This window comes from Electrophorus electricus, chromosome 14, assembly GCF_013358815.1.
Source record: "Electrophorus electricus isolate fEleEle1 chromosome 14, fEleEle1.pri, whole genome shotgun sequence".
NCBI classification, from domain to species: domain Eukaryota; kingdom Metazoa; phylum Chordata; class Actinopteri; order Gymnotiformes; family Gymnotidae; genus Electrophorus; species Electrophorus electricus.
The window spans coordinates 14,626,244-14,752,500 of NC_049548.1; the positions used below are offsets into that span (position 1 = coordinate 14,626,244).

Consider the following 126,257-nt stretch of genomic DNA (forward strand, 5'->3'; position numbering starts at 1 on the left):
TAGCTTGGGGATGTTTACTGTTTGGTGAGCATCTTGGAATAATACTGTGCTTCAGTGCTCTTCAACTGGGCTCTTAAAAGCAAACAACATTTCCCATTCTGTCTCTCTCTCTCTCTCTCTCTCTCTCTCTCTCTCTCTCTCTCTCTCTCTTTCTCTCCCTCTCTCTTTCACACACACACACATACACACACACACAGTTTTTCATACTGAATGTTGAGCACCTTTTTTTTCATATCAAGTACATGTACATGATTTAGTAAACACTGTCTGGATTAGCTTCTCCTGCCCTGCGCTCGGTGCTCCCGTTGGGCTGCACCTCCCATCACCCCCCCCCCCCCCATCAGCCACCCTTGAATGGGATTAAGCAGATTAGCTTTGCAGTGCGTTCTTATGCTCTTCCACACTGATCAGGAGTGTTTGAAGCCCAGTGGCTCTGAGTCCCTGGTTTACTGCAGAAGAAGGAGAAAACAAACCACAGACATGCTGCAGTGTTCACCCCGTCAGGCCATCGGGGTGTCGGCCGGGGGTGGAGAGAGAGAGAGAAAGAGTCACCCGCCCGCTTCCAGAGGGCAAACCCACACCTTTCCATTTTCTGTAGTCGGAGACAAGGAGGCTAATGCGTCCTTCTCTCCGCGTGCTGAGGAAGCCCCTCCCTGAGGCAGGCCGCCGTGCGTGGCAGAGTGGATACGCATGCAGTGAGCTGAGAGCTACGCCGTGCGATGAGGGGATTTGTGGTCTTAGAGACGTGAGACCCGGAGGCAGCAAAACAAACAACCAAACGAATCCATGATGACTGGGCTTTCAGAGTGTGTGTGTGTGTGTGTGTGTCATCAATATCTGGCCTCTAAGAATGAGTGTGTGAAGTATGTGAATGTGCCTGCATTAATTTTTAATATCACTCTGACTTGTTTTCGAGCTGCTGCAGGTTTGAAGCGTGAGAGGGATCGGCAGACTGAGGCCCGAGGATGACGGTGGGATCATCTTTACACGCAACGGCGGGATCATCTTTACATGCAACGGTGGGATCATTTTAACAGGCAGCCCCCCTCCCTCCGGTCGCCCCCCCCCCCCCCCTCTTATCTGCCACGTCAGTTTGGAGAGTCTCAGGAGCTCGAAAGAGAGCTAGGACACCTAAACTCTGAGCTCAACACCCAGCTCATTTTCGAGGTATTCCTCCAGCGTGGGCGTGGTCTAGCCGCGCGGCCCTGTCCGGGCGTCTCTGTGGCCGGCAGGCTGGGTCCCGGCGGGCTGGCGTGGGCCCCTGGGCAGACCCTGCCCGGCACATCAGACACGCTCTGGATGATTGCACTGCGAGAGCTCCAGTATGCCGGAGCAGATTTAAAGCCGTCTCCGAAAGCATTCAGCGTGAGCCAGGACCGCGCGCGGCAGAGCCTAGCGGCTTGGCCGAAGAGCTCAGCATGGAGAAGGATGGGAGTGTTGGGCTGATGCCCAGCCAAACGCTTTATTCTCGGCTGAATTATCTCCCCGCAAACTTTGTGTTTGAGGGCCATCGTTTCTCTAGGCTTCTCTTTCCTCTTTTTTGTTTTTTTTTGTTTTACGCCTCGCTGTCTGGCATTCTGACGATGATTGAGGGAGTTCTGGAGGCATTACTGCTCCACGTGTGTGCATGTGCGTGTGAGCGTGAGTGACTAGTGCGTATTACCGGTCAGACCAAACAGCAGAAGGTTGTGATGTATAAATATTAGTGCTAAAGTCCCAGAGTAACTTATTGGTTTAAAGTGTCTCCAAAAGAAAAAAAAAGGCTCAGAATGGGTGGCAGGTCTGAGAGGTGCAGCTCCACCTAACCCTGCTCCACCTCACCCTGTTCCATCTAACCCTGCTCCACTTCACCCTGCTCCATCTAACCCTGTTCCACCTCACCATGCTCCACCTCACCCTGCTCCACCGCACCCTGCTCCATCTCACCCTGCTCCACCTCACCCTGCTCCACCTCACCCTGCTCCACCTCCCCCTGCTCCACCTCACCCTGCTCCACCTCCCCCTGCTCCACCTCACCCTGCTCCACCTCCCCCTGCTCCACCTCACCCTGCTCCACCTCACCCTGTTCCATCTAACCCTGCTCCACTTCACCCTGCTCCATCTAACCCTGTTTCACCTCACCATGCTCCACCTCACCCTGCTCCACCGCACCCTGCTCCATCTCACCCTGCTCCACCTCACCCTGCTCCACCTCACCCTGCTCCACCTCCCCCTGCTCCACCTCACCCTGCTCCACCTCCCCCTGCTCCACCTCACCCTGCTCCACCTCACCCTGCTCCACCTCAGCTCCCTGTGCTCAACACTTAGTTCGGTTAGATTTTGCATGTTTAAGCAAGTGTGGTCCATGGAAGGGGAATTCAGTCTCCCTGCTCACACACACACACACACACACACACACACACACACACATACACACACACACACGCACACATGCACACTGCCAGTCATAGAATATGGCATAAACGTGTAGGTTCGTTATCTGTTTATTTGTTCATGGGGGCTCTTCATGTCCTGTGTTTCTAAAGCTGGGCTTTGTCATGGTGAATGGCACCATTTAGCTAGAATGTGCGTTAATGCGATTCCTCGCTTGTTTCTCGTACTGGACTCCACATGTTCAGCTGGGCAGCGTTCTGAAAGAGAGAGACTGCAGCGAATGTCACGGTCAACTTCACGACAACCCGTGCACATCGCGTCCAGTGCCTCGGTGAAGTTTCCTGCTGTAATATGTATCACGAACGCTGCATTTTAGTGTGATTACTCACCTAAGGAAACTTTGCCCTGAGGGGAAGAAACCAGCCGTCTGGTCCAGATGTACTTCCGTGACAAACCTGAACCACCACAATGCAGCCTGTTCCTCCAGCAGCATTTCTGACTTACGGCCTGTTGGTTTCTCTTTGTCTCTGTATCTTTATCTATCTCGTTATCTAGTGACACGCGTACTTCTCTACAGAAGTTCTCTCCCTCTCTGCCTCACAAGAGACAAGGTCAAAGGTCATTCTGAGGGTGATGCAATCTTAAGTGTTCGTTTTTAGTTGTACATTCATCAACGTTTTATTGTTTGTTAATATTTCCAAGCTTTGTAAGCCAGCCTTCTTACAAATGTAAAGCTATTTGCCATGGCACAGCGATCAAGGGTCAGACCACTGTTAGAGAAGAGAAGGAGAGGAAACAGGCTGTAAAACAGGAGGAAGAGAAAGGCTTGGCCATGGAAATAAACCCCTTTGCTTTGCTCTCTCCCTCGCTCGCTCTCTCACTCTCTTCTTCACTATCTGCACTCCTCATCTCTCACTTCATTTCATTCCTCAGGCTCGGGCTCCCACGATGGTCGCTAGGCATACTCTCTCTCCCTCTCTCTCTCTCTCTCTCTCTCTCTCTTTCTCCCCCTCCTCTCATACTCTGTCCATCCGCTTTGTCCATGCGGCGCTCTCAGACAGCACCTGCTCTTCCACATGCACCTCATTTTTAGTTTTGCTGCTTTATTAACCGGCCCTTGCCGAGTGCTGTCTCTAGGTGCTTTTTCTGGATGTTTCGTCCTCTCTCTCTCTCTCTCTCTCTCTCTCTCTCTCTCTCTCTCTCTCTCTCTCTCTCTGTTGCTCTTTTCCTCTCTCTCTCTTCCCATAATGGTACCATGCAGCAGGGGGTAATGCATCACACACACGCCTCACACACTTGGCACACACACACACTCACTCTGCCGTGGACAGTGTTTAAAAGCATGTTTATTGCCATGCAAAGCCCTTCACTGCCAAAGGAAAAAAAAAATCACATGCACCACACTCTCTCCTTCTCTCTATCCCCCTCTCTTTCTCTCTCTCCCTCTTTCTCTCTCCTTCTCTCTTGCAGTCTTTCTCCCTCTCTTTCCTGCCCTCTCTTGCTGTCTCTCTCTCTATCTCTCTCTCTCTCCCTCACTCTCTTGCTCTCTCTCCCTCTCTCTCTCTCTCTCTCTCTCCCTCTCTCTCTTGCTCTCTCTCTCTCTCTCTCTCTCTCTCTTGCTCTCTCTCTCTCTCTCTCTCTCTCTCTCTCTCTCTCTCTCTCTCTCTCTCTCGCTCTCTCTCTCTCTCTATAAAACTGCCAGGCCCTGCACCGCTTTTACCATGCTGGCCTGCAGGAGCGTTAAATATTTAATAGGAAATCCCTCCCTCCTGTCACATACTGGGCCGAACAAATAATGAGACTGTAACGATGAGTTAGCGCAGTGATTTATCCAGGTAGGGAGAGACGGGCAGGACAGCAGCAGCACCAGCGGGGTTAACAGTATGGTTGAAGGCACCTTTCGCCATCCGGAGGCCTGTTCTGCATTATCCATTAAGTAAATAGCCCACGCGAGGGACGGAGGAGCTCCCACGTCCCGCCTGTGTCGCAACCAATCATGGAGGCAGACTGGCCAAGGACACCGGGATGCTGGGGAGGTGGGAGGCTGGGTTACCGCGGCGTCCTGACGATCCAAGCGACCGAGAAAAGGGAAGAGAGGCCAGAGGAACGAGTGAAGAAGGATGGAGGAGAGAAAGGGTTGGACATTGAATGAGAGTGAAAGAATGAGAGAGAGAGAGAGAGAGAGAGAGATGTGGGGGTGAAAGTGGAAGATAATAGGAAAGATGGATTAGATGATGAAAAAAGCCAGTATGATTTGCTAGAGTTGTCTGCAGTGATACAAACAGGAGAGGCGGTAGGTCTGACAAGGACAAGGATTTCAGAGTCCAGACCCAACAGAACCAGCGGGAGGGGATCCTAAGACCAAACCTATTGCAACCAGGCGATAAGTTCCCAAGCTCAGGCCCAACGAAACCGGGCACAGGAGGACCTGAGAGCAGACAACTGCACCACTGTGTGGTGGAGGGGAAGATCCAGCCAACGAAGAGTTTAAACAGCGCATCGTTTCCTCGGCAGAGATCAGCCGGCGTTCCGCCCTCCCGGCGGCTAAGCGTGAGCTGGTACGGGGTGTGACCGTGCAGCTGATGGAACGCTGTTAACAGCAGCCTGCTTTCTGCCGCTCAGATAGAAGAGAGGACAGACTTGCACGGCGGAGGAGATCACTGTAATGCTCCAACAAAGGGCCCTTTCAGAGCTGTGTTTTTGTTTCCGAACAAAGGCTGGGGATCGAATTGATATAGGGGCTACGTTTTAGAGAGGCTGGCAGTTGTGTGTCGCTGGGCCAAGAAGTTCAAAAAGTGCTTTAAAAGGTTACCAGCGATACAATGAAAAGGCTTGATCACCTCCGGCTGGCAGTGAAAGGGTGAAAAGGCGCGACTGAAAAGTCCTGTAGCGTCCGAACACGCCGTGTGGGCAGCTATCAGCCTGCAGGGCAGTGCTTCAGCCTCCACTAAAACATGACCCTGTCTTGGTTTGTGTGTGCTGTTATAACATCTCAGTCATAGGCCAAATAAATAATTTGTCATCTTATTTTTAAATGGCTGTTTTTGTATTTACGTGTGTGTGTGTGTGTGTGTGTGTGTGTGTGTGTGCATACATACATCCCTACACCTTTGTAAATGATTCTAAATGAACATGCAGCTATATGTTACCAAAAATGTTCACACCCTGTGTGCATTCGTCTGTGTGTGATGGTGTGTGGGTGGTTGTGTGATCATGGGGTAATGGTGGGGGTGAACCGCTATCTGACGATGAGTCACATTCAATCAGTGAGTCGGTTTTCCATTTTTAATATTGATATAATCATTCCCCTAGAACACATTAACACTCGGGAAAGATAATGGGTGAATGTTTTGAGAGTGAGAAGACAGAGAGAGAGAGAGAGAGAGAGAGCGAGAGAGAGCGCGCGCGCAAGTCCACAACCCTTGAATGACGAATGTGCTGTACATACCAAACAGTGTCTAGGAAGAAATATGGAGGCATAAAAAGTGTGATTACAAAAATAAATAGAGTGTAAAGAATGCAATGGAGACAGCATGACAGTATAACATCACTCAGGCAAGCGCATTTACACACGATAAAAAAACCCCGAATAAAATCCACATTAAGTCTATCCATATTTGTGGTTATTTAGCTGTTAATATATTCATAGCCTGATTTACAAATACATTATCACTTACACATTACAGAGAGAATTGGAAGGTGCTCTTCTAAACACATGTAGCACGAGTGTGTGTTGCATGCTCTGTTCCCTCCCTACAGTCCGTGTACTGGAGCGGTGGAACTTCTGAGTGGGTTTGTATGAGTCTGTGTCTTCTGGGGAAAGCAATACATGAGGCGCAGGTTCATTTACATTAAGAGCATTTAGCTGATGGTAATATCCAAAGTGACTTACGATTATGACTGAATACAACTTGAGCAATTAAGCAGTGAAGGGGCTTGAACTGGCCAACCTCTGATTACTAGTCAAGAAGGTCAACCACTGAGCCTGTGAGTACGGCAGTATGCATGTTCCTTTTCTCCTTGTGCTAACTGAGCTGGTGCTTTATAGGGCGTCAGCTCTGTACAAGTTTTCAACCCATCAAAAGGCGTCCGCTACATCGTGCAAGTCGTCTTTCTCTGCCCCCTGTTTGCAGTGCTGTTCCGTGCATTGCTGAACTGTGCAATCCAAAGACAAGCAAGTGGCATGAAAACAAAATTCCAAAGGTAATTGCACAATAATGGAATCTCAGTTCCACGCTGCTAAAAACGAACGTGTCCACTCTCCGCTCCGTTGAAGAGCAACAACCATGACCTCCGCCCACGTGGGTTCCATTTGGTTCGCTAACGAAAGCTATCCCTCCGCATTTAACATTGCATGGACCTTTTTAAGTATCGCTCGGTTCCGGAGCAACCTGGAAACGCATGCCGCGTGTCAAACCGGCACACGGCACAGTCGACACCGTCTCTCCCGCTAACCGTAGACGAGGGAGGCCCGCCAGAGGCGCGGAAGGAGAGATGACGGGTCCAAACCAGCAGAGTGGACACGTGAGGACCCATCTCTCTCTCTCTCTCGCTCTCTCTCTCTGTTTGTGTGGGAATGGAATCCTGACCAGCGTTGCAAGCACTTTTCATTAATAAAACTTTGCTAAATTGTTTGTGTAACCCAAATGGATGTTTCGGAGCCCCTGGCGGACATCAAGTTAAGATGATAAGCAAACAAAAATAAATCGTTCGCCGTTCATCTCATGTGTCCCCCACCCCTCACCCCTGTCGCTTGGGTATCTGGTAAACACTGGGAGGACACAGGAAGTGATCGTATGGAGAGATTTTCCAGAGGAGCAGAACCGGCTGTGACGGTCTGTGGCGTGTTCCCAGTCCAGCCTCCCGGGGCCCTGTCTCAGTCAACAAAGGAAAGATGACAAGCGTCTCCGTGAGGATGAAATGGCGATGCTGTCGTAGCAGCGCCGCGCTAAATATAGCCAGGAAGACCAGACAGGTCTGGGAGAAAGGTGCCCACGGCCGTGCGGCAGGACACGCCTTCTCCCTAACTCCTTCATTAAGGTTTGATAGAACTCCGTAGTCTTCTCGCGTTTGTGATGCATGATGTACTGTGTAGGGATATGGGGGTGAGTATGCGTGCTTTGCCATAACTTTCTGTCTGTGAATGGAGCTTTGTCCATACGTGCGTTTGTGAGCGCACGCGTGCATGCTCCGTGCTCGGTTGCGTAACTATGGGAACAGAGAAAGGGACAGGAAGCAGGGCAGATTTTTAAAAGGAAGTGATGATGGTGCTGGTGAATTATGCAGCTGAGCTAATAGGGTCACTCAAATATTAATGAGTGAGATGGGGGGGGGGTGATAGAGAGCGAGAGAAGGGGAGATCTAGAGGGAGAGAGCGCGAGGAAGAGCAGGAGAGAGAGAGAATGCCTCAGGGCTAACACTGGCTAACACTTATCCTCTCTTTAGTCAGTCGCCAGGGTGGAGCTCCCAGTAAGAAGCTGTGGTTTTTCACCCAGGTAGCTGCAGTCTTCTAGTGTGTAATCAAAACCTAAATCACAAGCAATGCTAAAGTCATTGTGGCCATAATTGGTGCCAGTGGCGATAAAAAACCAAAACCAATCTGAACTCGTGAAGTTCTAAGGTGTTTTTAGCCCCATAATGGCTCTGACCGGTGCCGTATTCCTGTGTGATCGCTGTCAGTGCCCCGGAATCCTGGGCAGCCTGGAGGAGCTTGGCCCAGCCCCGACGAGCAGAGGAGGAACGCTGGATGCCATTTGACTCATCAGCAGATCTCAGTGTTGAGTGGATGTCATGAGTCAAACCCTTCATTGCTCACTTTCTTGTATATGCTCTAAAATCACTAACACACACACACGCACACGCACACGCACACACACACACACACACACACACACACACACACACAGTTGCTTGTTTGTTTGTTTACCTTTCAGCAAAACATACATTTCTAGTGTGCTAAAATCCACACTAGTGGAAGGGAAGAAATTGTCCGTTGTTTGTTTGTTTGCATGTTTGTGTGTGTGTGTGTGAGAGCAACAGTGAGGCTCTGTTGGCTCATCACTCAGACATGTCCCACGCAGACTCGGTGTGCCTGTCTAATGAGGAGTCAGGACCGGCTGCATTTCCCCATTCTCAACGCTCAGGTGGGGATTAATCAAGTTACCCATCCTCCTCCTCTCTCTGAACACCACATCAATCACCCCGCAGCTGGTACCTCCCCTGGCCCCGCCCCTAACATCTCCCCACCCCACAGCTGATACTTCACTTGGCCCCGCCCCTGACACGATAAAAATTTTATTCAATTACATAAACATTAACCAATTAGAGTTTTCGGAGTTAACGTATTTGAAACTATTGCACATTTTACAATAATTATATAGCAATGGTCCTGGAGATCTACCACCCTGCAGTGTTTCATGCTAATGCTTATCAAACACTACTAATCCAGTCTCCAAGCCTTTTATTGCTTCTGAGAGTCTACTGTGTTGGATTTAATATCTGCGGGCTAGATTCCCAAAATGAGTATAAGAGGCTGATCACTACCACGCGTGAGGTCTACTGCTGTTCAAACTCACAGTGGAATAAACGCTCAGGCACTCAGCCGCCATCATTCATGGGAGCCAGCTTTGACCTTCGCTTGTTCAGCGGGGTTTCTTTGTGTGTTGAGTGGGGTTTCTTTGAGTGGTGTATCTATGTGTGTCGAGTGACTGCATAATGCTGCACTTGTGGGCCACATTTGTGATGGAGTCACTGCAGTAACGTCTCTTTCTGTCATTCCCTCCAACTCTAAGAGACTGAGCCTGACAAATATATTCCACCCCCCCACCCCCGAATGTCTCTAATATTTTACCTTATTTTATATTATTCTTACAGAGGCACCATACTGAAACGGTACATAACTCTGTAAGCCTTCACCAGAATGTACAGTTAACCCTTCACTTGAAATGAAAATGACCGTGTAAGCCAGCTGCCGGGGGTCATTGTCACCTATCGGCTGAGGTTAGCCTGTTGAGGGCGTGAGAGTGGTAGTGTATCCCTTTCTGCCCTGCAATGTGGGCTTAAGAGAAAGCAGCTCTAATCAGAATGAGACGACATGCTGCAGCATCCTTTAAGGTGCTGGCGTGAGCAGCAGTGACCTCTGCAGATGAACCCTGACCGGTCTCCAGGAGACAGGACACACTGCCTGGTGTCCAGGAGACAGGATACACTGCCTGGTATCCAGGAGAAAGGCTACACTGCTTGGTGTCCAGGCGATAGACCACTCTGCCTGGTGTCCAGGAGACAGGATACACTGCCTGGTGTCCAGGAGACAGACCACACTGCCTGGTGTCCAGGAGACAGGATACACTGCCTGGTATCCAGGAGAAAGGCTACGTTACTTGGTGTCCAGGCGATAGACCACTCTGCCTGGTGTCCAGGAGACAGGATACACTGCTTGATGTCCAGGAAACAGACCACACTGCCTGGTGTCCAGGAGACAGACCACACTGCCTGGTGTCCAGGAGACAGGATACACTGCCTGGTGTCCAGGAGACAGACCACACTGCCTGGTGTCCAGAAGACAGACCACACTGCCTGGTGTCCAGGAGACAGGATACACTTCCTGGTATCCAGGAGAAAGGCTACATTGCTTGGTGTCTAGGTGATAGACCACTCTGTGTGGTGTCCAGAAGACAGGATACACTGCCTGGTGTCCAGGAGACAGACCACACTGCCTGGTGTCCAGGAGACAGGATACACTGCCTGGTATCCAGGAGAAAGGCTACATTGCTTGGTGTCCAGGTGACAGACCACTCTGCCTGGTGTCCAGGAGACAGGATACAATGCCTAGTATCCAGGAGAAAGGCTACATTGCTTGGTATCCAGGTGACAGACCACTCTGCCTGGTGTCCAGGAGACAGGATACACTGCCTGGTGTCCAGGAGACAGACCACACTGCCTGGTATCCAGGAGAAAGGCTACATTGCTTGGTGTCCAGGTGACAGACCACTCTGCCTAGTGTCCAGGAGACAGGATACACTGCTTGATGTCCAGGAAACAGACCACACTGCCTGGTGTCCAGGAGACAGACCACACTGCCTGGTGTCCAGGAGACAGGATACACTGCCTGGTATCCAGGAGAAAGGCTACATTGCTTGGTTTCCAGGTGACAGACCACTCTGCCTGGTGTCCAGGAGACAGGATACACTGCCTGGTGTCCAGGAGACAGACCACACTGCCTGGTGTCCAGGAGACAGGATACAATGCCTAGTATCCTGGAGAAAGGCTACATTGCTTGGTATCCAGGTGACAGACCACTCTGCCTGGTATCCAGGAGAAAGGCTACATTGCTTGGTGTCCAGGCGACAGACCACTCTGCCTAGTGTCCAGGAGACAGGATACACTGCTTGATGTCCAGGAAACAGACCACACTACCTGGTGTCCAGGAGACAGGATACACTGCCTGGTATCCAGGAGAAAGGCTACATTACTTGGTGTCCAGGCGATAGACCACTCTGCTTGGTGTCCAGGAGACAGGATACACTGCCTGGTGTCCAGGAGACAGACCACACTGCCTGGTGTCCAGGAGACAGGATACACTGCCTGTTATCCAGGAGAAAGGCTACATTGCTTGGTGTCTAGGTGATAGACCACTCTGTGTGGTGTCCAGGAGACAGGATACACTGCCTGGTGTCCAGGAGACAGACCACACTGCCTGGTGTCCAGGAGACAGGATACACTGCCTGGTATCCAGGAGAAAGGCTACATTGCTTGGTGTCCAGGTGACAAACCACTCTGCCTGGTGTCCAGGAGACAGGATACAATGCCTGGTATCCCGGAGAAAGGCTATGTTACTTGGCATCCAGGTGACAGACCACTCTGCCTGGTGTCCAGGAGACAGAATACACTGCCTGGTGTCCAGGAGACAGACCACACTGCCTGGTATCCAGGAGAAAGGCTACATTGTTTGGTCTCCAGGCGACAGACCACTCTGCCTGGTGTCCAGGAGACAGGATACACTGCTTGATGTCCAGGAAACAGACCACACTGCCTTCTTGTAGCTGCTTCAACAAGAAATATGGCACTGAATGATGGGCTCCCCTAAATCTAACAGTGATAGAATTATTGCGTTGTCTCGATCTGTCTGTCTCTCTCGCTCTCTGTTTCATTTGCTATCTCACTGCCATCCTGCCAATCAGTGCACTACACTGCTGCAGACATGGCATAACTAAAGCAGTTACAGGCAGTTCAGACACAGTTCATCCAAAACGTGCACTACGACCGCACTACAACATCAGTAAGGATTCATCAGAAGAAACAGCGATAGAGAAATCATAAGCACACCCATATTCCACTCAAAAATGCCTCCCAAACTCAGGTCAGATGCTGAGGGTTTGACCCACAACACGTAGCATTTACAACCTAATTTATAACCTGTAATCAAAGTGCGCTTAAGTGTCAGCGCTGCGCTCCAGCACCACTGCTGTGAAGCCGCGGCATTAACGAGGGCTCGCACTTAGACAGGAGCAGACACTGGGGAGACTAAACCTCTCTCCTGGTTACAGTTTTCCCTCCCTCTCTTTCTCTCTCGCTCTTTCTCTCTGTCTCTCTCTCTCTCCGCTGCTACCAGGTGGAGAGGGCCCGTCTCTCCCCATTCTGTGATAAAGCCGTTCGCCCATGCTGCGGGAAAGTGGAAATTCACGGCGCTTCCGCAGGACTTGGGTCCCGCCGTGCCGACCCGCATGTGTTGGGCCAAGCGTCGTTTACCCACAGCTCCCCTCTGCCCGTGTCCACTGTTGCCTGGCTCTGGGTGAGAGCAGCAACGAGGCAGTTCTTGACTTCTGTTTTCCATTTTCCTTTTACTCCCCCCCTCCCCACATTTTGTCGGGTGAATCATTCCTCGTGGCTGTTCTCGGGTTGGCTTTTGGTTTGTGATCGACGGCGGTCGCTTCACGCTCACTCGCTCGCTCAAACGCAAAAAATACGCCATCTTTAACTTTCACACACAAACACAAACCCACCGTGCCGAAACATGCCATGCAGCCGCATAACCGATAGCCTCACTGTTTTAAATTGTTTATGAGAGGTGCACACTTCAATACGTTTCCCGCATGGCACAGCGGGCTCCCAGTGTGGGGGTGAAAAATGCCAGTAGATTATTAAGACTGGTTCTGGGTGGAGTCTCCTGTCCAGACGTGATGCAAATCTCCTCAGGTCAGTCAGCTCTGTGGCATTCGAAAACAATTCGTCCTCTCCAACCGGCGGGAGGAAATAAAACTGATCTTCACAGGCATGGGAGCGGGACCCGTCCAGTAAATCACCGTGTGCACACAGCATGTGCTGGTCAGAGATGGTTTATGAGCTATACAATTACAGTTCAGGAATGAGGCAAAAGAATATGTCCATAACATTGCACAAGCAGTAATAAGATGGAGCAGTTTTTTTTCTTACAGATATTTGATGTTATCAAATAATGACATCAGTTGTTGCCAGCAATTTTTTTGAAAGCACATTTTGTTGATGTTTAAAAAAATGTAGCGTCACCCCCAGGTGAGTTTTTAAGTTAATAATGTTCAGCACTGAGTCCTGTGTGAACACATATGGGTACTGCAGGTTTATTTCATAACTACTGGGCTGTGGGGTCAAAGGTTGGTACCTAAACCAGCTTTCTCCAGAAAAAAAAAACCCACTACATGCACCAGTCAAAAAACAGTGTAATGTGAGCCAAGTGTATCTGATGCCTTAGCGCGCACACACACAAACAAATGTTGCCTCCCTTATAGGGCTGGTCAATGATCAATTAGCCTTTCTCTCCACACACTCCCCTCATCAAAGCTCCGACCACTCTCTGATCTTTGTGGCCTTCGCTATGTGGATGAAAGTTATCAATTAAACCCCTGCTGGGCTACCCTGGGGGACGCAAACCCTGGCTGTGAAGCTAGCATGGCAGGTGAAGGAGTCAGGTGTGTGCGCGTGTGTGCGTGGAGGAGTATGGAGGGCTGTGTGTGTGTGTGTGTGTGTGTGTGTGTGTGTGTGTGTGTGTGTGTGGAGGTGTCTTGGGAGCTGACTGCACCTGCTCTCTCCCTTCAGAACCCCGCTGGGGGCAGATTCCCAGAATGCCTTCCAGGCAGCTGTTGACAGTCAGCTCTGTCACCCCCACCCCCACCCAGGGCCCTAGGGACCAGCTGCTTTGAATGTATTTGTGTGTATGTGGAGTATAAAAAGGAGTTTGTGTGTGTGTGTGTGTGTGTGTGTGTTTGTACCGGGATTTGCAAGTGTGTACATTCCTCCAACAAGAGGTGAGGGACCTCTTGTGTCTCATTTCACAATTATGCCCCTAACAGTTTTCACAGCCGTAGGGCAGTCCTGTGTCTGTTGTCTCAGAAATCTCCTGAGATTGTGTTACTGACCTTCTTAACCCCAAAACATGACTTACAGTTCAAACTGAATTCTCCACTGACCCTTATCCGTTCACACATAAACACTCGACACGCTTATACACACACACACACACACACACACACACACACGCATGCAACACAACTACTCACTCATCCAAGGGCAGACAGAGAGCCCTGTTTTTATCATGAAAGTGCTATTGAGCCAGATCAAGGAACAGGACACACACACACACACACACACACACACTCACACACACTCACACACACACACACACACACACACACACACAGGACGTCTCTACCTGTGCCGGGGTGCTGCAATAAAACTGTAATGGTAGCATGACAGGAACCAGCAGGGCTATGAGATCATCCAAAACAAAAACACTATTTGTGGTGCAGGTATCTCTGTGTGTATGTGTGTGTGTGTGTGTGTGTGTGTGTGTGTGTGTGTGTGTGAGAGAGAGAGAGAGAGAGAGAGAGAGAGAGAGAGAGAGAGAGAGAGAGAGAGAGAGAGAGAGAGAGAGAGAAAGTACATGCGAATGAGTGTATGTGTGGGTGGGTGTGTGTGAGTATAGTTGGTTTTATGTTCCCGATGTCCTATGAAGGATCTTTGCCAAAGCAGGTTATTGCAGGCTGTCTCCATGCGCCAAACGCAGCACGCCCTGCAAACATGGGATCCTTTAGACCACGGCTTCGCCAGGACTGCCCTGATCTAACTGGCCAACACCCATGGCCGATAACAGCGTGTAGCCGATATATCGCTGCAGCCTTGTGCTGTTCCCTTCATGTCGGCATGCATGCGCACGTTTCCAGGCAGGCGGCCCAGCAGAGCTCGGAACCATCGTCCAACGCTTCACCCTCTGCTGGCAAGCCAGACCCTGGCTGTGTGCGTGTGTGTTCGTGTGTGCGTGTGTGCGCGTGAGGAAATGCCCATCAACCGCACTTGAGATTCATCGCCTCGTTTATTTCTCCAGTGAACTGCTTTGGGAGCTCCATCTTGGGCTCCGGTAATCTCAGGGATATGATAATAACTAAGGTGTTTATAGGGTTTGGTTTGAAGGTTTGGGCAAAGAATGTTCATCTACACTTTCTGGCCTGGATTTTGGAGTAAGTTTAAATGGAAGTGCTTTGATATGTGCTCTTAAAATCCACAGGAGAGAGACCTTACCGCAGAGCTACCGATGGGAGAGGAAATGAGCAACACACACACACACACACACACACACACACACACACACACACTGCCTCTCTTACAGAGAGTTTCGCCCCGTTCTCTTGTGTCCCATGGGAGTCCTGACTTTGCCGTTAACTGATGTTTCTGGTCTATTACCGAATTTCCTCTCTGATGCACTACTGCCTCTACAAACAACTTTAACCCTGAGTTAGTGCAATATGACACAATATGACATAATTAAAAAATAATCTTAAAAAATGTTTCCCTCTTCTAGTTCACTATGACTGTGTCCTACAGCTACACGAAATAGTATTGTGATCAAATTTTAAATGGCAATCTGGTAAGAGGTGGAGTTTTATATTTATTTTGTGTCTCTGTGATGTCAGTTCAGCCTAAGTCAGGGGTCATGGGCCACACAGGACAGGAATGTGGTGGTCTCCAGCTTGACCTCTGAGGGTGCAGGTCATGAATGTTTTAATGACCCGGTCATGATCCCATAATGTGATGTTGGTCTATGGCTTATGCAACAGGTCGGAGCATTTAAAACAACCTCCCTGTGGCCTTAGCAGGTGAGGGCCACTCTTAACAGCGCCTGGAGAAGGCCGATCCGTAACGGACGCTGGCCGCCACGAGACCTGACTTGGTATCCCAGTGTCTCTTTTGATCCCTCTTTTCCATACTCGGAGAGCGGATTACTGTGAGAAAACCCTGAGGGTGTTAGTAAAGCCGCTTCGCGTTGAAAAGAGGAAAAAGTGTGCTCAAATGCCTCTTGTTACCAGCGATGAACCATTGGCTTCCGTTCTGTGATGTTAGTCTGTTTTTTCCACACGACAATGAGGAATCAATTATAATGCCCCGTATTGCTTCACACACACACACACACACACACACACACACACACACACACACACACACACACACACACACACACACACACAATGTGTAGTGTAGACATTTACTATATATATTAGAATTGCAGAACTTTGTTGGATATGTAATGTTACAAGAAGACATCATGCAGAAGACAGTAAAGGGATTTTAATATTATTGCTTCACAGCGGAACTTTTCACTGACAACACCAGCCGCACTGCTTCTTAACGTTCCTTACAGAGGGAAGCTTACAACAACAAAAAAAACAACAACAACAACCCTGATGAGTCAGAGCAGAGAAGGGAAATATCACTCTGATTCTTTTTCTCAAACTTGGGTATAGATGCAGGGGGAGTTTATAATATAATCTATAATCCCCAACAACTCCAAATGGACGTCGGTATTGTGCACAAAGATACACACACATGCCCAGTTCCCACACAACACTTGGCCCAGTGTGTGTGATTCTCAGGCTCCTAGTCACACATTATAACCGTCATCCTTGTGATGCAGAGTTGTCTCTGGGCATTTGAGCCTTCACATCTCACTCTAAAAAGAGACCCATAATTCCAGCAAATTGGACACAGTGATTAGTACAAAAAAGCAAGGGGGTTAGTAGCTCTGTAGATTAGAAGGGACTATCGGCATCAAAGGGGCGGGGTTTATGGAGCAAAACTATCCCCATGTTTATTTTTTCTTTTTCAGCCATTTGTACTTATCTATCAGATCACCGTGTCTGGCGAAGAAGACCGGGGTCTGTTTTGGCATCATCCCTTACAGTGGACCAAGCGGGGAAAACCTGGCAGGGTTGTTCTGTTCTGACTCTTGAACAGTTGACACACACACATGCACACACGTGTGCAGTGTTGAATTGAGTTCTGGAGGTGAGATGGAAGTTGAAAGCTTTTTTTCCCGCATTAACACCACCCATCCACCCTACAGGATAGCCTGATGACTAAACCCCATCCACCCATCCACCCTACAGGATAGCCTGATGACTAAACCCCATCCACACATCCACCCTACAGGATAGCCTGATGACTAAACCCCATCCACCCATCCACCCTACAGGATAGCCTGATGACTAAACCCCATCCACACATCCACCCTACAGGATAGCCTGATGAAAAAACCCCATCCACACATCCACCCTACAGGATAGCCTGATGACTAAACCCCATCCACACATCCACCCTACAGGATAGCCCGATGACTAAACCCCATCCACACATCCACCCTACAGGATAGCCCGATGACTAAACCCCATCCACACATCCACCCTACAGGATAGCCAGATGACTAAACCCCATCCACACATCCACCCTACAGGATAGCCTGATGACTAAACCCCATCCACACATCCACCCTACAGGATAGCCTGATGACTAAACCCCATCCACACATCCACCCTACAGGATAGCCTGATGACTAAACCCCATCCACACATCCACCCTACAGGACAGCCTAATGACTAAACCCCTCCCATCCTGCTTCAGGATATTCTAATGACTAACACCCCTGCCCCACCTCCCCAAGATAGCCTAATGACTAAACCCTCCCACCCATCGCCTGGCTAACACCCCCACCCCAGGATAGCCTAATGACTAAACCCCTCCCACCCATCGCCTGGCTAACACCCCCACCCCAGGATAGCCTAATGACTAAACCCCTCCCATCACCTTGCATTACCATACGCTGTTAACAACCAAGCCCAGAGGGATTCCATAACAACGCGTTTTGGCATCGATGCCGCCAGCAGGCACAGGGTGTATTGTTGAAGCAGGAATTCTTTTCCCTCTGGTGTCATTTTTAATTCGAGGGTACCCCTCTCCCCTTAAAAAGGGAACCGATTAAGTGTAACCGTCTGCGAGGCCAGCCTTCAGAAGCCTGCGTCACATTCCACGGAATCTTGGCAACGACTGAGGATTGATGGGACTCTCACAGACACAAAACAGCACAATGGATGAATAGGTAAACAGAAGGGTGTGAGAGAGGGATGGCAAAAAGAGAGAGTCAATATTCGGTGGGAGGCACAGAGATGGACTGTGAGGGGCAAGAGCACAGGGTGTTCGGAAGCTCTGTAGGAAAAGAGGGGAGGAGGGTATTTGGAAGGAAGTTCCTTCACACTCTTTTGCAGTGTGCGGCAGATGGTTCCTTAAACTAAAGGTGACTTATACCTCAAACGAGTGGCAGGCAACCGTTCATTAAAGCCCTAAGCCTCCTTAATAAGAGGTCTGCGGCCCGAGGAAGGCGGCTATTAAAATGGCTCGGGAGCAAAGCTGATCCCAGAATCAACAGGCGCGCTCATAAATCCGTCAGAGATCACGGGCAGAAATCGATCGTTAGGTACGGGGCAGCGAAGGAAGAAACAGTAGGAACGGAGCGATGTTTTCCGTTGTATTTTGTGTGCATATTTGTGTTTTTAAAAGCAAGCAAATCCAGAAAATATTATACCTTGTCGAACAAATAATAACAGTAATACGAATAATAAGTCTTCTGCTAGAATTCTGCGGATCACGGTAAACTCAAATTTTAATTTTAAATTTTCAAACGAGGTTGGATTTTCGCGTTATAGTCCGTCATTCTCCTTTCCGCATGCCTCGTCCTCTTTCCTTTAAATTGGGTTCATAATTAATCAACTAATTAACTAATTGCATTATAAAAACAATCAAATTACTATGACGTCTTTGGAAATGTGTGACGCTCTGTAAAACCTTCTCAGTAAATATATAAATGGCAGCGGTGATCTGATTTAAAAGTACCATAGAAACCGAAACAGTTGTATTTTGTTTCAGCAGTTCACTAAAGTGAAACAATTTTTAAAATCCACCTTGGAAAAACCTGATCTGAAAAAAATAGTTTGTCATTTTCAAGAAAACAAACGGAATAAGAGAACGAATTTTTCAGTTTTTCTCATGAACCCTACATTAATTGTTTCATTGAAAAACTTGCATATATATATATATATATATATATATATATATATATGCAAATCAGTGCATATGTTATACTGATCTACTCTATTTATGTTGAAACAGAAAAATAAACGCATAAAGCTTTCACGCAGCTCGGGCAAGCTCTGGTGTGACGATCATATTTGAGTAAGCGTGCCTTTTTCTTGCCAGTGAGAGGCACTGGCCACGCAGTCTTGCAATGAGATGAGACTTCTGTTTAAGCTTTATATTACATATATGTAAATAAGCCCGCTTTATGAATAGACCATCGGTGTGGGAAAACGAAACAACAACAACAATAATAATAACAATAATAATAATAATAATAATAATAATAATAACCAAATTTAATAAATAAATAAATAAATAAATAAATATATTTTCTTCTTATTTAGCCTACCTGTACCAGTCCAGTCCGTTGTCATAATTTCGGTCGAAGAAGTGCGGCTCGGCCCCCACCGCCCTGATGTCCGGATGCACGCGAAGGAACTCCAGCAGCGCGCGCGTCCCTCCTTTCTTCACCCCGATGATGATGGCCTGAGGCAGCCGCTTGCTGCCCTCACCGAGCGAACTAAGCTTATCCGGCCCAAAATATGAGGGTTTCGCCACAATATCCGCGCCAAACGGAGCAGGGAGCCTCATGTCGGGCTGTACGGCGGGATCCGCTTCTTCCTCTTCTTCAAGTCCAGGCAGATCGGTTTCCTCTCCGGCGGACATAACGCCGTCGAACCGATATCGGACACTCGGGTCCCTCACAGGCGATTTGGCGGGCCATTTCTGCAGCAGTCTCTTCCTCCTCGGAGACCGCAGGTGATTCGGATCCGAGGCGAAGAGCCCCGTGGCAACCTCCGAGGTTCGCACCGGAGACGGTGAGGTGCCGCAGCGCTCGGCGAGGCAGTGGAGAAAGTAGAGAGAGGCGAGGATGGACAGCAGCATGAGAACGAATTTCCTGAAGATGCTCCTGTTAGACAGCGGGTCCAGGACGACGGTGCTAGATGCCATAGCGGTCCGCGGGTCGCTCGGGTCGCAACCACAGCCATGCTAGACGGACATCCTCGGGTCTTGCCATCAAAAAACGCAGGACGGACGGAGAATCCAACGAGAACGGATCCAAAGTGGACTGGATTTCGCACGTGCGGGTCTCGAATGTAACCACGCGTGTTCCGTGTCTGAGCTCCGTATATAGATTATTATTATCGTCTGAAAATATTCTAGTTTTACATGTGTATAAGCACTGTTGGTTTAACTCTAAACTAGAGCAGAGATATTACTTTTATTATTCCTGCATGATAGTTCCTCACAAAGGTAAACCCATCTTACTGGTTTGATTAAAATTAAAAAATAAATTTCTGAAATATGATCTATATCAAAACCAACGAAAACAAACAAAACATCCATTCATGTGTTCTATTAAGATCTTTCGAGTTGCCGTAAACTTTATCTCCACTGGGCTGTCCATGCGTGTGGTGCTTGCACCTAACTTCTGGAAGTCGTGATTAATAATAGACATGTCGATGTCCAATCACTTGCGATCAATCCCTGTAAAGTCTGCTGAATTTGTATAACAGCGACCATGAAACGCTGAGTGGGCGGTAACAGTGTCACCAACTTGTCACACACCGCTGAAAAACTGTCATGCTCAAATGGAATGCAAATATAATTTTCTCAATCTTTGGTGGCAGTCAAATGAAGTAGGCTGTTTAGTCAATCATTCATTATTTCCAGTGAATGTTTAACTTGTATTCGGTTTTTGAAAATTACATTTCAAAAATACAATAAAAGGAACAGAGCAGTTAAAACATCATATGAATTTATTTTATAGTTTTAAATAAAATAAAATATAATAATTATCCATGCTTATAGAATTTCATGCACTTTCAACAGGGAACCTATTTACAGTTTTCCATAAACCACAGAAAATGGTTTTATGTATCATATATTGAGTCTATATAATACATATGTATCATATAGGCTCACTTTGGGTATTTTTTTAGGTTTGTCTTTGATTATTTGAAATATAATATGTGTAACTCTAAGTGACTTTACCATGCATTGTTATAATCTTGAACAGAATACAAGCATGAAGTTGAAGGTGCTGTAATACACAGCTTGCACAGAATACAAGCATGTGCATATAGATACTGGGCTAATTAGATGAATGCAAACCTACATTACAGCATGACTGAAAGCTAAAACTATTTCAGCCCCCACCAGGCGTGTAATGCTCTTTTTCATCTAAGCAGTTAGACCAGTGCGTCATTTGGTCAGCCTGCTGACAAAACTTCGGATGTTTGGAAACATTTGTACCGTCTCCCGGACTCTCTTCCTCCCCGGAATCCTGCCGCTCTGCTGGCCCACCTAGGCTGAGAGCTCTCTTACTGCTCTGCCACGGACGTGTCCTGCCTTTATCTTAATTAAGCAGTGGAACAGCGCACAGCAAAATAAGAGCAACAAAGTCACATTATTTCTTTACAACTGAACAAGAACAGAACCAAATGTTTCACATCTGCTCGTGGGGTTTGGGCCATTAGCATGAGAAAGACTGCGAAGACCCTGAATGCACTACAGCCCAACGGCTCAGTATGGCAGCAGAGGCCTCCATCCCAGTGCCGGCGCACTTACGCCAGATGTCTCCGTGTTGCCGACACAAAGCAGGGGCTGGCTCACGCTTTAGACGCGTCGGGCACGCCCACCCACCCTCCCTCGTACAGCCCGGGAGTGAGAGGGGGGCGTGGCCAGCACGGCCTCCCGGCCTGCCCCCGGGGTCAAATGATTTTACATTGTCATCATTGGCCTCATGATGAAGGAATGCAGGGTGACTGGTGTCCATTGAGGTAGATCGGTGGGGTTAACAGCACTGCCGAGGGGCTTCCCAGGCTGCACGGAAAAGACAATGGCACTCTAGGATGCTTTTTCTTTCAGCAGTCAAATTTTCTTTCCCTCCAACTCTGCTCCTTCTGTTCTTTGTGAAAGTGTGGGTTCTAATTCTTGAAGGTGTGTGTTTTTATTTTGTTTTGTTTTATCAGTGGACACACTTCAATATCTTTTAATAGTCGTTCAATTTACTCGACATTAGATCCAGCCGACGCAAATGTGGAATCTGAGAGAAGCTGAGATCATTATTTTTAAAGCTTTATATGCAGAACTGATTATTATGTGTGCAGTTTATTTATTTTTCAGTTTGGATGTTCAACTAGTGCATATTTAGCATATTTTGAGTAATTCCCAAGCTACAGCAGTATACAAAAAAGTTCTCCAAAAAATAAATACAAAAAACAATAAATGACAAAAAAACTTGATAATGTTTTTAATACGGTCACGGAGCCGTCATTGCCAGTATACAGCGCAAGGACGGGGGAATCTTACAATCCTTTGTGTCGCGGCTGCCCGTTTAGTGTCTGTGGCCTCGTGTGTTGTCCATGGACAGGTTTATGTGCGGCTCAGGGACATCTCAGCATGGTGGAGACATGTTTACTATCAGGGACACAGGCCAGAAAAACACATCCCAGTGCATCACAGGAGACAGAGCTGAAGGCATGCGAGGTAGAGTTTCAGGCTGCGTAAAATGGCGAGAGAGCTGCAGTCAACATGGAGTGACCCACTTCCTGTTTTTACAGAACTGCTGAACTTCAGGAAAAAGTACCAAGTAAAAATACCAGTGATGTAGGGGATATTAACTTAGCTTATGTATTCTGATGGCCCCGCTGTTGGATCGTTTAAGCATTATATCATAACTTTGTAACAGCACAGTCAATTCTTGAACGAGTTTGGTGGAAGTTAGTCAACTTTTTCTTGCCAGCTAAAATAAGCGAGCACTAGTCGGTGAGTGTGTCTTTTTCCCTGCCTATCACACCGTATGGTCTCCCGTCTTTTAGGACACAATTCTCTTCCCTATCATGAGCCACAAGGCCACTAATCCAGGCAGTACAGCCATAATTCAATATAGGGAGAATTATTTCATGCTTCCCAAGTCTTCAAAGTTCAAATTTATATTTAAGTGATCCATTTAAGTGATTCATTCTGACAGGAACATATTTCAACTCCAAAATACCAACCAATAAACCAAATAATGTTTTTTATTATATGTATTTTTAATGTCGATAACCTTTTTCACTTGAGTTCATTGACAAAGGGAACATAGGTGAGTGTGTAGCTTTTTGGATCAGAAAAGGTCCATATGCTTCTCCCACACAAACAGCTGGTTGTGTATGGAGCACTGTAGTGGTATATACACAGCTGTAGCTCAGCCGCTGTTGGAGGGCTAGTTTAAGGGTCCTCGTCTGTGCTCGAGAGGAAGAGCGGGCATTTGTGTCCATAGAAATTCAAATAAATCATGGTCTTAATCAAATTAAGACAGATCTGATCTGCTGCTAAATGATTAGATTAATGTTTAGATTAAGATTAGTTGTGCTGAACTGTCCATGGTCTGTTTACACGCAATTTATGGTTTAAATAACTACATTTACCATACCCACCACGTAGCACTGTGATATATGGCTCCAGAAAATTGTAGACTAGGGAAATTATAGCATACTGGATGATGCTCTTAGTTAAATGTCTGTCTGTCTCGGTGTGTGTGTGTGTGTGTGTGAGAGAGAGAGGCGGATTATATACCACTATACCACATTCCATCCACTAAGAGGCAGTACGACGCAGCCAAACCAGTGGTAGCTGGAATCAAAGGGATCAGAGAGGAGTCTGGAGTGGGAGGAGTCTTGAGTGGGAGGGGTCTGGAGTGGGAGGAGTCTAGCGTGGGCGGAGTCTTGAGTGGGAGGGGTCTTGAGTGGGAGGGGTCTTGGGGTTGTTGGAGAGGTGGGGCCTCTGAGGGGTGGGACGTCATTCACATAGCCAATCAAGATAATAGCAACAGTTGTGCCAAATTAACTTACAGAACAGACTGTATTCTCAAAAAGACAGAGACCGAAAGAGTCCCCTGCCTGTATCAGTTACTTTAACAAACTGACTGGCATGATCTCAGAACCCCCCAGGAATGACACTGCCATATTCTACAAAAGTGTGTTTTTAAGTGAAATTCTTGATGTGTGTTACCCTTTGCTTTCTCCTGCTTTCCCTCTCCCATGTCTCTCTCTCTTGCTCTCCCTCTCTCCTTTCATATATCTCTCCATCTCTCTCTCTCCCACTCCCCTGCTCTCCACTCCTCCCCTCTCTCACTCTCCGTTTATCACACTAATGGGCCAGCCTTACCGTATGACTTTCCGGCCCCTCGGTGTGAAAGTCCTTCATGACCCTCGTCTTCACGAGGATGCACTCTACTCAGCTGATGACCATGTCAGAAGATGGATTGCACCCCAGCGTAAACAAACGTCGACCGCCTTCACCCCTCCGCCCGTCTGACATTCTGCAGTGGACCTACAGTGATGGCCACAGTGACAGGAGAGCGCCATGACAACAGCACAGCGATTTCCTGCAAATCCTCCTCAACTCCTGCAGGAGGAATCTGCAGCTCCATCTGAGCTTGCTTTTCTCATCTAACTGTTCACCTCCACATCTAACTGTTCACCTCCTTATCTAATGGTTCACCTGTTCATCTTGCAGTTTTGAAGGGCTGTCTATGGAAGAAGGAATGTTAGTTTTTTTCCCCTCTTTTTAGGGTGTGGCCACGCTTGGCCGCTTTAATAAAACGAACCCTGATGCGTTTGCTCTGTTAATGCAGTTCATTAGAGTAAGTGTGAACACTTCGTTTGGGTCAGTTTCCAAACGAATTCTGATGCGGTTTGTTTGAAGTATGAATACAATACGAACCAAAGGCATCTAAATGAACCAAACACAGGATGTGATATCACCAGATGTGAACGCTAAGTAAACCAGGACTAAAACGTAACAGTGTATCATTTTCTCATTTGATCTGGAAATGTGAACCCACCCTTAATCTTATCACTGGAAACTGTAACTTAATTAATAAGCAATACAGAGAAAAGTGATGAGAGGAACAGAAGTTGTGGCAATTTGAAATTGTTTTACAGCAATTTGGGTGGATTGTTAGAAAGGTGGGGCTTTTTTTAAAAAGTTTTAAAGAGTTTACTGACACACACCACAGCAGACTGAACCATCCTAAAGCTCTTTTTGTTTCAAGCCAGCAGCACAGGATGGCGTTGTGTCGTCGCGCCCCCGGCTCCCAAACTAACAGCACGCGTTCTTCTGCAAAGCCTCGGAATCTGAGCCGTGCCAGATGCCTCGTCCTTACCCACACTGTCAGAAACGGAGCCACAGAGGCCAAAGCTCCGCTTCCACAGTCACCACAGTCCCACTGACTGACATCAGTCTCGGCAGCTTTCTCTTTCCTGCTCTCTTTCTCTCACGCTCTTCTGCCAAACGTCCGGACAGATTTAACCGGGTGTTCCTTAGCTAAACTAAAGTACCATGACCTCAGCTGAAGAGCAGCCTCCCCGCTCTCAAAATGTTCTGACACCTGAGATCCAAGACCATGGCCAAGATCAACACATCGTGCAGTTTATCCAATCAAGCAGGACCAGGGGACCTTCTCTGAGACCGTAGGGAGAGAGACCGGAGTCCAGTGGTGTCAGTCCTAAGGACTTAATAGTGGAAGGCTCATTATATTACTGTCGTCTCTGTATGTTTTTTCTTCTTCTTTGGTTTAATAAACTTTTAGAAGAGTTCATGGGCTTAGAAAATTATGTATCAACCTTTTTTTGGTAAAGTCGGACTGTCGCAGTCACTGTGCATGTGGGTGCAGATGGAGAAGAACTGGGGCTGCGGATCTCACAGTGGAAACACAATTATAGTCTCAAGACAGGCTCATGGGAACTGGGAATGAGCTGTGTGTGTGTGTGTGTGTGTGTGTGTGTGTGTGTGTGTGTGTGTGTGTGTGTGTGTGTGTGTGTGTGGTTGGTGTGTGTGTGTGTGTGTGTGTGTGTGTGTGTGTGTGTGTGTGTGTGTGTGTGTAGTTCAATGGAAAAGGTGTTACGTGAGAAGTGCAGTAATGTTAATTCGCAGCCAATAGCCGCTGTTCCTCAGGTGAATATCACCTGGAATATTCCCTAGACTTTGTCCTCCATCACTGTCCTGATTTTACAGCCTAACAGTGTGTGTAATGAATACACATAGTCCAAGCCAGTGATTGTGGCTCCATGGACAGGCTTGGCTAGTATGATTGGCCTTCAATAGTTTTTTTTTGTTTGTTTGTTTGTTTTTTGTTCATTTGAAATATTTTGAATCTAATAACATAATAATGGCCAATTTTTCAATAACGGACAGCAAAGTCTAAAGAAAAGCTCAAAGAGTTTGTCTTTAATGTCTGCGTGGTGACGAAGAGTTATTATAATTCATTAGATAGCAGATGCTGCAGCATTCTTCATCCTTAAGTATAAGCTTCAACCCCGCTACCTCACTAGAAGATCTGGCCTGCCCAGACGGAACATATATAATGAAGACTATTAGTTAACGTCATCATCTAGTCTGGTGCCATCAGCCGGGCGCTCATTTTCACAGCTAGAGGTTTTAGCGAGAACCCGCCACGGTATAATTGACATTTCTGCCTTCCATGACTTGTTAATATGAGATGGTGCTTGAGCGTTACCTTGTTAGCCTCACTGGTAATCATACGGCGGTGACGAATCATGCTTATACTGTCAGCGCAGACGTTAAGACGCTCGTGGGGGCTTTAAGACCTGCTCCGTGCTTCACGAACGCAGCAACAGCCTTCCACGCGGAAATCTCGAGGTCTGTTGGCAGGCCTGCAATGTTTTTGACTGGTTTGTTTTAAATATGTTTTTCAACACCATTGTGCATATTTTAGCTTTTTTTTTTGTTGTTGTTTTTGTTTTTTGTTTTTTTTAATGCATGGGTCTGATATGAAATAGCTGCCATTCACCTAACAGCTGCCACACGTCCTGGGATCGCACACACGGCGTCGCATCTGTGGCACTGCAGACTTCCTGAAGAGGATGGTTATTTATTTATTTATTTATCTACCTATTTATTTATTTATTTATTTATTTGCTGCCATCAATTATTATAGCTACACGGTGGGACCCCCCACCACAAAACTGTGTGGGTTTTTTTGTTTTTTGGTTTGTTTTTTTTTGATGTACCAAAACCTCAGTCAGTTCCTCCTCGTTCGTTAATGCAAGCACACACTCTCACTTTCAACTAACTCTGCGAAGGGAAATTCTGATGTTGTAATAGAATATGACTTTAGGAGCTCAACCTCCAGGCATCCACAGAACACACTCTCCCTCGGGTCCCCTCACCTCAACAGGTAATTGCTCTTTGCATGTACCTGGTTAATGAAGGGAGCTTAACTGCCCTATTCGTCAAAGTGCAGTCCTGTTAAAGAATTGGAGTGTGGTTCTCTATTCTGAAACATTGCTTTGCAAACAAATGCCTGCTTTCTGCTTTATAATTCTTGATGAATTCCAATGTACTGTAGTAGGAGATGTAGAGATATTAAAAATTGTAGTGAAGTACAGAGAGTTTCAACAGGATACAAACCTCCAGAGTCTGTCCAGTATGGTGGCGCCATCACATTCAGGGCGCAGTGCAGACCGTGACAGCGCCATTGTGTCAGCACTCCCAAGGTGGTGCCAGTAATCCCAGGGTGGTGTCAGCACAACCAGGGTGGTTTCAGCACTCCCAGGGTGGTGCCAGTAACCCCAGGGTGGTGCCAGTAATCCCCAGCTGGTGTCAGCACTGCCAGGGTGGTCAGGTGATGAAACATGGCTGTCTGCTAATGAGGAAAATGCCCAGAGCTTGGACCCTCTGTCTCTCTGATTATGCATTTGGCTACGTGTTTGTTCGCTTGGTTACACGTTTGTGTGCTTGAAAAATGGAACATTCTAGCCCCAGACTCCATCTCTGCCTTGTTCCTCTGTGTCCCGTGCCTCGAAGAACAGGCTCGGAGGAAAAGCTCCGTTGTTCGAGACTCTACACGTATGCCCACACCATCCGTACTGACATACCACATAGCACACCACAACGCGCACCCCACACACGCCCCACGCACACATATGCGCACACACACACAAAAACACACAGCCATGTCACACACAATGCCGTTTCTTTCTGATGAAGTGATACGGGTGACGAAGCAGCTGGCCTGCTTTGACACGACTAATTTAGAGTCGAGCTTATATGCCTCCCCTCCCCCCCAGTGCGAGGGAATCGCCCGCACGGGTGTAATAATAACGGAGTGGCATCAATCACGCAGACTGCGGGGCCGCACCGTGGGGCTTATCTCTGACAACCACGGTCTGTCCAGCTCCACTGCTCCACCTCACAATGGTCCTGTGTGGTCTGCTACCACCCTGCAACCCAGTAGGGCGTAAATATGCAGTTTAGGGGCCTCTGTGACGTTTTAATAAGCTCTGAGCTGACAGCTTTGCTCCCACACAAACAGCCGGTAGCTGGGACAGTGCGCAGGCTGGGCTCGGAAAGTTTGGAAGATGTGAAAATCTCGAGTAGGGGATTCAGTGAAGTGCCATCGTTTTTCAGAACGTGCGACCCCATTCCGTTCCACCCCCCACCCCACCCCCAAGAAAAAGGTCCCACATACGGAGAACTCCCGCATGCAGCCGTGCCAGTCTCCTGCCTTCACCTCCTACATTCTCATGCTGGACTGGGTCCAGCGGCTGTGTGGGGTGTTCTGTTGTTGTTTGGCTCTCTTTTTCTACCCGTGCGTGAGACTACATGCCACAGTCCCTCGTGCGATCTCGCGTCTGGCTTCCCCGCCCGTGGCGTCCGTGAGCGGTTCTTTTTCTTCTTAGCTGTCTTTTATTCCCCTTCACCTCTCAAAGTCTGCACCGTGTTTGACAGGCAGTGATGTCATGGACGACAAACACCTGGGAGCTCTTTAGGCGCACGGCACACGGTTTCGGGCGAGGCGCATGCTGGAAATTTGGATGCAGGCCCTTGGGGAACAGGAGATGACCTGTTTGCCGCACACGAGCCTGCTTACAGAAGTAAAGGATGAAGTGGTTTCTGGTCAACACTAACTCCACTTCCATATTACTGTTATGAAATGTTTAGTGTAAACAAAACTGTTTAGGGAGGATGTGACTGGATGAAGTACTTTGCAAAAAACAACCAGCACTCAGTATGTCCCAAAAACTGGGAAAAAAAAAAACGTAGAAGACCTTTCAGCTTTGCTTAAGATGAATGTTGTAGTAAACAGCATAATTGTTACCCTGACTGGCGCATAGCAATTGCATTCCAAAATAAGAGGACACTTCTTAGGACCCTGTTGTATTTCTTTTTTAACATCCTTCCTGTGTTTTGGTCGTGGAGTCACCAAATATGGCAGTGTTTTTCCCCCCGTGTTTTGACAACTCAGTGAAACGCTGGTGCCTGGTGGATTTTAAGGGATTGCCACTCAGACTCAGAGTTGAACCGCTGTGTCAGTCAGTTTAACTGTGGCCGTGACAGGGTCACGGACCCCCTCTGCCCAGCTCTGGAGGGGCGCCAGCCAGGCTGCAACGCAGGCAGCTCCGTACTAGCCGGCCTCCCCGGGCGCGCGGCAGTGCCCGGCTCTGCCCGGCTTCCAGGGAGCCCTCTTGGGAGTAAGAGCTCTCCTTGACCTCCTAATAGCCGGGCTGTCCGCCAGGTTTAAGAAGCGTTAGCTGTCTGAGTTTCCTCTGTCTCCGCCGCCTCTGTCATTAACGCCACGTAGCGTCGTTTTCATGGACTGGTGCTGGGTTCTCTCTTTTAACACCAAACTCGTAATGCCAGAAATTTCAGACAGAGCAGCAGTTAAGAACTTATGATCGGTGTTATGTAGATTTATAGGCCGGCGGCGTTTTAGGCTCCAGCAGCAGCAGCAGGAACGATGGGTACAGTCTTCTGACTTTAACCGGTGCCTGTTGTTTGTGTGCTCTGATCAGGCTCTGTATAGTCTGATCGGGCTTTGACCAGGTTCTGGTCGGATTCTGCGCGCCCTGATCAGGCTCTGTGAGGTCTGGTCAGGCTCTGTGTGCCTCTGATCAGGCTCTGCTGTGGAGAGTGTCCTGCTTCATCACACATGAGTATACTTTAGGCTCACCCAGGTCTATACAAGATCTTACGAGGCATAACGGGAGACATAAAGAGTGCGTGTGCCTCCTCGAGCGTGTAAACGCCGAAAACCCAGCTAATTAAAAAGGCAACGTAAACACCGTTGTCTTGAGTAAGGCTATTCCAGTCATTCCAGCACATGCCCAACAACACAGGTCACGAGTGTCAGTGATGAGCCACGCTGAGCATATAGTCATTTCTACTACACTAGTACACGTGCAGGTATTTAAACTGAAGAGTCTCTCCCACCTGGTGCTCCACCTGTAATCCTTTCGTGGACAGTGTTCATGAACTCTCTTCTGTCTAACCAGATCCAGCCAACCCCTGATCTGTTGCTTTTGTATGGTCTTGTCTAGAACTCTATGGCCTGGCCAGACAGGAATGCAACAGAGGGGGGCGTTATCCTGGCGCCCTGACTGGGCGTGGGGGGGCACGCCTGCCGGGCCCATAAAGCAGGTGATGATGAGGACGTCCGAGCTGAAGAGTCTGGCCCAGGGTTAGGCACTGGCGGTGTTGGGCGTCAGTGTTTTATGGGGCTTTGGCCATAAGTGGGAAACGGCTCATTCATGCTTTATTTGGGTGGCACTGCTGCACAGACGGTCACCCAAGCCTGAAAAAACAGGACGGGGAAAGTTATGACAATTAACACAAGATTGAATTGTTGCCACTAGCGATTACAGTCATCACCACACTGCAGCGGTCGTACAGGCTCAATGACTGCATTGTGGACTAGGATATCAATGGGTCGGTGTTCTCACTCATGTGCGATGATCTCTGCTATGAAGTTAGTAAATCCTGGGAATAGCTGTGCCATTGCAGACCATAGCCTGAATTCGTGGTCCAACTGGAAGATTTTCAGAATTCTGAGAATTATTTTCAGTTGTCTGTGCTTTATGCCCAAACGTTAAACCAACCTTCCTGTTTGCTTTCATTCCTGCTCAACTCATTTCACTGGTTTGGTATCTGCACTGAAGACTTAAATCAGAACCCATTTACACTGATCGGTTTTGAAGCATCAGTTTTACAGAGTATAGGCCGCGGCACAGAAAGGCAAATAAACCACGACAATAGTTGCTTGACCACAGCCAGTGCTTGGAATGCCCTGTTCCCTGGTCTAAGACGTGTTATGGTCCAAGCTCACTATAAAGGCCAATGTGGGCTGAAGGGTTTACCACAGTAATAAGCTGTGTCTTCAGACTGCAGCTGGGGAGGGTGGCCTGCTATCAGATGTGCAGGCACTGACCTCAGTGCATCCTGCTGTACACCTTAATAAGTTACGTAAACCAATAGGACCTAATTTATCACCGATGGGCTTTGGGACAGCGATGGATGGAACGTGTTTTTCCGACCAAAAGCCGTTTGAGAAGCCCGAGTGTGTTTCGTGGTGTATTGTATGGAAAGGTATGGTCATGGATCTTCACATGCATAAAGAATTCAGCTGCCTTGCCTTTATGGCTGCAGTACTGGATAATGTAGAGGTTGTTTCTGTCACCGCAATAGCACATATCACGTTATCTGTATATAGATGGACTGGATACGATTTCCCTTGTGGTCATAGTTAATAGTGCTAATATTTTCAATGTGCTTTTAAGGGAGGGCAATGTTCTGTATACCTTGCAGACAATCCCCCTCTATATTTGGTCTAGGCAGCATTTGGACGTACATGCGTTTGTGTGTGTGTGGGTGTGTGTGTGTGTGTGTGTGTGTGTGTGTGTGTGTGTATGGCTTCCCACGTACATGCATGTGTGTGTGCACCTGTCTATCCAAAGTAACTACAGCAGTAGGTTGCAGTTCTGTGCAGTAGAATGCCACATTATTGTGTATCCAAAAGTTTTAATTTTGATGCTGTCAGTTCAGTCTTTACTTTCTGGATCTATGAACACAAGCGCCAAAGCACACAGCCATCCTGACTCCTGGGATTCAGCCCGACTCCACAGATCCCAGATCCTTCCACAGCTCGTCGTTTGGTGTCAGGTCCTGCCAGCTCCAACCAGTATCAGATCTGTCTGGGAGACACATTGTAGACTTAGAACACTCAAACACACTTCATTCATCCATGTGTCAGTTTATCAATCTATGGGGCCATCTGTTTGTTCAGTCGTTCATTTATTCACTCATTCATCTATTCATTTATTTATATTACATTAACTTTTTGCATGAAGTCACACTGAAACATGTTTTGTTTGTGAACAGAATTCCAGTGAGGTCTTGCAGTGTTGAAACTCTGTGGTCTGGAGTGCAAGCCTCACTCCTCACCCCTCACTCCTCACTCCTCACTCCTCTAAGGTAAAAAGACCAGGCAGGCCACCGTGCAGTCCTATGTCTGCACACAACCTCCCGTGTCCAGATTTCCAGATCACGACCGGCAGCTTCCCACCATATCTCCCCTTCCCAGGAGAGCCGCGTCGGACACGCCCGTCGTCCACTCCCTCCGGAGCGCCGGGCAGATATTAGCGCACTGGCTTTGATCTGGGAACGTCTCGTGCGTTACAGACTCGCCCCGGGCCTGAGTGAGCTGAGCCCTGACATGCCGCATTAGTACCTGCCTTAGCAGCCTTTTGATGTGGCCAGGCTGAGTGTGCGAGCGGCTCTCGCTCCATCCCGCGCTCTTCACGGGTCCACGGTGGTTCTTTCCACTATGGCTGGAAACAAGGAGGATGAGGATGAGGAAGGCTGAGAGCCACGGTGCCCTGAATTTCATCCCTTGTATTCATGCGCGGGTGATTTTTTACAGCTTCCTCGTCTTCTGCCTGTCACACGCGTTTTCTGCAAGCGTGAGCTGAAGGAGCTTTGAAAGGTCACAGTACCCAACACTCCTATCTGTGCTAAACATGAGCTGTTTATGTTTCACGTTGAACAGAAGCAAGAATGTCCACATATCTAACAACTTATACACAATATACTGATAAAACGCTTTAATTTCAGGTGAAAATGTAAGAAAGTTTAAAACATAAAACAGCATAAACAGAGTCATTGACTTGAGAGGAAAGGCCGCGTCTGGAAGTGTGTAAGGTTGGAGTTGGCTGGAAGCACATAAGGCTGGAGTTGGCTGGAAGCACATAAGGCTGGAGTTGGCTGGAAGCGCGTAAGGCTGGAGTTGGCTGGAAGCGCATAAGGCTGGAATTGGCTGGAAGCGCATAAGGTTGGAGTTGGCTGGAAGCGCGTAGGCTGGAATTGGCTGGAAGCGCATAAGGTTGGAGTTGCTGGAAGCATGTAAGGTTGGGGGTTGGCTGGAAGCACGTAAGGTTGGAGTTGGCTGGAAGCGCGTAAGGTTGGAGTTGGCTGGAAGCGCGTAAGGCTGGAGCCGGCTGGGGGGCGTCAGGGCCAGACGCTCTTCAACCCTCCGCTGAGAGTGACAGACCGGCTTCATCCGACCACATTCTTGGAGATTAAACATGCGTGCTGAAGATCCAAAGCAGGGGATTCACTTCAAAGCTCAGTCGTCCGGCCTGAGGATTTGCATGGCTGATTGGAAAGAGTGACATTCTTTTTCCTCCTCCTTCTCTCTCTCTTTTTCTCTCCTTTTTCATCCTTCTATCCCCTTCTCCATCACTCTTTCCAGGATCCTTCCTTTATAGTGTAAGCAGAGCAAACATCCATCTCCTGACGGAAGCCTACCTGCGTATGCTAATGAGCTGGTTTGACATACAGGGCGGCCCTCCCTGTTGCTGCGTGGTCTTTAGGCAGTTTGTTTCTAAGGTGGTAATCCACGCCCACACGTGATTCGTTCTGCTCACTTAAAACTCTGGTTGCTGGAGAATCTAAGGAACATTAGGACATCTCCCACGGAATGTCCCACAGCTTTACGCTGCTGTGAAGATCCGATTCGGAGATTTTGTGGTGTCCCGGACATGGACATTAAACCCGGTCTCCAGTCTTGAAACTGTAACGTCGGTGGAGATTCACTCTCGAAAGTCTTCATAGACTAATCCAGGCTTGGAACGGCTCATAAATTCCCCCGTTAATCCCTGCTTTGTCTTCCCTGCTTTTCTCTTCTCTCCCTCTCTAACTTCCTCGTTAAATAAGTAGATAAATATAGAACGATACTCTTTCTGAGAGACAGACAGAGAGAGAGAGAGAGAGAGAGAGTTCATTTTAGGTTACTGAACATTTACAGTAAATGTATATGACTCTATTGATAGAGTCACCCTCGGACCCCTGCATCCAATGAGATAAAATGCCTCCAGTAATCAAGCTTAGGCTAACGGGCCATGGTAATGAGGGAGCTAATGCCGTAATATCTCGTGCACAGATGTAAATGATTGGAGGGAGCGCGGCGCTTTATAGACGCGGATGATGAGGGTTCAGTAGTTCACCGCACATATTACGGACTCAAATGCCTTCAGAGGTACTTTATGCCTGCAGCTCTGTTTCGTAAGTATTTTCAGATAAGATTGTTTTTAGAATAGGTCATTATCTAAGGGTAATTGTTGGAATGGTTCGAATTCAAGTTGAGATGGTTCTGATTTTTTTTTCAGGAAGTTGGGCACAGCATATTCAAATCCAGCTTGAATGGAGAAACTTTATTGTTTGATTCTAACAATAATCTATAACAATGTTTATAACAATGTTTATGACTATATTTCAGTAATAATGCTTGTTCTTTGAGGTGGCAAGTGTGTGTAATTTGTAAACACAAGGGAGAGAGAGAGAGAGAGAGAGAGAGAGAGAGAGAGAGAGACCAGAGAGATAGTAAGTAATGTATTAAAACACGGGTGTAATCTTTCTGTGTACCAAAAGGTTCCTGTGAAACTGTGTGAGGTGAAACACAGTTTGGATGTTCTGTTGAAGGACTGACCGGTCATGGCCAACGTACTGTAATTCTGTGGGCCCTGTTACTGCATTTCGAATGTCTAAAATGTAGTCCACTATAGCATAGTCTACAACAGAGAAACTGTTCCCAGCTAGTTTGGGTGCTGTGATAGTGACCCTGGCCTTGAATGGACCTAGAGCTCTTGGACATCTTTGTGCTGATAATTTCTTTGTGATGGCTCTTAAGTTACTTCAGTCCGATTGCTTCTGTTTTAAATGTTGCTTTCTCATCCCTGTGTAAACAGAGCTGTTGTCGTCCCTGGCAACATAATGGCCATGTGGCCGTGTTTATGTTTGTCCTAAGAGAGAGTAGATGATTGAGAAAATGCTATAAAAACACCAATCTATTTTTCCTGTTTCTCTGCAAGTCATTCCCGTGCAAACACACACACACACACACACACACACACACACACACACACACACACACACACACACACACACACACACATTCTGCCCTAATAATTGCATCTTGCAGCTTATGCTACAGAAGTGACATAACACACTCCTTTAATCACAGTAGAACTCATATCTGGCATCTTTCTCTAATTCTTCCTCTCCCTACCTCCCTCTCTCTCTCTCTCTCTCTCTCCCTCTCTCTCTCTCTCACACACACACACACAAACAACACCCTCTCACACTGTGTCCTTGACTGTCGGGTTCCGCCAGTAAACTGTGTAGCAGGAATCGCATTCCTGAAACAACTCTGGATTTGATTTTACAACCCAATTAAAGTCCAGCTGTAAATCAGTGCCAGCCCCCCCGACAGTCTTTACTATCCCTGAAGGCTGAGATGCACATCTGAAAGGGTCCATTTAAAAGCGTCAAAGCAGAGAAAAGCGCCGGCCGGGAGGAGGGTGTTTGCAGACGAGCCGTGGTGGAGGTGTTATCGTTACAGAATGCTGCTACTCTGCATTAGGAACAAGTGTAGCACGACGTGGATGCGGTCCAACAGCAGCACTGTACGGGATGTCCTGCACGGCCCATGGGATCCTGTGCCTTTCCCATCCCGTAAACGACGGCAACTTTTACACAGTTATGTGCTGGTTGCGGATATCGAGTAGTTGTTTTGGGCATCTGTCTGTAAAAAAAAAAAAAAAAAAAAAAAGTGTTGTGGTCAGAGCTTGGAGCCAGCAGTGAAACATATTGTCTGCAGTGTACACAGCTGTAATAAACTCCCCATGGCGTGTTCCCCATGGCGTGTCTAGCATGGCGTGTTCCCCATGGCGTGTTCACCTGGCCGCATCGCTGAACTGTTTCTTCGTTCAGGTCCTGCTCTCCACACAGTAATCACACCCTGCAGTCAATCACTGCTACCATGGCCTACTGTCATTTCTCATTACTGTGACAACAGCTTCCTGCCACCCATCAGCCATTAGAGAAAATCACCTGTTAATGGCATATCAGTAACTCCAGACTGCCAGCCCGACACGGGGCTGTTGGAATGGGCGGTTCTCCAACCCCAGAGCTCGCTGGTTATTTTTTTCCGCTCTTGAACTAAGGGGTGTGACTCCCGCGCTGGCGGGAAGCTGGAAGGATGTGAGGAGAAGCTCATTGCTTGGCATGCACTTAATTGCAGAGTTTATATGAAAGTCGGAGTAACGGTGGATGGAATTTAAATTGCTTAAGTGCAGCTTGGGTGTGCTTGTCTCTCAAACCGCAGAGGGAACCAAATTAAAGCATTTAAAAGAAGAACATGAGACAGCACATTCCTCTGTAACTCTGTGATTTGGTGGTGGGCATTAATCTTTACCTCTCCCTGAACATTCGCACACACACACAAACACAAACACACACATACATAAATGGACAGCATCACACACCCACATATAAGGTGAAAACGTGCCAAACACTTATAAAATACTTTGTGCCCAAAGTCCATGTGGTTGTGGGGAAGAGCTGAGCATGTTCAGGGCAGTGATGTCAAGGAGATGCATTTTATCCCCTGTGGCCTCCCACTGATGGCTTCCTTCCTGCTGCCTCTCTGTCCTGCTCTCACAGAAACAGGCATGAAACAGGTCAACATGGCAACCCAACCCACTGTGCCAGAGACCTGCCAGAAGGCCGGGCCAAAGATGCAAAAGGCTTCCTCCGAAGTTCCTTGCTGCTGTTGTACTGCTTCCACATCCTCTCCTTCCCTGGTCCTCTGCAAATATTGCTATTGGACAACGCAACGGTTCTCTGTGACCCTCCTCGTGCCTCCGTTCGATGCTGCTGGCCACTTCTGGAACCTGACCTGGACCTGCTGTTGTATTGACGTGGGTCGCCTTGAAGTAATTACCTCTCTCATGAATCACTGCCTCGCTCTTGTGACGTGAGGGGTCGTGTCCCTTAATAACAACCCCAGAGTGCCACTTAGCCTTGAGCCTCCGACCACCCTGCCTGGCTACACAAAGTCGGATTCTCGGTATTTCTTGCTAAGAAGACACCAGCCTATCCAAGTCCTCTGGGATCGGGCGGAGATGCAGGGCTCCTCCTGTTCCGTGACTCCCGTCTCAATCAGCAACCGATTTCCACTTGGCACGGGGGACGAGCTGATTTCTGAGACCTTATGAAGCGTGGTGTCTTGGGGCCAGAATGAAAGCCAGCCAGGCTGCCCGCCCTCCTGGAACGTGGAACGTGTGCGACGTTCCCAGTGTGTTCTCAGGATCCTTGTCCCTTCTTATTTCGTTTTGTTTAACCTTTAAACTTATAAATCAAACCCTGTAGAGCACTTAAGGGGAGGAGCTGAAGACTTTCAGGGAAGTGTGTGGCTGTAGTCCAACATTAAGGAAGGCGTTATCCCCAGAGTGAAGTCACACCCTGTGACTGTATGTTCACATATGTTGGTGTATGGTGGCCTATGTCCATGTATTTTTACATATGTTGGCGTAGGTTCACATATGTTGGTGTATGTTCACATATGTTCATGTAGGTTGGCATAGGTTCACATAAGTTGGTGAATATTCACATATGTTCATGTATGTTGGCGTAGGTTCCCATATGTGGGCATATGCTCCTGAAAGATAGAAACCAGTGTTTGTTTGGATGTGACTGCCCAAAGTTTACAAAAGTAGCTTGAATATCCAGTCAGGCTGCTTCTAAGGACTCTAAAATATGAGCAGTGTTGTTGCATGACACTTAGTGTTCATTTCTGAGGCAATAACAGAAACATTAAGAAATTAAACAGCTGAGACAGAACGTTTAAAGCTAAAATAAACTGACTACAAGCCATAGTCCTGAAAAATACACTCATTACAATAAATGCCATAGATATGCACAAACACACACACACACACACACACACACACACACACACACCTACACACAAAGTTCCAGGAAGAGTTATTCTGTGGTTAATTTTGCCCTCATTTTGGTAAAGAACAAGGAATGGCTCTGGGTGGAATCAGTGTTATCTAAATGCACCATCTAAACTGTCACATTATCCTTTCACATTTCACCTCATCAACAAGCTCATCAGGACCCTTCAAAGCCCATATATGTTAAGACTGCAATCTTCCAGGCCTGTTAAAGCAATCTGCATGGAGCCCCACCACTCAGCGAAAGCCACAGCGAACGGAAGAGGGCGGAGGAGTGAGTGAGCGGAGAGCCGGCCCTGAGGGCGACGCAGCCCTGTCTCTAACCCAGGGGCATAAATCGCGCATACTTCCTGCACGCACGTAACCACGCCGCCCTTCCAGGACATGCTGACACGATCCTCACCTGTACGTGGCCCTCTACAGGCCAGCATCCCTGGCAACCGACGCCATGACGGTCCGTCGCCGGTGGTCGGCGGGGGGGAACAAAAGGGCGGGGGTCTGGACGCCGAGCTGGCGCGCACCCGCAACCCTCCGTGTCTCTGCTGTGGGCCTGCCGCGTCAGGGTGCCGAGAGGCAGGATCCAGAGCTAGAGACGGCGGAGCACGGCCGCCTTCTTGTGGGGAGCCAGGCCATGACGTAAGGCTTTTCCACAGGGCCGACCGTGCGTGCCAACCGCAGCTGGAGCGATGGGAGCACAGACAAAAAGGGAGGCTGTTGGCAAGCACGCTTGTTCTTGTATGCTCCGCAGTGGCCCACCGGGCCGCGAGCGTACGCTGCACCTTGTCTTAAATGCCTCCCTGGACGGCCTCTTGGAAATTAGATTGCCCCGTCGTGCGCCACTGTTAAGGTTTGAACTAGGTGCCATCAGACTCCATTGTAAATCCACATAATGGGCCTAGAGGTTATGAGTGAGAAGGGGAAGCCATTAGCAGACACAATAAAGGGGAGCATCTGTTCGGCGGACGTTTACAACCGGAGAGTCTGAAGTCTCAACACAGGATGGCCACAGCGTTCATCATTGTGACAATGATGCAAATTTGGTTTACATTCTAATGGCTTTATAATCTGATGGGTATGCGGCACTTCTCCCCCTGAGAAGGAGAGAGAGAGAGAGAGAGAGAGAGAGAGAGAGAGAGAGAGAGAGAGAACGATGTTGCCTTTAAGGCACAAATACCCTATAATGCTCGTCTTTGGTCGTTTTGATTTATACAGACGATCCCAGCAAGCTTTTGCCGCACGCTTTACGTGAGAGGAATGGAGGGAAATTAGGTTAAGATGCCGAAAATCTAACGTCTTAAAACCTTATTTCTGCGCAGTGTAATTGCCTGTCTACCCAAGTTTGAATTCCGCCTGCTGGGAGTGACCGCACATGCCAGGCCGTAGCCTGAGAGGCAGGTCATTTTCAGCGGAAATTACAGCCATGCGTGGGAAGCAAGCCGGGTGAAGGACAGTGTGTTTTTCCAAAACAAAAAGTGTTACAATGCAAACACAAATGCACTTGGCTATGATGGAAATGCCACCTATTCTAAATATTATGCTTAAGCATCTGTTTGCAATACCTTGCTGACAGTTTAAATTAAAAAAAGAAATAAAAAAAATTAAATGGTGTTATGAAAATAATGTCCCTTGTGGAATGAACTTAAGTCAGTGCCACGCACTAGATACACGTGAGTGTGTGTGTGTGTGTGTGTGTGTGTGAGTGTGTGTGTGCGTGTGTGTGTGCGCACATGTGTGTGTGAGTGTGTGTGAGTGTGTGTGTGTGAGTGTGTGTGTGTGAGTGTGTGTGTGTGTGTGTGTGAGTGCGCACATGTGTGTGTGTGTGTGAGTGTGTGTGTGTGTGTGTGTGTGTATGTGTGTGTGTGTGTGTGTGTGTGTGTGAGTCTGTGTGTGTGTGTGAGTGTGTGTGTGTGTGTGTGAGTGTGTGCGCGCGTGTGTGTGTGTATGTGTGTGTGTGAGTCTGTGTGTGTGTGTGTGTGCGCGCATGTGTGTGTGAGTGTGTGTGAGTGTGTGTGTGTGCGCGTGTGTGCGCGTGTGTGTGAGTGTGTGCGTGTGAGTGTGTGTGAATGTGTGTGTACGCGTGTGTGTGTGAGTATGTGTGAGTGTGTGTGAGTGTGTGTGTGTGCGCACGTGTGTGTGTGTGTGCACGCATGTGTGCGCGCGCGTGTGTGAGTGTGTGTGTGTGTGTGCGCGCGCGTGTGTGAGTGTGTGTGTTTGCGCGCGCGTGTGTGCACGTGTGTGTGTGTGTGTGTGAATGTGTGTGTGTGTGTGTGTGTGTGTGAGTGTGTATGTGTGTGTGAGTGTGTGTGTGTGAGTGTGTGTGTGAGTGTGAGTGTGTGAGTGTGTGTGCACGCCTGTGTGTGTGTGTGAGTGTGTGTGTGTGTGTGTGCGCGCGCGCATGTGTGTGTGTGCGCGCGTGTGTGTGCGCATGTGTGAGTGTGTGTGTGTGTGAGTGTGTGTGTGTGCGCGTGTGTGAGTGTGTGTGTGTGTGTGTGTGCGCATGTGTGTGTGTGAGTGTGTGTGACTGTGTGTGTGTGTGTGTGTGCGTGCGTGCGTGTGTGTGTGTGTGAGTGTGTGTGTGTGTGTGTGTGCGTGTGTGTGTATGTGTGTGTGTGAGTGTGTGTGAGTGTGAGTGTGTGTGTGTGTCTGTGTGTGTGTGTGTGTGTGTGTGTGTGTGTGTGTGTGTGTGTGTGATGGAGCAAGATGGAGTGAGAAGGAATGAAGCACAGAGGGTGAGTGTGAGTGAGAGTGAGCTAATGAGAAGGAGAACTCTTTATTTAATACAAAGGCCCATTGCTCTGGTACATATGGTTTAACAGTTGAGCCTTCCCACCCTCTCACTAATCACCAGCTGAGTGGGCAGCTGGCCAGCACTGGGCGCGCCGCAGAGAATGCTCCCACACCCTGAACTCCTCAGAGGAACAAAAACTCTGCGCACTCCCCCGAGTCGCCTGTCTCCTCCTCTGCTCCGTGGTCCTCCTCTTCTGCCTCCTCATGTACAGCAAATAACGATTCCTGGGCGCATATTTCGAGTAAAGGCAGAAAAGTGTGTGTGTGTGTGTGTGTGTGTGTGTGGGGGGGGGGGTGTTGGTCGGTATGTATCAGGACAGGTGGTGACAGGTGGTGGCTGATTCTCTGACTGCCTTATTTGCATATATTTGACATCTGTGCTAATAGTTTCTGAGATGTCTCTATTAGGCGGCATGCCATGTGGTACTGGCAGGACGGCCGTACCTGCTCTGTGCAGATGTTGTGCCAGCGGTGCCGCCGCTGTAAACATCGGCGTGTGCCATCCAGAGCTGGGTGCACCTTGGAGACAGACTTGGAGAAAATGTGTCATCTACATACTTCGCTGTTATATATTACAGTATATCAAGCACATTGTGTGTTTATATTGATGGCAGTCAGCAAAGCAAAGCGACCTTTCTGTGAAAATTAACGTCATGTCGCTTTTGGCGGTCTGCCTACTGTTTAATTAGTCATTAAAAAGCTCATTTTGTACATAGCTACAGGTGTGTGTGTGGGTGTGTGTGTGTGTGTGTGTGTGTGTGTGCTCTCATCTGGATTATGGCCGAATAACACACGGTCACTTAGGCAGTACTTATCAGTATCAGTCAGAACTGAAGACTGAACCAATATTAATATTTATATGTCCTGGTCTCAACCTCCCATGCTCTGTGATTAGCACAAGATAAGAAGAACTCTGTGTGTCTGGCTCCTCCTCGTTCATTCATCAATCCTATTGAATTAAATACCATTTAGCCACAAACCAATCCCAGTTCATTACATCCCACTCAGTTACAAACATCTGCGCTGCAGTTCAGTCTTACACTAATCATTAATCATGCCCAAATAGTTTTTTAAAGACCGATTTAGAATAAACATTATATTTTTCTACCATGTAATACCGGAATGATGTGTTACGCAGCCAGATACTTACAGCCACGCAGGGTTTAGAATGTTTGGTTAGCCAATGTGAATCTTATCATTCACCTGAGAAGCTTCACTGACATTGTCCATTTATGATCAATTATGACCAATTATCAGACTGTGCAAACAGATGATAGCCTTGAACAAACATCCAAATACACTCTAGAGTCCAGTTCAGGAAATGCTAATATCTGCAGTGAAGTATTCATTAACCCCTTTGCATGACTGACAGCGCAATAGCTGGCATGGCTTCCCACAGTCTTGCACTGCTTGTGGCTTTGGTCATGTGCCATTTGAGAGGGGTGTTTCTACAGCAGACATTGGTGAGCAGGCCACTGACATTTTGCACACAGTTCACTGCAGCCTTCATCCTGTCACGTATGAGCCCTGCCTCAGCCTGGGAATAGTAACATTATGTCTGGACTGGGTAATAGTAAAAAAAACAAACAAACAACAACTCCTATTTAAGATTAAGACACTACCTACAATCTTCCTGAGTCTCTTTAGCCACGCATAAAATAAATCTCAAAGCAACTTCATATTACACAGGAACATAACTCTTCCTCCATCACTATATGACTGTATGTAACTCTTCCTCCATCACTGTATGTAACTCTCCCTGCTTCACTGTATGACTGTATGTAACTCTCCCTGCTTCACTGTATGATTGTATGTAACTCTCCCTCCATCACTATATGACTGTATGTAACTCTTCCTCCATCACTGTATGATTGTATGTAACTCTCCCTGCTTCACTGTATGACTGTATGTAACTCTTCCTCCCTCACTGTATGATTGAATGTAACTCTTCCTCCCTTTAACTCACTGTCTGAACACCGAACACTTACGTTTGGCACATTCCACGACATTTCACATTTTGTCTCAAGTGCATACGTGTATGACTGTCACGCTTAATTCAGCAGGTCTTCCTCCGTCCCACCAGCTGGAGACATGACACTCACTCTGTGCTCATTTTTCATCTGCTCAGATTTCATAGCTATGAACACCCCCCCCCCCCCCCCCCGCAGCAACGTGTCCAGGCGGGGGAACACACGCTGGCCGCAGGAATGACAATCAGGAGGGAAGTGGGGTAATTTGAAGGACACACATAGATGTTCAAAGTTTAACAGTCCACAAGGGTTCCACGTGAAGAAAGAAAAAGAAAGACAGAAAGAAAGAAAGACAGAAAGAATGAGGGATGGGCAGAGACGATGCGTATCAGTGAAGGCTGCCAACATCAGCACTGTCAGCGGTTGTGGAATCCATACAAGTGCTCTCAGATTTCCATCAGCTTTATGAAAAATTGCATTCATGCTGTGGATGTTGGAGCTACTTTAGAGCCTCACAACAGTCACTCCAGTGAGGAAGAATCTGCAGTCAGGCTTGACATATCAGCTCTGGAACCACAGGGAGACAGGAGTGAAGGGATAGACCTAGGACCCTCATTATGACTGGGCATGACAGGAGCAGAAGGTTCAGAATCACCCCCAGATCCACCGCTAAAACCCCACTCAGATCCACTTCCAGGAGCCCCTCCAGATACATCTCCAGAACCCGCTCCAGTATCACCTCCAAATCCACCTCTAGACCTGCCCCCCCGCCCCGATCCATCTTCAGAACCTCCTCTATATCCATCTCCACAACTCGCTCCAAAATCACCTCCAAATCCACCTCTAGACCTGCCCCCCCGCCCCGATCCACCTTCAGAACCTCCTCTATATCCATCTCCACAACTCGCTCCAAAATCACCTCCAAATCCACCTCTAGACCTGCCCCCCCAAACCGATCCACCTTCAGAACCTCCTCTAGATCCACCTCCGGAACCACCTCATCGGCTCCCTACCTCGGGTCTTTCGGAATGCTTAAAGCCATGCAGTTTTGGGGCAATGGCTGCGTGTGCTTTGGTAAATCTTACTGCAAAGGTGAGTTTGGGAATCAGACGCCTGGATGAAAATTAAGGAGCATCAAGGGCGCTGCAGTTCTGGACCCGAAGCTTCTGTGTTGCTGAAGTAAAACTGATGGAGCTCAAGGTGGGACATGCATGATACAACCTGCTTCATTCTGAGCTCTTATAAGAGAATCAACTCTGGTGTGGCACTCGGAGGACTTGCTGTGGAAATCACAGCACGGAGATCCTGTTTCTTGCCGTCCTTAAACAAGTGTCTTCCTCGCAGCTGTTGCATCAGTGTGGCTTAAACACTTTTACGTGCTTTCCCATTGTGACTTCATCCACTCCAGCTTGATTTTGAGCCTCCTCCTGTCTTTCTAAGCTGTGTCCTTTCTTTGTGTGTGTTTTTTTCGGCTCTTTTGTCTCTTTTCATTCGCACAGAAGACAGAATGAAAAATGAAGGGCTGCACCGAGGAAGGCGCCAATGAGACTGGCAGCTAAAAGCAATTTCCTGTCAAAATCTGCGTGTCAGTTACAGTCAGCTGAAGGACAGCGAGACAATAAATCATTAACATTAAGCAGCAAAGCCCCGCCCACTTCCCCGGATTAATCAGAGCTAGGCCTCAGCACGCAGCACGGCAGGACTGAGGTGGCGATACCACCACCAATCGTGTGCTTTTCTTTCTTTTTTTTGGAATCCAGAAATATTGTAGTCAAATTTTGTCAATAGCTGGTACTGTACTGCAAGTGGGTGATGATGTTGCACTTTTTCCAAGTTGTTTATTGTAAAGTTGATTATTTCCATGGTGATTTTGTAACATCCCATGTGGCTGTTGTGTGACCACGCAGGCATACTGGGGTTTACTAGTGTAAATCTAGGCTTCGCAAATGTTTGCACTGTGCAGAAAATGTAATTAGGTACTAATTATTTAGCTCATTTCCAATAATCGTAAGCGCCCCATTAATCAATCTGTGTGGGCTCGGCTTGAGCCGGGCCGGGAGGTTGGGTGTGGGCAAGAGACACACAGGCATCTGAAGGAAGTTCTTTCAAGGACAAGAGATGTTGACAGTAATTTTTCATCCAAGCAGTTGGTATTTCATTTATCTTTCGGATCATCAATCATGCCTTAACAATCTGAGCTTCTTTCGCTGTGGCCCATCATTGACATTTGTTTGCTGATGTCTTTTAATAAAACCACTTCTTTATTTGCATGCTTTGCTTTGATCTCAATAATCCAGTGTGTGTGTATGTGTGTGTGTGTGTGTGTGTGTGTGTGTGTGTATATGTGTGTGTGTGTGTGTGTGTGTATGTGTGTGTGTGTGTATATGTATATGTGTGTGTGTGTGTGTGTGTGTGTGTGTGTGTGTGTGTGTGTGTGTGTGTGTGTGTGTTTGCGTCTAAAAAGGACAGGCTCACGAAGTGTCTGGATTAATTAGATGTCTTCTTCTCCCAGTCCCCTCCAGGAGGTCTCCTTATCTCTGCAGCGCTATCTGTTTATTAATGCAGAGCAAAGCAGTCTGGCCTGGAAAGTATGAAGCCTGTCTGTCTGCACCCTTCATCTTTAAGCCTTGTACCAGAGTAATTGAGCAATTAAGAGTGACTGATTTATTGGAGAGAGAGAGAGAGAGAGAGAGAGAGAGAAAGAGAATGTATGGGGTGTGAGTGTGGATAGAATCTGTACAGTAGCATTCAATTAGAAGGAAGCAAAAAATCCTGGGAAAAAGATTAAGCATTGAGCCATCTGTCTGTTGTCTTTGCCAAAATCTCCCAAACACCATGGCGTCTTTGACATTGAAGGACAGCAACAGAAAGCGCTACTGATGGGGACACCTTCTTCTCACTCTTTCTACACTCATTAATCTCTGAAACATCATTTGAGTCTCTGTCATCTTGGGGAGTGGACGGCTCTTGGGTGGTGGTGTTCTGGAGGTATTGCTTACCTCCTGTCTCCTTGGCAACCTTTACTACAAGCGATTTTGACCTTATTTCCTAAAGGTAAAAGGTCAAACTGTAATAAATAATTTCATTGACCTTATGCTTGGTTGAGGTGGATGCAGTAATGCCACCCCCTCCCGGCCCCGCCCCCCGCCACGCCCCTTTACGGCGTCTGGTCTTATAGTTGGCCAATTGGGCACCAGAGCAGATCCTTTTAAAGCAGAAGAATGATTCTTCAGCACCTCCCCCACATCTCCTTGATATCTCTTATGCTGCCTCGCCCTTTTTTTTATTTGTCGGTTAACTTACTGATAAATGAAGATGTTAAACATGATACCTGTGGCAAGTGACCGCACCCCCTCCACCTCCCCCCACCCAGAGACTGACTATGTTTACCCAGCATTTAGCCAGTAGTCAGTATTCAGCAGCGTTCATTCCCTTGCTGTGGTGCCAGACAGCAGCTGTGTGGCAGAGCTTTGCTTAAAGCGGCCGTCCGTCTGCACGGAACAGTGTCTTCACATGAGCTCAGCTTAACCTCTCCGAATCTTACTACATGTGAAACTTCCTCGCAAGGCAGAAGGAGCATGCAGCGTCTGGGTAGCGGCAGAGGCCTACCAGCGCGACATACGAATGAAGACTTTAATTTCATTTGACCTGTTTTCCTGATCCACAGATCCTATTAACTCACTGGTTTTAATGATTGTGTCCCTGTACCAGTGCTTTTTTAAACCTGTGTTCATTGTCTGGCTCAGTCTTGTGGTAAAAGTGCAGTGGACATACCAGTTTATGGGCTCTGTGTTGCCATGGTGAGAAATAAAACAGAGGTGATGGGAATGCTGGGATGGATGGGACCATCAGAGCTGAAATATTTAAGGTACAGGGGCTATGAGGAGAGGGGATCTGTAAAGCCAAAAGAACCGACAAGCTGAGTAGAGAAAATTAAGGATTCAGTATTCAGGTTGAGGAATCATGATGATTCAGAAAACAGGAACAGCCTGGTTCCTGTGCAGAATCTGTCACACCTCTTTTGTCCTTAGGCTGTGACCTCTGGGGTCTATGGAACTCCTAATGTCTAAAACCTGGGTGTGAGGCACCAGGGTCTGTCGTTGCTCACAGATGAGTTTCTCATGTGTTACTGTCTGCAGAAATATTCCAGCACCCTCCCAGCTTTGTCACCTCCAAGCATGCTCTGATAGCAAATCGAGACCTGCCAATCACATACGAGTAACAAAGAATGGAAAAGCCATTGGCAGATATAACACCCTTTTTGATGCAGAATTCTGCATCCAAAAGTCCTTCTGCGCACCTTCAGCAATACAGGACTCAACTGAAAAGATTTCCTTTCACTCTGTTCAGTAGAGGCTGTTCAGTTACATGATGCAGTTTGGGAGATCTGACCAAGGCACAGTGATGTGATGTTGGAGCTAAACGAGGCACGGTGCTGTGGTGTTGGGGCTAAAGCAGGCACGGTACAGTGGTGTTGGAGCTAAACGAGGCACGGTGCTGTGGTGTTGGGGCTAAAGCAGGCACGGTACAGTGGTGTTGGAGCTAAACAAGGCATGGTGCTGTGGTGTTGGAGCTAAACCAGGCACGGTGCAGTGGTGTTGGAGCTAAACGAGGCACGGTGCTGTGGTGTTGGAGCTAAATGAGGCACGGTGCTGTGGTGTTCGAGCTAAATGAGGCACAGTGATATGATGTTGGAGCTAAACGAGGCACGGTGCAGTGGTGTTGGAGCTAAACGAGGCATGGTGCTGTGGTGTTGGAGCTAAACGAGGCACGGTGCAGTGGTGTTGGAGCTAAAAGAGGCACGATGATGTGGTGTTGGAGCTAAACGAGGCACGGTGCTGTGGTGTTGGAGCTAAACGAGGCACGGTGATGTGATGTTGGAGCTAAACGAGGCACGGTGCAGTGGTGTTGGAGCTAAACCAGGCACGGTGCAGTGGTGTTGGAGCTAAACGAGGCACGGTGCTGTGGTGTTGGAGCTAAACGAGACACGGTGCTGTGGTGTTGGAGCTAAACGAGGCACGGTGCTGTGGTGTTGGAGCTAAACCAGGCACGGTTCAGTAGTGCCATCCTCTCCACCCATGCCCTGTAAAGCAGGTGTCCATCATCAACGTTCTCCATTCCATTGCATTCTCACAAGGTTCGTGAAGAGAAGGAGCCCTGGTAACGCCAGCCCTCACAATGGTGTGAGATTCCTTCTCCTTGTGGAAGCGCTTCGGTTATCACCAGTGTTAAAGAAAGTTTCCGGCCAAAACATTGCTAGAATGCACTACAAAAATACTACACATGCAAAGATTCAGTGGGTGCAAGCAGAGAACAGTTAGTGCTGTGCTAAAAGATGCTAAAAGATGACACCTGTTAGCTTTAACTCCAAACCTTCAGAACCCTAAGGTCCCCCTGACTGTTCTCAATACTATCATTTGAAGAACTCAACTTTTGGATTCCATCCTATTGACTGGGATACACTTTTGGCACAGTGTCGGGTAAACGCAAATAAAGTGTTCTTTGGAAGATTTTGAGAGCCTAGTAGAGTTAACAATTGGACCAATTAGAAATAAAAAAAGCCTAGAAGAAGGGAAGATTTATTGCACACACGCGATGACATGATCCTGCACACCCACGCAAGACCACACAAGCAGTGGCAGAGAGATTCAGAGCCTACCGCCTCTCTCTGCACTATGTGGGGCTCGCCAAACCGGTAGCCCTGTTATACTGTGCTCTGTCTTATACATCCTACATTACCATGTAATTCCTCCCTGACATTTTCACTTTGATTAATGTGTCCACATGAGCAAAAGTGATGCAAGAGTGAATAAAAGCCCACGGTGTGCAGCAACTGAGAGGAGACCAGAGCGAGTAGCGTTCGCCAGTGGGTCATTTGCATGTCTTTCCTATTCATTACAGTTTCGAGCATTAAGGTGTTTTCATCGAGGGCAGCAGGTATGTGTCTCACCTTGTCTCAGTCCTCAGGTAGAGGGAAGGGGAAAAAATGGCCTTGGGTGAAAACATCAGCAATCATCCATTCTCAGTGGCTGAACGCCCCGCCAGAAATGATTGATGCCGTCGGTGGAAGCGAAAACGAAGCAGGCCGAGCGTGGCGGTGTGAGAACCACATCCCCGAGCTTGATAAATCAAACGTGGAGAAAGGTGGACAACAGACGGCCCTCACGCACTGAACAGAGGTCGGAGCATGCGGATGGAAAAGGCAGCGGAACATTCTGGTTCCATACCGCGTGGGGTTGGTCCCCCCTGGGATTGCACAGGGAGCGGACGAGGAGTCCTTGTAGAGCAATTTCCCATACACCCCATGAAGTGTGTCCTAGACCTCGTAGACCACACAAGCAGTGGCAAAGAGATTCACAACCTACTGCCTCTGCTTGCAACATATGAGGCTCGCCAAACTGGTAGCCATTCTGTGCTCTCTCATATATATGATTTATGAGTTATGATTTACATTACTGAAATCATGCCTTAATTCTGAGATCAAACACTCCCAAACACTCCCAAACACACAAATGTATGTACCTATACCAAGCATTTGTCACGGAATGCTCGCCTCCCCCGAGTCACGTGGTTTGGCCCGCCAGGTGCAGTGGGAGGGCTGTTTTGTCCATAATCACACCTGCACCTCGTTCATTTAAATGTATATAAACCCGTGTCAAAGTGTAAAGAGTGTTGGTTATTGTTGCCGTAATGTCTGAATGTAACGTGTTTGTGTTAGATATATTCTTGTTTATCCTGTTTGTTTAACGTTAACCATTTCATGTTCCTTGTTTGTGAAAAGTGTGAGTGTGAGTCGGTGGAGTCTGTGCATCCTGCTCCTCGCCATACAGCACTCGGGCCGCCACACATTACAGCATTTTAAAAAGACAGAAAGAGCTACATTTGAAATGCTAGAGAGGTGTATAAATAAATGATACCCAGGCCCAGACAGGTGTCCACAATCAGCTCACAATTTCAGACAGTCCTGACGGGGAGCAGAAAGAGTACCAGAAGCCCCATCCCACAGCTGGAGACCACAGGCTGACAGAGCAGCTGTTCAGCCCAGCTACCGGGCCCTGTTGACAGCCACTCATAATTTACAGGTCACAATATGCTTCCACTTCAGTTTAAATCTAATTAACCCTCAGCTATTTATAACCTTCAGTTTTTGTATGTGTGCATGTGTGTGTGTGTACATGCAACATGCTTGAACACCTGAGACAAAGCAGACGGCCAGAGAGAGAGAAAGCGAGCGAGCAAGAGAGAGAGAGAGAGAGAGAGAGAGAGAGAGAGAGAGAGAGCGGGAGGAGCAACATTGTGAGGAACATCAAACTGTGATGTTACTTCAAAGAGTCTCCATCTGGGTTGTTCCGTTGCCGCTCCTACAGTTATGCCTCGTATTCTGGACGTCTGTTGAAACACAGATGCCATGATGCCATACCACCCGGCCAGAGCTCAGTGATCTCAGTCATCGCTATCAAAGCCCAATTGGCACGCTGACAAAATTTATGAGCTGCTTCTATAGCCAAATTGCATCTGAACATTTGAACAAATATTTAGACTCTTAGCATCGGGATGTTCTTAGAGTGTCTGAAGTCCTTTTGCTCATGTATAATGAAATGCCATCAAAGCAAAGCGATGACAGAAAACATTCATTATTTGTACAGATTTATAGAACTATCAAGCAGACAAAAGTGAGTTTTAATATATTAGGTAATTAGTTTTAATATGTAATTTATGCTGATCAGAAAAATAGCTTATTTGTTTGCTGAAATGTTTAACATTTTTTCAGAATCTCAAATAGCTTTTTGTAGAACTTTTTGTTTTACTTGCCTAGGCCGTGGTTCTCTATGGACCAGACATTTTTAACATCTCGTTAGTACTTTTTGCTTCTTGAAAGCCAAAGACGTTTGACAGGCACTGATTCCCACCAGCGCTCCATCACCTCTGGTGCTTCCCCAGACGCTCACGCCTCTCTGGAGGCTTGTTTAATATTCTTAAGTAGTAAGTAAACATTTGGCATAAGGAAGCTTTTCACTCAGCTTGCAAAAGCAAACTTTAATTCTGACACTGGACAGAAGGCATGAAAAAGATCCTTTTTAGAGGATACTAACAGGCCCCCTATCCATTTTCAAATGGTCACCTTTGGCCCTCACCGACACGTATGCATGTGCGTGCACACACACACACACACACACACACACACACACACACACACACACACACACACACACACACACATAATAGTAAGTCCATTGGAGTCCCACGTGTGATGCCTGTCTCTTTTCACAGAGCAGTCTTGTGCGTTTATTATAACAAGTTCTGGAATTCGGTCTGGTGAAACCCTTAATGCTCTATAAATAAGGTGAGCTGAAGGCAGAAGCCTGTGCAGAGAGAGAGAGCGTTTGAGAGAGGGGCTGTCCGATAGATGCTTAAGAATCCCTGCCAGAATTTCTTACTTCTTGGTGGGATGTTGGTGATGCGACCTCTCTGACTCCCTATCTGTACATCACTTTGACGTTTGGATTGACATTTAAATGATGCATTATCTGCCATTTTGTCACTTTGTTAAGCGGTAAAGTGTTGCAGTGACCATGCTCATAAATTCCTCCAGAAATGTGTGACAGAAATGAGCCACGTCATCCAGACAAGTGCAAGTACACAATGCTCACGAGGGGCTTTTCCAGCCGAGGGGTCAATGCCAATCCTGAAGCCCCCCCCCCCAACCGACTTGGACGGTAACGATATTGTTTAGCAATGCTGTTTGACAATAGTGTACACGTGAGGTCAACGTACTGGATATGTCAAGGGTGAATTCATGGACGCTATACAAAGAGTCTGGGTTGATATACTTCATCCTTCAGTCTTTTGGTCATGAATTTTGGAGTGCAACAGCAAGACCACACTGCCATCCATTATAAGCAAAAAGAGTGAGAGAGTGGATGAGAGAGCGAGAGCAGCACAAAGACTCATTTCCACCACCTGTGTTCAGGAGCTGGGTACATTCTCTCTGTGCGACACACGACGCTCGGCTAATTCTCGCTATGCAAATGTTTTTTGTTAAAACGAAATTATTGTGCATGGTTCACAGAAATCTGGTGGAGAATTCTAAAAAAAAGAAAAAGAAAATGCAAGAGAGAAGTTTAGCAAAAGAAAATGAGAAAAAGAAATGAATAATGGACGTCTTTGGCATATCCACCTTTCCTCTGTGATGCATAAGCAGGGCCCTCATAATTAAAGTCATGCACGGCTGCGATTGGCTTGCTCTGTTCCGCTGTGCTCCTCTGATGCACTCTGTCATTTTGGCACTTTGCAAAATGTGTGTGCGTGTGCATTGCGTGCATGTGTGAGTGTGTGTTGTGAGGTTAGATCAACTACTGAAGCTGAAATGGATAACTGAATAGCGAATGGGCTTGGGGTTGAAACCTGAAATGCTGAAGCCTAGACTAAAAGGGGGGGGGAGGAGGGACGTAAAATCGGAACGCGTGGACTCATTCAGAGGGGAGCCAGGCTTCGTTCACTGTCCCGCTCAGCTGAGCTTCAGTCTGAACCACACAGCAGACTCTGATCTGGAGTCTTTAGGTAAAGCAGGGCACCTTCTCTCGGTACCAGCTATGTCTGTTAAAGGTCGTGCCGTGCAATTGTTTTTGTGTGAATAATGATGATATCTTCTGCAACAAATGCCATTTTTTGGACGGTGAAAATGTGACAATTTTATTCTCCTTCTGTTTGATTTTTGCGAACCTTGCCGGCGACAAAAGCATATTGCATAGTGCATGGTGCATATTTTGCTATATAGCAGTAGAATTGCCTAATGTTTTCATAGCATCAGCTCATTGATATAGAATAATAAACTCAAAGCTTTGCTGAGAACACCAAAGATTTTACTTTAGGCCTAGTCCACAATAACATGGGTAAACTGGAAAACACATCTGTAAGTTTTGCCCATTCGTCCACCCAGAAAGTTTACCAGAACTGAAGATGCATCTTTTCTAAAATGCTCTTCAAAGTGGGTCATTCTGAAAATGCAACACTGGTGTTATAGTTTGGATAAGCGAGAACGTAGCTTTTAGAAAACACTGACATAAGGTTGTCTTGTGAGCTCCACAGTTCCAAAATGGCAGAGCCCATTCTCACACTGTTACTGCTATAGGTATTGTAAGCTCATGTTCAGTGGCTTGACACCTGCTAACCATTCACGTTTTCCATCATTATATTGTGGATGGGGAATTTCTGGAAAAGGAACTGAATGAGCTAGTGTTGCCAAAACACAAAAACAGCCTTTTCCAATTTACCCGTGTTAGTGCAGACTAGGCCTTAGTGTGGGAATACAGACCTGTTCTACTGTGCAAAATTGGCTCTTTCAGCAAGATGCAGAAGCCTTACAATGTCTCAGGGCCATCTGGTCCATCTAGTCCATGCTTTGAGAATATACAATGGCAATCCGATTCCGTAAAGATGCGCCGGGATTTATGGCCCTGAGACAAGCGCACCACACGGCAGAAGCGTATTGCCACCCGGGACTCTGGCCACCGCCGAACTCCAGATTTACAACCTCAATGACACAGCTGATTACTTTTGGACACCGAAAAGAATTGCACACAGGCCTTTTCCCTTCCCCCCTGCCTGTTCCCCTTTACAGGAAGACCGGACCATAAATGAGCAGCTTAGTCTGGGTCCTCATGGGAGAAGAGTGTTCGGGAACATGGGTCCTTTTCCAACAAATTGGCGAATGGCATCAGGACTGACTGGGAGAAATCCAGCTTGATAAATAGCAGGCGGACTGAAGGCAGAAATGCTAACCTTAGGAACCTGTGTATCTCCATGGAGGGGGAAGACTAAGGCATTGCTGTGACCTCAAGTGTAGAGGTGCCTGTGGTAACCTCTTGCCTCCTTCACTCATTTGCGAGCCTCCTGGCTCATAATCTGGCAGCCAATCCATGGACACAGATTTCAGCCAAACCCAAGCCACTCAAAGCACAAACACCCCAGGTCTGACTGTCCTCACTCTGAAGACTGGGTGCAGACCTTCGGTGTGGGGTGTGTTTACAGCCATTAGACTTGCTGGATGTTATTTGGGCTTTAAAACAAATGAGATACTTTTTCTTCCATTTTTCCATCTGCAGCTCGAGGCCTGAGGTCTTAAACAAGTACATAAGGCAAAATGAAAGACAACATTACGCAGTAGCGTCAGTCAATAAATCATATTCATGTCTGAAGAGACACTGTAAATACAGAATGGGCTAAGGATAGACAGTGGGTCATTTTTCCCAAAGCTGCTTTTTAAGGATACTTTCGATCTCGTGCAGAGAGCAGAAACCATATTGAAGAAATTTACATAACAGGAAGGGAAGAATTGTTTGATGACCATGTCAGGCATTGGAATATGTCTGTGCTCCACCCAAACGTCTGCGAACAGTGAACCGGTCTGTCTGCCACCCTAACTCATAGGAACGCACTGGATCTCATATACGTTTGACACAAAGCCCATATGTGTGACATGAGCCAGATGGACACTCCAACAGGACTTTGTATTGTGGTTTCTCATAGACCGCATGGCTGCCTGCTCTCCACCCAGGGTCTGCTTACTGGCAACCGGGAGGCATCCCATTCCCATTCGTCTTCCTGCAACTTGGATGGGACTTTTGGGGATAGGGCTAGCTTAGCGAGATTGATGATCCATGGCCAATTACTGGCTCAGCCTCCAAGCCTCACAAAGAAAGAAGGAGCTTAGATGTAAACATGCTATACACAGCCTCACAGGCAGGGAATACCTGCAGGGCAGTGAAGTGGAAGTGTTTCATCGAGTGTCTCTCCAAGTTGTATGGAGTGTCATGCACCTCCACCACCTTTTGAGGTTAAACATTTCACCTGTTCAAATTCTTGGGTGCAAAAGGCACACAACATATTTTTCTTCACACAAGCTCTATAAGAGAACTCTAAGCAATCCCTCAAGCTAATTCCATTCAGTCGACTGATCCCAGTGTTCTGGAATGGTGTCATCTGGGTGGGGAGGGAGGAGGGGCTTAGGACACCCCATGGTTGATGAGCGTCAGGGCGCCAGCCTGTAGCTTGTTAGCCGAACTCTGACAGCGAAATGCTGCCCTTGAAAATCAATTACAAACATATAAACACAGGAGCATCTGTTCCAGCTTGCCAGATCGAGGCACTGTGTCTCTGGGCTGGCGTTTTTCGCTTTCTGTCTCTCTCCAAAAGCTGCGGCTACAGCAGTTCAAATGACCATACCATCAAGGATTAATGCTCCCGTTGAAACCCACAGGACACACTGTGTAAATCAGCTGGACTGCCAACAAGTCACCCGGTCTTTGCTCATTGCAGATGCTGAGTTCAAGGGAGGAGGCGTACAACCCCCCACCAAACCCCACCCAACCCTCTCCGTGCAGGACAGTAGTAAAATCTGACATTGCTTCACTTTGAAGGGATCGCGGGGGAGGTCGCAGGGAAAAGAGTTCAGCTCCTACTGTCGTCTATTAACGGCTCTTCAAGTTTGAGCTTACGTGACCTGGGGCCCAGAGTTACTCTGAATTGTTTCAGTGTGTCACCTCTCCACCTTCATAGCTCAGAGTGGCAGAGCGTGGTGTTTACGTTAACATGGAAGAGGGAATTCCCTGCTGGGGCCTAGATCTGCTAGAAGGCAGATCTTTTTTTTTTTTTTTTTTTTTTACATTTTTTTGCACCACACCAATTTCAAAGTGAAACAGACTGCAGTCTTAAAGTATGCACTTTGGACATCAGTGTTACTAACAAGCACTTCTGGACAAGCTCCAGTCCCCCCCCCCCCCCACCTTTGATCAAAGTGCAGTAGATTTTGAAAGGTGATAACAAATAAGGTTAAATTGGGCAACCCACGGGTTTTTTGTTGTGAATATATTGTATATTTATAAGACTCTCACAAAGTCCTTTATAAGTTGGCTTTGTATCTGATATTTATTCAGAATCTTTCAAAACTTGTTTAACCTACTTATCCTCAGCTACTTTTCTACTCGCTTCATAAAAGAAAAGATTACAGTCATTTTTAAGATGCTCCACCGTGACATGATGAAAGAGCTGTCGGTTTGGACCACCACAGTGGATTAGGTGTGTGTGCGTGCACACCACACAGTGCCATATGTTGAGGAGATTTTCTCAGTGTAACCCTGTTGTTCTTCACAACGCATCCATCTGGTGCTTAGGTCGGGTGCATGCCGAGAACCTTTCAGGGCAGGCAAGCAGGAAGTATGGTTCACTTTATGACCTCTGCTTGTCTTCAGTCCTCTTCCATTGGAGCATCTCATTCAGGTCTCCTACTCTTTCTTAAAGACAATAGGCTCCATTGCTGCTCCCCTTTATAGTGCTGAGAAGGATGAGGTTTACAGCGTCACAACCCTCTTCACTGTGGTGCCTCCATCATGTTACATTTATCTGATACTTTTATCCAAAGCAGCTTACGATTATGACTGAGTACAACTTGAGCAACTGAGGGTCAAGGGCCTTGTTCAGGGGCCCAACAGTAGCAACTTGACAGTAGCAGGGCTTGAACCAGCAACCTTCCAATTATAAGTCAAGAACCTTAAGCACTCAGCTAGCACTGCCCACAGTGCTTGATAGAGAGACAGATAGGCATTGCATTTGTTTAGTGTCCCTGGTCACTAAGTGGCTTGTTAAGAGACCATAGTAGGGTGCAGAGGGTATCAGCAGTGTTGCGTTAGAATCATATTCTCTAGTGATTCCACTGAAGGCCATAGTCAGAGCTTTTGGCTCACTGTGGGAAGTGTATGTATAGTTACATTGCAGCTGATGAAGATTAAGAATGGTGCATTTGCTGGACATTACTGATGAAGAGTACTGCACTCAGGATATTCAGTGGGATCAGAATGAAATTTAGCCCAAGGAAGCATTTATTCTGTTTCGGGAAAAAGAGGCCCAGCTTTAGAATTCGGGTCAACAAATGATGCACGAATCGAAAGGCCGTTGTATTTAATGTGCTTCCCAGTTCGTTATGATCTGTTATAGGCTGAAAATCTGGCATTACTGCAAACTGTTCGAAGTTTACGTCCTTAGTGCTCAAGTCATTTTTGCATGACTTCCATCTAACTGTAAAACGTATAGAGGCCTGGGCACGGCTCTAAAGCAGGTATGTATTAAAACGGCTTGTGCTGTCAGTTCTTCCCTCCTTATGCAGTCAGCTTTAACTCTTAAAGGGGCAGGTGTGTTTCCCCCTCTAGCCTTGCAGTTCCCATGCTCCTAGTTCCCATCTGTTTCCTTTTAATTGCTGACCTGTCTCATGTTTTGATATCTTTACCCTTCACCTGTGTTTTCACCTGTGTCTCGTTTTTTTTAAATTTTAATTAGCCTGTGTATATATACATCTTGTCTTCCTGTTTTCGTTTGTTGACATTGACTGTTTTTGCTTTTGTGTAGCCTTGTTTAGCTCTGTGCCTTGTCGCCATGTTTTCCGGATTTATTTCTGTGTCTTCTAAGTGTTTTGCTATTACCCTGGACTGTTTAAGGACTATAATCATGGAATTACCTTAGCATAGCATGCTCACGTTGGCACTTCTGTTCAGACTCATCTTGCTCCATGTTAAAAAGCTGCCTTATGCAAGGGAATCTCCACCTTTGCATTTGTTCCTCCTGTTCTGATTGGTCCACACCAGCTCAGGCCCCACCTTCACTTTCTCTGCTGATTTTCACTTATTTGTACCTGTTTCTTGTTAATTGTATGATCTAGCCAACGTTTAATTTTGTGTTCTGAGCCATCTTATATTTGCATTGTTATTTTTTAATTTTTATTCTGACTTGCTTTATGCCTGTCATATTTTCCTGTGGCGTATTCCACAATGCAGGATTTCTCAGTTTAGCCAGATAACTTAAGCCCAAAGTCAAAACTATCCAATAGGAGAACAGGGACATTCCTATTGGACAGTTCTCAACTCTGATCTTAACTTATCTGGCTAAACTGAGAAATCCTGCTTTGTGCACTTCCCCCTGTTTTGTTGTTGTTGTTGTTTATTCAGGCTCTTTATGTTACTGACTGTAGGTCTGTCTGTGTTCTTCACTATTCTGCCTCTGACAGTGATTTCTTGATATGCCCCAGACAAGTAACTTTGTAGTTGCATCATACTAGCTATGACTCCCACATGTCACATCATTATACTGTATATGCCTTCCACACATTCCATCTGCCACTCTAATATATCAAGTATTTGTGAATGTCTTCATGCATATTGTGTATGCTGCATTTCAACACATCTACATAAACAACTCACAGTGCAAACAGGCACCTGCTAACGCACACCTAGTTTACAAACTACAAAACTGCCAGGGTGCACAGATTGCATCTTTGAGAATTCCCAACACATCTCACATGATTGAAGGATGAATTACTTTACTGTTCCCTGCATCAAGATTTGATAAGTCATACAATACCCGTCAGTGGCACAACATCTCCCTTTCAGACGCATCAAGCCCTCGCCTGGAGAGAGGTCACCCAGGTCAGTGACAAAATCCTATCTTCACATCTGGTCCATAACGGCAGGAACCTGTACCGAGGTTGTTATTGCCCACTGCTGGGCATTGTTGACATTTATCAGGCCTGCATCTGGATGGGAGGGGGAGATTATTGCATGGAATCTGCCAGGAGAGGAGGGGTGGGCAGGAAGCCACCATAATGAATGGGATGAATCAGGGAAATGGGACGTCTAGAGTTCCAGCACAGAGCCTTTGGACCAGAGGAAGCCATTCAAGATAATAAAGGACTAACCCCATATTTACTGATGAGAGAAAACTCAGCTTTCTCACATTGGATACAAATGAGAGAATGCAAATATAACAGAAGGCAGCATGTCTAAAAAATAATTGTATTGTAGAAATTTACAATCATTGCAAAATACATTGCAGAATTCTAATTATATTTTTTTTATATCTTTGGAGTGAGATGCACAGAACATATCTCATCCTGCACTGAACGTATAGGTTTATCTCATGCTGCATAACACCGCATCCTGTATAGCGCTCCGTCTGGTACCAGCATGGCTATAGCTGACCCAAGCAGCAAAGTCACAGCAGTGGTGAGGGACAGTAATCAGACAGCAGGCCTCTGGCAGCCTGGGCCACCAGCATGATCACATACATAAATAACCGTGCACGTGGAGGGACTGCATAGAGGACACACAAGGGCACAGAGGCAAAGGGCCAGACATTGAATTAGATGGCAATTTAGAGTTAAACGAATCCCGTCCACTACCCAGATTTATTGCCAAGCGACAGAGGTAGTCTGGTGGCCCAGATTTCAGATAACAACATGATAGGACGATGCAATATAGCAGCCGATATTGGATGAAATAAGTAGAAGGAAAATGAAATAGTTATGCAATTCTAATATGTATCTCCCGAATATCAGTCTGGAGACTGAACAGCTTTGCAGAAATCTTAGAAGGTGGAGCTTTGGAGTAAAAAAAAAAAAACTGCACATAATGTTTGCACAGAGCAAACATCTGGACATTGAAATGTGTCACGTTGATAAACCACAACCCCCAGCAAATGTTCATTTTTGCATGTGTCAGTAAAGTATAACCACTTTATTGAAACTTTACTTAACTGCTAATATTTACTTTATTTAACTACTTTATTGTTTGAAGATCATGCCCAGTACTAAGAGTTTGAGTGTAAATTGATAAGAAGGCATCGGTCAGCACTTTCAGATTTATGGCTCACTTAAATCATCAAGCAGTTTAGTTTTATTCAGCTTTTGGTAATTGAAAACAAACACTTTTAATCCTCAAAGAAATGAAAATAGCCTACTTTCTGGCAATTTAAACAGTTTATGCTATCAAATTCCCCTCAGGTTTAAACATATGTGAAGTTCCTCTAGGGCTTCAAATAAACCAGTGGAGTAGTTACAGTGTCTACTAGTAGGTCTAGTAGACTACTGTATCATAACACTGAACAAAACATCTGTAGTAAAATGATTGGATTCCCAAAATGTCCAACAGTTTCCAGATCACAATAATAATTATTGTTGATTTGTTTCCCCAACATATGCATTGTTTAGTTGTACTTTCATATTTATATTTACCTGCAGTCATGCAATAATTTAGTGATATGGTATGAACTACAGTCAGTGGTCTGTATGCGTTGCCTTTGTTGCGCAATGGGACGCATCACCGGAAACAGTTTCCTTCGAGGTCAAAATGGCGGCGTGCAGCGCGTGAAGAGCATGTACCGGTGGCCAGTTAATTTCCGGACGAACATGTTTAAAACGTCGTGTAGCAGAGTGACAGGTAGTTAAAGCTTCTTTAGATATAGTCATTTACATTTAAGAGTTTTTAGATGCGCAAATAATTCATGGTGTTTGTGTTCATGAATTTTTAAAAACCGATATTGTTTGTGGCATGTTAGCTTGTTAGCATAGCTACCATTCCTCAGCCTCTGAAACCAGCTATCTTAGTTTAGCATAGTTTAGCTTAGTTTATTTTAGCATAGCATAGCATGGCATATCTTATTTTAGCTTAGCTTAGTTTAGCTAACTATCCTACTGTATGTGCTATACTAGTTAGCTTATGGGAAGCTACTGTCCTCTAAATGTGCTCACTTGACCTTAGTTCTGTTAGCACTCAGTCGGCTTTGTTAGAATATTACTTAGAAATGATAATTTCGCCTTTGTTCGCGGGATAATTTCTGTCATATTGTAATAGCATGTTAAGTAGCTACTTGATTATCGTGTAATACGTTGGCAGTGACAGCGCGTCTGTTTGCGCTATCTAATCGATGCGCCGTCTCCCTACGTTAATAGAGCTGTTGAAATTTGTATTTTACGTAATATTTACTATTGTTTTAATGATTTGACTTTTAAAAACTTTTAGGTTTTATACTGTCCCACGCATCTTGAGTCACTGACATCCATTTCATCATTTATTACTACATGTTAGGTTATGCAAAATTGCATGACATGCGAGAGGCGATCTGTCAACTAAGTTTCTCTCTGTGTGTTTGCACAGGTCTGGTTGTTGCCAGTGTAAATCAGAAGCTGCTAGCACATGCACCCCAGAGTCACGTGACTGTGAGGAGTCTCATCCAGCTGTGCAGGAATGACCCTTCCCAATGGATCACATTCCAGCACTTGAGTTTCCTAAAGCGGCAGGTAACGTTTCCATAGGGGATAGCCACACTGGGCTTGGGGTGCTCTCAGAAGCCATGTGTGGGAGCGTCAATTAGCGCCAAGGAGTTAATCGCACTTCAAAGCGACTTCAGTTTAGCAAGTTAGATGGTTCACTGTGCTGCCCGCGAGGACTAACCTGACTGAAGCTTGCCAGATGATGACCCAGACAAAACGAATCTTTCTTTATTGTAAAGGGTTGCAATAAATGTGTCCTCTGAGAATGTTGCTACATATAAGGCTCTTTATGGTCAAGCTCTTAAGGCGTCAACTAACTACATGTTTTATACTATTAAAGATTTGACATGCTTCTGTTTTAGATCTGGCTAACTTACTCATGTTCCTTGTCACTTTCAGTATGTGATGAAGAACAGTGGTGGTCTGAGCCAGAGAGCCAAACCCAAGCAGGAGCCTGAAGCCTCCCTGCTGGACGACAGAGATGACTCGCTCGTCACACAGGCGCAGCAGATCTCGGCCGTGGCGCCTGTTCCCGGTGCTGTGGGGAACAGCAACAGGGCCAGTGCCTTGGAGGATGAGCCTGAGGCGGAAAGGCAGGCCCGCATGGAGGCCCGGCAGTGGAAGGAGCTGAGAGTGCGCTACTCGGAATTACCGGGAATCTACGCTCGACTCTCCAAAGTCAAACTCACGGGTATGGCGATGTTTAATGCAGAGTGTCCTGCATGAGTTCGGTTCCACGGCAAACACCAGCAAAAGAGGAGAATTTGAGCAGGAGTACAGTAGAGCCCTGTCCATGTTACCGTCACGGCAGGATTCGTTTGACGGACAGTGGTGGGTCCAGTAGTGCTCCGGGGTCAGCTATATGATACGGTAGGGTAAAATGGCAAGTGGAGCTGAAATAGCCTGTGCTCATACCTCTGGGGAAGGGAACCAGTGTGAGAGAGTAGACAGTGAACTGGTCTATAGGATCACATAGTATGTTCATGGAAAGGAAATGTGTGCGTGTGTTTGTCTGTTTGTGTGTGTTAATGCTCTCCTATTCCTAAATTGTGGTTCTATATTCTGTAGATAAATCCTGGACATTTCTTCTTCGTGATTGCTTTTCCCAATCGTGGACATTATTGAAGTTTGGCAATTTGCATTTCTGCCTCCCTACATTGTATGAAATTCAAATATTGTTAATATTGGAATATATATATATATATATATATATATATATATATATATATATATATAGCGCAACCGTAATATTATGGCTGACAGATGCAGTACTTGTGGTAATCACTGTGACCTTGCTACCTCTGCAGCAATTTGACTTTCTGTGTTAAATCTTTACAATAAGGATTCTAAGGATATTTCTCTACTTTAACAATTAATCTGCTGTTATCAATTTTGGCAAAGTAACTCATGTTAAAAGCTCATTGTTTAATACTCGTTTTCTGACTTCTGAATGGGTTTTATGACTGGTCAGATACATGTGTGATTTAAAATGTTTCACGTACTGTAAAGTAGCTCTTAAAATGTTATATTTATATATTTTTATACATACATACATACATATTTATTTATATATATATAGTGTGTGTGTGTGTGTATGTATGTGTATATATGTATGTGTATATATATATATATATATATATATATATATATATATATATATATAATGTGTGTGTGTGTGTGTGTGTATATATATATATATATATATATATATATATGTATATATATATATATATCATTTTTTTTTATTTATATATATATATTTATATATATATATGTAATATATGTGTGTATATGTGTATATATATATATATATATATGTGTGTATATATATATAGGTGTGTGTATGTATGTATATATTTATATAGATAGATAGATAGATAGATAGATATGTATATGTCTATAGATAGATATATATATAGAGAGAGAGAGAGAGAGAGAGGTGTCAGAGCTGTTCAGGTTGGCAGGCGGTTTTCAAGTTAAGGCTGATCGGTGTATATCATTGAGAGTACAAGTTGATATATATGTTTATATACTGCCTTGACAAAAAAAAGGTCACACGCTAATATTTTTGTTGGACCGCCTTTAGCTTTGATTACGGCATGCATTCGCTGTGGTATCGTTTCCACAAGCTTCTGTAGTGTCACATCATTTATTTCTGTCCAGAATTGCATTAATTTTTCCCCAAGATCTTGTATTGATGATGAGAGATTTGGACCACTGCGCAAAGTCTTCTCAAGCACATCCTAAAGATTCTCAATGGGGTTCAGGTCTGGACTCTGTGGTGGCCAATCCATGTGTCAACATGATGTCTCATGCTCCCTGAACCACTCTTTCACAATTTGTGTCCGGTGAATCCTGGCATTGTCATCTTGGAATATGCCCGTGCCATCAGGGAAGAAAAAATCCATTGATGGAATAACCTGATCGTTTAGTATATTCAGGTAGTCAGCTGACCTCATTCTTTGGGCACATAACGTTGCTGACCCTAGACCTGACCAACGGCAGTAACCCTAGATCATAGCACTGCCCCCACAGCCTTGTACGGTACACACTAGGCATGAAAGGCTGCTGAAGTGATGCACCCCTCTTCTTACCCTGATGCGCCCATCACTCTGGAGCAGGGTAAATCTGGACTCATCAGACCACATGACCTTCTTCCATTGCTCCAAAGTCCAATCTTTATGCTCCCTAGCAAATTGAAGCCATTTTTGCCAGTTAGCCTCACTGACAAGTGGTTTTCTTAAGGCTACACAGCTGTTTAGTCCCAATCCCTTGAGTTCCCTTCACATTGTGTGTGTGGAAATGCTCTTACTTTCACTATTAAACATATCCCTGAGTTCTACTGTTGTTTTTTTTACAATTTGATTTCACCCCACGTTTAAGTGATCGCCCATCAATATTCAAGATTTTTTTTCTGACCACATTCCTTCCTCGAAGATGGTTTCCCCACTGTTCTTCCACTTTTTATTAATGCGTTGGACAGTTCTTAACCCGATTTTAGTAGTTTCAGCAATCTCCTTAGATGTTTTCTCTGCTTGATGCATGCCAATAATTTGATCCTTCTGAAAGAGATTAACATCTTTTCCATGACCACAGGGCGTCTTTCGACATGGTTGTTTAACAAATGAGAAGCTACTCACTGCATCAGTTAGGGTTACGTAACTTGTTGCCAACTGAAACATAATCACCCATGCAGTAATTATCCAATGGGAGGCTCCTACCTATTTGCTTAGTTAAATCCAGGTGGTGACCTTTTTTTTGAACAGGCAGTGTATATACATGGACAAAATATCCAGACATTACCTGCTTGTCATTTTTATTAATAGATTGGAAACATAATGTGTGTGCAAAAAAAAAAGTCAAGTTAACATCAGTCAATTAACTCCGGGGTTCACAGAACTCACCAAAAGAATTGGTACCCTCTATACATGCAGCTACATGGGACCCCATATACATGCAGCTATAGGTGAACTTAATAGTCTGATATCTGATCATGTCAGCCTGGTACTGTGTATATTATGTCCAAATAGAGATGTAGTTCATTGCATCATCAGAGAGAAACCCCCACTCCTTTTTGGAAGGGGTGGAGGGGTAATATTCAGCAATCATTGAAAGGGAGTCAATGGGAAATTGCACCTTCTTGAAACAGCTTTAATTTAAAGTATGAATACCAAACGATTTAAATACTCTTCTGCCCAAAGAAAGGGCCCGATTACATTGAAAAACTCAACATGATTGGACTCCAGAATCAGTGTACAAAAATCACCCACAGAGTAGCCACCTGACCAAATCACAGGTACGCTAAGCTAGCTAATATTGTCTTCTAGCTAGCTAACGTTAGAAAACCTTATGATCAACATACTTGATGCTATGGCCTACTGCTAGGCTCCATATTATTAGCGCTATTATTATTATCTATATTGTTTTTGTTCTGTGTCAGTCTGAACGAATATCCATCAATGTTAGCACAGTGGCTAGTAGCTAACTGTTCATTTCAAACCTTGATTACAATGTTATTCTCCACATGTTTCCAGAAGGATTTCTCAAAGTGGCTAATGGATGAGGATATGGCATTTAAGCCATTTAGTCACTGCAACATTAAGGTCCAGTACTTTCATAACTTGTGAGCTAACATAGATAGCTTAACTAGCTAGTTAAACTACTGTTATCTGGGGATTTTCATAGCATTTTTTAACAACACATTTTCAGATAGAGAATAAATTAACTTCTCGAACTACCTGACACAGAATGTCTGCTGCACATAGACATGGATACTGTCAAGATCGCATAAGTCCCAGTGGCTGGGGAATCCTGCCTGTGGAGAGCTTCATGCTAACTTTGGTGTCTTTTATTTCTGTTTTGTATCTTGGAATCAGCAGGGTTTTTTAATCATAGTTGTCATGTAACCCAAAACACAACAGCTTTTGGACACATTTGCAACTTGAGTTTAAGCCAATTAAGAGAAGTGCACGAAACATCAGTGGAGAGTGTAGAGCTGTTTCTGCCCTGTGTGGGTGTGTCAGGTCTCCTCCCACAACTGGACCTCAGGTTCCTGCTATGATTTAATCACATTCCTTAACAGGCTCTTGTAGCATTGAACATTGAAGATGTTAACGGTTTATTTATTTTAATTTGATCGAAACCTTTTGTCTGTGACCTCCAGCACTTGTGGTTATGACAACGGCAGCCGGATACGCTATGGCTCCAGTGCCCTTTGACCCGGTCATGTTTGTGCTTGCCTCAGTTGGAACAGGGCTCTCTTCATGCATGGCAAACTCCATTAACCAGGTATGTCACTTTTTTACACACACACGGCACGCACGCACGCACAGAGTAACCTCTTTACATACCACGCACATATAGTAACAAGGTCTGTCATCTTTATACACACCCACCCACCCATACAGGAACCATGTATATCATCTCTTTACACACCACAGACATACACAGAGTAACCAAGTATGTCATCTCTTTATACAACACATACACACAAGCCAGGCAACCTCCTGTAACCCCCCCCCCCCACGACCCCATAGGACCGGACTGGACATTGTGGTGTCCACCTAGCTACTAGCAGGGTGTCTGCCCTATGGCATTCGAATGTGTGATTGAAGCCCTGCTGACACTGTCATAGCAATGACAGCCAAGCACCGCTCACCTCGGGGCCGCCATGCCGGAGGAAGATTGGCCAACGGTTAGCTGTGATTGGTAGGATTCCTGTACAGTGTTGATGATTACAGGGCTGTTACTCAACGTGATTTTGAGAGAGGCCCAGTTTTTAACAGCCCCTCTGCTCTTAACATCAAGTTCACCGGAGGACTCCAGTCACAGTAATGAGCCTCTGGCCGCACTTTGAATTCACTGTTGTTGTGGCTGTACGCAGTGAGATGGATGAAGTCTTATTTCAGTGCTGGCGTGATTTCAGTAAATCCTGCAATGCGCATTACACAAACATGAACACAAGCATTCAGTGTGGTCTCTTACAGTGCACTCCAAATGTGCACGGGGGGGGTGGGCTTCAGTGACTTTGCTTCTCGTCTGGCTCTCGCACTCCTCCCCTGCTGTGTGTCTTAGAAATGCTTCCTGGGGCGTCCAGTGGCATTAGGGGATGGCTTGGTGTGCGGCTCCGGTTGTTTTGTTTTGTTTTTTTTTTTGTTGAAAGTGTTTCCAGGTTCTAAATAGAGAGCAAGGGAGCAAGCGTAAAGCACCTGGTCGGGTCGAGCTTTAATCAGCCTGCTCCTCACCGTGGCGCGAAGTCTCTCCACGCAGGGATGCTACCTTGCCGACGTCAGCGTGGCGGCCTACCCTCACCTCAGCCCCGGCTGCATTAAGGTGCGGCACGCGGTCTGTAATCCACAGAAGGCAGCGATTACGCGCCGCCCTGGCTCCCCAGTTCTCCCCCTCCCCCGAGCCGCACTTAGACGCACCTAAGTGGCGGGTCGGCAGCGCGCAATCAGCCAGGCACCTGCTCTTGCTCGTCCCGGGTCACAATGTGAAAGACGACTCGCGTGCCAACAGCCGATAAACATAACTGATTAAATAAATGCTCGAGGAAAGTTCACTTAAAACGAGCCAGTTATCATTTCTAAAGCTTTTTGATCCACTTCATCTTTTCCCTGAAAGAGAAAATTGAGTTTTCACTTATTCCCAGAGTCCTGCTCTTTCATGCTCAGCAGAAGACCTTTTGATGAACTCGGCAGATAACAAGACGTAAGTAAATGTTTGCTGACTTGAGCGTACAGTGGCAGTTAACAGCACCCCCCACCCTACTCCCAGGCCAAGAGTGCTACAAGTTAAGCTTTATGGCTCCCCAATAAGGAATGGTACGCACCAGGCATCAGGGCTTCAGGTTGAGGTGAATTAAAATGAAAGGCCCCGTTGAAAAGGTTGCTGCTGTTTGAGCTGTCGCCAGCTCCTCGGGGAATGGACCCACATGGCACTTGCATTACGATGCACTAAGACTAAATGGCATCTATTTAGCTAATTAATTTGGCAGAGAACGGGCTACGTGAAAATGATACAGGTCATTTCGGTCGACATATTGGTAATCCAATTTAATTTAGTTTTCTGAAACTAAATATATATTATACTGAAATATATATTCAAGGGTTTTATTAGCTGTTATTTATAACATTGTCTGAGTCTGCTGTGGACTTTTGTTTCCTGTGCTTTGTTTTTCACTGGTATGCACGCTCAGAACGCAGTTTGTGTGTGTGTGTGACTGTGGTGTGTGGCTAATGAATCTGATCCAAATATAAATATAAAAAGAAAAAACTTCTGAAGACAGTGGTGCTCTGCTCATGGATGTGTTTAAACAGACAAGACAAACATGGAACATGAAATTCAGAAAGACCAAAAAAATAGAAGCAAGTCCAAAGAGATGATGATGGCGCATGATGAAGAAACTCCAATATTGTTAGTTTTTGCTCCCGGGCATAAAAAACAAAGGAAAACAAACAACCAAAATAAGTGTAATTGTCGGACATTGTCAGAGGTGAAGCGTGTAGACTGGACCTCCTCACTGTGCTGTTTGATGTGTGTGCTTTGAAGTCTTGGTAATTGAGCAGAATTGAGCATTGTGCTGGATGAATTATATCCATTATGCGTTATCCAGACATATTAAGACACTGAGTATTCATCCATCCATCCATCCATCCATCCATCCATCCACACACAAGATCTACTGTATTAGGAGAGTTCACATCCAGAGTGCCTCTGAGTCTGAGCAATCAGCACTGACCTCCAGAAAGCAGCTGGACTGGCTCTAGGTTTTCAAGGCTTTTAATCTGGTCTGCTTCTTTTTGTATTGATGACCTCCTCCAGGCCAGTGGGGAGCCTGCCCACCAGGCTGTATGTGTCCTCAGAGAATACTCAATCCAGACCCGAGGCTCACAGAGACGGCTTTCTTGTGGTCGGCCGTTGGCGTTTGCTGCAAAGCTTCACTCAGCACATGGTGGAAGGGAGCTGTGGACGCCTTCCTCCTTGCAGCACACGTTTGGGTCCCAGTCCACAGGCGTGCACCCAGCACTAGTGAGCTGGCCTAGATGTACCATGGAGAAATGTTTGTGTGTGATTGCATGATTAGGGTTCCACAGATAAATTGTGTATAGCTTTATCTTCCACAAACTTAGTGTAAAGTGGCATAGTACATAGTCAGCATAAGGAAACAATGAAAATTGTTTAGTCTTTTCTTTCTTTTTTAATTAAAGTGTGGTCTTGTTTAGCGTGAGATGAAAAGGACATTGTCTTCCTGACAGCAGTCTAGTTTACATTGCAGGCGTATTTACAGAGCTGTGTATGTGTGTGGTGTTAAGAGTTGTTTTCAGTCCGCTTTGTTATGGCTAAGAGGGCAATTTTCTTTTGCTGTAATTATACACACACACACACACACACACACACACACAGAGACACAAACGTGCCGCTCATGGGGCGTCAGCCAACCCACCTGCCACGGTTTTGCCGTAGCAACTCTTTGATCTTCGCCACTGCATCCCGACGCATCCAGAAACACCTTTACCTTGGGTGTAGGCTAGACCATCTCCACACTTCACCCCATGTTTGGGTTTCTTGAATCCAGCGCGGAAAATAACTGAAGAGTAGAGAGGCACCTCTGATGTGGTGCCAGTTTCCTTTTTCTTCTTCTTTTTTTCCCTCTCTCCTCCAAAGCCTCTTTGTTCTTTTTAAATCACCGCCCCGGCTTTATTGCGGTTTTGGCATGATCAAAGATGGTGCTCCTCATTTGAGGAACGCTACAAACGTCAGGACGAACAAATCAAAGCGAAGGTGGATCACGCTAACTAGCTCTGCCCACACATTCAACATCAGTCCTTAAGCCGCACTGAGGTTTGTTTTTTATCCTGGGGCGTGGGCGCACGTGCGTGCATGTGTCTGCATACATTTTCTTGCTCGCGTGAGCGGCAGGGCTCCAGAATTACACGTACAATCATCTGCAGGTAATCAGCTGTGCTTGATTGAACTCTAAAGGCATCAGCTTTGCCCTCCGCGTGACAGTTGCGCGTCATGAACCACATTCCCCGTCGTCCGAGGCCGTAGAGCCGCCGGAGGTTCCGAGAGCCCTCTGACTCCAGGTGTTCCCGTCCAGCCTCCTGATGAGTCACAGGTGTTCCCGCCGAGTCTGACAAATCCGATCCACTTCCGTCCACTGTGCCGTGACGTCGCTGGCTGTTGAAATAGCCGTCGCCGCTGACGTTAGCAAGCCCCAGGTGCCGCGTCGTTGCCTGGAGAGCTGGGCCGGTGGCGTGAGAAGGAGGCGTGCCTCCTGGCAGGCCGGCCCTGCCCCGTGTCCTCAGCCAAGCCTGGCAGGCGAGTGCCCGTCATGCGGTTGCTTATTTTAACTGCAGCCCTATTTGGAAACTGCTGAGGATGGCGTAAGCGCCCAGGGATGGAGAACAATGGCACAGCCGCGTCTCTGCCATCTCCCCCTCTTGAGAAACAGCAATAGTGTGTCTTTGTTTACGAAGGATTTTATGCTCATTTTTATAGGGGATTGGACACTGTTAAAAAGGATTGGCTTATTCTCTTCATGAATAGTCCTTCAGCATGGTGAAATTTGTTACTTGGAGCGAACGCGTTTTATCTTGTTTGGCAAATCCTATTTATGTCTGTGCGATGCGCGTGCAGGTGTAAACTGTCAGACATATTTTCTCTCTCTCCGTTTCTCACTGGATATTTCCTGTCTCCGGCATAGTGACGAGCACAGTCCTCGTGACTGCTCTTTCATGGCTTGGATAAAGTCGCGTCAAAACAAAAAAGAAAACACACGCACACGTCCTGCTTTCTGAGTCTGCGCTGCTGTTCCAGAGGTCGCAGGTCATGCCCCCTGTAGGACAGGGTTTGAGCTTCCCTGCGTGTCTGTCTCTCTCCCTCCCATCGTGTTCCCAGGCAGGCAGCCTCCGATGCCCACCACATGTGCCAACCACCCTCACGTACCCCTTCCTGTGCCCTCACACTCGGAACGCCACACCGTTGCCTCCGCCCCCCGCGTCCCGCCCTCCTGCCAAGGTGTGCGTCGTCCACCCTCTCCGGGTCCAGACTGCGCTCGCGTCCCGCCCCGCCGAGTATGTGGCGTCTTTGTTCACCTTAAGACTGGGACTTTGTGTTCTTGCAGCTGTGGCTCAAAGCAAAATGCTATTGATTGAACCTGTCAGCACAGGTTGGAATGTAGTCAATGTCAGAGGCGGGGAAATGTGTACAACTGCGCTGTTGGAAACGCCCACCTCACCCAAGTTAGCTAGTCACCACGGTTACTAAAGCTCCACTAATTACATGTCAGCGTCACGTCAGTGAGGGCCTGTATGTGTCTCAGTGAGTGATGGCTCCCTCTTCTCCTGCAGGTGGTGTAGGGTTTGGCTTCTAAATTGTTGTTGAGTAATATATTGAACTGCCCCAACACACACACACACACGCGCGCGCGCGCGCACAAATGTGCACACGTAAATGTTTGAAGCTGCTTTTAGTACTTTTGTAGCACTCATAATGTTAACACTGAGCATTTTTGAACAGCGTGTGATGTGTTGAGCTAGAGCCAGACTGAAGATGGAGATTTGAAAGAGCTCCACTTGTAACAGGAGCTGTGCAGACATTAGCCACTGACCCATATAGAGACTGGACCCAGACTTTGTTTAGTTAGTTTTTACAGAATTTACACACTTTTTTAATGTTTTTCCATTTCTTTCCCTCTCTGGGCGTTTATTGCATATCACTGCACATCAGCAGGGGTTTTAACACTGTCTCTTATCCTAGACATGCTTACTCTAAAGAAGCACAACAAACTTCAGCATGAAAAGGTTATGTTTGTGTGTATAAAATCTCATTGTTGAGCCTACATATCTATTATTAGCATTGTCTGCTTTATCTCTTCATCAATCATATTTATCCAAACAGCCATGGTTTAAATTGGAGCATTTCCAGCTTAAATGGGGGGTTAAATTAGGCTTGGAAATTCCCTAGCAGGATAAAAAATGTTTTTACATTCCTTAAGGAACCTCACCTTCAGCGTGCAAGACTGGAGAAACACGCAAAAGAGCAGATCTCTGATCTCATAGTGTAAGAGCATGTCATAGAGAACATGTCCTACTCTTTTCTCTTTGCTTCAGCATGAATTAAAATTTGCAGTATGATTGCTGTCATTCGAGTGGAAAACGCGTGAATTTTGTGCATCATCGTGGCACGTGTTTATAATTATGCTCACAGATGTCGTTGCCTATGAAATTTTAATGCTCAGACCTTTTGAAAACAAGGCCCATGTCATGGAATGCACATTGACGAGTCTGACACAAACAGAACCTTTGGCATGAAAAACTGGCCAGTGATCTTTCCATATTTTTTTTTTTCTGATGGGATTTTAAGTAGATTAAGGGAATAGAAGTCTTCCTGTATCCCATGAGGCTTGTGTCTCTGGCAACAGGCGTCTCGCCTGTAATCTTGGCTGCCCCTGACGGGCAGACTGATTGTCGCCTCCGTGTATCACCCATTCATTTTTAAAATTCATATTTGCATGCATAGGATGAGGGAGAGAGACAGAGAGAGAGACAGAGAGAGAGACAGAGAGAGAAGGAGGTAGACAGAGAGAGCGGGGTCCCACATTAAAACAGAAGCAGGAACTGCATCTCCACACCCAAAGCACCTTTACATATTCATGACCGTCATTAAAACCAAAAAACGACTTCATTCTCAACATCTTGTTTTGCAAATTGCGTTCGCCTCTTTCTAAATAGTGCTGCCTGTGATAAAATTGCCCGTCGGGAGGATTTATTTCTGGCGCTGAACTAAAGCCTTACTAAATCAGCCGGGCTGCGATGATATTGCATCAGTGTGTGACGGCTGGAACAGCATCCATGCCAGGACCAGCACCCAGGTTTACTCACACAGTCCTGTATTCCACCCCCACCCCCCACCATGGAGCCCTGGAAATGGCCCTTCAGACCCAATGAGCTAGAGGATCAGGGGATATTCCTTAAAGATGTTTGGAAATCACAGGGCTCTGGTGTGTTCCTGGTGCCTCTGCGCTGTTGTCTGCTGCAGGTCCTCCTCCAAAGTTGCCCCCCCCCCACCCCCGGCTGCCTCGCAAAGCCTGCTGGGCTTCCCACCCCTCATCACGGTTCTTGCTACATCACCGATCCTTGTTGTTTTAAAGCATTTTAACATTCTTCACCCCCACACAGAGATTGGAGACCCCCCCCCCCCCAAAAAAAAAACAAAACACAAGGGAAAAGACGAAATGGCTTTGCTCTGGGCGTGCGCTCTGTACTCGCTTACGAAGCCTTTATCTCCATCTGTAATCGTGTTGGTTCTACTTTGACTACATAATTGACTGTTGGGAAGAGTATTTCTCGCATCACAGCAAATATTTTTCCCAAGCAAAACCATGCTGCTTCTCTCTCGCGGCAGTACGCATGAGGAAAGAGGGGACGCAGGGGTCGAGCTTTGCTTCCCTGCGAGCGCGCACACGTTTATACCTAACCTTTGTTTTTCTTCTTGCGACTCACCTGCATAGACAATGTGTGATGACCTTTGCCAGGACTGTTTCCAGACCCCTAGTTTTCTGTTGTTTCCAGTCAAGGCAGCCAGACCGATCGTGCGCGGCACAAAGACGGCCTTTTAAATGGGGCGTTTCCCCCAATCGCCCGGCAGCACGGGCGCCTTTCATACAGCGGCAGATCAGAATGAATACTTAAGCAGAAGGGGCTGTTTAATAGTTAATTTCCTCAAACACTTCGTCTCCACAATCCTCGGGGTGCCCATCCTCGTCAAACTGCACCTAATGGCACATTACCACTGTCTCCATATGGACCCGTGTGCTTTATCTGTGATGCAGGAACGTTGTCTGGGCACAAAAACATGAGGGAGATTTTGATGTTGGGTGTTCAGCCATTAGACAGCATTCCTGTTTATGGAATGGCAAACTTCAAGGGGGATATGCTCCTTTCTAAAGTCGAAGTCTTGTTGACGAGCACCGGTATGCTCGCCACATAGTGTTTGGTTGGGTTTGATAGCTGCGTGTTCTGGGGTGAAGTCGGGGACGTGCTCCCTGACCTTTCCCACTTCTCCTCACATTAAACGGGGAAAAGCCACACAGCACTGAGTCAGAGAATTACCGCGATAAGTACCGCCGCACGCTCCAGGAATAACATTTTTGTGCCCAGTACACCTGCATGAATAAAATATCACGCATATCCCTAATGTGCACAAAACCGTAGATTTGCTCGCGGCAGCGTTGCCGTCGAATCAGCACGGGCAAATCGGAGAAGGCGCAATTATAACGCAGATCACATCTGGGCAATATCAAGGCTATGTGTCATGTATATGAGAGTCTGCGAACATTTCCCTGATTAAAATCGTTACGCGGTGCTTTGCAAGCCAGGGGTCGTGTGGAGGTCACATCAGCTGGTGATGGAAAACCGCGTCACACTGCTGCCCAGCACCCAGGCCTGCTTCTGCCGTCCGGAGCCTCAAGGACCACGGGCCTCCCCTCTCACAGGCACCCACACCTGCGGTGATCGGACAGACGGAAACGACCGTCTTCCGAACATGCGGCCGAGTCTAAGAGAATAATAAATGATGTTTCTTTTTTTTGGTCTTGATGACATTAGTATATTCATGGGGAGGAAGTGGCAGTCGCAGCAGGTTTGCGGTTCTTCACAGCGCTGGACAGTTTGCACTCCTTAAGAGTTTAGAGTCAGTTTGGCCAGCCTTGGGCTGCCTCATATTTGTACAGGGATTTCCTGAGACTGGTTTCCTCCACTTTTCCTGTGTGTGTGTGTGTGTGGGGGGTTGGGGGTTCGACCTCGAGGGCTTCCTTCCCCGTGAAGGTTTTGGAAATCACTCGTTGCCGCCTCCCTGGCACATCTCTGAAGCATCGTCGCTTTTGTGTCACCGGCATGCACGCAGATCGGAAGCCAGACAGGCATAGACAGAAGCCGCGCCTCCCCGACACCTTCCGGCGACTCGAGGCCTCTGCCGTGCGAGGACGAGGGCGTGCGCCGCCTCGGTTCACGATCAAAGGCGCTGCCGTGCGGCAAAGGGGGTCCTCGCACGCAAGGCGTCTCTCTCTCTCTCTCCTCTCATCACGGCGCTTTGTTTAGCCCGAGTCCCTCAAAAGAATAACTGTCAACGAGGAGGAACAGGGCCTCGCCGCCTGGCTGACAGCTGCAGCGTTTGGGGAGGGCGGGGCTGCAGGTTGAGGAGCAGGTCTACTCAGAGGCCTGTAGGTTCGAGCTAAAACTATCTGCTCCTGATATTACTGGTCAGCTTTATCACCAAATGGTAAAAGATTAAAAATAAAGGCAGACATTCAATGAAAGACTAAAATCTAAAACATTTTTTAAAAATAAATGCGGACATAAAAACACTTGGAAAGTTTGCTACAGTATTCCAGTCTGTGCAGAACTGTATTTTCCCCTCCATGCTGCGCTTCTCTGAAGCTTTTACCAAGAAACTTTCCTATCTTTTAGTAGGGATCCACTACGTCATGTCCTGTTTGTCGAAGTACAGGCGCTCCCTGGGGAATGTTCACCATTACCAGTCCTCTGTGAACATGTCAGAGTTGCTTCAGATAATGTTGTAGGAGCTCACCTGGCCTTCACGACCTTCTAGGTTAATACATTCAGCTCCACCGAGGCTGAAGGTCATAGATGATAGGAGGGGTGGATTCCTTTTTGGAAAGCTGCTCTCGATGAAGGTCTTGCGGCACTTGTGTATTCCCTTTCCTGTTCTCCTTCCCTGGTGTTCCAGTACTCTCCTGCACCATGCTGAGAGTTCGGCATTCTTCAAGTCAAATTATGCCAGTCGAAAGCTGGAGCGCGACTTGGTCTGCACTTCATCGCGCTTGTTTGCTTTCTCTTTGTTCCGCCGATCCCACACCCCTCCCGGCCATGTCCCGTCTGTCTAGGCCAGGTAAACATCTCACCCCCATAGCCGCCGGTGGATCGGAGGCCAGCCTCTTTCTGTTCTGCTGCTTGCCGTGTTCCCGCATACACAGGCACACGGAGGCGGCACAAAAGAAGACCTGTGATCTATAAAGGGTTGCGTTTCAGCCCAACAATATGCAAGCAGATTTCTGAGATTAGTTGCCGTTATCTTTCGCGGCTTGTGTCAAGACAATGAGGATGTTCTTTCACAACACAATAATGGAAAGAAAGACGAGGAGGCCCGACACGTTGCAGATGGTCCGTGAGCTGTCCCGTCAGCCGCAGGTTTGGGCTCGCGCCGAAGCGTCCGCTCTTTTAACTGGGCAAAGCTGGAAAATGGCTCTGGCCATTGCTTTTTGGAGGATTACATGTCCATTCTTTTAGTGAGTTTTTTGGGCCAGGTGTAGAGGTCCTGTTAACAGTCCGTCTCTGTCAGAGAGATCGGTGTAATCGTTACCCATCCGTTTGAAGATTCACAGAGCGGTGCAGTTGTGTGAATTTGCAATTAGCAACAGGGAGAATATTATTTCCTTTTGCTTTATTATACTGTATTTGTTCTTTATACGGTATGTGGTGTTGATCTTCTGCAGCGTGAGTGATGGGATAATGTCTGTGTTGCCTTGTCTGCCGGCTCTCTGCTTCTGGGGAAATTGAAGGCGTTTCTTTGTTCCATTACAGAGTCCCGCCGTTCATGTTTACTCCCCCATCCTTTACCTTTATAGTTTCTTGGCAGCAGACACTAGGAAGATAATTTAGAAAATTCTCAAATGTCAGGGTTGTTTTTTTTGGGTTTTTTTAATAGATTCATGTGATTGGGTTAAAGGTCAGAGTTTACCTTTTGTGCGTTCTCCTTCCATCGCCTCAGCGGCAGTAAAAGCCACTTCATTTCCTCCCGAGATTTGCGGCAAATTAACAAAAGCAACTCCTGTCATTTGCACGCTTGCCAGCTCATTCTGAACGCTAATTTTAGAGCCGTTTATGGCTAGTGCCACAGCCACGAGAAACAAAATGGAGGTCACCTGTGAGCTGAACATAACGTAGCCTCGGTGTTCGAACTGTGCATCAGAGGAGTTTGTGTGGGCCTCCATGCATGCGTGTGTGTCCGTCCGACATTGCTTCACAACTTTGGTGAGTCATCCTTCCTGTAAGGCCTGGGTGCTTTTGAAACTGAACAAAAAAGACCACGGGCAGTGGTTTTTCTGGTACGGCGGACAGTGTGAGATGTTGGTTCGCAGAGCGTGGCGAACATCTTTCTGCTTTTTAGAAAGCTGAAATGGGACTCCTGTCGGGTCTTCCGTATCTGCATGGATGTGCACCTCCTTGGTGGGTCTCTTGCGCTATGAAAATGTACTCAGAATTTACTCAAGGGATTTAATTCTCATATATCTCGAAAATTTCTAGCTACATCTCCAAGTATCTTTTTTTTTAAGCTACCTTTGCGACATCGCCTTGGTTAACCTTTCATTTTTCAACCCGCCCCCATTGAACTTTCAGTGTGTTTCATCAAACCTCTCTTGTTATTTGCTGATGTTTAGTGAGTGAATGTGGTAGTGTCCATGTTGATAAATGGCGTTCTCTTAGTAGATGCATTTCGTGGGGCTAATGGTTGTTTTTATTCTGAGACAATTTTATTGCTTTTACACAAGTGCATTTCCCCTCATTTCTTTTTGCATAATTGTCCATATTTATCCTTTATTACTTTTTACAGCACATTTTTGTCCCCTATTTTCCATAGTCTCTGCTTTTATAATCAGTTTAACGTGGGCAAATTTGTTTGGCGGACTTTTTTGCCAAATGCAATTCCAGTCCAGGCGTCCGAGGGAGAGAGATAGCCACGCGCCGTCCTGTCCGAGCTGAGGTGAGGCGGCGGGCGAACACTGTGGGTTGTCGGCGAAAGGATTCTTCTCCAAGCCCCTTTGTCTCTGCACTAATGGCAGGTCGCTAAAGGCTGAGGCATCCGTGCTGTTTGAGGCGCTGGAGAGGGTTGGAAACCGCGACCTTTATCTTTTTCATGAATGCCATCGGCAAAAGGAATCTAGCCTTTCTTACGGTTTGGCAATTTCCAGGGCTGTGCGCTGGTCCCTCAGGTACCAAACATAGAATGAAAAGCTTGGTCAAGTGTAAAAATACCAGACAACCCTTTGGTCAGAAAAGTAGCAAGACCAACGAAGTTGTGTAATTCAGTTATCCTTTGGAAATCAAATTAACGATTAAAGCAACAACAAAAATCAGAATTCTTTTGCATATTTGGGATAATTGGTTTTCTTTCCTTGATTAAAAATTGTAGTTTGATCTGTGTGGAAGGTCACACGCACATGCACGCGCACACACACACACAGATATACAGTATAGTATACAAGTAAACTCACGCTTTATAAAATAACCACACGGGCTTGTGAGGCTAAACCTGTGCAGTGTGGAAAATTAGATATGCTTGTTTAAAAACATGAACATGAGATGTATACACATCAGCTTAACCTTTTTCCCCTTAAAATGACTCCTCCTTGAGTGTAGAGCATTGAGTATAGAGACTAAAATATAAAGAATGTTAAAGAACACTCGAAAGCCAAAAAGACTCAAGTTTCTTTGCCAAAAATTTTGGAATGTGCCAGACAATTCGAGCCAGATAGCGTGAAAACGAAAAGGGATTTTGTGGAAAGTGCTGCGGTGTTCTCTTGGAAAGGTCCTTCTCTGTGGCCGAGCACGTTCTCCTCCCCTGTAAACCTCCGCTCCAGGTTCATTTGCACATATTTAAGATTGTGAATATTTCAGGAGTGCATTTTGCTATCCACATTTTGGACCTGTTGAGCACGTTTCATTGAAGTAAAAATCTTCCATCTGTAAATGGTAAAATATCTGCATGCTTTCTCGGTCAGTGTTTGCTAAATAATTGGCTGCTGTTATCCATATCTGTGCGTCAGTGTTGATGCGGTCGGCGTGTTCTCGTGTGTCGGTGGTGGTCAAGAATTGTACATTATGTCCATGTGCATGGCAGTCAGATGATTAGTGATTAGTAGCTCCTGATTGGAGTGCGTGTGTGTGTGTTTGCGCGCGTGTCACCTCGGTAGGGCCCTCAGCAGGGTCTTCCTTATTTTTCCCTCTCTGCATGTGACTCACCCGTCCTCCCATCTCGGGGCAGAGTGGTGAGCTATCATTAGACACGCACGGAGAAGGCACGGTCACGTCAGGAGGCAGCACGCTGACAAACACCCATCGGCTGTGCAGCACAGCATGACTAAAATTAGTACAGCCGTAATGACCTGAGATGTCTTGCGCCGGTCAACGATGGATCTTAACTAAATCGTGTTACACATTACTCTTTTAAAGGAACTATATTTTTGTGCCAGGTATGCTTGGGTGTAATACATATATAACCTATGTTTGTATTCGATACATCTGAACTAGATCGTTGTGACACTATTTTCCACTCCTCCTGCACGCTCTCAGTCTCTCTCTCACACACACACACACACACACACACCCCCAGCCTTCAGAAGTTGCAGGGATTAGGAAATGATGGTGTCATGTTTAGGCACCTACTTCCTGAGTAGGGAGAGGAAGCACTTTGTTAGCGGTGTGTGCTTTGTTGTGGGTTCGTGGGTGTCTGCCCCACCGCTGTACGGGGGCGGGGTCCTTTCTGGGGGCTGCTACCGGCACTTTGACTCCGCTGGAGGAGAGGACCATGAGAGGATTTGTTCACTTCCCTGATCAAAAACAAGCAAACTTCAAAAAAAAAAAAAATCTTTGTGATGCATCCAGGTTTTCAGCAGACGGTTCAGCTCGGGTGGGTGGGTGGGAGCAGGGTTGTTGGGTGGGGGTCAAATCAAAGACGTGTTAGAGACGCTCGCTGCCGTGTTATGTGCCACTTTTTCCCCCGTCGTGGTCTCCCCGCTCTTTGAGACTGACGTCTGCTTCCGCTCCACTCACCTGCTCGCCTTTGAAGCCCCGCTGTCACGGTGCTGGCGCAGAGCACAGCTGAAGGGCCTCGGGTTCGTTTCCTGTGGCCCCGCCTCATTCCCTTTCAAGCGTCCTTTGTCGGGACATCACAAAGACATAATCGCACAACTGTCACCAACTTTAAAACAAAGGCATAATCGCACAACCGTCACTGGCGCAAAAACACTGCTGCGATTGTGGGCTTATGATGGCGTTTGATCTTCAGGCATCAGGTGAAGATCTAGCTTTTTATAGCATTGCAGAATCCCCCCAGCCTGTAACTGCAGGAAAGTGTGCGCACACAAGCGAACAGCGTCTTGTAAGTTTGAATGCCAAAGGTATTCACAATTTTTCAGTCTCTGGATAGGGATCAGTTTTTTTTTGTTGAAGGTGATTCCTCCGCACAGCTTTACAGATTACAGTGAATGCAGCCTGAAAGGAGCCACAGATTGCAGGATTTAAAGCTGAGTGAGAATAGCATTTGAATTTCTCAGTGGAACATGTCTTCATTAAGTAGCCCTGGATGTCCTAGAAATTAGTTTTTGGATGTGGGTTGTTTGTTCGTTTAATTCAAATGTGACTGAGCAAGTGGGTGTCGCACTAAGTCTTATAAATCAGAAACATGATTGTTCCTTGTTCCTGCAGCTTGGCCGTGCGTTTTGCTGCTGGAAGCGTTCTGCAGTGAGGGACAGAGGGTAGGGGTGGGGTTTGTCTCACTCCCTGGACGGAACCATCCTCATTCATTTGCTTGCTCACTCACAAACTCACCCATTTTCTCTCACACACACACACACACACACACACACACACACACACACACACACCCATACCCATGATTCTGGCATCCACATCTTGGCTGCATGCCACAGGAGCTGGGTTGTCCCTTCGCAGTGTCCCATCAGTAACCCACAAGTGTTGTGACGAGTCAGTTTGCCCCTTTTCACATTCAGATGGTTGATGACTGGCTCTGAGGACCAGGCTGACAGCGTAACGCTGCATACGGAACATGAGCGAGGGAAAGCAGAGGATGAGGGGCGGGGGGGCTGCGCGCTTGGAACCTCCTGGACATCATCCTTGCTCCGAATGCTGGTGTTGGCGGCCGCGATACTGTTATTCTGCGGCTTCTTCTGCAGTCTCACCATTGCAGGTACTGAAAGCCCAAGCCGAAGTGACTCCTCTACACTCTGTTTGCGTGGGTTGAACAAGCGCTGCCCCCCCACAGGCTAACCTCGTGTCTTTTAACTCTGCCTCTGTCATTAGCGTGAGGCTAATAACAGGGTCGGCTGCCGCGGCTCCTGCCACCCCGTGACCTGTTGGGTGGATTTGAGGAACCACAATTAGAATCTGCTGTGTGACTGCTGACTCAGTCCTGGCCAGGACGGCAGCGTGGCAGTCAGAGCGAGGGGGGTGTCGGGATATTCTCCGCACGCCAGTCGGAGTCAGTCGCCAGTCGCTGGCCGAGAATTTTTAAGGCTATTGCATAAAAATATGTGCACCTCGTTCAGAATTCCCTACCAAGGGCCTTTGCTGTTGTTTGTAGCATTTCTCCCTTACAACAACCTATCCTTCCTCCTTTCTTTTGTGCGCGTGCGTGCCTGCTTGCAGTCGCTTGTCTGGCACTACGAGCACGCAGGTGGTCTAAAGAGAGGGGCGTGAAATGGAGGCCTGATTGCGGAATGCAGGCACGATGCAGGGTCCTGGCCCGTCTGCTGCCCGTGTGGGGTTCTGCAGAACCAGCATTCTGATTGGAAGAGAAAGCACAGCAGTCCATGTCCCAGCATGCACAGGGCCTTCCCACAAACAGCAGATAACACAGGGAAGAGGACGAAGCAAGATTACACACTATCTATAAAGGGTGTGTGGTGGTCTGTGCGGCGGTCGCCTGTGCAAAGCCGCACGTTTGTTTGCAGAAAAGTTGATTGAAATCTGGCTAGTGAAATAGACAGAGAATTCGGAGAGAGAATGCTCTTTCTCTAAAACACACACACACTCACTCACTCACTCACTTACACACATACACTCACACGTATATAAACATTTCTTCCCAAACATTGACATTTCCAGCACACCGACTGTGTAGATGGAGTGGGTGCTGACATGAAACACTTGATAAGAAACGCAGATGCCACCGAGTGGTCTTTCGGGAAGCAGCCTGTGCCTGTATCAGGACCTTTCCCTGAGGGTCGCTGTCCGCGCGTATGACTGCATGGCTGGAATGCAGCGCTGGGTTGATGGAGCAAGCAAACCACACACAGTAAGCACGAACTTTCGTCCTGGTCACCATAGTAATGTAATAAAGTTATTATTTTCTCGTCTGCTCTGTCAGCGTAATAGATTTTCTCAGCATGTGCTAATAGCACAAGTCTGAGAGAAAGCACTAGAATTTAAATGTAAACACCCGCGTGTAATCTAAACACGCCTTTTTTTTTCCCTCCCACGCTGCGGCGCAAACGAGCCACACTCGCTCGTTCTCCGTTGGCACCCGTGCGAGGCTTGGGCGCCGGGATCGAGCCGTTCTCTCCTTCCAAATCCCCATCCCAACACATCCGCTTTGCCTCCTCCGTGTTTTCCTGATGGGAAGCGGCATTTTGCATATTTCGCTTATCCACTCGCGCTGCAGGCAGATCCCCGTCCATGGGTACACAGCCCTAATGGTTATCTGGAACGGGGCCGGAATGTTCTCATTAAAAGCCAGCTAACTTATCTGAGTTAGACACACATGACTGGCCTTCTCTCCACAGAAAGGAACTTGTCCTATTAGCACAATGGATGTGTTTACCTCGAGAGCGAAAATAATGGTATCACCTAATCGGCGTCTGTGTTTAGTTTGCGAGAGACTTAAAACTGAACGCTGATCAGTGGGCTTGTGATTAATGGGCCTCTTAACGGAGACCTCGGAGTACACATTGACTTCACATGGCTGTGGTAGCAGTCCATTAAACCAGGAGCGCGAGCAGTACAGGGGAAGTCCTGAAGCCAAACAATGCAGTACAGTCTGGGAAGCATTTGGACAGGGACCCGGTTTTTGTTGTTTTTGCCCTGCGTCTCAGTGCCTTGGCTTCTAAATGAAACAATGACCGAGGTCAAAGTGCAGAGTGTGAGGTTTAATTCGAAGTTATTTATGACTTTTATTGCGTGGCGTGTTGAGGAATCCCAACCCTGGCTGTGCCTAATCAGAGACATTTTAGCGGGCCAAGAGTAATAGGGCAAATTAACATAAACATGTTTAGCGCTTAGTTGCAATCAAAGGTCAGGCTCACAGTAACCCTTGGACGTCGGCAGGTGCTGGGAATCCTCTGACACAACAGCCTTATTCCACTAATGTCATGCAGCAGGTCAGTGCTTTCTGCCTTCAGTAAGGGTTCTGGTCACATGATTGGCTTGGCCACTCAGTAGCACGCCCTTCTATTGACCCTGGAACTTTCTTAGTTGTCCCAGCGTTGCGATTTGGTCCAGTTTGCCACTGCCAAGTATTGCGAGGGCTGTCCTGGGTTCTGAGGCAGATGGTCTGATCTGAGCAGGTGAGGTACCTGCGGGTATTTTAAGGATCGATTTTGCTGCTGGCCTTGGCAGTCCCATCAATTTTTTTAAAAAGTACTGAGCCATGCCACCGTGTTTTCCAGAGGATTGATCAGGATGAGTTTGCCTTTTTGCTCTCTCCTCTTCTCTCCTCTCACTCTCTTTATACCCCTTCACTCTTGTTTGTCCGTAAGCTGTGTCCCAGATCTCAGCATGTGTTTATGTACATTTCAGCCAGCTGTATCCTGGCCTTTCTTTTCTTTTCTTTTCTTTTCTTTTCTTTTCTTTTCTTTTCTTTTCTTTTCTTTTCTTTTCTTTTCTTTTCTTACTAGCGATTTGCTCTTTTTTTTTATTTTTCTTTTTTTTTTTTTGGAAACCCACACGGTCTCAACGATCAGCCACAGTGTGGCTGTGTCAGTTTTTGGGACTCACGAAGGGCTGCTTTACTGGCACTGGCACACGTCTTTGGTTCTCAGTAACATACTCCAGGTGAAAATGGTACATCTAGATTCAACTTCAGACATTTTGTTGGCTTTCTTGTGCATGAAGTAATGGTCCAATGACGTGAGGTGGGGGGAGAATCGAACAGCCAAATATCCAGTTACTTTTCGTCCCCTAAAATGGAATGACTGTATAAAAAAGGCAGTAATTCTTCCACAGTTCACCAGTTATGGATGTATATAACACTGGATTAAAGCTGACAGGCTGCACTCTGCAATCATTGTTTCATTTCAAATCCTTGGAGCACAGAGCCAACACAGGCAGACCTGACCCTGCCCAAATACCAGTGAACTGCACTCCACTTACATCTAAGCTTTATGACAGTCTGTGCAGACTTTTCCGTAAGTGGACAGGGAAGGCTCTGAGTAATGTCATTCCTGTGGGCTTCATGGAGAATTACACCCATGTGCATCTTTACAAGGAGGTCAGACACGCAAGTTGTTTTTGTTGCAATGTAAAGTCCATGATTAGTAATAACATTTCTCCCCCCCTTCGTTTCACGTTTATTTTGACATTTACACTACACTTGCAACCATTCTGCTGTTCCTGGCGGCGCTGTAACCTGAGCCCCCCTTTGCAGCAGGAGGCGCTGTGGCGCGACTCCAGCGTGACGTGGAAGAAGAAGCCACAGCTTAGGCTAAGCGATGGCCCGAGTGATCTGACCTGACATTCAGGTTAGGAATGATGGACTAGCCGCTCTCTCCCAGGCGAGTCTTTCCACCTCCGCCGCCCCGCGTCACCACGGCTAATGCCTCTGTCTCCAGCTCCCGGCCGGCGCAGAATGCCGTCATCCATCTTGTGTCGCCATGGCGAAATGGCTCCTAATGTTGTCTTAACTGGAGCGAGCGTGGCAAGAGCATCTGCAAATGGTGGAGATGGAACCAGACTGAGACGCTATCCTAGGAGAATGGGGCGTGCTGGGAAAGGTGCCGTCTCCATGTCCCATGTGTAAGAGGACATAGACCAGCTCCAGTCTGCGACTTCAAAGAACATTTTGAATGCTTAGTAAAGCAGCAGCTTTTTGGAGTTTTTGAGATTTTCGCATTTGTTTTTGCTTTGGTATGTCCGCAGCGACAGCCGAACTTACATTTGTGTCTTCACTTCTTTATTTGGGCTTTCCTCTGTTTTTCTTCCTTGTTTTCATTAGCGCAGTCATGTTAAGTCTTGGATAATGCCTCCTTTTCTCTGACGCTCACCCAAGCAGAGCTTCTCAGACTGCAACACACACTGATTTGAAATGAATCGGCAACAGCACATCAGTAATCGACTCGTCATGTCTGCCGGTCTGCGCCTCGCCCCTAGCCGCTGATTGGCCTCGATGCGGCGCCCTTTGGCCCTCTGCTAGCTTGTACGCGGCAGAGCCTGCCCCAGCCGGAAGCAGAGCTGAGCAGAGATCACGGGACTGTCGGCCAACCTCCCAGCGTGTTGACACATCCGTGGGTGGCGATAACGTCCGTTTGTTTTCGCAGCGCAAGGAGCAAAAGCACCTTAACGAAGGGCCGTCGCAACTCGGCAACTGGAGGGCTTCCCCTTAGTCAATCCACCTCTTCCCTGTTTAAACGGGCTTTTGGGAGCTGGAAGCTGGTCACGCCTTCCTTCCTCTGGACCCAATCAGCTGGTTACTGACTCCTCACGGACACGCAAATAACGGCAGCCCCGAGTTTCAGAGTGGGAAAACTCCTGGAATCTCTGGAACGCATCTTACCTGTTCATTTACGTGGCATTGCTGTTCCGCCCAGTCCTGGTCCCGGGGTGGTCCTACACTGGAGTGTTTTCTCGCTCTCACATACCTGCTTGAACACACCCGCTGCTCAACAAAGCCTTGACGAGTTTAAAATAGCTAGTCCAGGAGAGCTACTGGCACGTGCTGGGACTGGGGAGCCCCAGGAGGAGGACTGGGAAAACACGGTTACACAAAGACAAGAAGCCTGTGTGACGTGCCCTCAGACTTTGAACCTTATTAACTGTGAGCTAGTTTTCTCTCCCTTTGACTGACTGCTTCCATAATTGCACCCCGCGTGTTGTCTCCCAAGCAGTGTGCAAGTTAAGCCCCCATCCGCAGATAACGCCGTGCGCGGTGCAGGTGGTAAATTCAGCGTGTCCGATTAGCAGAGGCTGGAGCTGAACCACCTGGGTTGACCTTCTTTCACTCTGTCGTCGTTAACGTGTGAAGCGCTCCACCCCCCCACCCCCCCCCCAGGAAGTCCAGAATTGTGAACCGAGACGAAGTTTGTGCTTTTTTTTCCCCCCTTTCTATCCCATGAGCCCACACTGGAGTGGGGTGCCCACAGTCTGCTGCTCTCTCTAAGGGTGTGTGGCCATGTGTGACTGAATCGGCTCTGCTTGAATGACTTATTCAGCTAAATTATAAAGACACACAAAAGGCGAGAGGCCCAGAGTGTTTGATAATTCAGTATATTGGTTGTCAACATTTCCTGTTGTTGGGTGACTTGCGAAAGTGAATGGGAAAGGGATCTTCCCCCATCCCTCGCCCACGTGCGATTGCACGTGCACACACACACACACACACACACACACACACACACACACACACCAGAGTAGAAACAGTAGAGCCCCAGTAAGCCGTGATCTAGTCTGAATTAATCCAACACTCCTGTTTAAACCCCTGTGTCCTCACTACATTGTTTGTAGCCGCCCAGTTGGTTTTCCAAAGGCAGCCAAAGACTTTTGACAAGCAGCAGTCTGGTGACTCGACCACATCTGTGACTTATCCCAAAGCCCCAACTCCACTCTGCTGCGTCCATCCTCGTGTCCACACTAGCAACTCTCCCTACATTTGGGGGGGGTAGGTATAATTTTCTATTGCCCTCAGAAAATTATAAAAAAGTAATCCCACCAATTGCAACTCTTAAAAAAAAAAAAAAAAAAAAAAAAGCTCCCGTGCACATAGGACCTGATAGAAAGCAGCTCCAGGATGTTGATTCTTGTAATTGTCCATTTGAATCTTGTACTGCATCACGCTGCTGGGTTCTTCTTCCTGTAGACTTCATTTACACAGTCTTACCTAAACAGTGATGGTTTGACCTGACTTGCGTTTGCTTACATGCACACATGGCAAGTTGATTTTGCGTTACTGTGTACATGTGCGACTTCTCCCCTGTGCTGTTTACCGAGAAGGTTCTTTACATTAACAATTCTCACATCCACCTCCTGGCCTGTTCTGGTCTGCCGGCCGTCTTTGATGTGTTTCCGTATGGCTGTCATGGTAACCTCCTCCATGCGGTTTAATAGGGTGAATCTGACCACAGTGCATTGCTCACACACTGAACTGATTCACTAATGCCTGTAAGATGAGTGATGGGTCAGATAGGATCTTGGCAGCAGGCGAAACTCATGTGCCGCCTGTGTTATAGATGACTGCTTGTTCGTTTGCTGAATATACGGCTGATGATTTGTTGTAGTGTAAGAGTGTGTGCACGCTGTGCCCAGAGGTGCGTGGTGAACCGAAGCCGCGGGAGCAGAATGACACAGCTGTGGGAACAAGATGACAGAAATATCAGCCTGCTGAAGTGTGTGTGTGTGTGTGTGTGTGTGTGTGTGTGTGTGTGTGTGTGTGTGTGTGTGTGTGTGTGTGTGTGTGTGTGTGTGTGTGTGTGTGTGTGTGTGTGAGCCAAGTACAGCTACAATTCCCCTTCACCCACTTCCATCTCCCTGATCAGTGTGCGTTTCATTTAGCCGACAGCTACACGGTGTACGAGTACACATTTGTTTCCTTTCTAGCTCACAGGAAGTCGACTAACAAGACACATGAACCCCAGCATCGGTCTTACTGTTTTCCTTTTTTTTTTTTTTTTCCTTTTCTTTTTTTCTTATTTCAAACTTTAGCAAAGATCGCATTTGTACACGCGTTGGGAAACGATCCACAAACCCCGGTGGCCTCCTGCGATCTGTGCTGCTGCAGGACATAAGCAGACAGAGCAGCCCACGGGGCAGTGACCAAGTGAACAGCCTCTGAGCGCGAGACCTTCCTCCAGCTCCGACGCCGTCGTCCTGGGTTGATTTGACCCGGTTCGTAGCAGTACTCCCAAGTTTTGATTCCCCGCTCCCTCTCGTCAGCCTATTTGTCAAACACACTGTTGGACGCCAGCAAGCCGGCCGCAGCTCTGCAACCCGAGCGTGTTGAATGCAGGGGCCCCGTCACTCTGAGGCACGTCCGACGAGCGCGATGGCCGGCTGAGTGACAGAAATGGCGTGGCAGGGTCTGGTCATTCTGGTTTGCCAAGCCAAATTTATTCCTTTTTAACGCTTCCATATCGCTAAAAGCCAAGAAAAAGGAGGCTTCTCTGAAGCCCCTGCGGTTACATCAGCATTCCGGCCCTGAGCTTATCCTGGGAGCAGATGTATTGTTGGGGCTTGGCTTGCTCTCGGCGAGGACCAACCCCAAGCCAGAACCCTCTGGCCTCCGCCTCTCTCCCCGACCCCTCAACGCGTTTCCTGAACCCTGAAATAGAATTAACACCTTGGCCCTCAGACTACAGCCCCCCCCAAAGCCCCCCTACCCGCCGACAGAGGGAATTGGAGCCTAAGCTTGACTTTTCCTCGGCACATGTCGGGGTCTGGCGCGCCCACACCACCCCCCTCTCCCAGCCTATCGGCGTGCTACCCAGTCAGCTCGGATGACGTCAGTCCGTGTCCGGCAGCACCGCCAAAAACTGCTAAAAGAAAATGAAAAACCATCAATCTCTGGAGGACAAACCCCCCCCCCCCCCATTTTTTATTTTGTTTTTTTATTTTTTTAACACGTTGTCACATCTTTGGGGCCACTAATTTGATTCTGCAGTATTGAAATGACTATGAGAGAGAAACCAAGCGCATATGACATCTGATAAAACGCTTCCATGTCTTGCACATTTGCGGCGTTTCAGACTGGTTCACTCCATCCCAGTAAGGGCACCCAGTCAGGCCGAGCAGACACTAGATCACACATATTCCCCCGTTTTGTGTGGCGTAGTGGTGTGGCCAGCTCAAGACCACTAACAAAATGCACACATACCGTGTAAAGCACGTTACTGACCACGAAGGTGTTTTTCTGCACGTGGGGCCCTTTTCCGGCATCACACGGATGGTAAATTAAGAAGGACGAAAGAAAAGTGGATTATCTGTTTATTAGTTATTTTATGCGGGCCATATTTCAAGAGTAATGGCTCCTGGGATTCACTGGTTGGTAAAAGCATGCTGTCTGTTTTCTTCATTACATGCAGACTTGCACACACATGCGCAGAGATGAACTGGTTCCTGTCTTCAGGCACCCCATGTGTTTGCGTTTTAGCCCCATATAGTGGCTTCCCGGGGGTAGCCCTTAGACACGCTCTCCAGAAGAACACCATAAAACAAAATGTAAGTAGCTTTTCTCATTCTAGTCCCTGCTGCACTGCAGAGAAGCCCCACCTCTCTTCTGTCTCCCGCTCGTCCTCGCACACAGCATAGTCTGACTGGGCGCACCCACACACACACTCGTTCCTCTGGCGCGTGGGCCGAAGGCACGGCCCTGCACGGGCCCCCAAAACTGACTCTCCCAAACTGTGCGCGTGCACACCGCGGTCTTTCTCCCACCTGCGTGCAAGACGCGCCCTGTCCGCCCCCAGACTCTCATTCAGAAAATAGTCGGTTTGATGGGCATCTTTCGCGATGAACGTCTGGTGAAAACAGATGTGGCGTAGAGATGGCGTGCAGGAGCCCAGGGTCTGAGCGAACTCTTCAGGGACTTCTCATTTATGAGAGCGCCGTCTCTCTGTCGATGACACCGGCTTCCGAGAGAGAGCCCGATTTCCTGAATTCGCCCAGTGGGAGCTGTGATGCTTTTAAGTGTGCACCAACACTGGGAACACATGGATTCAATGAAGAGGCGTGTGGTTTAGCTATGAGTTCCTCCATCGCGCTTTTGAATGATTCGTGTCACACTTGGTCTGAGAAACGACTGTGTAGTAGGAGATGTCTTGAACATGAACACACGTATGTGTGCGCACGCTGCCCTGCCTTGTTCGTGCGGTCTGCTGGCTGACGTGCTCTCTCTCTCTCTCTCTCTCCCCCCCTCTCCCTCCTCCACAGTATTTTGAGGTGCCCTTTGACTCCAACATGAACCGGACGAAGAACAGGCCCCTGGTCCGAGGGCAAATAAGGTAAACAACCCTGAACCACACCAGCAAACAGTACGTAAACATAGGTTTTGTGAATTCCAGTGCTGGCCCAAAACATGGTGTACCCCGAGTTAATTCTGCTGAGACATGGCGGGTGGATTCCTACGTAAACTGGTAGCGCAAACGCTGGATATGAGGAATAGTTGAAGATAGCTTTTTATTTATTTTTAACACATTGCTCTGAAACAAGCTCTACTTGGACTCTGAAGGTATAGTTTTTTGTATTTAGTTTTCGGGTTGAGTGATGTCTGCCTAACTGACATATGAAACATCGCAATTGATGCCTCTACTATAAATTATAATGTACTTTCTTTTACACTTTTTTCAGTGACTGTTCAGTTGATTACATAAACACATTAATCACTATTCAGACTTTTTGTGAAAATCACTTGAAGCTGGTACTTTGCTTCTCTGTTTAAAACACAGCTCTCGCTAAAGTGGTTCTTTCATTTGTTAGGCTATGTTTTTTTTATTGAAATGTCTGCTTACACAGAAAAACGTTTTATCTTCTCAGCCATGAATTGACTTCAGTACTGGAGATGTACATTCTACAAGCAAGCTGTAAAACCAATTTAAATAATTCTTGTATTATTTTTAAATGCCTACATGAATGAAAGTAAACCAAATGTAAATAAAACACATATTAGCATTTTAATGTAAGCACATATACACAATCAAAAAGAAACTAAAATAACCGAGATCTGCTGGCTCAACGTTGTGATGTATGTCAGCCATTTCAGTGGACTACGACGTCAGTCAGCCCAACCCTAATCGTTTTCAGGCTTTGTGCTGCGTCTAAGGCGTCCCTTCTCCGACTCCTCCCCTGTGCTCCTTTTCTCTCCGTACCTCCACAAACATCCAGTGTTGTTTCTGCTCTATGGAGTCTCGTGGTAATAATGCAAGCCTCGAATAAAGTGCGAGGGCCGCATGTAACACCGGCGCCCTTCAGCCGCTATCGCGCTCTGGTCACATGCCATCAGGCCGCGTGACGTGGAGCCCTCCTGTCCTGCGCGTACGTGCACATGCGAGGCCCTGGGCAGGACGCAGGGCGGATCCACCCCCACTCAGCCTTTGTCAGGTTTGTTAGGGCATTCTAATAGAGAATGGGCGACTCGCGCCCACCCTCACCTGGCTTTCCAACCACAAAGGGCAGACCAGCCGCCACGAGGAGGTAAAGGTTGACTTACACAGTCAAACACACTCCAATCAGTCCAAAGCAAACACCCAGCTAATCCTGCCTGTGTGTGTGCGTGTATGTGTCTTGAACACACACACACACACACACACACACACACACACTGTACACACCCTGGGCCCACAGAGGTGGAGGAATCTCATTTCACAACAGTGTTTGCATTTCTTGAGCTGCTGTACACTTCAAGCCTTTACCTGCCAGCTTAACTCTCTGTTTAATAGTTTGTGTTCTAACAATTTGAGATGGTTTATAGCTTGACTTGAGTGAAGAACCTTCATGTAAATTGGAATCTGTTAAATCAGATGTGTGGCAGAGTAATATGATTGAGCTCGATCTGGGAAAAATTTTCCTATCTGATTGAAGGCACTGGTGTATTGCTTTAATGATCAGTTTAAAATAATAAAGGTCATTCACTGTTATGTAAACCCGGTCGGCGGCTCTCACGGTTGCATTTGTTGTCTGCTGTCTGTGAATGTTCACAGTGTCAGACGGCCTACTGGTTTGCTAAAGAAACATATTTTATGCTCCGATCTCTGAAAGATCTGAAAATAGAAAACAGCTGGATGGGCAGAGTGTTTGAAACAGTAAGGGCAGAGGCCTGAACAGATTCACTCCTCTCGCCTAATTATCAGAAAGTACATACAGTATAAACAGCCCGTTCAGAGGTCTGTCGGGACACGTCCGTGCAGCTTGATAAATGTCTCAACATGTAAACAGAGCGAGAGCCAGAGCAGAAATACTTGTTTTCTCAAACGTCCAGCGTGTGTACACGTTTCAACCCTGTAAACACAAAGCACGATTTACGTGAAACGTAGAGTTTCGAGCGGCGGCACAGCGCTTTCTCAAACCCGTCCTGGGTCTCTTGGCCTGGTCCGTAAGTGAAGAGCACGTGTAATTTGGATACGGAGCAGCTGTGCGGTGATGTTCTCTCCAGCACTTCTGATCTTCCTGCGTGCTGTCGCCTCAGGCTTCTCTAGACTCGCTCCCAGCCCTGGTGCCTCTTCACCCATCTTTTCTTTCTGAAAAGAGTTACTGAAGAGTTGAGCTGAGCCTTCTGTTAATCATTCGGTTTTAAAGTATAGCTTGGATGACTGGCATTTTTTTGAAACTTTTTTACATAATTGTGGTGTAGCGCCATTATGTTAACTGATGTTTCCTTAGTTGTAACATTAAGAACAGTATTGAAACAGTAGTGAAAATGAAGCTTAATACTTCAGTATGACTGATTTTCTTATGTAAAGCTGTTTCTCTTCAGTGGAAGTAGTGTTTTTAATGCATCTGACAAACCAGGGAGAAGACAAATCAGTCAGTAGTAATGTGTATTGTGAGAATGTTCTTGTGTTTTAAAAGCCCCCATGAATCACACATGTAGAGGAGTGGAATGGTGTTTTGGTTTGTGCGTGTGTACCTGATGGCCTCAGGTAGATGCACAGCTAACGCCCAAGAGCAAACACCCGCGCACGCAACAGCACAAGCACAAACCTATCGTTACATCCATCAGCCGAGGCACGGAACCAACTGTTTACTCGCACAAACAATTCTGACTTAAGTGATCCTGTGGCCATGAGTCAGGCCCCAGGCCCCGGGCCAGGGCCTTCTAGAGCCGATGGCTTCTTTGATGGCTGCTCAGGTGGGCCTGGACCACTGTCACGGTCACGCTGGCCCACGCTCCTGAGATGAACACTTGAGTTCAGATGTACGCTGAACTACTGCTTGTTGTATTTCCACCATTATTTTAATCCTGGGCAGAGTTAGACTTGCTGAGCTGTAAGTGAAGAATTTAAAGATAAAAGTGCATTACTTTTCCACTTTAATTTACAAGTATCTTGTAGGGAAGGCATTTTAAAAGCTGCGATTGTTCGGTCACAGCAGCATTCTGCCGCATCGGTTTGTTTTCTAATACATTGTTTATATGAAACAGCTGAAGTAAAGATGGTCATCTCTCCATCTAGGCCTGCCGAATGCTGAGATCAGTAAATAACTTTGTCTTCGTTAAGCCAGATTTTTACTGATCTTCTTTTTTTGTGGTTTCAAAGTGGTTTAGTGACAAAATGACGGGAAATTTAGCTAAATTACGCCTTCGCTTGTAAGTCGCCGTGGCCGTACTGAGATGACGAGGGGCATTTTGTGGCACAGAGGAATAGCAGCACACTTCACAGATTGAATTACCATGTAACCCCTTTACGATTGTTGTGGCTGGTGTGGAAACTGGATCCGTGTGTTGGGAACAGCAGCGTTTTAAATTCCACTCATCTCAAGCACCTCAGTGACACGGGAAGTTAAAGCATTCTCAAACCAGAGTATAACAGCTGGCTGCTGATTGGCTCCAGTGTTCCTGACACTAACATGACCTCACACGTAGCATATTTTGTTTGTATGTAGTGTATTTATGCTGTGATGAATCGTTTGGACTGGACTGTTTTTGTGCTGAGTCTGAGTTACATTATTACTGTACACTAGGCTAAGTGTATAACCCCTTCATGGGACATGACTCGATTTGGGGGACTTACTTTCATCTTCTGACACAGACTACCACTGTTACTGGAGTGGCATTAGCCACTCAGCCAGATGCACACACCCCCACCCCCCATGAGTCATAACAGCAGTAATCACATTAAAGTGGGTCAGGGTTGACTATTTACTAGTCGCCCCCTCTCCTCTGGTCCCCATCTCCATCAGCCTTTAGTTCTTGGAGTACCTTGCTATGAATTTGAACCGTGTGTGTGTGTTTCTGTTTTTAATAAAGAGCCCAGCGGATGTGCCTGTACAATGGAAGTGCGGTTAGGCAGGGTTTGATCTGTAGCACGTGCCACAAACGCGCACACACACACTCGACACACAGTCGCTTATCACAGCAGCTGCTGTCCATTTCTTTGCGCCCTTCCTCTGTGTCCATGGCACCCGGTACGCTTTGCTTACTGTAGCGCTTTTACTAGCGTATTTCACATGAGTGTGATTTGAGAGTGCATGTCCTGTACACATACTTCAGTGGCTTATTTAGATCTTCTAACCCTAATCTACTTTTAACTGAATTGAATGAATTAAAATTAATATTGTTTAATTGATGGTGTGTGTGTGTCTATCTCTCTCTCCTGCAGCCCACTACATGCGGTATCGTTTGCGCTGGCTTGCGGTATCCCGGGCGTGACCCTGCTGACCCTGGCCGTGAACCCACTGACTGGTTTCCTGGGGGCGCTGAACATCTTCCTGTACACGTGCTGTTACACGCCGCTCAAGCGCCTCAGCATCGCCAACACCTGGGTGGGCTCTGTGGTGGGAGCCATCCCCCCCATCATGGGCTGGACTGCTGCCACAGGCGCTCTCGACCCAGGTTTGACCCGTGCGCATGCACACACTCTCACGCACAATCTACAGGATTTGCCAGTCTGCTCTTCTTAACTTTGTGTAGGGTTTCCACACGCAAACAGCACACAGTCAGCCCTCTAAAGGCCTTATTTGGATGAGTTGCACCTCTCTGGTGTGGTAATGACTTGTTCAGGTCGCCATATCAGAGCCTGTGTTGCTACTCCTAACCTCTGTGTTTAATGCTCTGAGGAGTGGTAGGGCTGTGTTCCACACTCCAGCCTGGTGTGTGGGTGTGTGTGTGGGGGGGGGGGGTGTAGATTAATTTGATATCTGCTGTACAAATAGTGTCTGTAAAAGGGGGAAAATAGCACTGCTGACAGTGATTTTTTTTCCCTTGGGGCCCACTGAAGAGAAGAGACTTCCAAAAGGGTTGTAGGTCTGACGCTTCCTTCCTGAAGTTGAGTGTTTGTGGATGCTCGCAGCAAGCCCTCCTGTGTGTTTGCTAACAGTTTCAAGTGTGTCGTCATGGCAGCCATAAATTGAGTGCGGGCGGCTGAAGTGCGTGCATGCAAGCGTGTGTTGCTTGCGTCAGAAACGGCATAGCCCGGCTAATCGAGCGCACCCCTGCCTCTTGCTTCTCATTTTAATATCTTCAGCATCTCTCTCTCTCTCAAAAAAAAACTCCCGTCGGCACGGCAACCGCAGTGCTCTTAAGCCACTGAAATCCTTCACCTTTCCAAGGAGGAAGCCAGAATGAAGACACTCGGCCGACGCTGCAGCTTTTCGATAATGGCGGGATAATCCGCGGGTGACCTGCGGGATGCTGAGAATGAACGCGCTGAGCTCTTCGCCTCGCACCACTGTTTCTGCCTCCTGCCCCGTACACTGATCTCAAACACCTCGCCCTGGCAGAGTTTTACAGGAAGCCTGAAAAGAAAACCCCAGCGAAAACAGTCCTGAGGTCAATTCTGAATGGCCAGGCGCAGGGCAGGCGTGGGCTGCTGCCTGGTGCTAATTGCTGCATGTTTTGTGGTGGGAAAGATGAGCTTAGTGCTGCAGAGCCTTTGTTTTCTCAGGGGATTTAGCTACGAGTGTGTTTACACAAGGGGAGCTGGCTCTCTCGCGCGCGCGCGCACACACACACACACACACACACACACACACACACACACACACACACACACACAGACGGACGCAGTGAGAGAGAGAGGCGGCGTAGTTTCACGCTCTAGTGCCCGGGTGCGGACTGCTGCCCAGGTAGTGTTGCCTTTCTGTGCAGTGCTGAAACCTGAGTGTGCCTCCCTCACTCTTCCTGTCCTGTCTCCCGCAAGGGGGGTCGCTGCCGAGGAAACGGGGTCACGCCGATACGCTTGAGCCCTCCTCACTTGTTTGTTTGTTTTCTGTGCTTTGATGTTGCTGGCATCTTTAGTATTTTCTCTCTCTCCGTTCTTTCTCTGGTTTACTTACTCTCTCTACCTCTCTAACCTCTGTCACTGTCTCTCGCACTCTCTCCATCTTTCTATCCCCCGCTTCACTCATTTTCTCTTCCCATCTCTCCCTTTCTCCCTCTTACTGTCTCCTCCATTTTCTCTCAAGACAAAATGGCTTTATTGGCATAATTGTACAAATTCATTATTGCCCGAGCACCAAAAATGTTTGTTTTTAATGTCACTGAATAATAATTATCATTATCATTATTATTACCGAGGCACTACCATCAGCACTCAGCATAAAAAAAGTTTTAATGTTAGCTTTTTCTTCTCCCCCGCCCCAGGTGCTCTGCTGCTGGGTGCCATCCTGTACTCCTGGCAGTTCCCTCATTTCAACGCTCTGAGCTGGAACATGCGTGAGGACTACTCGCGCGGCGGCTACCGCATGATGTCCGTGACCCACCCGGCCCTGTGTAGGAGGGTGGCCCTGCGCCACAGCCTGAGCCTGCTGGGCCTGTCCGCCCTGGGCCCCGCGCTCGATGTCACCACCTGGACCTTCCCCCTGGTCGTCCTGCCCATCAACCTGTACATCAGCTACCTGGCCTACCGTTTCTGGGCAGGCGCCGACCGCCAGGGCGCCCGCCGTCTCTTCTTCTGCAGCCTTTGGCACCTGCCCATGCTCCTGCTGCTCATGCTCACCTGTAAGAAGAGACCCCTGCCGCCCCAGGAGGCCACGCCCCTCGCCCTGCAGAGTTAACCGCCGGACTGGCATTAACGTTCGCTGTCGTTCGTCGTTTCGTTTATTTCAGCTTTGCTTTAAAAGTCTTGGATTAATGTGACTGAGGGCGGGGTTGGAAGGAAGAAACCCCTCAAACCCCTCATGTGCAATCTGTGTAAATATGAGGAATATTTATTTAAATAGCAGCCCACCCTATCGGTGAAGGTGTTTGTAATAATCTTAATCTGATTTAGCTCTGGGGTGCTTTTAAAGCATGTAACGGCAAACCATTTTAGAGTTACAGAAGGTTTGCTAAACCAAACGTGGCGAGAGGTGTAGCTTGAATGTAGGCCGCCTCAGCGCACTGGGAACTGGACTGACGCTCCGGCTGTTAAGCCTGCCCACCTTTCAAACTCTCACCTCCGTCCGTGCTATCCGTGACCTCGGCGTGACGTAGGTCGCCTACCTCTCACTTTACTGTAAAAGTCACCTGTGCGAGACACAAAAGAACTTGTGCTCGCAATAAAGAAATGTCTCTTATAACCGCTCTTGCTTTTGGTGTTGTTTTTGGGGGAGAGTTGGGTTCACCTGCCATGTTGTGGTTGGAAAGAATGCCTAATGATGATGGTAGCACTGTAACCCTGCGTACAGTACTAATACCACCATTACTCCTAGTGCACAAGCATGTGTAAGAAATGCATCATTAACAGTGCTTAATGCTCCGTTGAGTTACACTTGGAGTCCAAAATCTACAGTGTGTTGATTGTTCCACATTTGATCAATTTCATCTCAAGGTTCAGTGTTTTGTTTTTTTTGTTTTTTGTTTTTTTATTCAGTGTTGCATAAATTCCTGTGATGGGTAAGTCATTCATCTAATATTGGCACCTGCCATCACTGTTTTGATACCAATACTCCAGATAATGATGTGTAGTCCATTTATCCTATAATGTTGTTGTCCTGCTGCAGTATGTCCTTACTGGACTGCTAGGGTTTGTTCCTAACACTCATTATTTTAAATACACAGATCTTGGAACCTTAGGACACTGCTTTGTGACATCACTAACTGCCCCTCTATTCCTTTGTGACAGCACTAATGCCCCACCCTGTCTTCCTCCTTGTGACATCACTAACGGCCCCCTCTCTTCCTCTGTAACATCACTAATGCCCCCCTACTTCCTCTTTCTGACCTCACCAATGCCCCCTCTCTTCTTCTTTGTGACATCACTAACAGCCCCTCTTCCTCCGCTAATTGCACCCCCCCCCAATCTCTTCCTGTACGTGGCTGTAACTGTGTGCGGTCGCGCTGGCCGTGTTCAGCTAGCGTGTCGCCCTGCCGGTTCTGTAGAGGGTCGCCCTCCCGCACCTGTCAAGATGCAACACACGATCCGCTTCCTCCCCGGGCCTGCCCTTCCGTCAGCGCCCCCGTCAGCCAGCTCCTCCTTCCCGTTCGCCTCCGCCGGTGGGATTTCACCCGCATGGAGGAATGTGAGTAGCGCGTCCCCTCATAAACGACCCGGTCCGGATGCAGCCTACACCAGTGTGTTTCATATGAGCCCGGGAGAGAGAGACAGCTGTTCCTGCTGCGTCTGTAGATTGAATGTCTGTACCAGTCTGGAGCTGCGGTCGCTCGCTGTGCTTTTATAACCACCAGTGTCAAGCGCACGGTGGATTCCATATTTCTCCTACTGCAGTATAACTATTGCACTGTAACACCAGGACTGCACTTAGCATGGCCTTGATTATTGACATCCTCAGTGAATAGTTTGTGGTTATTGTGCATTCAATTTAGCACCGAATTTTGGGTGAACATAGGCCATTTGGAATTGAATCTTTTTCCCTTCTTTTTTTAATAAACTGAGACCAGGTAAGCCCGTTTTCATTGCAATCTTTGGGAGTTTTCTCATCTGCATGACTTTTCAATGTGTTGCTCTCACAGTTTACTTGTAATGGCAACCGTAGTTTTTTAGCTTAAAGTATCTTTGCTTGTTTTATTAATATAAATGAATGCTTATTATTTGTATCTGTTATTTCTATTGATGTCGCGCTGAGGTCCTTATTTTTTTTAGATTTGTAGGTTGTCTACCTATACGGTCAGAAAAAAACGCCATGCTTCTCTACTAAGAGCTGTAATAAAAGAAGAAAAAAAAAAGTTCTTGCGTAAAACAGCCTGTTGTCTAAAATTACCCTTCACATTTTTGACGCTTTGTGGCAACACCATGAATTTTGGCCAGAGATTTAAAGGTGTGAAAGGAAAATGATTTAGTTGATATTTTTGCAACTGATTTACACACTCTCAGCGGGTGCATAAAATTTAATCATGCAGCAGACTGATGTTTTATGTGCGAAATATTCCCGTTAGTTCTTTCTCGGTGCTACGGAGATGTATTTCATCTTCAGGGATCCGGCCGCATCAATCTCTGAAATGAACTATATGTAGCTCTGCGTCCTGCAGCCGACATACGAGTACAAGTTCGGGCCAGAAGCAGCTGTAGAAAGCAGAAATGTGCGGTTTTAAGCGAAGGACGTCCTTGCATAGAAACGGAACCCCTGTCTGGGGCCTGCTAATGCACAAGTTTCTCCAAAGAATTTACCTGCCCTCTTTGTCGGAGTTTATGTATTTGTTCCCTATAAACATGCAATACTTTTTGTTTTATATAGATGAATGTGAATTATCCTGTTATTTGAAATTTCTTTTGTAAAAAAAAAAAAAAAAAAAAAAAAAAAAGTGACTGTCAATTTTATTTTCAGGCCGTTATCGGATCTCATAATGTCATGCATTTCTGTAGTTCGTTCGCTCTAAATCGGTACATTGTTCTTAAGATTAAGACACCAAAGATAACTGTATGGGTCACCATCAGAAGGTCATCTCCAATGCAACATTAAAGAAGAAATTCTTTATAACTTTGTTCGACAGTAATTTCCCATTGTACGTCGTGTGTGATCATTTAAATTATTTGACAACTTTAGATATTACTTTGTACCGTGTTTAGGAGAAAATAAGAGATGTGTAAATATTAAACTATTAAAATATGACCACATTATCGCCCCGTCCCATTTGTCATAATTACACGTAAATTAAATATTTATATACCATATATAACTTTTAAGTTTTTCCAACTCCCTTGCTTATATAAAGATATCTAAGATTGTTTTATGTCTGAAAATGTTATTGTTGATTTGAAACTTCCATTAACAAAATTGAGAATAGCCGATATTGTTTTATTTGAACGGAAACGTCTGCGATGCCACAATTCCGTTCCGATCCATTATCTCCTCGTTTTGCTTCGAATGTTTACATTTACACAGTCATTTGCTGTTTATTATTCTGACTACGTTAAGAAAGTTAAGTATGAAACAGCTGTAAAACGTGTACAGTTTACAATATGCAGCCTAAACAATATTACGGAACACAAAATAAGTTTTTATCTAGTTTTTTATTGCCAGGTTTGTGCGTTTGAAAGTTTATGAAAGGAACTCAATTTTACAGATTTTTTTTGGCACAACTTTCAAAAGAGGTTGTATTCTTTCGAACTCTGACAAATCAAGAATGTTCTCTTTATTAATGAACAAATAATAAACATGTTTATTTGGAAATTATCGAAACATTGACACATTGTATAGTCTATTTGCCGCGGCACCACATTTTCTGTTGGAAACGTCTTTTAATGTCCGAAAGAGCTGTGCTGCACATTTGTTACTCATCAAATCTTTGGATTAAAAGGACTCCTATCGAATGTTCCCCTATCCAATAAGAGCGTTTAATCGTCTTTGAGATGCGAGCGTCTTCCTTGTAAGCCCTCCCCCGAGGCCCTCTGATAGGTAGGCTTTTGTCAACAAATCAGCAGTGGCTGCCTCTCTGCGCTGCGATAGGACGCGGGCACTGTCAGTCACACGTATATCCAAGTCTCCGGCGCTCTATAAGGTCTGGCCCGCAGACCGAGACTTTCGAGTGCGCGGTAGCTCGTGCGGTAGAAGACGGGAACGCGACCGGGGGTGAGTGCAGGCTAGACTTTGGAGTAGCGCTCGCACGCACCTCATATTCGTGTAGTTTCTCCCCATCTGTTTGGCAATCATGGTCGGCCGTCGCTTCGTTTGGAGCTGATTTTGCATACCCAAGTTTTTTTTCTTCTACTTTAGAATAGCTTCTCTTTTTTTATTTTATGTTTTGCTATTTATTTCCTTAAGGACCAATGGCTTGCGTATCCTGCGGGAATTCCTGAGGCGCAAGGAGAGGGTTTTTTTTTTTTTTTTTTTGCATGTCAGAATGTCCCGTTGGAATATGGTATGTGTCCACGAGGCTTATGGAATATAGCCTGCTGTGCCAACATCTCCACGCGCTCTCAGTCAGTCCGGCGAGGAAGAAGCTCGCGCTCTTTGGCATCATGCTCCTGCTGTGGGTGTACTTGCTCTACTCCTGCGTCGGCTACTGCGCTACAGTGCCAAGCCTGCTCGTGGACGGTCATCGGGCCAGGGACGCAGACTTCCCCGGTAAAAGGACAGAAAGCGGCCGGGCGGATCTAATGTCCAGGCTGCTTCCCAGAGCGCAGAGCTGGGTAGACTTGGAATCCGACGACGACGAAGCGGTTGATAGCACGGCTGCTAGAGACTTCTCCACCACTGAAGCGGAGACGGACAGGGCCGAGGACTGGTACGACGCGAGAGGAGAACGGAGGTCTCCGGAGCAGAGCGCGCTTTCGAGTTTCTCCAACGGCTCGGGCAGCAAGCGGCTGCCTCAGGCCATCATCATCGGGGTGAAGAAAGGAGGGACGCGCGCGCTACTGGAGTTCCTTCGCGTGCATCCGGACATCAGGGCGGTGGGGGCCGAGCCGCACTTCTTCGACCGAAATTATGACAACGGACTGGACTGGTACAGGTGAGCGAGTGCGAGTGTTTGCTTTGGTGTGCACGTTTGATATTGTTGAGAGAGAGAGAGAGAGAGAGAGAGAGAGAGAGAGAGAGAGAGAGAGAGAGAGAGAGAGAGCGAGAGCGAGAGAGCGAGAGCGAGCGAGCTTTGGTGAGGATACTTCACTTTAAACAGCGTTTGTTCCAATGAGGCAGAGGGGAAGAACAACTTAAAGAACAGAATGAAGACAGAATGAGTCTAAATAAAGAATACGCTTTTCGACGAAAAAATTTTTTTTTCATTCAAAAAGTTGTATATATAATTTGATTTAAGTTTAGCTTTACACGTTAAGTAAATAATTTGAATTATCATTTATCTTCGGCAAATGGATGAGCCAAAGTAATTATTATAATAATTCGTTATCTTACAGTTTGTCCATAAACGTGGGTGTAAAATCGTGCACCTAAATCGCCACCCTAAACTGTTGTATTTATATATGCAAAGTCTTCATGTTTTGATTCATAAGTAGATGATTATTTCATCATTTGAAGATGACAAATTTTGGTTTCTGTTGAATTTCCACCTCCTTTTCAAGTAGCATAGAACGCATTTCTAAAGTGTTAAACATAGATTTTAAATTCCACATTATCTGAAACTGTTCCGATTAAACTGATAAGTTCAGTCAACCGATATTTGAACTAGCACCGTCCGACGTGTGGCGTTGCGCGAGGATGCCTTCCGCTGCCGCGCCGTAGTCTTTGTGGAACGCGCGAGGATCACTGAAGGCTGTCCGTCCCCACGGTAGTTGCGCTCGACCTTAAAACCTAAACGGCACGTAAATTCCTTACTTTTCCATTTCCAAAAGTTTCAAAAGTCAATTATTTAAACTGGCCAGTTGAGGTTGTTTTCCCTCAGTGTCGTTATATAAATTAAAGAAGCGTAAGATCGCATTGACGGTCTCGCAAGTGAACACAACTGAATAATAATTCATAATATCGGCTCTTTATTTAGTATTTGGCTGTTATTGAGATCTAAATATTTTACTCCTCCCTGAGTTTCCCATAAATCAATTTAATGTACTGCTTTGAGAATTAGTAAAAACTTTTTTAAAAACTTTTTTTGGGGGGGAGGGGGGGTTCACATAAACACATGGCTAGTATTAAATGTATTATAAAAATATTATTTATTTGCTATTTTGTTAATTAGGCAGTTACTGATTGACTGGTCTTAGGTTTATAAAGCCAATTCTTTACCAAATTAGGGTACTTTAAAACTTTGAAAACCTTCCTTTATAAAAAAAAGAATAGTACACTCAGTGATTTACACTGCAATAGCCTTAAATTGCGTTTGAAACAATAGCTACAAATAACTCTGCAAACACCTCTTAAAAAACTGCATCTTAAGCATTTTTTTACATTTTGCTGCGGTAGGATCATAGTTAGATTTTGGTCAGGTTTATTCTTCAAAACCATATTGTACATTTAAATAATTTATACTGGAATAGCCCCGTAACCTATATAATAAAACCGCTTTCACTGCGTTGTTCTATTTATATCTGCACGCACCCTAAACGATTTACTATCGAATATTTCTTCTCTAAAAGCTAATTAAAGAAATGACAATTTCATTGAATGCGTGGGAAACTCGTGCTTTTGAACAAGGCAGTCTTGGGGAAACAGAGCAGCCTCTGAGTCTCGGTCCGTTCCTTTCCTTCTTACCCGGGCGCCAGCAGAACGAATGTCGCCGTGACAAGTTGATAAAACCTTTCTGAACTACACGCCTGTCCCAATAAACGGATTTTACTCAAGTTGGGGGAGAAAATGCAGCGCGGTAAATATGCGTATCTGTGGGGGCCCCTTCAAAAGGCGCGGGACCGAGTGGAAGAACTGCCAGAAGAGGTAATGTGCAGTAGATCTAGGTTAGATGAAAAGAGAGCTGTGTTCATGAATATTATATTCCCCGTTCCAGAGACGGTTCATTTATCCCGTTTGCGGTTTTTTGGGGTCGCTCGGGCCTGCGCGCTCCACCGTGCGGCAGCCTGTGCGGGAGTACAAAAAAAAAAACCCGAAATGGAATGAAAATTAAAAAAACACCTTTTTTGCAGGTCAGTGTCTATTAATCTGTTTCGGCTGTTCTCAAAGCTACTATATCCATTATATTCCGTTATTATGTACGGTGTATTCCTCTAACCTATGCCACAGTTAACGTCTCGGTTCTCTTTGAATCCGTTATTTCTAAAGCAAACACTAGGGCAAACACTAGGGTTGAGGCAGCCGGCCCCATGGTTAAGGGGAAGTGGGCTAAAATAAACACGCCTGTACCGGTTGTGCCGTCTAGGGACGCCGAAGACCGTGTCGGGCTACGGCGCTTCTGTTAAAGCGCTCCGGGTTTTGCGTAGGCCACATCTGATCCACCAAATCCGGTTTAAAGCTCACCCTCAAGCTGTTCTCTATCTGTCTGCGCGATAGCGGCAACAACGTTAATTGCAACAAATTACGGATTTACCAGATAAATACTTTTCAGGCCTTATGAAAGCTTCGGAATGAAATACGTGTACATTTCAGTTTACAGTCACCCTCCCTTGTAGGTTCGGTTTATATTCTCCCTTTCTTGACGTTGTCAATTATTGATGGAGCTTTAAAATATAATTTCCAGATGTACGATCAGGAATCTTTCCGCATGGCCAAACTTTGGACCATAAAGCTGTGAACGTTGACGAAACATTTTAAATATCACGTTAGAGTGACGGAAAGGTTAGAAAGCGCTTCCACTTATAGTATTAAACCATCTAGTTCAAGGGAGTCAGATTGTTCAACACCACGCAGTAGATCGTGACAATAACCAGCCCATTTGAAACATATTGTTTGATAAAGTTTTTTGTTTGTTTGTTTTTTAGGGACGGGAGACCAAAACCAAGCGACTGAATAGTGCGGTGTAGTTTCCATTTACCGTGATTCCTTATTAAATGGGTTGAGTCAGGAATGAGATACTACGCTGAAATTCTTTATCTCGGTTTTGTGTTGTAACACGCAAGGAAAGGCGCCCGCTCGCTCAGGTTCTCGCACCCTTTCCCTCTTCGTCCCGCGCGTCCCGTCGCTACTTACGTCAGCGCGACACCGCCGGCCCTCGGGGACGCGCGCGCGCGGACGGGAAACGGGCGGCCACCGCGCTCGAGACTCCGAGTGCGCGTTAGTGAAACGCAGCTGGCTCGTTGAACTGTCGGGGCCAAAGTTCCAGTCTGATAATCCGGCTCGGGGTGCAGAGCCCTGCGGTGCCTCCGACGACCCCGTCTGAGGATCCAGCAGAGGACGAAAGCGCACATGTCCCCTAATGAAGTGTGAGGTTTGATGGGACATAGGCCATGTTTATAGAGTGAACTCCTCCAACGAGGCCAGCAAGGCTAATATGCACTAACTGGGGACTGGGTTGGCTGTCACGAGGAGCTTCTCTTTTTCTCGGGCAGTTCTGTTCCCGAAGAGCAAGAAGGAGAAAGAGCCTGGGTTGGTGTGTGGGTTGGAATGGTTGAATCCTTGCGAACATTTGAAAGCTATTTTTGCTTGCTTTTGTCTGCTTTTCCATGTCAGTGGATGAATGTGATTTGTTCTACTGAGGTGTCTGCGGGTGCGTTCCAGAAGGATTCATTTTTTCTCTGTGTGTGTCTGAGCAGCTCTACAGAGAGGTTATCGTGTGTGTGTGTGTTCATGCATTTTTAGGGACAAATGTCTATATAGGAAAGTCAGTAATTTTGTCCTTTACAAAATCTACACATTTCATATTTTAAAACTAGAAGGGCAAAAACATTTCCCTTTTTCTGTCAAGGTAAATCTTAGGATTAGTTTTAGGTTTAGATGGGAAAAATATTGATTACATGCAATGCGCCAAACCACACGTTTGCATTCACTAAGTCTGGCCGGAACATTACTTTACACATTTCCCTTTGCAAAAGTTCACTTCACAACAGCATCATATAAATGGCATCTAAAAGTCAGCCGGCATTTTAATTGCTTCAGTTTCAGTTAAATTGGCACGTATTCCATGATAAATCTTCAGACGTTTTAACAACTGTCTCTACTTGTCCTTCCCGATGCTTTGATGGAGGTGAGTGTGTGAGAAGTGTTGAATAATTGTTTCAGCAGTTGTGCTATGGTGATATCTGGTTTCGCCTGGTCTGCTGGAGCCTCTTTAGTATGTGTGTGTGTGTGTCTGTCTGTATGTCCATCTGTGTTTGAGTGTGTGTTTTCAGTTTTTTCGGGACATTAATGATTTAATAAGTGGTCAAGTTCACCCCTTAGAGGCATCAGCAAGGCCATGTCTCTGTGCAGGGGAGATGCATGCTCTGCAAGGCTGGGTGAACTGCATGACAAAGTGCTAAGGAATTCTGCAGTCTGCTTAGGTTCATCCTGGAGTCAAATCCCTCTTCCTTACGCATAGCAGTGCTTGAGCAAGGCTGAATCGTTTCTTTAATTACTGGGGGGAGGGACTGATACTGGGAAATGCTTTATTTTTTCAAGTGCTGATTGCTAGCTCTGAGTCATTTATTCACTGTAATGTTTGGAGGTGTTTACTCAGCTCATGTGCTTCTGAATGGGGGGCACACTGGCCTGTTCAGACTCCTCCTCACGTTGGCCTGTTCAGACTCCTCCTCACGTTGGCCTGTTCAGACTCCTCCTCACGTTGGCCTTCTTCAGACTCCTCCTCACGTTGGCCTGTTCAGACTCCTCCCCACGTTGGCCTGTTCAGACTCCTCCTCACGTTGGCCTGTTCAGACTCCTCCTCACGTTGGCCTGTTCAGACTCCTCCTCACGTTGGCCTTCTTCAGACTCCTCCGCACGTTGGCCTGTTCAGACTCCTCCTCACGTTGGCCTGTTCAGACTCCTCCTCACGTTGGCCTGTTCAGACTCCTCCGCACGTTGGCCTGTTCAGACTCCTCCTCACGTTGGCCTTCTTCAGACTCCTCCTCACGTTGGCCTTCTTCAGACTCCTCCGCACGTTGGCCTGTTCAGACTCCTCCTCACGTTGGCCTGTTCAGACTCCTCCTCACGTTGGCCTGTTCAGACTCCTCCGCACGTTGGCCTTCTTCAGACTCCTCCGCACGTTGGCCTGTTCAGACTCCTCCTCACGTTGGCCTGTTCAGACTCCTCCGCATGTTGGCCCTGCACATGTTAGCCTCACTTCCAGCATGTGCTCAAAGGTCAAGTTTTACTAAACCCATTAAAGAGGGCAATACTACGAAGAGGTGTGCGCTCAGAGGTGTGCGACCAGAGGTGTGCACTCTGTGGCCCGGTGCTGTGGTGAAGGAGGAGGTATCAGAGAACCAGCCTGTGGTGCTCCTGCTATTTAGTGCTGCCCAACAAAGGCCCAAGTGGAGCTTTGTTTGGGGGGGGGGGGTCACTCCAGAGAAAATCCCGTTCCGCTATCTGACTGGGAAGCCTTTGGAAGTTTGTCACTTGAAAGTTCTTATCTACAAAGCGACCGCCAGCACCTCCTACGTCATCTCCCCACCACCCTGTCCAGACGTGGACCCCCAAGCATGGACCCCCAGATGTAGACCACCATGCGTGGACCCCCATGTGTGGAAAGGCCTATTCTGAATGAGTGCTCATGCTTTATCCTTCCTCCCCAGGGGTGTGGCGATGCCGCGTAGGTGACCCGTATATATGCTGTCACCTTGGAACCCAACCTCTTCACTTCCTGCTCCTGTAAGGCAGGGGCCAGCCGGGCTACGTCATGGTAGATGATGCGGGCTGGTGAGGAGTGAGAGGAGCTTTAGGCACTGCTTACCCAGAGCTGTGCATTCAGTTTGCTAGTAGGGAGAACTGGTGAAGGTTATTATAACTGCATGTACACACACACACACACACATGCACACACAGTAACAAGCCAAGCTTTGGTAGATCCACTGGGATTTATTGATTAGTTTGGGCTGCAGTAGGTGGTGTTCGTTGGTCAGTCAAAGGCTCTTTGGTTGAGGGTCAGCAAACAGTCTGTTGTGCAGCATTGCCCAGTAAGGACCATCTGCTCAGCAGGTGAGCCTTGTCAGAAGCTCATCAAACACACACACACACACACACACACACACACACACACACACACACACACACACTCTCTCTCTCTCTCTCTCTCTCTCTCTCTCATACAGTAGCAGTACTTTTAGCATAATAATGTCTTGCATTTCAAGCAGGTTTTATGTATCATCACATGTCTAATTTGAAGGAGAATTTCAATAATAACTGGAAAAGTGCCTCAAGTCAGCATGAATCTGCACTTCCCACTAAAGATACTCAGGTCAGGTGTGACGCAGACGTCCTGCGTCGGTCGGAGCTTCAGCAGGTCGACGTCCTTTATTGGAAGTGTGCGTCTGCGCTCGCTGGGCAACACTGAAAGACCTGCGGCCCAGCGCGGCCTCAGCCGTTCGGCGTCCTCCCAACCAATGGCTGATGGCCCTTTTGTGCTCATGCCCCTCCCCCAGACAGCTCATCCCCAACACCGTCTCTTTATTAAAAGCAGATCCCCTGTTCTTTGCTCTCTGCCATTGCTTTTTCTATCTGACCTTCCTTCCATCTCTCTCTCTTTCTCTCTCTCTTGCTCCATCTCCTCCCACAGTCTTCCTGTTCCCTTATAATCCCCAAACACACACACACACACACACACACACACACACACACACACACACACACACACACACACACACACACACACATGGTAAAGCACCACTGGAAACATTCAGTCTCCTACAGGAGGTTGCAAGAGTGTTTCTCATTTACCTGTCGGTCCTGCCACTATATATGATGGAGATGTCACAATCATGCTTCGTCCATCACATCCTGGGCGGGGCCTTGGTGTGTCGTTGGTGGAGGCTTCCCTCCTATTGGCTGTTTGCTGTTTTGCTCAGGCCTGTGCGGGAGAAAGAAGCCCCTGGTTCCCCTGCGCAAGCTGGCATGGCCACAGCCCTGGGGGGCAGATTAGGGAGGAGCCGTGGTTCGTCCCTCAAATTACCACTGGCTAATTGTCAAACGAGACAACCCGAGAAGAGAGGAACGGCTGAGGGGCACTGAGGTGGTCAGCCACTGCAGAGCTGCTGGCCCTTCTGGGGTGGGGGTTGTACACCATACTGGCCTTTCTGGGGTGGGGGGGTGTGCACCCTTCGCCCAAACAAGAAACAAAAGGCAACTCTGTGTCAGCATCACATATTCCTTGCTGAGAAATGTTTTTTCTAACGCGCAAATCCCACGTTTTGCCGTCGTACACACGAAATGTGACTGCAGTCCTGCTAGTCGCAGCCACTTGTGTTCATCACGTATTTGTGACTTTCTCTCACTAGCTTTAGAAAATCAAGTATATATTCATACTGGTGACAGCAAGAGAAAGAAAAGAAAAAACAACAAAGAAAAGACGACGAGATACTCCCCTCCCCCCCACACTTCGGCACACTCGCCCAGAAGCCTGGGGTGAGCAGACCGTGTCTCACAACTCCTCCTGAATCGGCCTCTTTCAGACAAGCTGCTGGTCTGGATGTTGCGTGTCGGAGTTGGACACGGCCTCCTCCCCCGTCAGCTAGCGGCTGCTGTCACGCCGGAGCTCGGTGACCAAGCAGGGAAAGCCAGAGAGGGGGACCGCCCTCTTCACCGGCGGGCACCGCTGGCCGTGCTAGCGGCGCCGGCCGGTGAGGAGGGCGGTGCTGCTCAGTGTGCGGTTCTCCTGTGTCCCTCGTCTAGGGGGACTATGAGTCAGAGCTCAATTTCCGGGAGCTTCAATGATCAGGGCAGGACGGAGGCAGATGAATGAGAACGAAGCTAGTGTGGAACAGGACGAGTGGAAAGATGTGAACAAATCCGACTGGCTCCCACCAGAGCTGCAGGGGTGTGTGTGTGTGTGTGTGTGTGTGTGTGTGTGTGTGTGTGTGTGTGTGCGCACTCACATTTGTCTGTGAGGTGAAGAGAGAAAGCAAGAGAAAAGGTAGAGGATCGGGGAGAAGGGGAGACCCCCCAGTGTTCCCATTAACCCCTGCAAGAAAAGAGCAGACAATTAAGGGAACACACACACACACACACAGAAGCGTTGATGTGCTCGCAGGAGCACAGCGTGAATGACGCTCCAAGGCAACAGAGATGTGTGTGTGCGGCCCAGACCCTGTTTCTCCTTTGTGTCTCTCCTCTTGTCTTTTCGCTCCTTTCATGAGCATTCATCTTTTCTCTCACTCTCTGTTATCAGAAGAGACAGAGTCTATAAATACTGAGATCTCTTTATGTCTATTTGGGAGAGAGAAAAAAAACTTGTCAGATTTTCCTTGATAAAGTTGAAACTAAAAACACTTGGTAGTGTAGTTGAAAAGTTGAAGATTGTGACTAATGTTGTTCACCACCGTGTAAAAATTCTTCTTTCTCTTGTATTTTTAAAGGAAGTGATTTTTCTTGCTGAGTTACTGCTGTACTGTTACAGCCTGTTACCGTTTCATAACTTTCTTTAGCCATTTGTAGCACTTTGGATTCATAAGGGAACACCAAGAAGGTCTATTACAGATACTAAAAGCAGCTTGTGAATTATTGTCTATATGTTGCTTTACAGTGATATGAAAACAAAGCAAAATGGTCCATGCTGTAGATTTTGTTCTCGTCTGTGGTATAAGTTCATTTCTCAAATGTCTACTCACATCCACATTTTGTGGTCTCCGAACAGCTTGTCTTTCTGACTCGGACAACACAGATCTTGTTTCTTTTGGAACTGTGGGGTCTCTTGGAACCTGGACAGACAGACAGAAATGAGAACGGCGAGAGCGCGAGAAGCGAAGGAAAAAGAAAAAAAGAAAAATGTGTGATCGAATGTTCAATATTTCTCACATCCTTTTCTGAAATAACACCGGTCCGGACCTGGTGTCACATGTGAGCCTTTGGAAGGTGCTGAACTGTGCAGCAAGACAATATCTAGACTATCATCCAAAAAAAAAAAGTAAAACATTTAAAAAATCAAAAAAAGAATGAAAGTTGAGGCTGATCTGAGGACTTTTAGGACTCCTCCCACTGTTAGCGGAGGAGTTTATCATCACTGCTTCTTCTAGGGTCACACAGCAGAGATAATCATTCTGGCCTGGCAGAACGCAATGCATGTTTGGAGCAGTGTGTGGAATGTGTGTGTGATTGAGAGAGACTGTGTGTGTGTGTGTGTGTATATGAGTGTGAGATGTGTGAGATGCAGCAGGTACCAGCACTGACCTGTGTTGCTGTAGTGACAGAGTGTGTGTGTGTGTGTGTGTGTGTGTGTGTGTGTGTGTGTGTGTGTGTGTGCATGTGAGCAAGATTGTGAGAGTGAGAATTGCATAAGGTACCAGGTACCAGCAATGATTTTTGTACAGCTCTATGCTGCTGTACCAGAGAGACAGACTGGCACAGGAAATCCCCTGTGCTTCAGACACATCTGCCTTCAAACACACTTCACCTGGGAAGGAATGTGTGTGTGTGTGTGTGTGTGTGTGTGTGTGTGTGTGTGTGTGTGTGTGTGTGTGTGTGTGTGTGGTGTGTGTGAGTGTGTGTTTTAGGTACAGGAGCAAGGGGTATGTGTCCTGGCTTTGAAAACAGGACTTTGAAGCTTGTGTTTCAGTCTTTGTTTCACGTGTATGTGAGTGGGGCTCTCTGTGTGTCATGTGTGTGTGAGTGGGGCTCTCTGTGTGTCATGCGTGTGTGAGTGGGGCTGTCTGTGTCTCATGTGTGTGTGAGTGGGGCTCTCTGTGTGTCATGTGTGTGTGAGTGGGGCTCTCTGTGTGTCATGTGTATGTGAGTGGGGCTCTCCGTGTGTCATGTGTGTGTGAGTGGGGCTCTCTGTGTGTCATGCGTGTGTGAGTGGGGCTGTCTGTGTCTCATGTGTGTGTGAGTGGGGCTCTCTGTGTGCCATGTGTATGTGAATGGGGCTCTCCATGTGTCATTAGTGTGTGAGTGGGGCTCTCCGTCTGTCATGTGTGTGTGAGTGGGGCTGTCCATGTGCCATGTGTATGTGAGTGAGGCTCTCCGTGTGTCATGTGTATGTGAATGGGGCTCTCCGTGTGTCACACATATGTGAGTGGGCCTCTCCGTGTTCTGGTAGGCCCAGCCCACTGTAGGCCTGAATGCCGTTCTGCTGGAATGTGAACGCAGCCCATTAACACCCTCCACAAACACTCTGGGTAAGCAAACAGGCTTATCACTACGGATTACTCCACCAGTACAAACGCTGAGTTGCAGGCTTGATGACCACTAAGAGCCAGAAGGCCAGATGAATGTGAAATGACCATTATCTGCTGGGTTATTTAAGCAAGGTAATTACTCAGAGAGAAGTACACAGTGTACAGCACCCAGAGTCTGGAAACTTGAATGAAGTCCACATGACTACAAGGTTTCATTCTAAGGTTTGAAAAGAAAAGTAACTTGAAGGAACACCACACACACACACACACACACCATCCTGGTTGATAGACTCGGCTCACTGGCATAACTGGCTCACTGTCGTTGAGCAATACGTTTTATTTTATTAAAAGCATACCTTTAATCCTCTAGTAAGTTTAGCTCTGCATTACTCCACCTAGCGAATCGCAAAGTGCCGTGACCGGTCCAGCCCGGTGAGTGAGTGTGCGTGTGCATGTGCAAACGGCTGCTGAGTGCGAAAGCTAAGTGTGTGCGTGCACACCACCTGCTCCAGGTAGGCACCACCTGCTGTAACTACACGTGTGAAGTTTGTGCGTTGCCCCACCCCCTCCTAGCCTCCTAGCCTCAGTTCTGCATCTTTTATTGAGTGTGCATGGCTAACGCCGACGCCCCGGACGTGCAGTAATTCCACACCACCGGCCGCAACTCGATGTGGCACTCGGACACTGAGACGCTGGTGCTCCCGGCGGACTTTAAAGGCTTCAGCCACCTGCTGGGTGGCGTGGGGACGTGCGTGATTTTACGCACTGCTGGCCTGTTTTTACGAACGAGCAAGCACAAGAGAAAGCGGCCCGAAAGCGCACCACAGCACAGAGACCGCGATCCCTTTTCAGATATCATCTGTTATGATACGCACGTCTTGTAGTGTCTCATTCTGTGTTTTGTTCTGTTCTGGTAAATCCTGTGTTTTGTTTTGTTTTTTTCTTAGTGCAGGCTGACTCTTTACCCTGAAGTCAGTCTACTGAAGCCCACTACAGTTAGACAAAACAGGGATTAAATAATACTCACCCCCACCTCCACACTCCGCCCCCCCCCCCTGCTGTGAAAGGGAGGGGCCTTTTGGCTTAATCATTTTCTGCATTTCTTTCACGAGCACCCTTCGTTAGCACGGCTGCTTTAAAGCGAAATGGCTGTTTTTCCGTTGGAGTTCTTGTTGGCCAGTAATGCTGCAGGCACGCAACGTTTTCCTCGATTTGCACCCCGACGCACGTCCAGGGCCGTGCGCGTGACGGGACCGTGAGTGAGAACCGGGGAAAAGACAGGGCTGAGTCTCTGATCCTGTCTGTGTGTGCATTATTTATCTCTCAGACACGTTCCCTCCCCGAGAGCGTCTCAAAAGTCCTGCTGACACTGATAGGGCGAACCCGTCAGAATGAGACGGCTCTGCTGGGCCAGGCTCGCGCCTAAGACCGGCAGACAGACGAGGATCAGACACACACGCACATCGGAGACTGATCCGGGGACGACAACGTAGTGTCTGATACTGTATGTCAGGGTCAGCGTGACGTGCAGAGAGGGAGCTGCAGAGGACCGCGGGGAGGCCAGGTGGAAAGCCCCGGTAGCAGCAACACACACACACACACTCCCACACTCCGTGCACAGTGCATGGTGTCTTAGCTGCATCACCGCAGATTATCAACTGTCGTTCTTTCTGCGCAGAACTCAATAACCCAACGCTAATACACTCACCAAGAAAGGGTTAAATTTCCTGCTCTCTCACTGCACACCCCCTCCCCCACATAATACACCCTTTATATTCACACACACACTAACATATATAACCCTTTACTGCCCCTTCTCAGTCCTTCTACAGGGTCCTACACCGATCTGCCGTAAATCTCTTCAGATTTCACAGTTTTATGTTTTATTCCTTTAACTCACGTGTCATGGCTCTGTTTTTTTTGGCCAGGTGTTTTTCAAGTTTCCATTTGTGGAATGTCGGGCGTGCACGGCTGCCTTCGCGGAGGCGCCAGCGCGGAGGCCGTTTCGCCCCGCACGCCTGACCCCACGCGTTCAATCAGCGAGGCTCGGTCTGGCGAGGGTGGGAGAGTGTGGTCACCCTTGCTGCACGCATGCTTTACGAATGCTTGCTCCTAACTCCTTTCCCAGCGTGTACTCCTCGCAGAGGGATTCCGGACATTTCTCCCCCCGGGCGATGGCGATCGCCGGCGGGTGACGCTTGTGGAAGCCGCCGAGGAGAGAGCGTTGGCTCGGAGCCACGGTTGGCAGAAAGACGCCCCCCCCCCATGCAAAGACAAAGACACAATGAGGAGACGAAGATCTGCTTCAGGGTGTGAAGCTTAAGCGAGGGGACCGCCTGTGTCGGCTCGCCCTGGGAGTGATGGGAGCCTCGTACTCCTCCCTTAATGAGACCTTTTGGTGCTTTCCCATCTTAACAAACAAGTGATGTGTTTCCTCTACCGGCGGAGGAATGAATGACATTTCTATCATTTTCCACCCACTCGTTCCCCCCTTGTTCCATTCATCTAGTTGTTAGTAAGTCCTGCAGTGGGAAAGGGATGTGTTTCCTCCTTGGCCGGGTGATGTGTCAGTCAAATGCTTAGATCTCCACATCCCCACCAGCCTGGGGTTAAGACACTGTAATCAATAGCCTGATTATTGGAGAGAAGCCAGAGTGTGGGAACCGCCATCCGGCTGTGAGGGCATCGCACACAGAAACCAGCATCCACGCCATCGGCAGACTGGGTGGGTGTAGCTGTACGGTGACTAAGCACTCTCTGGTTCTCAACTTGATTCTTTTGGCCCACCGGACATGTGTGTGCCAAAATTGTTTCTATGATTTTAGATCTGACATGACTGACTTTAACCAAAAGAGCAAGACTTTCTGAAAGGAGGGTGCTTTGTCTACGTCAAAGACCAAAGTTTAGCTCACGGCAGTGCTCCTGGTTCTTCTGTTTGTGTGCACTGAAAAAAGTCATAACATTGAACTTGAAAGAAAGGGATATCTCAGCATTTGTCTCATGAAAGCTGTGAATGAAAGCAAAACAGGGGGGATTATTGAGCCAGTGCTCTCATTTAAGCAAAAACAACCTCTTATCAGCCAATCGAACGTCCCTCAGATCTGGGAACAGGAGCGGAAACACAACACTTAAGTTCTCTCTTCTTCCCTCCCCGTCTCCGAAATGTTTTTTTTTTTTATCTCTGTCAGTCTGTTGGAAGATGGCCTGTAAAGGCAGAGTGCTTTATTGCTTTATTTGAAGTGGTTCTCTGAAGAGAGGAGGCTTTCTCGGTCTTATCTCTCTCTCTCTGGCATCTCTTTCAACTTGGCAGAGTTCTCCGCGGCACGGGTGGCAGACGCTGGTCCGCTGCTGAGAAGAGGAAGCTGTTCCGGAAGCTTTTCGGCGTTCACGAGCACGAACGCACTCCCCTGCTGCCTTTGCTTCGGCGCGCCGCGCTGTCTGAAGCCACGCGTTGCCGTAGGAGACTGCGCGTCTGTCCACGCGTCGGCACGCCGGTGGAACTGCCGCTCGGAGCCGTTCTCCGAGTGCGGGGAGCCAATTGACTTCGCTGCGCTGCTGTCGTTTGGAAGCGGTGGCGCGTCAGAGCGGCGGCCTCGGTGTACTCCTGCCTTCATGTCCGAAGGAATAACCAAACGGAGTGTGAATTAGACTTCCTTAAATTAGAACAGGGGGAGAAAAAAACCCCCGACCCTCCAGCAGGGCCAACGACGTAGATAAGACGGCCACGTTCTCTGACCTTGCTCTGTTATTAGAGAAGTCTGTCGCACTTTTAACAGGGGACTCTTTTTCAAGCACACCTATCCACTTTCTAATCCCTTGGTGAATAATTGATCGTTGGCGTATCTTAACCCGGTCCACTGGCGGGGCATGAGGGTCAGGCCCTCGAGGTGTGAGCCGCTCCAGGACCCTCCACGGGTCCCGCTGCCCCCGGACGTGCTGCTCACGGGCCTGGGTGCGGGCCCCTCCTCCCCTACCCCGACACGGCCCTGGCCCCTGTTCTCTCAGATCACTCCAGGACAATGTGCCGCTTGAAAGGAAAGAAGAGAGGGGAAGAGGGCACCGGTGTCAGAGAGCTGCCCGTTTACTGACGGAATGACTAAAAAGAACCACCTCATAAATCAAAATGGCTGAGAATGGGTATTGTTCTGTGGAGAGCTTGGCTACTTGTCTTCTTGAGCCCTCTTTTCTCCCTGACCCCTCTCTCTCTCTCTCTCTCTCTCTCGCTCCCTTCCCTCTCTCCACCCTTCCTCTCTACTCGCTCTCTCTCTCCCGCTCTCTTTCTCTGCTTCCGCTCAGAGCAGCAGAGTAGGAAAAGAATGGGAGGAGAATTGTCAAGGTTTTGTTTCCTGTTTATAGTTAAGTTTGCTCCTTTAGTTGCATTTTGAACCACTTATCATATTTTGTTTTAACACTTTAATGATCTCAAAGCACGTTCGTATGTGAGCGTTAACTGAATTAAAAGGGTGAACTAAATCTGAAATTCTACCAGAAGTTAAATCAGGTTCAGGTTCAGCATTTGTTTCAGTTTTTTGTTCCCCTAATTTGCTCTGGTGAAGACTTTGGCAATTCAGTGATGGTACACAATTGTGTAAATGAGGTTGTGATAGTGTGTAAATCATTTTGGCTTATTGTGTTAATGCAGTGAGGATTGGGGGTGGGGTGGCTTCATTTATCAGTAAAACAGCAAACGTGCGCGTTATCTTTCTCTCACCTCATTAGCAAGCCTCCCGCCCACACGCAAACAGCTGTTCCCCTTTCCCCTTGATAATTAGTCATTAATAGTGAATATTCCCCTCTAACCTCAAGCCTTCAAGCTATAACTCTGGTCAAGCAACAAGTTTAGATTTCCTGCAGGTTTTTTGAAGAACAAACCACTGCAAAGTGGTTGAAAATGAAATAAAATGTCTGATCTTAAGTGTTAAACCACCTTCTTTAACGCCAGTAGACTTTCTGGCTCTCAGATAATTAGTTTTCATTTTGCCGCTCAGTTAATAAAGGTTTTGCAAGTTTTTGTCTTTCCCCCGGTCTCTCGTGAGACAGCAGGAGTCGAAGCCGACGTCATTGCGACTGGATCAGCGACTCTTTAAAAAAAGTCATGTTCACGTATCCTCCATCAGATAAGACACGGCGTGTCATTAGTGCACTTCACCTTTGGCTGTTCTCTGCTGCTGGACTGGCGCGTTGGAATTTGCGCTGAAACGCGGCCTTTCTTTTCCCCGCTGGCTCCTTGAGTACAATCAGCTTATTCTGACAGTCCTTCTGAAGGAACTAAGAAACTCTTATCCTGGAAAACACAATGCCAGGCTCTGTTCGGAAGGAAAAGCAAAAACAACGAAAAGAATTAAAATGCAAGCTGAATAATTTCCTCTCGTAGCTTCAGGGCTTCTAGGTGAAAGCGACTGATGTGTGTTTTGTGTTTTGTCCTATGAAATCTCCAGCGTTTCCTCCATAGAGCCATGCTCCTGGGCTGAGACCAGTGCAATTGGGTCTGCAGTGATCTACTGTAGAGGAACTGGTCTCCAGTCATGCAGGGCTTGTTGTTCAATGTGGCATCTTAGTGGAGCTGGCCACTGAAACAACAAAATGAACACGCCCTCAAAGGGAACCGGAAGCTTCCTGGGTCTGTCAAGCCATCGCAGCCCAGCACTGCCACAATCTTCTGTGCTTTAGAGCAAAGTTAGTCCACCCAGTCCATAGGAAGCCCCCCAGTCTACATTTTTGCTCCATTCCACCTCAAAACCTGCTTGAACCAGTCCAGTAAAGATACTCTGTATCTGATACAGGCTTGCTGGGATCTGGGTTGGAGCCAAAATGTGGACCGTCAGTCCTCAGGACTGGACTGAGAAACGGGGCTCCCGAGCAGGTCTGCTTGCTTTTATGCATCAGAGCTACCAATGCGCAGGCCTTTGAGTAAACAGCGTGGCCCGTAGTCGCAAACAAAATGCTACACTACTCCACAGCCACCCTCCATGCCTGTCATAACTCTGCCATATCTCCCCCACTATAATTCACTCTTCGCTACTTGGCTTGATTCAGAAACTCAGCCCTGGTTTTCACGCCATGTTCTCAAAGGCCCCCTCCATTACAGGTCCAGATCATTTTTGCTCACTCACTGCCTTCAGCTTGTTAGCCACAGAGTTCCTTCCTTAAACAAGGCTGTTAAGTTTTCATCAGCAACATGCATTAAGACGTAAGGACATGTTAAGAACTATGGCCACATCTACTGTCTTGCAGGAAAGAGTGGTGCTCTTAAATGGTTAATAGTTCAAATGACCCTGGCTAGAACAGCACGGTTTCATATTCTGGAAAGTGTAGACCTCTTTAATTGTTGGCTTTTGGTCAAAAGATTTTGATATTTTGACAAAAATGTAATCAGGTTTCAACCTACATAACTATGTTTCTGTGGTATTTACATAGTAGATGTAAAAAGGCCAAATGTTGCTCCTATTTATGTACTCAGATAACCATCTCATTAGACCCCAGACATGTTATTAGGTTTGTTTAGGGTATCTCTGGCGTATCTATGCATGTCATTTTGGAAACAATTCTGATTGCTTTAAACACTGAAGTTGGGATTTGAATCGATTGGAAAGCAGTGAATGTGCCATCTGGGCTATTGGATTATGGAGCTTTGTGCATTCATTAGATTTCCATTCTGACCTGTGGCTCTCTGTCTTCTCCTCAGAGAGCTGATGCCGAAGACCCTGGAGGGGCAGATCACCATGGAGAAAACGCCCAGCTACTTCGTGACTCGCGAGGCTCCGGCCCGGATCTACTCCATGTCCCGCGCCACCAAGCTGATCGTGGTGGTGCGGGATCCGGTGACGCGGGCCATTTCGGACTACACCCAGACGCTGTCCAAGAAGCCCGACATTCCCACCTTTGAGAGCCTGACCTTCAAAAACAGGACGACGGGGCTGATCGACACCTCATGGAGCGCCGTCCAGATCGGCATCTACGCCAAGCACCTGGACAACTGGCTGCAGTTCTTCCCCATGCGCCAGATCCTGTTCGTGAGCGGCGAGCGGCTGATCAGCGACCCGGCCGGAGAGCTGGGCCGCGTGCAGGACTTCCTGGGGCTCAAGAGGATCATCACGGACAAACACTTCTACTTCAACCAGACCAAGGGCTTCCCCTGTCTCAAGAAGGCCGAGGGCAGCAGCAAACCCCACTGCCTGGGTAAGACCAAAGGGAGGACCCACCCCAACATCCACCCGGAGGTGGTGCAGAGGCTCCGAGACTTCTACAGGCCCTTCAACATGAAGTTCTACCAGATGACTGGGCATAACTTTGGCTGGGATTGAAAGCGGGGGAATTTTTTTTTACAAAAACTCAAAACTATTTTTTTCCTTCTGTATTTCTAATGGCAAAATGTGATAATTGCTATATATATGTAAAATGTACAGAAATCTATTTTATAATAATTTATTTTTAATTTTTAAGCGATTAATTCACTAAGCTGCCTAACCATGTTTGTACAGAGCATCTGGACCACATTCACTCTCCCAAGCCCAACATTCCACACTTCCGGCTTCCTGGTGTGTTTTTTCTTCTTTTCTTTTTCACATCCGTATAAAATTCAGCTCATCTGAATAAATGGTGCTTCTAAATACTGTTAACGCAATGACTGAAATACAAATTGATCGGATGAAAACACATGCACTGTGTTACGGGTATAGAGCATTGACAGACCAATAGCAACAGTTTTTTTTATTTTTTTTTATTTTAGTTCTCTATAGTATGAGCTCAAGGAGTGTGGTCCCCCCCCATTGTAAGGGGTAATGGGTCATCTTTCACTCCCAAGGTTGCTTGACTGATTCATTTCTCGGTACTCTCCAGCTTGGCCCGATTCCTACTTAGACAAGCTTACAGGCTATGCAGCTGATCAGATGTCCTGTCCACTCAATAATGTTCGGATCAATACACTTAATCGCTGCTCACGATGACATCCGTTCTTGGAGTGTCCTGCCGACCTTTGGCTGGCAGCGGACACTAATGAATGGGCAATTCATCAATCAAGGACTCTCCCTGCGTTCGGTAGGAAGCTAACATGTTGACATTACTCTAATCCCGTAATGCACGCGATCGGATCGATTAGTGTTCTCCAACTTCGTCGCCTCCTTGAGAAATTAGCTGGGTTACAGCGAGGCTACCGAGCCACGCAGAGGGTTCAGGGGTCAAATAAAGGGTCAGTGAAATCTCCATGGGTGAGATGGGGTTTGTGAGAGAGATGTCATGGGGTCTGAAGAACTTGCTCTCGTAGATTTTGTGGTCTATCTGTCAGAGGAAGACCATACAGGTATCATCTTGAAAGTGATCTGGCCATATCTCCATGTCCGTGACCAAGGTAGATGGACAGATCAAACAACAAGGAGCCGTGCACAGCAGCGGGAACCAGGAAGTTAGCTCGGGTGGCTAAAAATGTGGGATCCTTTGCTGAGTGAAGCACAGGATATTCTGATTCCTCTTTCATGTCGTTTTCAGTCCTTTTGCGCTGATCGCAGTCCAGATCTTGTTGCCAAATTTTCTCAAACTTTAATGTCTCTAAACACGATGCCCCAACACTTCTGTCTTTGTCCATGTTGCAGTTTTTAGGGCTTTTGTTTGTTTTTCTGCTTGAATTCTTGTTATGCAAGAGGGGAGAAACTGCCTGGAGCTCTATCTGCTCCGTGCCCGCCTGCCTCAGGGATGGCGGCCACCTCAAAGGAGATAAATGCCCGCATTTAGCCCCGGTTGACCAGCTACAAGGACGGCTCCTCATTACTCAGCATTGTGTTCAAATATCAGATCAAACATATTAAGTCCAGCCAGTTGCCAAAGGAACAAGAAAATATGACAGTGCTGCCGTCCGTGCTGTTTGGCTGTGGTGAATCGAGGGATTTTTCTGAAGAGCTGATATCCAGTTTGCGGTAAATTCCCTCCAATGCTGGGCACTGTGGGGCTGACGTGGAAGAATGAGTTCGCCAGTGTGTTTAGAGGCAGGCTTGGCAGTGCACTGGGACAGAGGTGGCGGGTTGCAAACGCACTTTAACCTCCGTTCGCGTCGGCGTCGTGTGATCCAAACCGAAGGAGGTGCTCGCGAGCGCTCGGGACGGACGGCCGAGGGCTCGCTGACCGGCGGTTGTTGATTATGTGCCTCCCGCTCGCTGCGCAGAAGCCCATGTGGGTTCCTTCGGAGAGGAGGGTGAAGTAGGAATCGGCGGTGAGGACACAGCCAATCGATGGCGGACGCTGTACAAACGAGCAAGAGCGGGAAACGTCGCACGCTTCTGCTCGGTTTCTCCATTCAGATTAAAACATGCCGCACTTTTGAAGGCTACTCCTCTGACCACAGCAAAAATCCCCCGAAGCTCCTCTCCTGCGTCCGGGTTTCATCCCAGAGTGTGTCAGAGTGTGGTTAAAAAAGCGTTGGGCACAGAGGTTAGCACCGGCTTCTGCTGCTGTCACGGGGGAGAGAATGCTTTCTCTGCTGTGTTCGCTAAGGCACCCACTCCACAAAAACTCAAGAAGGAAGTTTATTGTTCAGAATGTTTCCTGAATAATAACTGTGAAATTGTGAATGACTTCTTGAGTCAGTCTGGCTCCTTGAGAACTGCCCAATTTCATAATGATTGGTGTGAGAGAATTTCAAAAGCTTAGCTCTTGGTCAAGCAGTTCATGTGTTTATGGTTGAGTTTTATTCAACCTTTATAGAAAGATTCAGATAGTAATGTTTGTCTTACCCCACATATAACATAATAGATAGGCTAGCAAATCTGTATGTTAAAAACAACACACAAAAAAGACATGTAAATCAAGTATTTTGTGGTATCTATCAAAAGTAATTAATTTTACACCACGAAAGAGCAAATGGAAAAGATGTTTCTAGACAATTAAATACTGAACATTCATATTTCTTTGTATGGAGAAATAAATAAAATATATATTTTACCAAACATGTCTTGTCCTGTCATAAATTCATAATGTTACGGGGGTTGAAGAGATTGTAGTAAGACTCTGTTCTCACAGGGCTGTTGCATCTAAAGACCTAAAGACACTTTTCAAAGTAGTACACTGAGCACCCAAACTCATAATTAATACTAAACGGAATTACTGCATTACTAGATATGTTCTTGGTGGTAGAGCAGGTCTTTCACAATGGGAAATTCATTCACGGGTCCAGACCTTACAGTTGTGTACAGGGCCTCTCATCTGTATGGGTGGAGAGGTGGAAGTGTTTAACCCCTGAACTGAGAGCTCCTTCCCACTGCCTGACGTGTAATTGTGGAGAAGCTTGAGGCTGCACAGATGCGTGGCGACAGCCTGATGGACGCGAGGCCTGAGGATGGGGGCATTTTTACAGCCCACCCACTCAGTCTCCACTCAAAAGACATGCATGGGTGCGCGTGTGCGTGCAAGCGTGTTTGCATTTTTGTGTGTGTGTGCAGGTGTTGTTGGTGTTGGTGTGGTGTGTGTATGCTCTCTGAGTTGCCCGCATGCCAAGCTCCTGTGTTGCTCCGGAACACCGCTGGAGTTGTTCTGTTTTTGGACAGCACATGTGTTTGTGTGTTTTTGTTTGTGTGTGTGTGTATGTGTGTGTGTGTGTGTGAAGTTGTTCTGTTTTTGGACAGCGCACTCCCTGAGGAGGCCTGATTAGCACCTGGCTCCTCCAGCCTGGTGTTGCAGAATCTGGAAGACACACACACACACACACACACACACACACACACACACACACAAACATGCACACACTGCAGGCACACACACACACACACACACAAACATGCACACACTGCAGGCACACACAGCTCTATGTGGGTTACCTGAGGCAGATGTGGTCTGGCTCAGTTCTGCAGCACACACAGCAGCTTACAGTTGGTCCACAGTTCAGCTCCCATGTGCATTTCCAAAATACCTGTCCTAGAAGCTTGTGTACCAGATCCACAGATACGCGGTGGGAGGGTCACCATAACACTGTAGTATAATTATACCATTCAGGCTATATTTACTGCTACTGAACCTCTGAAAATGTCCTTCCTCGGTTTGTTCTTCGTCAGCTATAAGAAAATTTCCCAGTGACAAGAGCCTAAATCCCATCACTGTTAAGCTGCTCTACAAACGGCTCATTCTGTCCTGCTGTTGTTACCGGCTGTGACTGTTTTTTTGCTTCTGAAAGCACAATTTTCCACAGAAAGGACTCATAACGCGATCGCCTCTGGAGCTGACAGCATAGTGCTGTGCAGTCCTGTTTCCTGTAGTTGTTTTTAATGGCAGCATTTGAAACTCAGAATCCACTGTCACTGGGGTCTTTGCCAAGTGAACAGAGAGATATCACCTATAAGATGTAAACAACATACGTTATGCTACGGTGGCTATCGTAAAAATCAAAAACAAAAAAAACCCTGCTAATTGGTTTTGCTTTGTTCCCCCTGAGAACAGAGTAACCCTTCAAAAGATGTCACCACCGTTACCTCTGGCAATACGAGTGCACCTGTGGAGTTTCTTACAGGAATTAGCTTTTTCACATACCAGAGAGTGTAGCTCAGAGTTTAGGCTTCACACAACAGTGTTGACACTCCATGAAAGATTAATTCTGAGAACACACTGTTCTTTCTGATTCTCATCACTTCGTTCTCTTTATGAACCGTTGCAGTATGCAGTAGCTGGAGTTTATTTGCTCAGGACAGCGAGCTTTGGATCACCCACACCGTACCCTGCTTCTTGACATTTGTGGCTATTTACTCAGTGGCCAAAACACCGCAACCGGCCAGCGCCGTCCAAGACCAGCAAGCTCCTCACATAACTCAGAGCACAAAATGCAAGTTCATGACAGCAGAATGTTGTGAAATACACACAAAGGCATGGGCTTGTCTATTTCCACGGTGACTGTTGCCTGGTGCGGCGGAGCCGAGAGTCCTTTTTTTTTCCACTCTGAGGGCTAGCTAACACTCCGTGGAGCTGACACGAGCTGAAAACATGCCTGCCTCGGGGGAGCGTCTGTGGGGGGTGGGGGCATTTGAGGTGTTACCCGATCCCAGCGCTCCCTGCCTGGGACGGGGCTGTGCAGATCCGTGCCCTCGGTGGCTCTCTGCTCCAGCACAGAGCATGCAGCCTTAATGCAGCCCAGGAGGGTTCGGACAGGCCGGGGGACGTATGTTCTACTGTAAACAACAGAGATGTTGGGAGCGGGAGACACTGAACAGAGGGCTGTCGTGGGCGCGTTGGCTCATTAGTGCGAATGCTCATTTCCTTTAATAGACTGGCACCGCTCCTTTAATCACACCTGTTTCTCTCTTGCTATCTCCGAAAGCGTCGCATCAACTGGGAATCGTCTTAGGTCGCGAAAACAACCCACGTAATTAAGTAAGTGCCGGCGTGCACTTTCTCACTTTTTGGTCATTGACGGGCCTTCAGAATAATTGTGGTTTTCCACAGCACAGATTGCGGTCTTCCTCTTCCTCTGCAGCTGTTTGCCTTTCATTCATTAAGATCAACCCTCAGCGCTAGCAAGTCCGGAGCTGGATAATTTCACACTCTGAGCAGCAACACAGACAGACACAGCAAACTCTGCTCCAAGTACGATCTCAAAAATGCCCCTTTGCTGTTCAAATACTTCTTGCCCCTGTCCGACTTGCCCCACCCCAACGATGTGCTAGCGTTGTTTATTGATGAATCTGATGAAGCTCTTTACAGGTGACTATGGTTAGACGGCACCTCTGCCTCGAGCTTCACGGAGGCACAAACACCGGTCGTCTCCCGTGGAAATGACATTTGGCAATTGCTACTTTTACGGGTTCCTGTCGTCACCGTGGCCCCGAGGCTGCCGCAGGCATGGCAGCTGTTGTTCTGGGGAGTTCGGAGAGGTGCAGATGCCTGGCGTCCCACACGCAAAGCGCATCGCTGGCCGCAACGGCCCCGTGTGTTCAATTTTATTGAGTCTCTGCAGCCAAGGACCCAAACAAGATCCAGACACGTGTGTCGCTGTGAGGGGGAACATGGCTGCCTGAACAAAGGGCACCATCAATAAAACCCCCAGACCCTGATGTTCAGTTCTTTACTGCACAGCATCTAGAGACTGTTCTCCTTTAAAAGAAAGAGAAACACAGGTGATTAGTGGTCCCACTCACATGACTGTCCATTTCAGCTTCTGTTAGGCTTGTTTATATCACAGAGGCCAAACGTGGGGTGAATCCTGGGTAAATTCAGGAGATCCATCAGGTGTCTTATCACCAGAGCTTAGTGGCTGTACCTGATGCCTAGTTCGGGCAGTTTACACTAGATAAAAGAATCTTATTAACAGCTATACAGTTCACTGCCCCTGCCATGATCCCGTAATTACTCTGGTTCATTGAAGTTCATGTCAAGGCTTCACCTTTCTCACAAGGTGGGACCGAGTCCTCTCTGGCTGGGTTAGAAGCGAAAAATGGCATTATATCCTCCTGTCCCTGGGGGCAAGTGCCTGTGACGTGACCCTGTAGGAAGTGTCTCACGTTACAGCTGCAGGAAGTGGCGTGCCGAGTCCCGCAGTGGCCTGTGGCACGGAGCCGGATCTCTCTGAGAGTCCTGACGGAGGGAGGAGCGGGTAAATAGCAGGACAGGCAGCTGGGAAAAACAGGAAGAGGAGGTGTATGGAAAAACGGAAGGGGTTTTGGAGTAAAGGCACATGGAGGTGTACTGTTCAAAAGGCAGGATAAGACCTGACCTTTCCGTGTGATGTTGATACACCTGCCTGTGCTGTCCTCAGCTTGCTGTGTGTGTGTGTGTGTGTGTGTGTGTGTGTGTGTGTGTGTGCCATAGTTGCTCTCTTCACATTGGTGTGATAAGGTACTGCCTTACAAGAGAAGGATGTCTGGAAAAAAAAAACCTGATATCTCTGAAACTGAAGCTTTCAGAAGAAAAACTGTGCTTCACTTAAAATCCGCCAGTGGACCTACGAGACTTCATTTGGTGTCATTTTAAGAACTTTCTGTTTAAAAAAAACCCTGACAAAACTGGAGTGAAGTTTTCATCTGACAGTGATAGCATGTGCACAGCCGTGCTGTGTCTCTGGTCTCAGCTCACTGGATCTGTAGACACCAGGACAAAAGGAGTGTCTGGAACAACATGATCATCTGCAACGTTACACCTGTGTGTGTGTATCTAGATTACCACTGGATCCCCAGCAGAGACACTTAAATGTGGACAGGCAGTCATCAATAATACAGTGGGGAGAGGGATTCTGTGTGTGTGTGTGTGTGTGTGTGTGTGTAGGTGATGAGAGAGAGTGTGTAAAAGGAACAATTGGCTGATATCCCTGCAGGAAGTCTTCTCCAGCACAGATGGACAGATGAGTCTAATTTAGTGTCTGTTGAGAAACTGGCTATTGTGACCATCATCTCAGCCACAGCCTAATGAGGACTTTATCACAGCTGGCACGTGACTATGACCAGATTGTGTGTGTGTGTGTGTGTGTGTGTGTGTGTGTTTATGGTAAACATGCATCTGAAACTGGTCTACTGAGGACGTTAACTTTGTAGTGAAGCATTTAAGTGCACAAGGGTGTGTGTGTGTGTGTGTGTATCCAAACATGCCAATAAGAAACAGAACAGTGAGGTAAGGACCTGCTCTGATGTTCTGTCCTCAGTGGCAGTTCTGCTCATCCCTGTTCCACTAGAGCTCTCTCACTACCTCACTCTAATGGAGCCTGTGCTGACACCTGGCCTTCCTGCCACAGTCCAGTCTGCGTGGGGTAAGTGGGGCACTCTGCGTGGGGTAAGAGGGGCAGTCTGGCAGCTGCACTCCAGCCTGCTGGCTCACTGGGGTCATCACTCTGCAAGCCTCCTCCCAGTGTTTTGATGTCAACCGTGCCAAGCCTACAAACATATCTGTGTCATCTACACATCCCAGCGGAATTCAGTGAGATGAATCCAGTTGTGGCTGTGGGAGTTTATAACTGAAGTGATTTACTGAGGAGATTTGGAAATGTAACTTATTGATGAATTACCTTTTTTATCTAGCAGTTACCTCCACACACACACACACACACACACACACACACACACACACACACACACACACACACACGTGCACACCCTGTTAGCCCAGTTGCGTTGCATGACTGTATGAATGCATCATGCAGTTTTACGGTCAAAGCTCGCAATTGGTCCATCACCAAGGACACAGTCATTTCACACCTGCCTATTTGCCCATGTCTCCGCCCACGACCCCGCCCACGGCTCCGCCCATATCTAGGTAGTTTGTGCAGCCTTCTCATTGAAATGCAGTCAAATGTATTCCACGCTGGCTTTAGTCCACTGTGGGATTGGATTTATTGTTTATCATAGATGTGCTGTGTTGTTGGTCTCCCTGGA

At 47.2% G+C, this 126,257-nt stretch overlaps 3 protein-coding genes across 3 annotated transcripts in view; 2 read left to right on the forward strand and 1 right to left on the reverse strand.

Moving 5' to 3' along the window:
* The window catches only part of si:ch211-216b21.2 (heparan sulfate glucosamine 3-O-sulfotransferase 3A1), a 27,718-nt gene extending 6,379 nt beyond the window's left edge, over window positions 1–21,339 (reverse strand). Inside the window, exon 1 of the mRNA XM_035533233.1 lies at window positions 19,154–21,339. Coding sequence (XP_035389126.1) covers window positions 19,154–19,755 — 602 coding nt within the window. The 5' untranslated portion in view covers window positions 19,756–21,339. The remainder of the gene's footprint in view (window positions 1–19,153) is intronic.
* Window positions 21,340–59,812: 38,473 nt separating this feature from the next.
* Window positions 59,813–96,475, forward strand: LOC113585639 (protoheme IX farnesyltransferase, mitochondrial). Its single transcript, XM_035533561.1, has 7 exons — window positions 59,813–59,907; window positions 60,625–60,767; window positions 61,140–61,431; window positions 65,404–65,528; window positions 89,195–89,265; window positions 93,577–93,809; window positions 95,559–96,475. Exons 1-7 carry the CDS (start codon window positions 59,844–59,846, stop codon window positions 95,969–95,971), a joined length of 1,341 nt encoding a protein of 446 aa, XP_035389454.1. The 5' UTR covers window positions 59,813–59,843; the 3' UTR covers window positions 95,972–96,475.
* Window positions 96,476–99,439: 2,964 nt separating this feature from the next.
* hs3st3b1b (heparan sulfate (glucosamine) 3-O-sulfotransferase 3B1b) lies at window positions 99,440–120,829 on the forward strand. Its single transcript, XM_035533562.1, has 2 exons — window positions 99,440–100,805; window positions 117,614–120,829. The coding sequence occupies exons 1-2, from the start codon at window positions 100,189–100,191 to the stop codon at window positions 118,230–118,232; spliced, it is 1,236 nt and encodes a 411-aa protein (XP_035389455.1). The 5' UTR covers window positions 99,440–100,188; the 3' UTR covers window positions 118,233–120,829.
* The last annotated feature ends 5,428 nt before the right edge of the window (window positions 120,830–126,257 follow it).

Excerpts from the sequence above, each read along its gene's own strand:
- hs3st3b1b (XM_035533562.1), top strand. The coding sequence starts at position 100,189 with ATGTCAGAATGTCCCGTTGGAATATGGTATGTGTCCACGAGGCTTATG. Across the intron at positions 100,806-117,613 it reads AACGGACTGGACTGGTACAG|AGAGCTGATGCCGAAGACCC; the intron begins GTGAGCGAGTGC and ends TCTTCTCCTCAG.
- LOC113585639 (XM_035533561.1), top strand. The coding sequence starts at position 59,844 with ATGTACCGGTGGCCAGTTAATTTCCGGACGAACATGTTTAAAACGTCG. Across the intron at positions 60,768-61,139 it reads TGAGTTTCCTAAAGCGGCAG|TATGTGATGAAGAACAGTGG; the intron begins GTAACGTTTCCA and ends TGTCACTTTCAG. Across the intron at positions 93,810-95,558 it reads CACAGGCGCTCTCGACCCAG|GTGCTCTGCTGCTGGGTGCC; the intron begins GTTTGACCCGTG and ends CCCCCGCCCCAG.